The following is a 144,179-nucleotide window of genomic DNA, read 5'->3' on the forward strand; positions in this document are numbered from 1 at the left end:
GAGCTGTGTATCTAATTCTATCCTGTGTGATACTGTCTGCTGAGCTGTGTATCTAATTCTATCCTGTGTGATACTGTCTGCTGAGCTGTGCATCTAATCCTATCCTGTGTGATACTATCTGCTGAGTTGTGTATCTAATCCTCTCCTGTGTGATACTGTCTGCTGAGCTGTGTATCTAATCCCGCCCTGTGCGATACTGTCTGCTGAGCCGTGTATCTAATCCACTCCTGTGTGATACTGTCTGCTGAGCCGTGTATCTAATCCACTCCTGTGTGATACTGTCTGCTGAGCCGTGTATCTAATCCAATGCTGTGTGATACTGTCTGCTGAGCTGTGTATCTAATCCTCTCCTGTGTGATACTGTCTGATGAACTGTGTATCTAATCCTCTCCTGTGTGATACTGTCAGCTGAGCTGTGTATCTAATCTTCTCCTGTGTGATACTGTCTGATGAGCTGTGTATCTAATCCTCTTCTGTGTGATACTGTCTGCTGAGCTACATATCTAATCCTGTCCTGTGTGATACTGTCTGCTGAGCTACGTATCTAATCCTGTCCTGTGTGACACTGTCTGCTGAGCTGTGCATCTAATCTTATCCTGTGTGATACTGTCTGCTGAGCTGTGTATCTAATCCTCTCCTGTGTGATACTGTCTGCTGAGCTGTGTTTCTAATCCCCTCCTGTGTGATACGGTCTGCTGAGCCGTGTATCTAATCCTCTCCTGTGTGATACTGTCTGCTGAGCTGTGTTTCTAATCCCCTCCTGTGTGATACTGTCTGCTGAGCTGTGTATCTAATCCTATGCTGTGTGATACTGTCTGCTGGGCTGTGCATCTAATCCTATGCTGTGTATCTAATTCTCTCCTGTGTGATACTGTCAGCTTAGCTGTGTATCTAATCCTCTCCTGTGCGTTCTTTCTGCTGAGCTGTGTATCTAATCCTCTCCTGTGTGATACTGTCTGCTGAGCCGTGTATCTAATCCCCTCCTGTGTGATACTGTCTGCTGAGCTGTGCATCTAATCCTCTCCTGTGTGATACTGTCTGCTGAGCTGTGTATCTAATCCTCTCATGTGTGATACTGTCTGCTGAGCTGTGTATCTAATCCTCTCATGTGTGATACAGTCTGCTGAGCTGTGTATCTAATCCTGTCCTGTGTGATACTTTCTGTTGAGCTGTGTATCTAATCCAATCCTGTGAGATACTGTGTGCTGAGCTGTGTATCTAATCCTCTCCTGTGTGATACTGTCTGCTGAGCTGTGTTTCTAATCCTCTCCTGTGTGATACTGTCTGCTGAGCGGTGTATCTAATCCTCTCCTGTGTGATACTGTCTGCTGAGCTGTGTATCTAATCCTCTCCTGTGTGATATTGTCTGCTGAGCTGTATATCTAATCCTCTCCTGTGTGATACTGTGAGCTGAGCCGTGTATCTAATCCAATCCTGTGAGATACTGTGTGCTGAGCTGTGTATCTAATCCTCTCCTGTGTGATACCATCTGCTGAATAGTGTATCGAATCCTATTCTGTGTGATATTGTCTGCTGAGCTGTGTATCTAATCCCCTCCTGTGTGATACTATCTGCTGAGCAGTGTATCTAATCCTCTCCTGTGTGATACTGTCTGCTGAGCTGTGTATCTAATCCTATTCTGTGTGATACCTTCTGCTGAGCTGTGTATCTAATCCTATCCTGTGTGATACTGTCTGCTGAGCTGTGTATCTAATCATATCCTGTGTGATACTGTCAGCTGAGCTGTGTATCTAATCCTGTCCTGTGTGATACTGTCTTCTGAGCTGTATCTCTAATCCTACCCTGTGTGATACTGTCTGCTGAACCGTGTATCTAATCCTCTCCTGTGTGATACTGTCTGCTGAGCTGTGTATCTAATCCTGTCCTGTGTGATACTGTCTGCTGAGCTGTGTATCTAATCCTCTCCTGTGTGATACTGTCTGCTGAGCTGTGTATCTAATCCTATCCTGTGTGATACTGTCTGCTGAACCGTGTATCTAATCCTCTCCTGTGTGATACTGTCTGCTGAGCTGTGTATATAATCCTCTCCTGTGTGATACCGTCTGCTGAGCAGTGTATCTAATCCTCTCCTGTGTGATACTGTCTGCTGAGTCATGTATCTAATTCTCTCCTGTGAGATACTGTCTGCTGAGCCGTGTATCTAATCTTCTCCTGTGAGATACTGTGTGCTGAGCTGTGTATCTAATCCTCTCCTGTGTGATACTGTCTGCTGCGCTGTGTATCTAATCCTATTCTGTGTGATACCGTCTGCTGAGCAGTGTATCTAATCCTCTCCTGTGTGATACCGTCTGCTGAGCTGTGTATCTAATCCTCTCCTGTGTGATACTGTCTGCTGAGCTGTGTATCTAATCCTCTCCTGTGTGATACCGTCTGCTGAGCAGTGTATCTAATCCTCTCCTGTGTGATACTGTCTGCTGAGTCATGTATCTAATTCTCTCCTGTGAGATACTGTCTGCTGAGCCGTGTATCTAATCTTCTCCTGTGAGATACTGTGTGCTGAGCTGTGTATCTAATCCTCTCCTGTGTGATACTGTCTGCTGCGCTGTGTATCTAATCCTATTCTGTGTGATACCGTCTGCTGAGCAGTGTATCTAATCCTCTCCTGTGTGATACCGTCTGCTGAGCTGTGTATCTAATCCTCTCCTGTGTGATACTGTCTGCTGAGCTGTGTATCTAATCCTATCCTGTGTGATACTGTCTGCTGAACCGTGTATCTAATCCTCTCCTGTGTGATACTGTCTGCTGAGCTGTGTATCTAATCCTCTCCTGTGTGATACCGTCTGCTGAGCAGTGTATCTAATCCTCTCCTGTGTGATACTGTCTGCTGAGTCATGTATCTAATTCTCTCCTGTGAGATACTGTCTGCTGAGCCGTGTATCTAATCTTCTCCTGTGAGATACTGTGTGCTGAGCTGTGTATCTAATCCTCTCCTGTGTGATACTGTCTGCTGCGCTGTGTATCTAATCCTATTCTGTGTGATACCGTCTGCTGAGCAGTGTATCTAATCCTCTCCTGTGTGATACTGTCTGCTGAGCCATGTATCTAATCCTATTCTGTGTGATACTGTCTGCTGAGCCATGTATCTAATCCTCTCCTGTGTGATACTGTCTGCTGAGCTGTGTATCTAATCCTCTCCTGTGTGATACTGTCTGCTGAGCTGTGTATCTAATCCTCTCCTGTGTGATACCGTCTGCTGAGCTGTGTATCTAATCCTCTCCTGTGTGATACTGTCTGCTGAGCTGTGTATCTAATCCTCTCCTGTGTGATACTGTGTGCTGAGCTGTGTATCTAATCCCGCCCTGTGCGATACTGTCTGCTGAGCTGTGTATCTAATACACTACTGTGTGATACTGTCTGCTCAGCCGTGTATCTAATCCAATGCTGTGTGATACTGTCTGCTGAGCTGTGTATCTAATCCTCTCCTGTGTGATACTGTCTGATGAACTGTGTATCTAATCTTCTCCTGTGTGATACTGTCTGCTGAGCTGTGTATCTAATCCTATCCTGTGTGATACCATCTGCTGAGCCGTGTATCTAATCCTATCCTGTGTGATACTGTCTGCTGAGCCGTGTATCTAATCCTATGCTGTGTGATACTGTCTGCTGAGCTGTGTATTTAATCCTATGCTGTGTATCTAATCCTCTCCTGTGTGATACTGTGTGCTGAGCTGTGTATCTAATCTTCTCCTGTGAGATACTGTGTGCTGAGCTGTGTATCTAATCCTCTCCTGTGTGATACTGTCTGCTGCGCTGTGTATCTAATCCTATTCTGTGTGATACCGTCTGCTGAGCAGTGTATCTAATCCTCTCCTGTGTGATACCGTCTGCTGAGCTGTGTATCTAATCCTCTCCTGTGTGATACTGTCTGCTGAGCCATGTATCTAATCCTCTCCTGTGTGATACTGTCTGCTGAGCTGTGTATCTAATCCTCTCCTGTGTGATACCGTCTGCTGAGCTGTGTATCTAATCCTCTCCTGTGTGATACTGTCTGCTGAGCCATGTATCTAATCCTCTCCTGTGTGATACTGTCTGCTGAGCCGTGTATCTAATCTTCTCCTGTGAGATACTGTGTGCTGAGCTGTGTATCTAATCCTCTCCTGTGTGATACTGTCTGCTGCGCTGTGTATCTAATCCTATTCTGTGTGATACCGTCTGCTGAGCAGTGTATCTAATCCTCTCCTGTGTGATACTGTCTGCTGAGCTGTGTATCTAATCCTATTCTGTGTGATACCGTCTGCTGAGCAGTGTATCTAATCCTCTCCTGTGTGATACCGTCTGCTGAGCTGTGTATCTAATCCTCTCCTGTGTGATACTGTCTGCTGAGCCATGTATCTAATCCTCTCCTGTGTGATACTGTCTGCTGAGCTGTGTATCTAATCCTCTCCTGTGTGATACCGTCTGCTGAGCTGTGTATCTAATCCTCTCCTGTGTGATACTGTCTGCTGAGCTGTGTATCTAATCCTCTCCTGTGTGATACTGTGTGCTGAGCTGTGTATCTAATCCCGCCCTGTGCGATACTGTCTGCTGAGCTGTGTATCTAATACACTACTGTGTGATACTGTCTGCTCAGCCGTGTATCTAATCCAATGCTGTGTGATACTGTCTGCTGAGCTGTGTATCTAATCCTCTCCTGTGTGATACTGTCTGATGAACTGTGTATCTAATCTTCTCCTGTGTGATACTGTCTGCTGAGCTGTGTATCTAATCCTATCCTGTGTGATACCATCTGCTGAGCCGTGTATCTAATCCTATCCTGTGTGATACTGTCTGCTGAGCCGTGTATCTAATCCTATGCTGTGTGATACTGTCTGCTGAGCTGTGTATTTAATCCTATGCTGTGTATCTAATCCTCTCCTGTGTGATACTGTGTGCTGAGCTGTGTATCTAATCCTATGCTGTGTGATACTGTCTGCTGTGCTGTGTATTTAATCCTATGCTGTGTATCTAATCCTCTCCTGTGTGATACTGTCTGCTGAGCCGTGTATCTAATCCTCTCCTGTGTGATACTGTGTGCTGAGCTGTGTATCTAATCCTCTCCTGTGTGATACTGTCTGCTGAGCTGTGTATTTAATCCTATGCTGTGTGATACTGTCTGCTGAGCCGTGTATCTAATCCTCTCCTGTGTGATACTGTCTGATGAACTGTGTATCTAATCCTATCCTGTGTGATACTGTCTGCTGAGCTGTGTATCTAATTCTCTCCTGTGTGATACTGTCTGCTGAGCCGTGTATCTAATCCTCTCCTGTGTGATACTGTCTGCTGAGCTGTGTATCTAATCCTCTCCTGTGTGATACTGTCTGCTGAGCTGTATCTCTAATCCTACCCTGTGTGATACTGGCTGCGGAGCCGTGCATCTAATCCCATCCTGTGTGATACTGTCTGCTGAGCTATGTATCTAATCCTCTCCTGTGTGATACTGTCTGCTGAGCCGTGTATCTATTCCTATGCTGTGTGATACTCTCTGCTGAGCAGTGTATCTAATCTTATACTGTGTGATACTGTCTGCTGAGCCGTGTATCTATTCCACTCCTGTGTGATACTGTCTGCTGAGCTGTGTATCTAATCCTATGCTGTGTGATACTGTCTGCTGAGCTGTATCTCTAATCCTCTCCTGTGTGATACTGTCTGCTAAGCCGTGTATCTAATCCTTTCCTGTGTGATACTGTCTGCTGAGCCGTGTATCTAATCCTTTCCTGTGTGATACTGTCTGCTGAGCTGTGTATCTAATCCTCTCCTGTGTGTTGCTGTCTGCTGAGCTGTGTATCTAATCCTCTCCTGTGTGTTGCTGTCTGCTGAGCTGTGTATCTAATCCTCTCCTGTGTGATACTGACTGATGAGCTGTGTATCTAATCCTCTCCTGTATGATACTGTCTGCTGAGCTGTGCATCTAATCCTATCCTGTGTGATACTATCTGCTGAGCTGTGTATCTAATCCTCTCCTGTGTGATACTGTCTGCTGAGCTGTGCATCTAATCCTACCCTGTGTGATACTGTCTGCTGAACCGCGTATGTAATCCTGCCCTGTGTGATACTGTCTGCTGAGCTGTGTATCTAATCCTCTCCTGTGTGATACTGTCTGCTGAGCTGTGTATCTAATCCTCTCCTGTGTGATACTGTCTGCTGAGCTGTGCATCTAATCCTATCCTGTGTGATACTATCTGCTGAGCTGTGTATCTAATCCTCTCCTGTGTGATACTGTCTGCTGAGCTGTGTATCTAATCCTCTCCTGTGTGATACTGTCTGCTGAGCTGTGCATCTAATCCTATCCTGTGTGATACTATCTGCTGAGCTGTGTATCTAATCCTCTCATGTGTGATACTGTCTGATGAGCTGTGTATCTAATCCTCTCCTGTGTGATACTGTCTGCTGAGCTGTGTATCTAATCCTCTCCTGTGTGATACTGTCTGCTGAGCTGTGTTTCTAATCCTCTCCTGTGTGATACTGTCAGCTGAGCTGTGTATCTAATCTTCTCCTGTGTGATACTGTCTGATGAGCTGTGTATCTAATCCTCTCCTGTGTGATACTGTCTGCTGAGCTACATATCTAATCCTGTCCTGTGTGATACTGTCTGCTGAGTTACGTATCTAATCCTGTCCTGTGTGATACTGTCTGCTGAGCTGTGCATCTAATCTTATCCTGTGTGATACTGTCTGCTGAGCTGTGTATCTAATCCTCTCCTGTGTGATACTGTCTGCTGAGCTGTGTTTCTAATCCCCTCCTGTGTGATACTGTCTGCTGAGCCGTGTATCTAATCCTATGCTGTGTGATACTGTCTGCTGGGCTGTGCATCTAATCCTATGCTGTGTATCTAATTCTCTCCTGTGTGATACTGTCAGCTGAGCTGTGTATCTAATCCTCTCCTGTGCGTTCTTTCTGCTGAGCTGTGTATCTAATCCTCTCCTGTGTGATACTGTCTGCTGAGCCGTGTATCTAATCCTCTCCTGTGTGATACTGTCAGCTGAGCTGTGTATCTAATCCTCTCCTGTGCGTTCTTTCTGCTGAGCTGTGTATCTAATCCTCTCCTGTGTGATACTGTCTGCTGAGCCGTGTATCTAATCCCCTCCTGTGTGATACTGTCTGCTGAGCTGTGCATCTAATCCTCTCCTGTGTGATACTGTCTGCTGAGCTGTGCATCTAATCCTCTCCTGTGTGATACTGTCTGCTGAGCTGTGTATCTAATCCTCTCATGTGTGATACTGTCTGCTGAGCTGTGTATCTAATCCTCTCATGTGTGATACAGTCTGCTGAGCTGTGTATCTAATCCTGTCCTGTGTGATACTTTCTGTTGAGCTGTGTATCTAATCCAATCCTGTGAGATACTGTGTGCTGAGCTGTGTATCTAATCCTCTCCTGTGCGATACTGTCTGCTGAGCTGTGTATCTAATCCTCTCCTGTGTGATACTGTCTGCTGAGCGGTGTATCTAATCCTCTCCTGTGTGATACTGTCTGCTGAGCTGTGTATCTAATCCTCTCCTGTGTGATATTGTCTGCTGAGCTGTATATCTAATCCTCTCCTGTGTGATACTGTGAGCTGAGCCGTGTATCTAATCCAATCCTGTGAGATACTGTGTGCTGAGCTGTGTATCTAATCCTCTCCTGTGTGATACCGTCTGCTGAATAGTGTATCGAATCCTATTCTGTGTGATATTGTCTGCTGAGCTGTGTATCTAATCCCCTCCTGTGTGATACTATCTGCTGAGCAGTGTATCTAATCCTCTCCTGTGTGATACTGTCTGCTGAGCTGTGTATCTAATCCTATTCTGTGTGATACCTTCTGCTGAGCTGTGTATCTAATCCTATCCTGTGTGATACTGTCTGCTGAGCTGTGTATCTAATCCTATCCTGTGTGATACTGTCAGCTGAGCTGTGTATCTAATCCTGTCCTGTGTGATACTGTCTTCTGAGCTGTATCTCTAATCCTACCCTGTGTGATACTGTCTGCTGAACCGTGTATCTAATCCTCTCCTGTGTGATACTGTCTGCTGAGCTGTGTATCTAATCCTGTCCTGTGTGATACTGTCTGCTGAGCTGAGTATCTAATCCTCTCCTGTGTGATACTGTCTGCTGAGCTGTGTATCTAATCCTATCCTGTGTGATACTGTCTGCTGAACCGTGTATCTAATCCTCTCCTGTGTGATACTGTCTGCTGAGCTGTGTATCTAATCCTCTCCTGTGTGATACCGTCTGCTGAGCAGTGTATCTAATCCTCTCCTGTGTGATACTGTCTGCTGAGCCGTGTATCTAATCTTCTCCTGTGAGATACTGTGTGCTGAGCTGTGTATCTAATCCTCTCCTGTGTGATACTGTCTGCTGCGCTGTGTATCTAATCCTATTCTGTGTGATACCGTCTGCTGAGCAGTGTATCTAATCCTCTCCTGTGTGATACCGTCTGCTGAGCTGTGTATCTAATCCTCTCCTGTGTGATACTGTCTGCTGAGCCATGTATCTAATCCTCTCCTGTGTGATACTGTCTGCTGAGCTGTGTATCTAATCCTCTCCTGTGTGATACCGTCTGCTGAGCTGTGTATCTAATCCTCTCCTGTGTGATACTGTCTGCTGAGCCATGTATCTAATCCTCTCCTGTGTGATACCATCTGCTGAGCTGTGTATCTAATCCTCTCCTGTGTGATACCGTCTGCTGAGCTGTGTATCTAATCCTCTCCTGTGTGATACCGTCTGCTGAGCTGTGTATCTAATCCTATCCTGTGTGATACTGTCTGCTGAGCCGTGTATCTAATCCTCTCCTGTGTGATACCGTCTGCTGAGCTGTGTATCTAATCCTCTCCTGTGTGATACTGTCTGCTGAGCCATGTATCTAATCCTCTCCTGTGTGATACTGTCTGCTGAGCTGTGTATCTAATCCTCTCCTGTGTGATACCGTCTGCTGAGCTGTGTATCTAATCCTCTCCTGTGTGATACTGTCTGCTGAGCCGTGTATCTAATCCTATGCTGTGTGATACTGTGTGCTGAGCCGTGTATCTAATCCTATGCTGTGTGATACTGTGTGCTGAGCTGTGTATCTAATCCTCTCCTGTGTGATACTGTCTGCTGAGCCGTGTATCTAATCCTATGCTGTGTGATACTGTGTGCTGAGCTGTGTATCTAATCCTCTCCTGTGTGATACTGTCTGCTGAGCCATGTATCTAATCCTCTCCTGTGTGATACTGTCTGCTGAGCTGTGTATCTAATCCTCTCCTGTGTGATACTGTCTGCTGAGCTGTGTATCTAATCCTCTCCTGTGTGATACTGTCTTCTGAGCTATGTATGTATTCCTATACTGTGTGATACTATCTACATAGCAGTGTATCTAATCTTATCCTGTGTGATACTGTCTGCTGAGCTGTGTATCTAATCCTCTCCTGTGTGATACTGTCTGCTGAGCTGTGTTTCTAATCCCCTCCTGTGTGATACTGTCTGCTGAGCCGTGTATCTAATCCTATTCTGTGTGATACTGTCTGCTGAGCTATGTATCTAATCCTGTCCTGTGTGATACTGTCTGCTGAGCGATGTATCTAATCCTCAACTGTGTGATACTGTCTGCTGAGCCGTGTATCTAATCCTATCCTGTGTGATACTGTCTGCTGAGCTATGTATCTAATCCTGTCCTGCAGTGCACAGAAACTATGAATCTCAGTACAGCAACTCTGATCTAGTCACCTCTGTACTGAGACATCTAGACTGAAGTTACTGTACAGAGGACGTCCTTATACACAGTAAAGTGCACAGAGATCATGAACCTTACTGCAGCAACTCTGATCTAGTCACCTCTGTACTGAGACATCTAAATTGAAGTTACTGTACAGAGGACGTCCTTATACACAGTATGGTGCACACAAACTATGAATCTCAGTACAGCAACTCTGATCTAGTCACCTCTGTACTGAGACATCTAGACTGAAGTTACTGTACAGAGGACGTCCTTATACACAGTACAGTGCACAGAGATCATGGACCTTACTGCAGCAACTCTGATCTAGTCACCTCTGTACTGAGACATCTAAATTGAAGTTACTGTACAGAGGACGTCCTTATACACAGTATGGTGCACACAAACTATGAATCTCAGTACAGCAACTCTGATCTAGTCACCTCTGTACTGAGACATCTAGACTGAAGTTACTGTACAGAGGACGTCCTTATACACAGTACGGTGCACACAAACTATGAATCTCACTACAGCAACTCTGATCTAGTCACCTCTGTACTGAGACATCTAAATTGAAGTTACTGTACAGAGGACGTCCTTATACACAGTATGGTGCACACAAACTATGAATCTCAGTACAGCAACTCTGATCTAGTCACCTCTGTACTGAGACAACTAGACTGAAGTTACTGTACAGAGGACGTCCTTATACACAGTACAGTGCACACAAACTATGAATCTCAGTACAGCAACTCTGATCTAGTCACCTCTGTACTGAGACAACTAGACTGAAGTTACTGTACAGAGGACGTTCTTATGACGCGCCCCTGGGCCTGAGTCGCGCAGCGTTGCGCACGCGGGAGCCTACCCGGAGCCGGATCTGATAGGGGTAGTAGTCTCGTGGCGGTGACCCGGTCCGTGCCCAGGGAGTCAAGCTGAGTGGCAGAGTTTAGCAGAAGATGGTATGGTGTTCGACTACGCCACCCGTTGAATGCGGCTATGAGGCCGCCGCTGCAGGGCAGACCGCTGAGGCCGGTGGTACGATTGTGCAGCGTAGATGGTATAACCCCCAACGGGAGGGGTATGGCCTCAGGGCAGCCGACGTGTTTGAAGGGGGTAGCAGAATAGCATGCAGGTAGCAGGAACCACTCAGAGACGGTGCGGTGTAGTTCAGGGTCTTTACTGATGACAAAGGTAGACCCTCCCGGAGTACTGGCTAGCGATCGGGGCCTGGTCAGTCCGTGAGCAGATGGGATCTCCCCTGGCCAGGCGGAGTTGTAGGCCTCCCCAACTAATTGTACTCTTCTGGCTACCTTGCTAGAGGCGGGTAAAAGTAGCCCACGTCCCTGAGTGTACCGTGTGGTGCTCACCCGTATGGCCGGTGACTCGGGGCCTTCTGGTAGCTTCCGCTCCACGACGGCGGTGCTGGTCCCTTGCGTGTGACCGTGCCTTCGGGTTTCTTGGCCAGAGGACCTGAAATCCACTGCCGGTCGGTTTCTGCTGCTGGGTAAGGATTAGTCCCCACAGCCTCGGACTCCGGGTCCGGTAAGAACTCTTCAATCAGGGCGAGCTCTACAGCTTCCAGCCCCTGACTCCTTTTAGCACTGCTCCCACTGAGCTCCTGATCTTTCTTTCCTATAGCTGCTCCTCTCCAGACCAGACTATGTCTCTGTCTGGGACTACTCTTCTCCTCTTTCTCTCTAACCCTGCCTCAGCCCCAGTCTTATATAGGGGAAGTTCTTCCCCTCCCAGGACTGGGCAGGAGGTGTGGCATGCATAGGATTCCTGGCCAGGAGACCTCCCACCTGCTCTCAGACGTAATATTGCTATTACTGTGGAAACCAGACCCCTGGGGTGCCACACTTATACACAGTACGGTGCACACAAACTATGAATCTCAGTACAGCAACTCTGATCTACTCACCTCTGTACTGAGACATCTAGACTGAAGTTACTGTACAGAGGGCGTCCTTATACACAGTACGGTGCACACAAACTATGAATCTAAGTACAGCAACTCTGATCTAGTCACCTCTGTACTGAGACATCTATACTGAAGTTACTGTACAGAGGACGTCCTTATACACAGTACGGTGCACACAAACTATGAATCTCAGTACAGCAACTCTGATCTAGTCACCTCTGTACTGAGACAACTAGACTGAAGTTACTGTACAGAGGACGTCCTTTTACACAGTACGGTGCACACAAACTATGAATCTCAATACAGCAACTCTGATCTAGTCACCTCTGTACTGAGACATCTAGAATGGAGTTTCTGTACAGAGGACGTCCTTATACACAGTACGGTGCACAGAGATCATGGACCTTACTGCAGCAACTCTGATCTAGTTACCTCTGTACTGAGACATCTAGATTGAGGTTACTGTACAGAGGACGTCCTTATACACAGTACAGTGCACAGAGATCATGGACCTTACTGCAGCAACTCTGATCTAGTCACCTCTGTACTGAGATATCTAGATTGAAGTTACTGTACAGAGGACGTCCTTATACACAGTACGGTGCACACAAACTATGAATATCAGTACAGCAACTCTGATCTCGTTACCTCTGTACTGAGACAACTAGACTGAAGTTACTGTACAGAGGACATCCTTATACACAGTACAGTGCACAGAAATCATGAAACTTACTGCAGCAACTCTGATCTAGTCACCTCTGTACTGAGACATCTAGACTGAAGTTACTGTACAGAGGACGTCCTTATACACAGTACGGTGCACACAAACTATGAATCTCAGTACAGCAACTCTGATCTAGTTACCTCTGTACTGAGACATCTATACTGAAGTTACTGTATAGAGGACGTCCTTATACACAGTACGGTGCACACAAATCATGAATCTCAGTACAGCAACTCTGATCTAGTCATCTCTGTACTGAGACAACTAGACTGAGGTTACTGTACAGAGGACGTCCTTATACACAGTGCGGTGCACACAAACTATGAATCTCAATACAGCAACTCTGATCTAGTCACCTCTGTACTGAGACATCTAGACTGAAGTTACTGTACAGAGGACGTCCTTATACACAGTACAGTGCACAGAGATCATGGACCTTACTGCAGCAACTCTGATCTAGTCACCTCTGTACTGAGATATCTAGATTGAAGTTACTGTACAGAGGACGTCCTTATACACAGTACGGTGCACACAAACTATGAATATCAGTACAGCAACTCTGAGCTAGTTACCTCTGTACTGAGACAACTAGACTGAAGTTACTGTACAGAGGACGTCCTTATACACAGTACAGTGCACAGAGATCATGGACCTTACTGCCGCAACTCTGATCTAGTCACCTCTGTACTGAGACATCTAGACTGAAGTTACTGTACAGAGGACGTTCTTATACACAGTACAGTGCACACAAAGTAAGAATCTCAGTACAGCAACTCTGATCTAGTCACCTCTGTACTGAGACATCTAGACTGAAGTTACTGTACAGAGGACGTCCTTATACACAGTACGGTGCACACAAACTATGAATCTCAGTACAGCAACTCTGATCTAGTCACCTCTGTACTGAGACATCTAGACTGAAGTTACTGTACAGAGGACGTCCTTATACACAGTAGGGTGCACACAAACTATGAAACTCAGTACAGCAACTCTCATCTAGTTACCTCTGTACTAAGACAACTAGACTGAAGTTACTGTACAGAGGACGTCCTTATACACAGTACGGTGCACACAAACTATGAATCTCAGTACAGCAACTCCCATCTAGTTACCTCTGTACTAAGACAACTAGACTGAAGTTACTGTACAGAGGACGTCCTTATACACAGTACGGTGCACACAAACTATGAATCTCAGTACAGCAACTCCCATCTAGTCACCTCTGTACTGAGACATCAAGACTGAAGTTACTGTACAGAGGACGTCCTTATACACAGTACAGTGCACACAAACTATGAATCTCAGTACAGCAACTCTCATCTAGTCACCTCTGTACTGAGACAACTAGACTGAAGTTACTGTACAGAGGATGTCCTTATACACAGTAGGGTGCACACAAACTATGTATCTCACTACAGCAACTCCCATCTAGTCACCTCTGTACTGAGACAACTAGACTGAAGTTACTGTACAGAGGACGTCCTTATACACAGTACGGTGCACACAAACTATGAAACTCCGTACAGCAACTCCCATCTAGTTACCTCTGTACTAAGACAACTAGACTGAAGTTACTGTACAAAGGACGTCCTTATGCACAGTACGGTGCACACAAACTATGAAACTCAGTACAGCAACTCCCATCTAGTTACCTCTGTACTAAGACAACTAGACTGAAGTTACTGTACAGAGGTCGTCCTTATACACAGTACGGTGCACACAAACTATGAATCTCAGTACAGCAACTCCCATCTAGTCACCTCTGTACTGAGACATCAAGACTGAAGTTACTGTACAGAGGACGTCCTTATACACAGTACAGTGCACACAAACTATGAATCTCAGTACAGCAACTCTGATCTAGTCACCTCTGTACTGAGACAACTAGACTGAAGTTACTGTACAGAGGACGTCCTTATACACAGTAGGGTGCACACAAACTATGAATCTCAGTACAGCAACTCCCATCTAGTCACCTCTGTACTGAGACAACTAGACTGAAGTTACTGTACAGAGGACGTCCTTATACACAGTAGGGTGCACACAAACTATGTATCTCACTACAGCAACTCTGAAGTAGTTGCCTCTGTACTGTGACAACTAGACTGAAGTTACTGTACAGAGGACGTCCTTATACACAGTAGGGTGCACACAAACTATGTATCTCACTACAGCAACTCTGAAGTAGTTGCCTCTGTACTGAGACATCTAGATTGAGGTTACTGTAAAGAAGACGTCCTTATACACAGTACGGTGCACACAAACTATGAATCTCAGTACAGCAACTCCAATCTAGTCACCTCTGTACTGAGACATCTAGACTGAAGTTACTGTACAGAGGACGTCCTTATACACAGTACGGTGCACACAAACTATGAATCTCAGTACAGCAACTCTGATCTAGTCACCTCTGTACTGAGACATCTAGAATGGAGTTACCGTACAGAGGACGTCCTTATACACAGTACGGTGCACAGAGATCATGGACCTCAGTGCTGCACCTCTGATCTACTCACCTCTTTATTGAGACATCTAGACTAAGGTTACTGTACAGAGGACGGAGGACGTCCTTATACACAGTGCGGTGCACACAAACTATGAATCTCAGTACAGCAACTCTGATCTAGTTACCTCTGTACTGAGACAACTACACTGAAGTTACTGTACAGAGGACGTCCTTATACACAGTACAGTGCACAGAGATCATGGACCTCGGTGCTGCAACTCTGATCTAGTCACCTCTGTACTGAGACAACTAGACTGAAGTTACTGTACAGAGGACGTCCTTATACACAGTACAGTGCACAGAGATCATGGACCTCGGTGCTGCAACTCTGATCTAGTTACCTCTGTACTGAGACATCTAGATTGAGGTTACTGTACAGAGGACGTCCTTATACACAGTACAGTGCACAGAGATCTTGGACCTTACTGCAGCAACTCTGATATAGTCACCTCTGTACTGAGACATCGAAATTGAAGTTACCGTACAGAGGACGTCCTTATACACAGTACAGTGTACACAAACTATGAACCTCAGTACAGCAACTCCCATCTAGCCACCTCTGTACTGAGACATCTAGACTGAAGTTACTGTACAGAGGACGTCCTTATACACAGTACAGTGCACAGAGATCATGAACCTTACTGCAGCAACTCTGATCTAGTCACCTCTGTACTGAGACATCTAGATTGAGGTTACTGTACAGAGGACGTCCTTATACACAGTACGGTGCACACAAACTATGAATCTCAGTACAGCAACTCCCATCTAGTCACCTCTGTACTGAGACATCTAGACTGAAGTTACTGTACAGAGGACGTCCTTATACACAGTAGGGTGCACACAAACTACGAATCTCAGTACAGCAACTCCCATCTAGTCACCTCTGTACTGAGACAACTAGACTGAAGTTACTGTACAGAGGATGTCCTTATACACAGTAGGGTGCACACAAACTATGTATCTCACTACAGCAACTCTGAAGTAGTTGCCTCTGTACTGTGACAACTAGACTGAAGTTACTGTACAGAGGACGTCCTTATACACAGTACAGTGCACAGAGATCATGAACCTTACTGCAGCAACTCTGATCTAGTCACCTCTGTACTGAGACATCTAGATTGAGGTTACTGTACAGAGGACGTCATTATACACAGTACGCTGCACACAAACTATGAATCTCAGTACAGCAACTCTGATCTAGTTACCTCTGTACTGAGACATCTATACTGAAGTTACTGTACAGAGGACGTCCTTATACACAGTACGGTGCACACAAACTATGAATCTCAGTACAGCCACTCTGATCTACTTACCTCTGTACTGAGACAACTAGACTGAAGTTACTGTATAGAGGACGTCCTTATACACAGTACAGTGCACAGAGATCATGAACCTTACTGCAGCAACCCTGATCTAGTCATCTCTGTACTGAGACAACTAGATTGAGGTTACTGTACAGAGGACGTCCTTATACACAGTACGGTGCACACAAACTATGAATCTCAGTACAGCAACTCCCATCTAGTCACCTCTGTACTGAGACATCTAGACTGAAGTTACTGTACAGAGGACGTCCTTATACACAGTACGGTGCACACAAACTATGAATCTCAATACAGCAACTCTGATCTACTTAGCTCTGTACTGAGACAACTAGACTGAAGTTACTGTATAGAGGACGTCCTTATACACAGTACAGTGCACAGAGATCATGAACCTTACTGCAGCAACTCTGATCTAGTCACCTCTGTACTGAGACATCTAAATTGAAGTTACCGTACAGAGGACGTCCTTATACACAGTACGGTGCACACAAACTATGAATCTCAGTACAGCAACTCTGATCTAGTTACCTCTGTACTGAGACATCTATACTGAAGTTACTGTATAGAGGACGTCCTTATACACAGTACGGTGCACACAAACTATGAATCTCAGTACAGCAACTCCCATCTAGTCACCTCTGTACTGAGACATCTAGACTGAAGTTACTGTACAGAGGATGTCCTTATACACAGTACGGTGCACACAAACTATGAATCTCAATACAGCAACTCTGATCTACTTACCTCTGTACTGAGACAACTAGACTGAAGTTACTGTATAGAGGACGTCCTTATACACAGTACAGTGCACAGAGATCATGAACCTTACTGCAGCAACTCTGATCTAGTCACCTCTGTACTGAGACATCTAAATTGAAGTTACCGTACGGAGGACGTCCATATGCACAGTACAGTGCACACAAACTATGAATCTCAGTACAGCAACTCTGATCTAGTTACCTCTGTACTGAGACATCTAGATTGAGGTTACTGTACAGAGACGTCCTTATACACAGTACGGTACACACAAACTATGAATCTCAGTACAGCAACTCCCATCTAGTTACCTCTGTACTGAGACATCTAGACTGAAGTAACTGTACAGAGGACATCCTTATACACAGTACAGTGCACAGAGATCTTGGACCTTACTGCAGCAACTCTGATCTAGTCACCTCTGTACTGAGACATCGAAATTGAAGTTACCGTACAGAGGACGTCCTTATACACAGTACAGTGTATACAAACTATGAATCTCAGTACAGCAACTCCCATCTAGCCACCTCTGTACTGAGACATCTAGACTGAAGTTACTGTACAGAGGACGTCCTTATACACAGTACAGTGCACAGAGATCTTGATCCTTACTGCAGCAACTTTGATCTAGTCACCTCTGTACTGAGACATCTAGATTGAGGTTACTGTACAGAGAACGTCCTTATACACAGTACGGTGCACACAAACTATGAATCTCACTACAGCAACTCTGAAGTAGTTACCTCTGTACTGAGACATCTAGACTGAAGTTACTGTACACAGGACGTCCTTATACACAGTACAGTGCACAGAGATCATGAACCTTACTGCAGCAACTCTGATCTAGTCACCTTTGTACTGAGACCTCTAGATTGAAGTTACTGTACAGAGGACGTCCTTATACACAGTAGGGTGCACACAAACTATGAACCTCACTACAGCAACTCCCATCTAGTTACCTCTGTACTAAGACAACTAGACTGAAGTTACTGTACAGAGGACGTCCTTATACACAGTACGGTGCACACAAACTATGAATCTCAGTACAGCAACTCTGATCTAGTCACCTCTGTACTGTGACATCTAGACTGAAGTTACTGTACAGAGGACGTCCTAATACACAGTACAGTGCACAGAGATCATGAACCTTACTGCAGCAACTCTGATCTAGTCACCTCTGTACTGAGATATCTAGATTGAGGTTACTGTACAGAGGACGTCCTTATACACAGTACGGTGCACACAAACTATGAATCTCACTACAGCAACTCTGATCTAGTCACCTCTGTACTGAGACATCTAGACTGAAGTTACTGTACAGAGGACGTCCTTATACACAGTACAGTGCACAGAGATCATGAACCTTACTGCAGCAACTCTGATCTAGTCACCTCTGTACTGAGACATCTAGACTGAAGTTACTGTACAGAGGACGTCCTTATACACAGTAGGGTGCACACAAACTATGAATCTCAGTACAGCAACTCCCATCTAGTCACCTCTGTACTGAGACAACTAGACTGAAGTTACTGTACAGAGGACGTCCTTATACACAGTAGGGTGCACAGAGATCATGAACCTTACTGCAGCAACTCTGATCTAGTCACCTCTGTACTGAGACAACTAGATTGAGGTTACTGTACAGAGGACGTCCTTATACACAGTACGGTGCACACAAACTATGAATCTCAGTACAGCAACTCTGATCTAGTTACCTTTGTACTGAGATATCTAGATTGAGGTTACTGTACAGAGGACGTCCTTATACATAGTACAGTGTATACAAACTATGAATCTCAGTACAGCAACTCCCATCTAGCCACCTCTGTATTGAGACATCTAGACTGAAGTTACTGTACAGAGGACGTCCTTATACACAGTACAGTGCACAGAGATCATGATCCTTACTGCAGCAACTTTGATCTAGTCACCTCTGTACTGAGACATCTAGATTGAGGTTACTGTACAGAGGACGTCCTTATACACAGTGCAGTGCACAGAGATCTTGGACCTTACTGCAGCAACTCTGATATAGTCACCTCTGTACTGAGACATCGAAATTGAAGTTACCGTACAGAGGACGTCCTTATACACAGTACAGAGTACACAAACTATGAATCTCAGTACAGCAACTCCCATCTAGCCACCTCTGTACTGAGTCATCTAGACTGAAGTTACTGTACAGAGGACGTCCTTATACACAGTACAGTGCACAGAGATCATGAACCTTACTGCAGCAACTCTGATCTAGTCACCTCTGTACTGAGACAACTAGATTGAGGTTACTGTACAGAGGACGTCCTTATACACAGTACGGTGCACAGAAATCATGGACCTCAGTACAGCAACTCTGAAGTAGTTACCTCTGTACTGAGACAACTAGACTGAAGTTACTGTACAGAGGACGTCCTTATACACAGTACGGTGCACACAAACTATGAATCTCAGTACACCAACTCTGATCTAGTCACCTCTGTACTGAGACATCTAGACTGAAGTTACTGTACAGAGGACGTCCTTATACACAGTAGGGTGCACAGAGATCATGAACCTTACTGCAGCAACTCTGATCTAGTCACCTCTGTACTGAGACAACTAGATTGAGGTTACTGTACAGAGGACGTCCTTATACACAGTACGGTGCACAGAAATCATGGACCTCAGTACAGCAACTCTGAAGTAGTTACCTCTGTACTGAGACAACTAGACTGAAGTTACTGTACAGAGGACGTCCTTATACACAGTACGGTGCACACAAACTATGAATCTCAGTACACCAACTCTGATCTAGTCACCTCTGTACTGAGACATCTAGACTGAAGTTACTGTACAGAGGACGTCCTTATACACAGTACAGTGCACAGAGATCATGAACCTTACTGCAGCAACTCTGATCTAGTCACCTCTGTACTGAGACATCTAGATTGAGGTTACTGTACAGAGAACGTCCTTATACACAGTACGGTGCACACAAACTATGAATCTCAGTACAGCAACTCCCATCTAGTCACCTCTGTACTGAGACATCTAGACTGAAGTTACTGTACAGAGGACGTCCTTATACACAGTAGGGTGCACACAAACTACGAATCTCAGTACAGCAACTCCCATCTAGTCACCTCTGTACTGAGACAACTAGACTGAAGTTACTGTACAGAGGATGTCCTTATACACAGTAGGGTGCACACAAACTATGTATCTCACTACAGCAACTCTGAAGTAGTTGCCTCTGTACTGTGACAACTAGACTGAAGTTACTGTACAGAGGACGTCCTTATACACAGTACAGTGCACAGAGATCATGAACCTTACTGCAGCAACTCTGATCTAGTCACCTCTGTACTGAGACATCTAGACTGAAGTTACTGTACAGAGGACGTCATTATACACAGTACGCTGCACACAAACTATGAATCTCAGTACAGCAACTCTGATCTAGTTACCTCTGTACTGAGACATCTATACTGAAGTTACTGTATAGAGGACGTCCTTATACACAGTACGGTGCACACAAACTATGAATCTCAGTACAGCAACTCTGATCTACTTACCTCTGTACTGAGACAACTAGACTGAAGTTACTGTATAGAGGACGTCCTTATACACAGTACAGTGCACAGAGATCATGAACCTTACTGCAGCAACCCTGATCTAGTCATCTCTGTACTGAGACAACTAGATTGAGGTTACTGTACAGAGGATGTCCTTATACACAGTACGGTGCACACAAACTATGAATCTCAGTACAGCAACTCCCATCTAGTCACCTCTGTACTGAGACATCTAGACTGAAGTTACTGTACAGAGGATGTCCTTATACACAGTACGGTGCACACAAACTATGAATCTCAATACAGCAACTCTGATCTACTTAGCTCTGTACTGAGACAACTAGACTGAAGTTACTGTATAGGGGACGTCCTTATACACAGTACAGTGCACAGAGATCATGAACCTTACTGCAGCAACTCTGATCTAGTCACCTCTGTACTGAGACATCTAAATTGAAGTTACCGTACAGAGGACGTCCTTATACACAGTACGGTGCACACAAACTATGAATCTCAGTACAGCAACTCTGATCTAGTTACCTCTGTACTGAGACATCTATACTGAAGTTACTGTATAGAGGACGTCCTTATACACAGTACGGTGCACACAAACTATGAATCTCAGTACAGCAACTCCCATCTAGTCACCTCTGTACTGAGACATCTAGACTGAAGTTACTGTACAGAGGATGTCCTTATACACAGTACGGTGCACACAAACTATGAATCTCAATACAGCAACTCTGATCTACTTACCTCTGTACTGAGACAACTAGACTGAAGTTACTGTATAGAGGACGTCCTTATACACAGTACAGTGCACAGAGATCATGAACCTTACTGCAGCAACTCTGATCTAGTCACCTCTGTACTGAGACATCTAAATTGAAGTTACCGTACGGAGGACGTCCATATGCACAGTACAGTGCACACAAACTATGAATCTCAGTACAGCAACTCTGATCTAGTTACCTCTGTACTGAGACATCTAGATTGAGGTTACTGTACAGAGACGTCCTTATACACAGTACGGTACACACAAACTATGAATCTCAGTACAGCAACTCCCATCTAGTTACCTCTGTACTGAGACATCTAGACTGAAGTAACTGTACAGAGGACATCCTTATACACAGTACAGTGCACAGAGATCTTGGACCTTACTGCAGCAACTCTGATCTAGTCACCTCTGTACTGAGACATCGAAATTGAAGTTACCGTACAGAGGACGTCCTTATACACAGTACAGTGTATACAAACTATGAATCTCAGTACAGCAACTCCCATCTAGCCACCTCTGTACTGAGACATCTAGACTGAAGTTACCGTACAGAGGACGTCCTTATACACAGTACAGTGTATACAAACTATGAATCTCAGTACAGCAACTCCCATCTAGTCACCTCTGTACTGAGACATCTAGATTGAGGTTACTGTACAGAGGACGTCCTTATACACAGTACGGTGCACACAAACTATGAATCTCACTACAGCAACTCTGAAGTAGTTACCTCTGTACTGAGACATCTAGACTGAAGTTACTGTACACAGGACGTCCTTATACACAGTACAGTGCACAGAGATCATGAACCTTACTGCAGCAACTCTGATCTAGTCACCTTTGTACTGAGACCTCTAGATTGAAGTTACTGTACAGAGGACGTCCTTATACACAGTACGGTGCACACAAACTATGAATCTCACTACAGCAACTCCCATCTAGTTACCTCTGTACTAAGACAACTAGACTGAAGTTACTGTACAGAGGACGTCCTTATACACAGTACGGTGCACACAAACTATGAATCTCAGTACAGCAACTCTGATCTAGTCACCTCTGTACTGTGACATCTAGACTGAAGTTACTGTACAGAGGACGTCCTTATACACAGTACAGTGCACAGAGATGATGAACCTTACTGCAGCAACTCTGATCTAGTCACCTCTGTACTGAGACATCTAGATTGAGGTTACTGTACAGAGGACGTCCTTATACACAGTACGGTGCACACAAACTATGAATCTCACTACAGCAACTCTGATCTAGTCACCTCTGTACTGAGACATCTAGACTGAAGTTACTGTACAGAGGACGTCCTTATACACAGTACAGTGCACAGAGATCATGAACCTTACTGCAGCAACTCTGATCTAGTCACCTCTGTACTGAGACATCTAGACTGAAGTTACTGTACAGAGGACGTCCTTATACACAGTAGGGTGCACACAAACTATGAATCTCAGTACAGCAACTCCCATCTAGTCACCTCTGTACTGAGACAACTAGACTGAAGTTACTGTACAGAGGACGTCCTTATACACAGTAGGGTGCACAGAGATCATGAACCTTACTGCAGCAACTCTGATCTAGTCACCTCTGTACTGAGATATCTAGATTGAGGTTACTGTACAGAGGACGTCCTTATACACAGTACAGTGCACAGAGATCATGATCCTTACTGCAGCAACTTTGATCTAGTCACCTCTGTACTGAGACATCTAGATTGAGGTTACTGTACAGAGGACGTCCTTAAACACAGTACAGTGCACACAAACTATGAATCTCACTACAGCAACTCTGAAGTAGTTACCTCTGTACTGTGACAACTAGACTGAAGTTACTGTACACAGGACGTCCTTATACACAGTACAGTGCACAGAGATCATGAACCTTACTGCAGCAACTCTGATCTAGTCACCTCTGTACTAAGACAACTAGACTGAAGTTACTGTACAGAGGACGTCCTTATACACAGTACGGTGCACACAAACTATGAATCTCAGTACAGCAACTCTGATCTAGTCACCTCTGTACTGAGACATCTAGACTGAAGTTACTGTACAGAGGACGTCCTTATACACAGTACAGTGCACAGAGATCATGAACCTTACTGCAGCAACTCTGATCTAGTCACCTCTGTACTGAGACATCTAGACTGAAGTTACTGTACAGAGGACGTCCTTATACACAGTACAGTGCACAGAGATCATGAACCTTACTGCAGTAACTCTGATCTAGTCACCTCTGTACTGAGACATCTAGACTGAAGTTACTGTACAGAGGACGTCCTTATACACAGTACAGTGCACAGAGATCATGAACCTTACTGCAGTAACTCTGATCTAGTCACCTCTGTACTGAGACATCTAGACTGAAGTTACTGTACAGAGGACGTCCTTATACACAGTACAGTGCACAGAGATCATGAACCTTACTGCAGTAACTCTGATCTAGTCACCTCTGTACTGAGACATCTAGACTGAAGTTACTGTATAGAGGACGTCCTTATACACAGTACAGTGCACAGAGATCATGAACCTTACTGCAGTAACTCTGATCTAGTCACCTCTGTACTGAGACATCTAGATTGAAGTTACTGTACAGAGGACGTCCTTATACACAGTAGGGTGCACAGAGATCATGAACCTTACTGCAGCAACTCTGATCTAGTCACCTCTGTACTGAGACAACTAGACTGAAGTTACTGTACAGAGGACGTCCTTATACACAGTACGGTGCACACAAACTATGAATCTCAGTACAGCAACTCTGATCTAGTCACCTCTGTACTGAGACATCTAGAATGGAGTTTCTGTACAGAGGACGTCCTTATACACAGTACAGTGCAAACAAACTATGAATCTTAGTACAGCAACTCCGATCTTGTCACCTCTGTACTGAGACATCTAAATTGAAGTTACCGTACAGAGGACGTCCTTATACACAGTACGGTGCACAGAGATCATGGACCTCAGTGCTGCACCTCTGATCTACTCACCTCTTTATTGAGACATCTAGACTAAGGTTACTGTACAGAGGACGGAGGACTTCCTTATACACAGTGCGGTGCACACAAACTATGAATCTCAGTACAGCAACTCTGATCTAGTTACCTCTGTACTGAGACAACTAGACTGAAGTTACTGTACAGAGGACGTCCTTATACACAGTACAGTGCACAGAGATCATGGACCTCGGTGCTGCAACTCTGATCTAGTCACCTCTGTACTGAGACAACTAGACTGAAGTTACTGTACAGAGGACGTCCTTATACACAGTACGGTGCACACAAACTATGAATCTCAGTACAGCAACTCTGATCTAGTTACCTCTGTACTGAGATATCTAGATTGAGGTTACTGTACAGAGGACGTCCTTATACACAGTACGGTGCACACAAACTATGAATCTCAATACAGCAACTCTGATCTAGTCACCTCTGTACTGAGACATCTAGAATGGAGTTTCTGTACAGAGGACGTCCTTATACACAGTACGGTGCACACAAACTATGAATCTCAATACAGCAACTCTGATCTAGTCACCTCTGTACTGAGACATCTAGACTGAAGTTACTGTACAGAGGACGTCCTTATACACAGTACAGTGCAAACAAACTATGAATCTTAGTACAGCAACTCCGATCTTGTCACCTCTGTACTGAGACATCTAAATTGAAGTTACCGTACAGAGGACGTCCTTATACACATTACGGTGCACAGAGATCATGGACCTCAGTGCTGCACCTCTGATCTACTCACCTCTTTATTGAGACATCTAGACTAAGGTTACGGTACAGAGGACGGAGGACGTCCTTATACACAGTGCGGTGCACACAAACTATGCATCTCAGTACAGCAACTCTGATCTAGTTACCTCTGTACTGAGACAACTAGACTGAAGTTACTGTACAGAGGACGTCCTTATACACAGTACAGTGCACAGAGATCATGGACCTCGGTGCTGCAACTCTGATCTAGTCACCTCTGTACTGAGACAAGTAGACTGAAGTTACTGTACAGAGGACGTCCTTATACACAGTACGGTGCACACAAACTATGAATCTCAGTACAGCAACTCTGATCTAGTTACCTCTGTACTGAGATATCTAGATTGAGGTTACTGTACAGAGGACGTCCTTATACACAGTACAGTGCACAGAGATCTTGGACCTTACTGCAGCAACTCTGATCTAGTCACCTCTGTACTGAGACATCGAAATTGAAGTTACCGTACAGAGGACGTCCTTATACACAGTACAGTGCACAGAGATCATGATCCTTACTGCAGCAACTTTGATCTAGTCACCTCTGTACTGAGACATCTAGATTGAGGTTACTGTACAGAGGACGTCCTTATACACAGTAGGGTGCACACAAACTATGAATCTCACTACAGCAACTCTGAAGTAGTTACCTCTGTACTGTGACAACTAGACTGAAGTTACTGTACACAGGACGTCCTTATACACAGTACAGTGCACAGAGATCATGAACCTTACTGCAGCAACTCTGATCTAGACACCTTTGTACTGAGACATCTAGATTGAAGTTACTGTACAGAGGACGTCCTTATACACAGTACAGTGCACACAAACTATGAATCTCAGTACAGCAACTCCGATCTAGTCACCTCTGTACTGAGACATCTAGACTGAAGTTACTGTACAGAGGACGTCCTTATACACAGTACAGTGCACAGAGATAATGAACCTTACTGCAGCAACTCTGATCTAGTCACCTCTGTACTGAGACATCTACATTGAGGTTACTGTACAAAGGACGTCCTTATAGACAGTACGGTGCACACAAACTATGAATCTCAGTACAGCAACTCTGATCTAGTCACCTCTGTACTGTGACATCTAGACTGAAGTTACTGTACAGAGGACGTCCTTATACACAGTACAGTGCACAGAGATCTTGAACCTTACTGCAGCAACTCTGATCTAGTCACCTCTGTACTGAGACAACTAGATTGAGGTTACTGTACAGAGGACGTCCTTATACACAGTACGGTGCACAGAAATCATGGACCTCAATACAGCAACTCTGAAGTAGTTACCTCTGTACTGAGAAAACTAGACTGATGTTACTGTACAGAGGACGTCCTTATACATAGTACAGTGCACAGAGATCATGGACCTCAGTACAGCAACTCTGATCTAGTCACCTCTGTACTGAGACAACTAGACTGACGTTACTGTACAGAGGACGTCCTTATACACAGTACAGTGCACAGAGATCATGAACCTTACTGCAGCAACTCTGATCTAGTCACCTCTGTACTGAGACAACTAGATTGAGGTTACTGTACAAAGGACGTCCTTATACACAGTACGGTGCACACAAACTATGAATCTCAGTACAGCAACTCTGATCTAGTCACCTCTGTACTGAGACATCTAGACTGAAGTTACTGTACAGAGGACGTCCTTATACACAGTACGGTGCACACAAACTATTTATCTCACTATAGCAACTCTGAAGTAGTTACCTCTGTAATGAGACAACTAGACTGAAGTTACTGTACAGAGGACGTCCTTATACACAGTACAGTGCACATAGATCATGGACCTTACTGCAGCAACTCTGATCTAGTCACCTCTTTACTGAGACATCTAAATTGAAGTTACCGTACAGAGGACGTCCTTATACACAGTACGGTGCACAGAGATCATGGACCTCAGTGCTGCAACTCCGATCTAGTCACCTCTGTACTGAGACATTTAGACTATGGTTACTGTACAGAGGACGTTCTTATACACAGTACAGTGCACAGAGATCATGAACCTTACTGCAGCAACTCTGATCTTGTCACCTCTGTACTGAGACATCTATACTGAAGTTACTGTATAGAGGACTTCCTTATACACAGTACAGTGCACACAAACTATGAATCTCACTACAGCAACTCTGATCTAGTCACCTCTGTACTGAGACATCTAAATTGAAGTTACTGTACAGAGGACGTCCTTATACACAGTACAGTGCACAGAAATCATGAACCTTACTACAGCAACTCTGATCTAGTCACCTCTGTACTGAGACATCTAGACTGAAGTTACTGCACAGAGGACGTCCTTATACACAGTACAGTGCACACAAACTATGAATCTCAGTACAGCAACTCTGATCTAGCTACCTCTGTACTGAGACAACTAGACTGAAGTTACTGTTCAGAGGACGTCCTTATACACAGTACGGTGAACAGAAATCATGAACCTTACTGCAGCAACTCTGATCTAATCACCTTTGTACTGAGACATCTAGATTGAAGTTACTGTACAGAGGACGTCCTTATACACAGTACAGTGCACAGAAATCATGGACCTCAGTGCTGCAACTCTGATCTAGTCACCTCTGTACTGAGACATCTAGATTGAAGTTACCGTACAGAAGACGTCCTTATACACAGTACAGTGCACATGTAGCACCCTGAGGATTCGGCTGCTACAGGGGTATTGCACCTCAGCCAGAGGTGTGATATTCCACTCCCGGGTAAGGGTGGAGTGTGGAACTGAGCTCAGTTAGCTGCATGCACTACACACATCCCATTTCCGGGGAACAGACCGATGGTACTCCCACTAGAGAAATGTGCAGGTACGACAGTGTCTGTTCCTGGCTGGAGTGGGAGGGGGGTGGAACATCCCAGTAGTGTAGGGGCAGATAGGGGGAGCAGCCTGGGTAAAGTTAGGAGCTCATTGGGTGCTGGTCACCTGAGCTCACACATAGAGGGAGTATATAAGGCGGGCACCATCTTAGATCAGGGTCAGTCAGTTGTCAGTCAGCCACAGTCAGTCAGTTGTCAGTCTGTGAGACGTCAGTCTGTCAGAGTGTAACCTGAGAAGCAGAGCAGAGGAGAAGAGAGAGAGACCCAGAGGCGCAGAGGGGACCCCAAGAGCCCATAAGAGAGCTAATAGGGTGAAGGGTCGGCAACAGGGTACCGGATCCCAAGCTGGCAGAGGCTACAGCACACCATAGCCAGGAACCGGAGGTCGCGGGCAGGATCTGCCACGATCACCCACTAAATCCAACCGGAAGGCAGACCAAGAATAGGGTCAGGGAGCCCAGAGGAGGCTTGACCAACAAGAGGCCCGAGGGAGCCGGACTTAGGTGGATCCCTGGTGGGAACGGCCAGAAGAAGGGAGAGACAGAAAGGAGCTCAGGACCACACTCCGGAGTTGCCTGGGAGTTGACCGAGTCCAGGACCTGGTGGACGCAGCACGGCTTGGGTGGTCACTGCTGTACACAGTGACCCGAGCAACACCAGTAAGTAAAACCCTGGAACTGCATTTTATGCCTCTGAGTCTCCTTGCTGCACCTTCACAACCACCATCCTCCACGGCTGACCCCCTGAGGCTATACCCCTCCCGTTGGGGGTTATACTACCTAAGCTGCACACACATCACCAGCCTCAGTGGACCCTGCTGCAGCGGCGGCCTTTTGACCGCAAATCAACGGGTGGCGTAGTCGACACAAAGAACTCTAATAACATCTGTAGGACTGCCACACACTGAGTTTGACACCCTGGGCACGGACCGGGTCACAGCCACTCGGAGACTACAACCCCCATCTGATCCGGCTCCGGGTATCCCTAACAACACTGGCCCAGGGGGCGCGTCACACACAAACTATGAATCTCAGTACAGCAACTCCCATCTAGTCACCTCTGTACTGAGACATCTAGACTGAAGTTACTGTGCAGAGGACGTCCTTATACACAGTACAGTGCACAGAAATCATGAACCCTACTGCAGCAACTCTGATCTAGTCACCTCTGTACTGAGACAACTAGACTGAGGTTACTGTACAGAGAGGTCCTTATACACAGTACGGTGCACACAAACTATGAATCTCAGTACAGCAACTCCCATCTAGTTACCTCTCTACTGAGACATATAGACTGAAGTTACTGTACAGAGGACGTCCTTATACACAGTACAGTGCACAGAGATCATGGACCTTACTGCAGCAACTCTGATCTAGTCACCTCTGTACTGAGACATCTAAATAGAAGTTACCGTACAGAGGACGTCCTTATACACAGTACGGTGCACAGAGATCATGGACCTTACTGCAGCAACTCTGATCTAGTCACCTCTGTACTGAGACAACTAGACTGAAGTTACTGTACAGAGGACGTCCTTATACCCAGTACGATGCACACAAACTATGTATCTCACTACAGCAACTCTGAAGTAGTTACCTCTGTACTGAGACATCTAGACTGAAGTTACTGTACAGAGGACGTCCTTATACACAGTTCAGTGCACAGAGATCATGAACCTTACTGCAGCAACTCTGATCTAGTCACCTCTGTACTGAGACAACTAGACTGAAGTTACTGTACAGAGGACGTCCTTATACACAGTACGGTGCACACAAACTATGAATATCAGTACAGCAACTCTGATCTAGTCACCTCTGTACTGAGACATCTAGACTGAAGTTAATGTACAGAGGACGTCCTTATACACAGTACAGTGCACACAAAGTAAGAATCTCAGTACAGCAACTCTGATCTAGTCACCTCTGTACTGAGACATCCAGACTGAAGTTACTGTACAGAGGACGTCCTTATACACAGTACGGTGCACACAAACTATGAATCTCAGTACAGCAACTCTGATCTAGTCACCTCTGTATTGAGACATCTAGACTGAAGTTACTGTACAGAGGACGTCCTTATACACAGTACAGTGCACACAAACTATGAATCTCAGTACAGCAACTCCCATCTAGTCACCTCTGTACTGAGACATCTAGATTGAGGTTACTGTACAGAGGACGTCCTTATACACAGTACGGTGCACACAAACTATGAATCTCAGTACAGCAACTCTGATCTAATCACCTCTGTACTGCGACATCTAGACTGAGGTTACTGTACAAAGGATGTCCTTATACACAGTACAGTGCACAGAGATCATGGACCTCACTGCAGCAACTCTGATCTAGTCACCTCTGTACTGAGACATCTAGACTGAGGTTACTGTACAGAGGATGTCCTTATACACAGTACAGTGCACAGAAATCATGGACCTCAGTACAGCAACTCTGATCTAGTCACCTCTGTACTGAGACATCTAGACTGAGGTTACTGTACAGAGGACGTCCTTATACACAGTACAGTGCACAGAAATCATGAACCTTACTGCAGCAACTCTGATCTAGTTACCTCTGTACTGAGACATCTTAATTGAAATTACCGTACAGAGGACGTCCTTATACACAGTACAGTGCACACAAACTATGAATCTCAGTACAGCAACTCTGATCCAGTTAGCTCTGTACTGAGACAACTAGACTGAAGTTACTGTACAGAGGACGTCCTTATACACAGTACAGTGCACAGAGATCATGAACCTTACTGCAGCAACTCTGATCTAGTCACCTCTGTACTGAGACATCTAGATTGAAGTTACTGTACAGAGGACGTCCTTATACACAGTACAGTGCACACAAAATATGAATCTCAGTACAGCAACTCTGATCTAGTCACCTCTTGTTAAATAGTTAATTATGGATATTCATTTTATTCTTAAATCTGAGTTCTATGCATTAGCCATCGTGTCTAGTTGACATGCGCTATTTGTGTGTTCACTACCATATGTAGAACAGGTGTGCCATATGACTGGCTATAAAAGCCCATGGTACAGAAAGGGGGGGCTCTCTTGCTCTTCCCACCCCACAAGACACAGAAGAAGGATCTTCATGCTGAGGAGCAGCTGACATGTAGGCCTGGACACGTGTTGGACAAAGACATGATTTACCAGCCAGGATCCAAGGAAAGATGGACACTCATGATTGAATCTCTTTGTAACTACTTCATCTATTTTATATTCTGTTTCAATTATTTTTTAATGGACAATCCAAGAATAAATAGATACATTTTTTTATAAGGAAATCTTGATATTGATACTTTGCAAAGTCCTCAGTAGAGAAAAATAATACAGAAAGAAGTATTATTTAACAATGGTGAGCCAGCCAGCCTGATTTTTCGTAAGTGAATTTCTTCCTTAAACAAAGGGGGGGAAAGTCCTGACTAGCTGAACAGCTGTTGTTCATGTGTCAGTAAATTCACTAATTTGTCACGAGAAGCAGAAAGGACCTACAGACTGAGGACTAACAGGAAGCAGAGGTACTAACAAGGAACAGAATCACACAGGAAAAGAATCAGACGAACTGAAGACAGGACGTGCTGATAAAGAGAAGCTAAGGAATCTTAAGGTAAGCAAAATATGGATATAATTTCTGCTTTTGCTAAACAAAGTAATATTAATTTCAAAGTTAATGTAGGAAATGACTTAGACGTTTTGTGGCTCAGTTTATACAAAGAATGTGAATTGCAGAATTTACAGTTAACTTCTAAATTGGTAAATAGAGAGAAACAGGGTCGGTCTGGGCTGGCGGGATACCGGGAATTTTCCCGGTGGGCCCCGCCCCCTGCTGCAGAGTAGAAGGGGAGAAGAGAACAAAAAAAAAATCCTGCGGTTTTAAGGGGCACGGGCCTTTAAAAGCGCAGGCACAGTGTATGCAGGGACGCGCGCACGCAGTGTTCATTACCTGAACCACCGCGGCGCACGTCCCAGTGAAGCAGCTGAAGCTGCGTGTCTCCCTTCGCTGTCCGGCGTATGACGTCATCGTCATGCGCCTGCTGTGAAGGAGGCGCGCAACTCAGGAGAAGGAGGACACCGCACGGGAGCGCAGGAAGGTAAGAGGTGTGTGTGTGTGTGTGTATGTGTGTATGTGTGTATGTGTGTGTGTGTGTGTGTGTGTGTGTGTGTGTGTGTGTGTGTGTGTGTGTGTGTGTGTGTGTGTGTATGTGTGTGTGTGTGTGTGTGTGTGTGTGTATGTGTATATATATATATATATATATATATATATATATATATATATATATATATATATATATATATATATATATATTGTGTGTGTGTGTGTGTGTGTGTGTGTGTAATGGTCTGGAAACACAAGGGGGGGCCCAGCTGGACACACAAGGGGGGGCCCAGCTGGACACACAAGGGGGGGCCCAGCTGGACACACAAGGGGGTAGCCTGGCTGGACACACAAGGGGGTAGCCTGGCTGGACACAAAAGGGGGGATCCTGGCTGGACACAAAAGGGGGGGAACCCTGGCTGGACACAAAAGGGGGGGAACCCTGGCTGGACACACAGGGGGGGAACCCTGGCTGGACACACAGGGGGGGAACCCTGGCTGGACACACAAGGGGAAACCCTGGCTGGACACACAAGGGGAGCCCAGCTGGACACACAAGGGGAGCCCAGCTGGACACACAAGGGGGTAGGCTGGCTGGACACACAAGGGGGGAGCTAACTGGACACAAAAGGGGGGAACCCTGGATGGACACACAAGGGGCGGCCCAGCTGGATACACAAAGGGGGGGCCCTGGATGGACACACAAGGGGGGCCCAGCTGGACAGACACACAAGGGGGTAGCCAGGCTGGACAGACACACAAGGGGGTAGCCAGGCTGGACAGACACACAAGGGGGTAGCCAGGCTGGACAGACACACAAGGGGGTAGCCAGGCTGGACAGACACACAAGGGGGTAGCCAGGCTGGACAGACACACAAGGGGGTAGCCAGGCTGGACAGACACACAAGGGGGTAGCCAGGCTGGACAGACACACAAGGGGGTAGCCAGGCTGGACAGACACACAAGGGGGTAGCCAGGCTGGACAGACACACAAGGGGGTAGCCAGGCTGGACAGACACACAAGGGGGAACCCTGGCTGGACACACAAGGGGGGAACCCTGGCTGGACACACAAGGGGGGGACCCTGGCTGGACACACAAGGGGGGAACCCTGGCTGGACACACAAGGGGGGAACCCTTGCTGGACACACAAGGGGGGAACCCTTGCTGGACACACAAGGGGGGAACCCTTGCTGGACACACAAGGGGGGAACCCTTGCTGGACACACAAGGGGGGAACCTTTGCTGGACACACAAGAGGGGGAACCCTGGCTGGACACACGAGGGGGGGCCAAGCTGGACACACGAGGGGGGAGCCCTGGCTTGATACGCAAGGGGGTCCCTGGCTGGACACACAAGGGGGAACCCTGGCTGGACACGCAAGGGGGGCCCGGCTGGACACACAAGGGGGGGCCCTGGATGGACACACAAGGGGGAACCCTGGCTGGACCCAGGCAAAGGGGGGTGGGCAGGATGGGTATATGGGGGGGCAGGCTGGACACTTGGAGGCCAGGATGGATATATGGGGGGGGCAGGCTGAACACATGGAGGCCAGGATGGATATATGGGGGGGACAGGCTGGACACATGGGGGGCTAGGATGAATATGTGGGGGGGGCGGGCTTGATACACATGGGCTAGCATAAATATATGGAGGGGCACGCTGGATATATGGGGGGTGTCAGGATGGATATATGCAGGGGGTAAGGGCAGTATGGATATATGAGGGGGGAGGCTGGACACATGGAGGCCAGGATGGATATGTAGAGGGCAGGCTGGACACATGGAGGATATATGGGGGGGATATATGGGGGCGCAGGCTGGAAACATGGAGGCAAGGATGGATATGTGGGGGGGGCAGACTGGCCACATGGGGGGGCTAGGATGGGTATATAGGAGGGGGCAGGCTCGATACACGTGTGCTAGGATAAATATATGGAGGGGTCACACTAGACAAATGGGGGCCAGAAGGGACATATGGGGGTGCCTGGCTAGACCAGGGACTTAATTACTGTTTGGGAGCCAGATTGAGGAACATACTTTATTAATGGTGACCAGTGGGGAACATTATTACTTTAGATTTCAATTATTATTATTACATTATTACTTCTGTAATACAATTTACTTTTTAGGAAATTGTTTTCCATGGGATGGGACAAAAGAGGGGTCCTGTTACTGTGCAGGACGGCACTATGTTACTTTTTTTCTTCAACTGGTGTAGTGTAGAAGTCGGGGGGAAAAGTGGGAATATTCTCTAGAAGAGATCAGTTATTGATAACTGTGTGTTATTTTCTGCAGAGATGATTCCTGGCTGGAAGAAGTGATGGCTGTCTGTGCCAGATGAAGAAGAAAAGCGAAGATGAAGGACTTCACCTAGAGACATCACTGGTGAGTCAGTGTATTACATGTACACTTACACTACACACGTGGTCAAAATTGTTGGTACCCCTCGTTTAATGAAAGAAAAACCCACAATGGTCACAGAAATAACTTGAATCTGATAAATTACAAATTTTTGAAAATGAACAAATGAAAGTCAGACATTGCTTTCCTGCTTCCACAGAATTTAAAAAAAAATTAAACTCATGAAATAGGCCTGGACAGAAATGATGGTACTCTTAACTTAATATTTTGTTGAACAACCTTTTGGAGGCAATCACTGCAATCAAACCATTCCTGTAACTGTCAATGAGACTTCTGCACCTCTCCACAGCTATTTTGGCCGACTCCTCATGAGCAAACTGCTCCAGTTGTCTCGTGTTTGAAGGTTGCCTTCTCCAGACGGCATGTTTCAGCTCTTTCCAAAGATGCTCCATAGGATTTAGGTCAGGGCTCATAGAAGGCCACTTCAGAATAGTCTAATGTTTTCCTCTTAGCCATTCTTGGGTGTTTTTAGCTGTGTGTTTTGGGTCATTATCCTGTTGCAAGACCCATGACCTGCGACTGAGACCAAGCTTTCTGACACTGGGCAGCACATTTCTCTCTAGAATCCCTTGATAGTCTTGAGATTTCATTGTACCCTGCACAGATTCAAGACACCCTGTACCAGATGCAGCAAAGCAGCCCCAGAACATAACAGCCTCCCCCATGTTTCACAGTAGGGACAGTGTTCTTTTCTTGATATGCTTAATTTTTCGGTCTGTGAACATAGAGCTGATGTGCCTTGCCAAAAACTTCCATTTTTGTCTCATCTGTCCATAGTACATTCTCCCAGAAGCTTTGTGGCTTGTCAACATGTAGTTTGGCAAATTCCAGTCTGGCTTTTTTATTATTATTTTTTTCAACAATGGTGTTCTCCTTGGTCGTCTTACATGAAGTTCACTTTGGATCAAACAACGGTGGATAGTACGATCTGACACTGATGTTCCTTGAGCTTGAAGTTCACCTTTAATCTCTTTAGAAGTTTTCCTGGACTCTTTTGTTACCATTCATATTATCCGTCTCTTTGATTTGTCATCAATTTTCCTCCTGCGGCCACGTCCAGGGAGGTTGGCTACAGTCCCATGGATCTTAAATTTCTGAATAATATGTGCACCTGTAGTCACAGGAACATCAAGCTGCTTGGAGATGGTCTTATAACCTTTACCTTTTAACATGCTTTTCTATAATTTTCTTTCTAATCTCCTGAAACAACTCTTTCCTTTGCTTCCTCCATGGTCCATGTTGAGTGTGGTACACACCATGTCACCAAACAACACAGTGAGTATCTGTAGCCCTATATACAGGCCCACTGACTGATTACAAGATTGTAGACACCTGTGATGCTAATTTGTGGACACAACTTGATTTAACATGTCCCTTTTGTCACATTATTTTCAGGGGTACCATCATTTCTGTCCAGGCCTATTTCATGAGTTTAATTTTTTTAAAAATTCAGTGGAAGCAGAAAAGCAATGTCTGACTTTCATTTGTTCATTTTCATAGATTTTTAATTTATTATTACTTTTGTCAGATTCAAGTTATTTCTGTGACCATTGTGGGTTTTTCTTTCATTAAACGAGGGGTACCAACAATTCTGACCACGTGTGTGTATATAGTATATACAGAACTCCTGTGTATGTCACTGGTGATCACTGTATTATGTATACACTATATACAGAGCTTCTGTGTATAATGTCACTGGTGACCACTGTATTACCTGTACACTATATACAGAGCTCCAGTGTATAATGTCACTGGTGATCACTGTATTACCTGTACACTGACACTATATACAGAGCTCCTGTGTATAATGTCACTGGTGATCCCTGTATTACCTGTACACTATACACTATATACAGAGCTCCTGTGTATAAGGTCACTGGTGACTACTGTATTACCTGTACACTATATACAGAGCTCCTGTGTATAATGTCACTGGTGACCACTGTATTACCTGTACACTATATACAGAGCTCCTGTGTATAATGTCACTGGTGACCACTGTATTACCTGTGCACTATATACAGAGCTCCTGTGTATAATGTCACTGGTGATCACTGTATTACCTGTACACTATACACTATGTACAGAGCTCCTGTGTATAATGTCACTGGTGACCACTGTATTACCTGTACACTATATACAGAGCTCCTGTGTATAATGTCACTGGTGACCACTGTATTACCTGTACACTATATACAGAGCTCCTGTGTATAATGTCACTGGTGATCACTGTATTACCTGTACACTATACACTATGTACAGAGCTCCTGAGTATAATGTCACTGGTGACCACTGTAATACCTGTACACTATATACAGAGCTCCAGTGTATAATGTCACTGGTGATCACTGTATTACCTGTACACTGACACTATATACAGAGCTCCTGTGTATAATGTCACTGGTGATCCCTGTATTACCTGTACACTGACACTATATACAGAGCTCCTGTGTATAATGTCGCTGGTGGTAATAACAGTGTTGTTAGTATTGTGGTTTGTATTCATGATCAGTATTGTAGTATTTGGTCACTTTGGGGTGGTAATATGTGGTCTGGTCATGGTGTGGCCGTATTTATTCCTTGTATGTGGTATTATTCGGTCACTATGTGGTGGTAATATGTGATCTAGTCATGGTGTGGCGATATTTGTCCCTTTTGTATGTGGTATTATTGGTGTTGATATAGTGGACTGTGTTGTGTATGGCAGTCATTTTGTTCTTGCTGATATTAACTAGGAAAATATTTTTTTCCATTAGGCCACAGCCCCACCATTAGTATTTGGTTAGTATTTTTTCTCAGGAGTCGCTGCCAAAACCAGGAGTGGGTGATAAATGTAGAATTGGTGACTTGTTTCTATTCTACCTTTTCTCTGATTGTTCCTCATCTGGTTTTGGCTCCCACTCCTGAGAAAAAATACTGACCGAATACTGATAGTGGGGCCGTGACCTTAGAGATTAAATACTTGGAGCAGAGCATCAGAGATGCACTTACAGGGGTTCTCTGGTGAAAACAAGTAATCACCTCTCCACAGGATAAGTGATAATATTGATTGGTGGGGGTCTGACAGCTGGGACCTGCACTGATCGGCAGAATGTGGAGCTTTTCTCCCCATTAGACTGGAGCTCATGTGCGACTCGACCACTGATCCATTCATTCCCTCAGAGGCTGCGAGCGCTGCTCTTTTTTGGAAGCCCCCAAGAGAACGAATGAGGCTGTGGTCAGACGTCCCACCTGTCGCTGCATTTTAAAATGGTGATAAGTGTCCTGTCAGGGATGAAACTTCCCCATTCTTCCGATAGGTGCGTTTTCCAATGTTCGGACCCAAACGATCAATAAGTGATCACCGATCCTGTGGATCCCATGGATCGGTGATAACTTGTTTTAACCAAAGAAGCCCTTTAATGCAAACTAACGTAGTTGTACATCCCAGTTAGTGTCGCACAGTAGATGTGCAGGAGCCGCCTGTCAATGCTCCACTATAACAGGGATAGCGGATAACAGATATTTGCATATGGCTGTAGGTGGGCCCCTAGAGTCAGTTCTCCCTGTGGGCCCCAGACACCGCAGTCTGACCCTGGAGAGAAACACAAATTGCGGAATATTCTACATCTTTTTCAGGTATTTCATAATTTTGTACTTGAGAGGTCTAAGCAGGACAATAGTGTAGAAGAAGTGTCAGATGGTGATACTGATTCGGACTGTAATGTGGAAAATGAACAAGAAGTAAGACACGTGTCTGTAACTGAAGGTGACCTTGGGTCTGACCAAGAGACGGACATACAGAAACCTGACATGGGAGGAGACATGACTGACATACGAGAAACCGACATACTAGGTGATGTGGGAGTAGACGTGAGTGACGTAGGAGGAACGGACGTACAAGAGCCACTAAAAATATCAGAGAATTCAGGAATTACCCAGGCTCAACTGCAAATTAAAATGAGGAAAAATTTGCTGAAATTATACAAAATCATGCCAAGATATGATGTCAAAATCCATGCCTGTAGAAATTCAGAGACATTTGAGAGCTTCTCTGATACGTTTGATTTATCCCATGAGGAGAGGAATCAATTATTTGAAATATGGATTCCTGTGACATTGTCCAGATGTTACTCTCCTAATGGATGGGAAAAATGATTCGGACAGGTTAAGATATTTGATTTATTGTGTCACAAAGGATTTTCCCAACATAGAAGATCTGCAGAAACTAAGGATTGGTAGGAAGGAATGTACATATACATTCATGTCCATATTTGAACGGTTGTACAAAGCTCTCATCAAAAATGGAAAAGTACAACAAATCATAACAACTTTTGTACAAAAATTCAAATTCCTAAATCCAGTTTCCCAAGTTATTGCATCACAAAAACATTCATTATTTGAATGTGCGCAGTTGCTGGATTTTGTTAGGAAACATGAGAATCGTGAAAAGAAAATAAATCTAGTTAAATTTGTAAAACCAGAAAAGGTAAAATCTTACCAAAAGCCAATATCAACCTCTCCTAGACTGAGTCATCCCCATAGTGAACTCTATCAAATACGCAGAAGATTTCATATCTGTTATAAGCCATATCAGCCAGTGCAAAGGTCCATCTCTTCACAGAAAGAGTTAAAAATCCAAAGCTGTGACTTCTCCCTGGAAAGGAAAATGGCTGAAACTGATGGACAGAGTCAGGTGAGACGACCGGCTGAGAGTGACGTCATGGAATGTGAACAGAAGGACAGGCAGTTCTCTGAGGTTTTGAAGGATAGAAAAATGTCTTTCCTAAATAGGGCGTTCCTGGAGATATTTGAGAGAGACAGAAGATTTGGTTTAGGGAGTGGCTAAGAAAATACTGTAATGATAATGTAGCATAGAAGTGTTACAATGTCTCAATATTTATTTATAATCTTATACAGTAAAATTGTAGTTACATAGTTTCTAATAGTTCATATATATATATATATATATATATATACTTGTTTATGTAGAGATTGTGTATAATTGTATTTATATATATTTATAAAAATATATATATATATATATTAATTAATAAATTAGAACTTTATATATAAATTTAAGTAGCAATATTTTGAATTACATTAGAACCAACCAATATATGTATAAGATATTTAAATAATTCTGTTTCTGTATGAATTTGATATTTAATTTTACTTTCTTATATTTCCTTAGAGGTTTCATTCCAAAGCAGGATTTGATCAAACAACTCTAAAATGGATTTATTTCTTTATTCACACAGGAAGTGAAAAAATTGCATGATTTATGTGTATAACATTTTAAAATAATAACAATATAACTAGTTGGATTATTATGTGTAGCACTTATGAATTAATATTTTCTGTGCATGAAGTGTTCGTTATAACAAGTAGCTTTACAGCATGACGTGTGACAGCTGCGGCCTTTGAACTTTGAGCTAATAGTATAGATCCCATTCATTCTATTTTCAGCTGATGTAACTTAAAACCTGGCAGCCAGTGAAAAAAGAATCTAAGTCAAGAGTTTTTTCAAGTGTCTGAAATTCCAGTGACTTACTCTCATATTATATAATATGTACTTGGGGAATATTCAAAGAAATATAAAGATATTCAATTTAACTGATAGTTTACAATGCGCATTAATAAATTGGGATACAATTTTGGGTTAAATATATATATATATATATAAAACTTCATATGTGGAATGTTTGAGTTGAACAGATCTGTGAATGTCAGTGTGAAGGTGACAGATGAGTAAATCAGCAGCTGCTAAGTGTGATTGATGTGACAGAGGCCTCGTATGTTTGGAAAAAAAAAAAAGTTTCTTTATGTGAAGGTACAAAAATATATTTAATTCTGAGGAAATTATAATACATAATTAGGTATTATCCACATATATATATATATTTCTATATTTCTTTAATAATTATTATTTCTTGATTTAACTAATAGTGGATAAGGGCAACCACACATCAAATGGTTTACAAAGCAAATTTACATTTAGAATAATTTTCCACATGATAATATTATTGAATAACTATGATATTATTTTTAATGGTTACCTAAATAGGTACACACCTCTCTGTAGACAAATCTATGCTACTCATCGATATGAAATTTATGCAAAATATTTCTAGAAGAATAATTATTTTAATTTGGTTCTGATATATACATAAATTTTATAAAATAATATTTTTTGGTATTAAGGGGGAAAATGTGTTTTTGATCCTGATTACATAATCACTTTTGATCAATACTTATTTTCCACACATTTTAATAAAGGTAAAACAATAATAAGGTACAATGATATAATTAAGAAGGGTATTACATGCAAAGTTGCATAGTTTAATAATTTTTTGGTGATACAAGGTTATGACAAATATGAAATCATTCAGATAATGGAGATATAAGGGTATTTTTTATGGAGAATATAATTACTCTGCATTTGTCATTACAATTTAAAGGCCTTATTTTTATTTTTATTCTTATTTTTACTCTTAATTTTATTTTTCATTTTTAAAATTGTATTCTTACTTATTTTCTTATTTTTCCATTTTTCATTTTTAATTCTCAATTTTTGATTTTAATTCAGTTCAAGATTTCAATTGAGAAAACACATTAATATTTAATGGGGTAATGTCAAGTACAAGAATATTGCTTCATCAAATATAATGATATGAATTAATATAAGAAAAATGTTTACATTTTCTGAGTAAACACAACAATTCATTCATTCATTCATTCATTCATTGATTCTTACATTCATATATTTATTCATTTTGATTCAGGAGTATACATTCTTTGGTATTGGTTTAATAAAGATATAAACACTTGTTTCAAAACACACTGACACCTATGGGTTGGAAAAGGTAATTACACCTATGACATAAAAATATTTTATCACATGGAGAACTTGATAGTAATTCAATCTATTATTGTTTATTATTCCAAACATAATTTATTTTAATGTTTTGATAATAATTAGATGATTGATTGCTATGGTACGCTGTGATATTATAGGTTAGGAAAAATTGCCAGATTTGGTATCAGATTAGGGAATGAAGACTTCAATCAAGACATCGCAATTATGAATTCTATCTTAATAAAGACTTTTCATATTTATAAATCAAAGAGACTCTCAAAGGTTACAAGAAGAAGCAACCGATATCCGGACGTCTCAGAAGGTAACAGGTGTGAATGCTGAGTGATAATAGACTGTGTCAGATACAATTCACACCACTGATCACCAGGACGGCAGAGGACGATGATCCTATATGAACTGTGCTGTGCTCAAGTTTCATCACGTTCCAGTGGTTTCCTATCACCTGCAACGCTTCAATGAAAGCTGGTGAACAGGTAATACCTGGCATATGTGTCCTGTATATAAAGGACTGAGTACTGGTTATGGGGCTATATAAAGCAGGGAATTGTCAAGTTAACCCTTGCTTTACTGACCAAAGACGTCACATCTGTTCCAAAAGTGACACGAGACCAGTGCGGACGACACGGAAGATTCCAGAACTATCCAACGTAAGTCCAGGTGACATCGCACAGATATTAAAGCTACATTTCATCCATGGACTTTGTTTTCTTATCAGTTGACACACATGATCTTTCTAATAAAGAGCACAGTTTATAGACTGCACAATGATGAATACAATTATGGACTGTACAATATCTACACACTATCATTTATTTCAAAGGAGTTTTCATCTAAAGACTGTGTTATAAAAGAACCAAGAAGAAGACGAGACGACGACCCGATGACATCAGATGATGACGATTGGACCCGCAATTGCTTCAATTTAGATATAGGGAAGTATAATTATACATATTAAATGAATATTAGTCACGGCTTACCATAACATGAATTCACATCATTATATAACAATAATCCGATGATGAGATTATTACTATTATTATTATTATGGAAATGTAATGATATTGCCAAGGAAGAAGGAAAGAAAAAATGATTGTTATCCTAATGATAAACCTGTCTTCTTTTGAGGATTTTTCAGTCCTTTTTATCCTCAAAAAGGGGGGAATGTTAAATAATTAATAATCGATAATCATTTTTCTTAAATCTGAGTTCTATGCCTCAGCCATCGTGTCTAGTTGACATGCGCTATTTGTGTGTGTATTTTTGGTTCACTACCATATGTAGAACAGGTGTCCATACGACTGGCTATAAAAGCCCATGGTACAGAAAGGGGGGCTCTCTTGCTCTTCCCACCCCACAAGACACAGAAGAAGAATCTTCATGCTGAGAAACAGATGACATGTAGGCCTGGACACGTGCTGGACAAAGACATGATTTACCAGCCAGGATCCAAGGAAAGATGGGTGAATCTCAACAATTAAGCTAATTATGGACAAATGGACAATTACTTTATAACTAATTATTGTATGTACCTGCTGCAATCTGATTCTATTTAATGGACAATCCAAGAATAAATAGATACATTTTTTTTATAAGAATATCGTGATATTGATACATTGCGAAGTCCTCAGTAGAAAAAAATAATACAGAAAGAGTATTATTTTACAGTGTTACAGGGGCCCACTGAGACCCTTTCGCCCAGGGCCCACGAAAACCTGGAGCCGGCCCTGGTTGAAAGCAGTGATGGAGGAGGGAGCATCATGTGACACTCCCTCTCCCATCATTCCTCCTCTGCGTCTGACGCAGCGGCATGATGACGCGCCACGCTGTGTCAGACAGTGGAGCTGGCAGCTGCTGAGGGGATCAGCTGCAGAGACTGAAGCAGCGGGGAACGAGGAGCGGTAAGTATGTATTTATTTATAAATCAGTATGTCCTGATAATACTGGAGGACTGGGGCTGCATTTTACCCTATGGTGGGGGACCGCATTTTACTCTTTGGGGGGCTGCACTATACTGCGTACAGGACCATGGGGAGTGCATTATACTGTGTGCAGGACCATGGCGAGTGCATTATACTGTGTGGAGGACCATGGGGTGTGCATTATACTGTGTGGAGGACCATAGGGTGTGCATTATACTGTGTGGGGGACCATAGGGAGTACGTTATACTGTGTGGATGACCATAGGGAGTGCATTATACTGTGTGGAAGACCATAGGGAGTGAACTATACTGCGTGGAAGACCATAGGGAGTTCATTATACTGCGTGGAGGACCATAGGGAGTGCATTTTACTGTATGGAGGACCATAGGGAGTGCATTATACTTAGTGGAAGACCATAGGGAGTGCAATGTACTGTGTGGAGAACCATAGGGAGTTCATTATACTGTGTGGAGAACCATAGGGAGTTCATTATACTGTGTGGAGGACCTTAGGGAGTGCATTATACTGTGTGGAGGACCTTAGGGAGTGCATTAATCTGCGTGGAGGACCATGGCGAGTGTCTTATACTGTGTGGAGGACCATGGCGAGAGTCTTACACTGTGTGGAGGACCATGGTGAGGATCTTACACTGTGTGCACTTTCTGCTGCTCACGGCACTTTACTAAAACTGTGGATGGATGTTAGGAGAAATAACCATATCAAACCCACTAAAATGTAACGCTAATTCCCAGGTGCCGGTACGTGTGATCCTGATGCGGCACACTGTTGCCACACGTGTGACAAACAGGGACACACGGGACACGGATATCTCTGGTACCGTTTTTTCCTTTCCGGTACTGGAAATAAATGGACGTGTGAAACCGGCTTTATAGGGAGTCTGGCCGACTCTGACAGCGGCTCACCGCTCCTGCAGCTGCACGATCTCGCGACCTAAACACAACAAGGTAAAGGATTGAACTTTATAAAGACACAACGATCAATGACAATGATGTAAATGATTTATCACTTTTTATTAATTCTTCAATACCTTCAATATTTGTCACAGTTGTTAATAGTAAACTAAAATGTTCTATGGAGAAAAAAAAGACAAATGAGGAATAGACCTACACATTATTTCCCATATGACGGAGTATATCTTTTGGGTGTGTTCACAATTGGCTGTTTTTCTGCGGCAATAACACTGCACTTTAAAGTACGAGCTTAGTGTATGAGATTTCTGAAGTCTCATTCACATGCTGCGTTTCTTTTCTAGTGTTTTTTGTATTCTGCAGCTTGTCAATCCTTTTAGGGCCGTTGCAGCGTTTTTCACCAATTCAAATGAATGAGAAAAAAAACAATTAAAAACACAGCAAAAACGTGCGTATTTTACTCAGTGTTTTTCCTGCCACCAGTTTGGTTTTTGTTGAACAAAAAATGCTGCAAAAATGCAGCGTGTGAACATACCCTTATACTGGTTGTGTTCTAACTGGAAATAAAAGAGAACGGTCATGATAACATGGAGATGGATTTTATTCTATGGAGTTTCCACTGTACACATTGCTCGGCAGCATCTGTTTGTGCAGAGTCGCCTCTTGAAGATTCTATCACAAGATTCCATCATGACATCACTGGTGATGCTCGCCCATTATGACATCACAGCTCACAGTCACTACTTCTACAATGTACACAGGGTAGCGGGTGCCATTTTGGCTCCATAGCTAGTTACTGAGCGCACTTACAGTTTCTCACTATGGCCGGATTTTTTCTGGATAATTTTCAGGTACAAGCACTATGGGGTATTCTTATCAACAATCGCCCTAACATTGTGCTTCTACCACCCGATGGCGTTCTCAGCTTCACTCACCGGCTGGTGGTGCAGCTAGTAAGGAACTGCCTGACCAAACACCAACAAGGTCATCTCACCTCAGAGTATGTGACGGATTTACTCCATAACATCAGGACATTACTGCAGCAGGTAAATAGCGGACGCTCCGCACTAAACTTCTCCATATAGATAATTGAACCCGTTCTACACCCTAGTGACAAGCATTTTTATTGGTACAATTTCGGCACCATTTTTTTAAAGACACTGTGTCTGCGAATTCACACATAGAGTGTCTTCAATAAAATGCAGCCGGATAGAGTAGTATGCGCACACGCAAACCCCCATAGCCTCCCCACGTCCAGCAGGAGACCCCCATACCCTCCCCACGTCCAGCAGGAGAACCCCATAACCTCCCCACCTCCAGCAGGAGAACCCCATAGCCCCCCCACCTCCAACAGGAGACCCCCATAGCCTCCCCACGTCCAGCAGAAGACCCCCATAGCCTCCCTACGTCCAGCAGGAGACCCCCATAGCCTCCCTACGTCCAGCAGGAGACTCTCATAAACTCCCCACGTCCAGCAAGAGACCCCCATAGCCACCCCACATCCAGCAGGAGACCCTCATAGCCTCCCTACGTCCAGCAGGAGACCCCCATAGCCTCAATGCATCAAGCAGGAGACCCCTATAACCTCCCCACATCCAGCAGGAGACCCCTATAGCCTCCGCACGTCTAACAGGAGACCCCCATAGTCTCCCCCGGTCCAGCAGGAGACCCTCATAGCCTCCCCACGTCCAGCAGGAGACCCCCATAGCCTCCCCATGTCCATCAGGAGACCCCCATAGCCTAAACACGTCCAGCAGGAGACCCCCATAGCCTCCCCATCTCCAACAGGAGACCCCCCATAGCCTCCCCACGTCCAGCAGAAGACCCCCATACCCTCCCCATGTCCAGCAGGAGAACCCCATAACCTCCCCACCTCCAGCAGGAGACCCCCATAGCCCCCCACCTCCAACAGGAGACCCCCATAGCCTCCCCACATCCAGCAGAAGACCCCCATAGCCTCAATGCATAAAGCAGGAGACCCCTATAACCTACCCACGTCCAGCAGGAGACCCCTATAGCCTCCACACGTCTAGCAGGAGACCCCCATAGTCTCCCCCGGTCCAGCAGGAGACCCTCATAGCCTCCCCACATCCAGCAGGAGACCCCCATAGCCTCCCCACGTCCATCAGGAGACCCCCAGAGCCTCCACACATCCAGCAGGAGACCCCCATAGCCTCAATGCATCGAGCAGGAGACCCCTATAGCCTCCCCACGTCCAGCAGGAAACCCCCATAGCCTCCGCAGGTCTAGCAGGAGACCCCATAGCCTCCCGTGGTCCAGCAGGAGACCCTCATAACCTCCCCACATCCAGCAAGAGACCCCCATAGCCTCCCCACATCCAGCAGGAGACCCTCATAGCCTCAATGCATAGAGCAGGAGACCCCCATAGCCTCCCCATGTCCAGCAGGAGAACCCCATAGCCTCCCCACGTCCAGAAGGAGACCCCTTTAGCCTCCACACATCCAGCAGGAGACCCCATAGCCTCCCCATGTCCAGCAGGAGAACCTCATAGCCTCCGCACATCCAGCAGGAGACCCCCATAGCCTCCCCTGGTCCAGCAGGAGACCCTCATAGTCTCCCCACATCCAGAAGGAGACCCCCATAGCCTTCCCACGTCCAGCAGGAGACCCCCATAGCCTCCACACATCCAGCAGGAGACCCCCATAACCTCCGCACATCCAGCAGGAGACCCCCATAGCCTCCCCACATCCAGCAGGACACCCCCATAGCCTTCATACATCCAGCAGGAGACCCCCATAGCCTCCGCATGTCCAGCAGGAGACCCCCATAGCCTCCCCACCTCCAGCAGGAGACCCCCATAGCCTCCATACATCCAGCAGGAGACCCCATAGCCTCCACACGTCCAGCAGGAGACCCCCATAGCCTCCGCACATCCAGCAGGAGACCCCCATAGCCTCCTCACGTCCAGCAGGAGACCCCCATATCCTCTGCATGTCCAGCAGGAGACTCCCATAGCCTCTGCACGTCCAGCAGGAGACTCCCATAGACTTCTCACGTCCAGCAGGAGACCCTCATAGCCTCCACACGTCCAGCAGGAGACCCCCATAGCCTCAATGCATTGAGCAAGATACCGCATAACCTCCCTATGTACAGCAGTAGAACCCCATAAACTCCTCATGTCCAGCAGGAGACCCCCATAGCCTCCCCACATCCAGTAGGAGACTCCTATAGCCTCCCCACGTCCAGCAGGAGACCCCATAGCCTCTGCACGTCGAGCAGCAGACCCCCATAGACTCCCCACATCCAGCAGGAGACCTCCATAGCCTCCACCCCTCCAGCAGGAGACCCCCTTAGCATCCGCATGTCCAGCAGGAGACTCCCATAGCCTCCGCACATCCAGCAAGAGACCCCGATAGCCTCCCCACGTCCAGCAGAAGACCCCCATAGCATTTGCACGTCTAGCAGGAGACCCCCATAGCCTTCCCCGGTCCAGCAGGAGACCCTCAAAGCCTCCCCACGTCCAGCAGGAGACCCCCATAGCCTCCCCACGTCCAGCAGGAAACCCCCATAGCCTCTGCAGGTCCAGCAGGAGACTCCCATAGACTCCCCATGTCCAGCAAGAGACCCCCATAACCACCCCACATCCAGCAGGAGACCCTCATAGCCTCAACGCATCGAGCAGGAGATCCCCCATGGCCTCCCTACGTCCAGCAGGAGACCCCCATAGCCTCCGCACGTCCTGCAGGAGACCCCCATAGCCTCTGCACGTCCTGCAGGAGACCCCCATAGCCTCTGCACGTCCAGCAGGAGACCCCCATAGCCTCTGCACGTCCAGCAGGAGACCCCCATAGCCTCTGCACGTCCAGCAGGAGACCCCCATAGCCTCTGCACGTCCAGCAGGAGACCCCCATAGCCTCTGCACGTCCAGCAGGAGACCCCCATAGCCTCCGCACGTCCAGCAGGAGACCCCCATAGCCTCCGCATGTCCAGCAGGAGACCCCCATAGCCTCCCCACATCCAGCAGAAGACCCCCATAGCCTCAATGCATAAAGCAGGAGACCCCTATAACCTACCCACGTCCAGCAGGAGACCCCTATAGCCTCCACACGTCTAGCAGGAGACCCCCATAGTCTCCCCCGGTCCAGCAGGAGACCCTCATAGCCTCCCCACATCCAGCAGGAGACCCCCATAGCCTCCCCACGTCCATCAGGAGACCCCCAGAGCCTCCACACATCCAGCAGGAGACCCTCATAGCCTCAATGCATCGAGCAGGAGACCCCTATAGCCTCCCCACGTCCAGCAGGAAACCCCCATAGCCTCCGCAGGTCTAGCAGGAGACCCCATAGCCTCCCGTGGTCCAGCAGGAGACCCTCATAACCTCCCCACATCCAGCAAGAGACCCCCATAGCCTCCCCACATCCAGCAGGAGACCCTCATAGCCTCAATGCATAGAGCAGGAGACCCCCATAGCCTCCCCATGTCCAGCAGGAGAACCCCATAGCCTCCCCACGTCCAGAAGGAGACCCCTTTAGCCTCCACACATCCAGCAGGAGACCCCATAGCCTCCCCATGTCCAGCAGGAGAACCTCATAGCCTCCGCACATCCAGCAGGAGACCCCCATAGCCTCCCCTGGTCCAGCAGGAGACCCTCATAGCCTCCCCACATCCAGAAGGAGACCCCCATAGCCTTCCCACGTCCAGCAGGAGACCCCCATAGCCTCCACACATCCAGCAGGAGACCTCCATAACCTCCGCACATCCAGCAGGAGACCCCCATAGCCTCCCCACATCCAGCAGGACACCCCCATAGCCTTCATACATCCAGCAGGAGACCCCCATAGCCTCCGCATGTCCAGCAGGAGACCCCCATAGCCTCCCCACCTCCAGCAGGAGACCCCCATAGCCTCCATACATCCAGCAGGAGACCCCATAGCCTCCACACGTCCAGCAGGAGACCCCCATAGCCTCCGCACATCCAGCAGGAGACCCCCATAGCCTCCTCACGTCCAGCAGGAGACCCCCATATCCTCTGCATGTCCAGCAGGAGACTCCCATAGCCTCTGCACGTCCAGCAGGAGACTCCCATAGACTTCTCACGTCCAGCAGGAGACCCTCATAGCCTCCACACGTCCAGCAGGAGACCCCCATAGCCTCAATGCATTGAGCAAGATACCGCATAACCTCCCTATGTACAGCAGTAGAACCCCATAAACTCCTCATGTCCAGCAGGAGACCCCCATAGCCTCCCCACATCCAGTAGGAGACTCCTATAGCCTCCCCACGTCCAGCAGGAGACCCCATAGCCTCTGCACGTCGAGCAGCAGACCCCCATAGACTCCCCACATCCAGCAGGAGACCTCCATAGCCTCCACCCCTCCAGCAGGAGACCCCCTTAGCATCCGCATGTCCAGCAGGAGACTCCCATAGCCTCCGCACATCCAGCAAGAGACCCCGATAGCCTCCCCACGTCCAGCAGAAGACCCCCATAGCATTTGCACGTCTAGCAGGAGACCCCCATAGCCTTCCCCGGTCCAGCAGGAGACCCTCAAAGCCTCCCCACGTCCAGCAGGAGACCCCCATAGCCTCCCCACGTCCAGCAGGAAACCCCCATAGCCTCTGCACGTCCAGCAGGAGACTCCCATAGACTCCCCATGTCCAGCAAGAGACCCCCATAACCACCCCACATCCAGCAGGAGACCCTCATAGCCTCAACGCATCGAGCAGGAGATCCCCCATGGCCTCCCTACGTCCAGCAGGAGACCCCCATAGCCTCCGCACGTCCTGCAGGAGACCCCCATAGCCTCTGCACGTCCTGCAGGAGACCCCCATAGCCTCTGCACGTCCAGCAGGAGACCCCCATAGCCTCTGCACGTCCAGCAGGAGACCCCCATAGCCTCTGCACGTCCAGCAGGAGACCCCCATAGCCTCTGCACGTCCAGCAGGAGACCCCCATAGCCTCCGCACGTCCAGCAGGAGACCCCCATAGCCTCCGCATGTCCAGCAGGAGACCCCCATAGCCTCCGCATGTCCAGCAGGAGACCCTCATAGCCTCCGCATGTCCAGCATGAGACCGCCATAGCCTCCTCACGTCCAGCAGGAGACCCCTATAGCCTCTGCATGTCCAGCAGGAGACCCCCATAGCCTCTGCATGTCCAGCAGGAGACCCCCATAGCCTCCGCACATCCAGCAGGAGACCCCCATAGCCTCCCCACATCCAGCAGGAGACCCCCATTGCCTCCCCACGTCCAGCAGGAGACCTCCATACAGGGGCGTACATAGGAATCATGGGGCCCCATAGCAGAAGCGCTAAATGGAGCCCCTCCAAAAAAGTGAAAATTGTCGGGGGTCAAGGAAGAGCATATCTCATAACTTTCCAGCCTTTACACAGTAATTTTTCTCCTGCTGAAGTCCTAGATTCCTCTTTTATTTCCCCATAAGGTATGATGCCAACAACAGTGCCCCCCCTAAACACAGTATGTTACCCCCATGGTGAATTCCTCCACATGCACAGTATAATGACTCTACCGTACCCCACCTCAACTCTCAAGGCAAAGTATGGTGACTCCAACACAGTATGATCCCTCAACTGTGACCCCCACACAGCCCTCCATGTAGTATAATGGCCCCACACCTCTCCACACAGTATAATGCACTCGCCATGGTCCTCCACACAGTATAATGCACTCGCCATGGTCCTCCACACAGTATAATGCACTCGCCATGGTCCTCCACACAGTATAATGCACTCCCTATGGTCCTCCACGCAGTATAATGCACTCCCTATGGTCCTCCACACAGTATAATGCACTCCCTATGGTCCTCCACACAGTATAATGCACTCCCTATGGTCCTCCACACAGTATAATGCACTCCCTATGGTCCTCCACACAGTATAATGCACTCCCTATGGTCCTCCACACAGTATAAGACATTCTTCATACAGAATACTGGCCCCCATATAGTCCTCTCCATACAGTATACTGGCCTGCATATAGTCCTCCATACAGTGTACTGGCCCCCATATAGTCCTCCATACAGTATACCGGCCTCCTTATAGTCCTCTATAGAGAATACTGGCCTCATATAGTCCTCCACACAGTGTATGGGTCCCAATATAGCCCTCCATACAGTGTATTGGCCCCCATATAGTCCTCCATACAGTATACTGGCCCCCATATAGTCCTCCATACAGAATACTGGCCCCCATAGAGAATACTGGCCCCCATATAGTCCTCCATACAGTGTACTGGCCCCCATATAGTCCCATATAGTCCTCAATACAGTATACTGGCCCTCATATAGTCCTCCACGCAGTGTATGGGCCCCCATATAGTCCTCCCTACAGAATACTGGCCCCCATATAGTTATCCATACAGTATACTGCCCCTCATATAGTCCTCCACACAGTGTATGGGCCCCCATATAGTCCTCCATACAGAATACTGGCCCCCATATAGTGCTCCATACAGTGTACAAGCCCTTATATAGTGTATGGGCCCCAGGCCTCCATACATTAAAAAAAAAAAAAATGAGATACTCACCTCACCTGCTGCCGCTGCTCTGCTCCGGACTCCTCAGCGTCGCTGTCTTCCCGCTCTGCACTGTGACTGCTCAGCAGAGGGTGTGGTGGAAAGACGTCATCCCACCCTCTAACCTGAGACGTCACAGCACAGGACGCGGAAGACACCGGAGCTGCGGAGGCACGGGGAGAGGTAAGTATTGTGCCGGGGCCCTGAGCGGAGTGGGGCCCCCTGCCTGCTCAGGGACCTGGCACTTGCCCGGGTGCTAACGCCGGGCCTGGGAGCGGAGCCTGTTGCAAGGGCCCCGATGCGGGGCATACACGGTGCAGGCGACTGCTATGGGCCCCCCCCCGGCTCACGGGCCCCATAGCAGTGGCGTGGCCTGCCGCCATTGGCGGTACGCCACTGCCTCCATAGCCTCCCCACTTTTAGCAGGAGACCCCCCATAGCCATGATGAAATGACGCATACCTCTATTTCTGGCACCACACTCCTCCTCCATCCCCGTCCGCCTCCCGGTCTGGATGTGTTCTTCTGTCTGCGGCCACATTGTGCAGGTACAGTGCGCTTGCGCAGTCTATAGAGGCTTCGGAAAGAAGGACCCATCCCTGGTTATATTATAGATAATGGTGGGATAGAAGTTTCCTTCCTCCAATATAAAACACGATGAGTCCCCAGAGTTATTGTATCTGCAGAGAGGAGCAAATGTCACATACAATGGCGGCCTCCTCCATTGTGACCTTTCTCATCTCAAATTTTCCTTTTTGTTTCTTTTCCTCTTTGTAGGCTGAAGAAAGATCTCAATATGGAGATTTGGCTTTTATTAAAGACCTGGCCGAAAAAGTCCTGTGTGTACTGGAGCGTCCGGCCCGCTCCTCGGAACGCCCGGTAAGGAGCCGTCATCTTCTCTAGCACACGTCTGATTTGTACAGTTACAATTGGCTGCATCTGTAAATGCAGGTTTAGTCCTTCCTGATTTATCTATGTGATGATTTAGTGTAAGGTTCCACATGTTAATTATATATATTATATCTACCAGGAAACAGCAGAAGGCGACACCAAAGACGAGCAAAATCTAATCCCGGGACTGAACAGCGATCTGACTACAGGTAAGCCGATCACCCGACCTCCTACAAGAAATATCCAGATATTATAGAGAACAGGGAATAATCTTACATTTACTCTGTATATTCTGTGTAATGGGAACCTGTCAGCACATTTTTGCATATTGTGGAATGACTGTACTGGCCATTTCTCTGTAATAATTTTTTGCAGAAATCCAATGTCTCAGTCAAGGGAAATCTAATGTAGAAGCCGTATACAAATCAGCATGGAAGTGCACTGGGGGCGTGGAAGAAGAAATCCATACTGTGACACGCCCCCAGTGCACTTCCAGGATAATCTGCATATGGCTCCTACGCTTCAGCTCTCTTACCATCACTCACATGTACAGCGAGGGTGGGGGGGTCCTCATTCATGTGATGATTGGGGGAGTCCTTCATCATTTCCATTACGTTTATTCATGGATGCTCCGTACGTTCTCATATTTAGAATCCCTATATAATAAGTATTATTCCCATTTACAGACATCTTGTCATGTCTGAGTTATATTGTTGTAATATATATGTAGGATTAATATCGTCTAATACATTTTGTTTCTTCATAATTTTTTCACTCTTTTAGAAACAACTGTGTTGGCGGATGCTGACAGTAGAATCTGTGAGATCCCGGAGATCCAAGAATCTGACGGTGTAAGTATCATGGAGAGAGATGTCGGTGTATCACCAGATTATGGGGTGGGAATGACACCTCCAGTATTGTCCCCATATAACCATGGGATGTCTCTATTCTAAGAGGAGATGACAGAAGGGAGACGTTTTTGCATCTGGAGCTTTTTTCCAGCAGCTTCTATATCTTTATATAATTTCTTATTCTTTTATAGAGCGTGATCAAATCATTGACCCCGTCAAGACAGCCGCATAAGAGCGACTATGGGACATCCAAACTGATCAGCAGTGGAAGTTTTGGGTGAGTTTTCTGTTGGCATAATCCACATTTCTCAAGGTTCCCAATGACAATGCTCCAGACTCTGTGCTCTTCCCTTCAGTGTTATCATAGGGAAATTATATGATCTGTAGGAAAACAAACTATTAAGGAAAGGGATTAAAATAGAATAATATATTACACCTGCCTGTCCTAGACCCTCATCTGTTCTTACACTGCCACCCCCATCAGAGCTTCCCCCTCCTCCGCACCGGTCTGTTCTTTTCGGAATCCATTAGCGAACTGATAAGAGTAATTGGCAACACATGGTCAAGTGAGGGGGTGACACGAAATTTCATCAATGACATCTGCACCCCCCAACCTCCACCATGACCATGTGAGTCTACTCCCTGGTCTCAGCAATAAAGACTGGCACAGAGGACAAGTGGCTATAATGGGTTTCATTTTTTGTAACTCCTTCGCTCCCCTCCATTTATTATGTTGTTATGTCTTGGGGTATGCGGGAGCATAATTAACGTCATGTTATGGCAATTGGAGCACTTTTAATTTGGACCAACTTTTATTTGCACTGAATCGTATCTATTGGTCTAATGTAGTGAATCTGCCCAAGAATAATTTCAGTAGATTCTCTCATCTGTAATGTGACCTGGGTGAGGGCTCCGGCGGACGTGGCATTGTGGACACCTCCCATAGGTGATCTATGTAGTGATCTTTTATCAAATTCTAGACATGGACTTCCAGTGACGGACAGACTTCTAGCATTAAACATTAGTACAAAACATTATATAATGACTTCTATAGATGTTCTTGTAGTAAAGATTCATTCTAACCATTGATTCTCTTTCTCTCCAGTGCCGTCTACTTAGCGCACCATAAAGACTCACACCAGATCTTTGCTTTGAAGAAAATGTTCAAGCGAAACCTGAACACTCCAAAAAGAGTGGCATTGGCCTTTCTGGAGAGGGACATCCTAACATTCGCAGATTGTCCCTTCGTGGTCTCCATGCTCTGCTCCTTTCCAACAAAATCTCACCTGTGTATGGTCATGGAGTATGTAGGAGGTAGGACATGTATATTGTAGTATATTCAGCCCATGTCTGCTTACATCTTATCACTGCTTATATAATTAGGATAATTAGGACAGTTACATCCTCACAGTGCATTTACTGTAGGTTTTCTATTACCAAGATGCCTGGAAATTCATTGATCTGTGTGCAGCAGTGCTATGGTGCCAGTGAGTCAGATCGGGCCTGGCACCGCTCGGCACTGGGCCCCATTCCACCACCTGTCATCACAATTTCAGTGGTATTCACATTGTCAGAATATGAATACCGATGAAAACAATGGTGGATCAGGGAGCCAAAGGTTCCTAAATCCACCATTCAGCCTCCGCAGATGGGTCCGAGACTCCGTGTACTGCAGGTTCTTCGATGTCGCCACAATATTGCATCTGTAGTGTGGAGTCTCAGTACTTACACTGCACAGGTGGGGCTGGTGGGGGCCATAACACTGAGTGATGGGGCAGGTGGAGACCATATGCTGAGTAGTAGGGCTGGTTGGGGCCATAATACTGAGTGGTGAGGCTGGTGAGGGCGATAATTCTAAATGGTGAGGCTGGTGGGGGCCATAACACTAAGTAGTGGTGGGGGCCATAATACTGAGAAGTAGGGCTGGTGGGGGCTATAGTACTGAATGGTGGGGCTGGTGGGTGCCTTACTACTAAGTGGTGGGGCTGGTGGGGGCCATAACACTGAGTGGTGGGGCTAATAAGGGCCATAATTCTGAGTAGTGGGGTTGGTGAGAGCGATAATACTGAGTGTTGATACTGGTGGGGGCCATAATACTGAGAGGTGGGGCTGGTGGAGGTGGTAGTACTGAGTGGTGGGTGCCTTACTACTAAGTGGTGGGGCTGGTAGGGGCCGTAACAATGAGTGGTGGGGCTGGTGAGGGCCATAATACTGAGTGTTGAGGCTGGTGGGGGCCATAATACTGAGTAGTGGGGCTATTGTGTGCCTTACTACTAAGTGGAGGGACTGTTGGGGGCAATAACACTGAGTGGTGGGGCTGCTGAGGGCCATAATACTGAGTGGTGGGGCTGGTGAGAGCAATTATACTTAGTTGTTGGGCTGGTGGGGGCATAATACTGAGTTGCGAGATTGGTGGAAGCCATAATACTGAGAATTGAGGGTTGTGGGTACCATAATACTGAATGGTGTGCCGTGTGAGGGGCTATAGGGGACTGTGAATGCCGCTATATTGAGTTGGTGACTGTACATGCCCCTACACCCCCTGGGGGTCCTCATATTGAATGGTGTGCAGTGGGGGTCCCTATTCTGTGTGGGGATCCTAATTCTGTTTGATTGGCTTTGGGGGCCATCATACTGAGTGGGCAGTGGTGGAGACCATTATATTGTCTGAGGGGCTATGGGGGCCATTATATTAAGTAGGGGGGGCTGTGGGCGTCATTATACTGAGTAGGGGGCTGTGACTGGCCTCATACTGAGTGGGGACATTATAGACAGGTGCTACATTATATCTGTAAGGTGAAACTGGATTAAGATTTCACTGTGGGGATATCTAACTCAGTCTGTGGGTGGGGGCATTTTTGGGAGCATCATATGCTAAAATGGCTATAAAAGGTGTATTGCTGTTGAGAACATCGATTGACTTCAGTAAGGGTTTTTTTTGAAGGGGCGTGCAGTTAGAACTTTTGCTATGGGGCCCTGAGATTTCTCTGTCCGCCACAGTCTGTGTGATCTCCCTGTAAGTCCGCACTGAGCATGTCAGTATCTCCAGCTGTAGACGAGATGTGACATCACTTTATGTTATTAGTTACATGGACGACAATTCTCCATCGATTCAGACTAATATTATGTGCACTATACATTATATCTGTTTATATTCTCTCCTATCCCAATGTCTCCGCTCACTTCCCATTATACATCATGGTGATCTGCTGTATAAACCACTCACCGGTCATATTTCCTTTCTTCTATAGGTGGCGACTGTGAGACCCTCCTAAGCACCAGGGGTCCTCTATCTGTCCCCTTGGCCCGCTTATACTTTGGAGAAGCGGTTCTTGCTGTGGAATACCTCCATAGCTACGGTGTGGTGCACAGAGACCTGAAGCCGGATAAGTAAGTGCCCCTCGTAGTATAATAAAGGGGGGAAGTTATCATTTATTATCATACGGTCTGTGAGGCTAAAACCATCTTCTCTTCCACAGCCTCCTGATTACATCTGCTGGACACATAAAAGTTACCGATTTTGGGATTTCAAAAGTTGGTGTCATGATACCAAAAACCAACACCTACAAGGAATTAGCGGAGGACATCACCAGGGAGTTCCTGGACCGTGAGGTGGGTAACACTTACAGGAATTTAGCTTGTTCTTTACAAATCTCCAAGGACCAAAGCAAAGAAAGACCTTAAATATAACTTTTAATAGATACAGTTAAAAGCACCCATATCAATATATAAAGACAAAATCCATAAAATGTGGCGGCAGCAGTATTCTCCGATCGGGGTGTATTTATCTCCCGCGTCTGTCCACTGACTCATTGTGGCTATCTCCTAATATGATCCCCTGATGAACCCCAAATTAGGAGGGGGAGAAACGTGTTGGGACAATTTACAGATAAGTCCTCTGGTTACTGCTGACTAAAATGCTTTTTTGGCAACTTTTTTTGTAATTCGCACACTGGATAATGCTCTGTCCCAACATTTGGACGTGTCCTGTGTAGATCAGTCCTGATTATAGATTAGCCAGGGTGGTTTTGAGGTTGTCTATATGTACCGTCTGTCCTAGACTATTATCTTCATGCTCAATGTCATTATATAGGTGACTTGTTACTACTTTGGACATATTTATGTTCCTATGTTTACCGTTAATTGAGCACACGTGCTTTTATAATATTGTTCTTGTTGCCCGTAATTGCCAGCACTAATCTATAATAGGCTTCTGAATGATGGTTTATATATCATACTGAATTGTGTATAGATTGGTGCATTTGATATCCTATCTGTACTAGTGGAACTACATTATATCAGCTTCCCTGTTTCCATATAATTGATACATTGAATATTGCCTTTTTTTCATTCAGCATGTTAGCAGCGACATGACTGTCTGCCTTTCATCATTATCTGTATATGTGTATGTCTGTCTAGGGGTGGATAGGGTCACGGAGGGAGTGCCGATGTGGAGGGGGGGCGCCAAACCGATTAGCTAGGGTGTCAACCTCCACTGGCAGGCGGGATATCAGCCCATTTGGGATCTCTAGGGCAAGCCTGCATGTCAATTATCCTACGTTTATCCCACTACCCATATATTGTACATTTTATGCATTTTGTCTTCATATATTGATATGGGTGCTTTTAAATGTAGCTATTAAAGATTCTATTTTAAGGGGTTTTCTTTGTTTTGCTTTGGTATTTGGTTAACTAATATACCCCATCTGTTCACCTTGCCTTTGGCATATGTTTTTTTTTCTTTACAAATCTCATCACACTATTGTGTCTTCTCTACATTCTTCATTTCTAGAGAACGCTTCCATTGATATTTTATCTTTTGTCATTGTGTTTTTATGGCGAGAACGTGTTATAATAACAATTTTATCATTTTCATCTTTATCTTCTGTTGTTTTCCAGTTATGTGGCACCCCATATTACATCGCCCCAGAGGTCATCCTCAAAGAAGGCTATGGAAGACCTGTTGACTGGTGGTCAATGGGGATAATCCTACATAAATTTCTCACGGGATCTGTACCATTTGATGGAGATTCTGTAGCTGAGCTTTATGACAGGATTGTCATTGGTAAGTGGAATGATCCGACCATTGCTTTGATCAGTTACATTGGTTTAGGTGTTTACTTTGCTTTAGCTTACAGTCCAGTAAAGAGATTTTATTTTCTGTATAACAGGTGAAATAATTTGGGATTGTAATTCCGCTCCTACTCCCAATGCACAGAACCTGATTACTGAGCTGCTCAGAACAAATCCTGCAGATAGACTTGGGACAGGTAAGAGATATAATACTATTCACCTATCACACTTATCACTCATGTCCTTGAGGATCAACACTTCTCTATCAGATTGTCCATTTCTAGTTCTCCACACTATGACTTTCAGTCTTCTTCCTTCATGTTGACTCAGTTATGTCATTAATTCAGATTAAGTTAAACTGTTCAGATGTGAAGCAATCTCTGACAATGTCCACATCACTTTTGTTTTGTTCTTTTTCCAGGAGGATCACTTGAGATCAAGAGTCATCCATTCCTGAGTGACTTAGATTTTAACAACCTTCTAAGTCAGAAGCCAGAGTACATTCCTCAGCTTGCCTCAGATGTGGACAACAGCTTATTTATCGGTAAGTAGAAGAAGACATCATCTAGACTAAGTGGCTGTTTGTCTTGTCTTCCATAAAATGTAATAATCAGTACCCACTAATATTGTGATAAATGACGCCTGTTTTATACTAACAACCTCTAATAATACTTCATTACTTTTGTAGATCACTCTGAAATAGACCATTCGGTCTCAGAGGATGAGGAGGGTACAAGTGAGAACAATGAGAACCTTGACTTCCAAAATTTTACATCATCTTCTGAAAGGCTTTCTAAAGTAAGTACCGTATGTGATCAATAAATCCAAAATATGTGAAACAAAAAAGACCTCTAAAAGTAAAAAAAAGTATTTCATATCTTGTTTTTGTCCATGTTTAGCTCTGTACCATCACTACCAGAACGATGAATGATGAGGACCAGAAGTCTCCTCCAGAGTGTACGCCAGCAACCAATACAAATATCTCAGAAATGTGAGTAGATTATGGGGTCATTAATGGGAGTTCCAGGCTGATATATATGCACAACATATAATATAGGACATAAATACCATAATATCAAATTCAGCCTCAATGATTAGCGGTCATTGTGCTTTTGGCTTCAGAAACCGTTGGTGATAATAGCCCATAATTGCAGCCATTCACGCGTATTAGAGCTGCCCATACTGTAGGAGAGATGTAGTATTACATGCCAGCCATTATTGCTAGTTGTTTTTCGCTCTGATCCATAGAAGGTAGATTGGAGCATAAAACCTTCCTCACTATGACAGTCATATGTCCTATTAGGCCCTCTAGTCGGTGTTCTTCTAGTGAGACCACCCCTTTTATTCTGCATTGACTTGTGATTTACATGTTTTTCTTAAATCATAGAATGGGAGAGTTGGAAGTTACCTCCTGGGTCTTCTGGTCCGACCCCCTGATTCTTCCTGACAGGCAGAAAGAATCGCTTTCTGAATCTGATAGCGACAATGCTATAAACAGCTTGCCCTCCTCGTCCCCATCATCAGGTATGTATGTACAGCATCAAAAGGTGAATGTTGACTTTAAGGTTCAAATATTTGGTTTCTCTGTATTAGGTCTCCTATGTTGTCCAGGTTTCATGGATCCCAATTATATTTTCCATGGGCCCATACTGTATTTCTATTTCCTTAATTTTATCCAGGAATTGTTTTCATGGATTCTGTAAAATACGTTTTAGCATCCAGGAACTCACTTCAATATAAGAAGACATCGTCTCCTATAGTAGAATATCGCTCATTAGTGATGCACCACGTGGCGGCACACAGGGCGCTTACTGCTCCATATCAGTGATACATCTAATGCCCCTCAGATTAGGTCATGAACGGTATATAGGACTTATTCTGCCCTATAATAATGCAATGCCAGATTATCAGGACTATAGGGGACAGGACTAGAACAATTCTTCTATATACAGTACACAAAGCAGATCCTATAAGAATATTTCTTTACTGAGTTTTTTTTACTTTCTGATCAGAATTTACAACTGAAGAGGAAAGAAAATCTGAAATGAATCTGAGTATAGACCAACAAAACTCAGAAAATGGGAAAAAGGGGAAAAAGAGACGAGGTAAGTGTGAGAATCATCTCCATGTTGTGTGATGTTAGTGATGAGAATAAGTCATGGGGAGCAGATGTCATCTGTCAGTGATGGGATTGTCACATGTATGATGGCTGACAATGACCCCGGACATCTGTGTGAATAAGATTCCTCTGCTGTCCGGCCGGCCACACTGACCGCACAGTAGCATCATGTAATATGGAGTCCCATCACTTACATTGTATGTATTTCTCTTCTCTTAGGTTCCATCTTCCGCCGGATCTTATCATCCTGCCGGCGTGGACTATCCAGGGCAGCTCGTGCATTTGCATGCTGTCGCTGTTGCCCAAGTGTCATCTAAAAGACGGAAAAGCTCCGCATCTAGCGGAGTACAGCTGATCCACCATCACTGCTGGACCTGTAAAGAAGGACCTTCACCATCTACCTGTGGCCTTCTAACTGTAACATCTCTACCCGGACTTGTTTCGGTAATGCCTCTGTCACCAGGCTCCGCTCTATCCATACTGCTCGCCTGACTTGGCTTTTTTTTACTGATCACCTGGTATCTGACCCGGATTTCTTCCTGACTATGATTTTGTCTACTGATTCTGTCCCTGATTTTGTTCATCCCTTATCCTTCTACCCTATCCCTAATAAAAAAAAAAAACAACTTCTATATTTATTGAGATTTTCTTATATCTATCAAACTTCACGAGAGATAGAGAGATAGAGAGATAGAGAGATAGAGAGATAGAGAGATAGAGAGATAGAGAGATAGAGAGATAGAGAGATAGAGAGATAGAGAGATAGAGAGATAGAGAGATAGAGAGATAGAGAGATAGAGAGATAGAGAGAGAGAGAGAGAGATATCAGGGCTGGAATGGGATGAAAAATGAAAAAGCACGCCTGTCACACAAACCCCACCAGCCCACATACCAAATCACCGCCCCCCTCATCCCATTGAGGCACAATGAAAAGTTCAGCACATTTTGCTTTCTTGTTCATGCCCCTCACCACTCCATTATAGGGGATGTTTATTAAGCCACGTGTGAATGGAGCTGCAATGCGAATGATCGACTACCGCTCCATTCACCCAGAGCTCTTCAGATCCCTGGGTCTCGGAAACAGTGGGGGTCCCGGCTGTTGGACCCCCAGCAATCAGAAAATTATTCCATATCCCAATGATAGAGGACAATTTCCAAACTTCAGATAACCCCTTTAAACAAGTTGTTCAGGATTAATTTTTATTTAACCATAGGATTGTAGACATAGAAAATAATAAACCCATCAGTACTGACCCTCCCCAAAGCCAATGCCACCTCTTCTTCAGCAGAACAGGAGAAGTGGTACTGTGCAGTGTATATATACAGAATAATACAGATACTGAGAATGACACCCAGTATACAGGACAGGAGAAGTGGTACTGTGCAGTGTATATATACAGAATAATACAGATACTGAGAATTACACCCAGTATACAGGACAAGAGAAGTGGTACTGTGCAGTGTATATATGCAGAATAATACAGATACTGAGAATGACACCCAGTATACAGGACAGGAGAACTGGTACTGTGCAGTGTATATATACAGAATAATACAGATACTGAGAATTACACCCAGTATACAGGACAGGAGAACTGGTACTGTGCAGTGTATATATACAGAATAATACAGATAGTGAGAATTACACCCAGTATACAGGACAAGAGAAGTGGCACTGTGCAGTGTATATATACAGAATAATACAGATACTGAGAATTACATCCACTATACAGGACAAGAGAAGTGGTACTGTGCAGTGTATATATACAGAATAATACAGATACTGAGAATTACATCCACGATTCAGGACAGGAGAAGTGGTACTGTGCAGTGTTTATATACAGAATAATACAGATACTGAGAATTACATCCACTATACAGGACAAGAGAAGTGGTACTGTGCAGTGTATATATACAGAATAATGCAAATACTGAGAATTACATCCACAATTCAGGACAGGAGAAGTGGTACTGTGCAGTGTTTATATACAGAATAATACAGATACTGAGAATTACATCCACTATACAGGACAAGAGAAGTAGTACTGTGCAGAGTATATATACAGAATAATACAGATACTGAGAATTACATCCACTATACAGGACAAGAGAAGTGGTACTGTGCAGTGTATATATACAGAATAATACAGATACTGAGAATTACATCCACGATTCAGGACAGGAGAAGTGGTACTGTGCAGTGTTTATATACAGAATAATACAGATACTGAGAATTACATCCACTATACAGGACAAGAGAAGTAGTACTGTGCAGAGTATATATACAGAATAATACAGATACTGAGAATGACACCCAGTATACAGGACAAGAGAAGTGGCACTGTGCAGTGTATATATACAGAATAATACAGATAGTGAGAATGACACCCAGTATACAGGGCAGGAGAAGTGGTACTGTGCAGTGTATATATACAGAATAATACAGATAGTGAGAATGACACCCAGTATACAGGGCAGGAGAAGTGGTACTGTGCAGTGTATATATACAGAATAATACAGATAGTGAGAATGACACCCAGTATACAGGGCAGGAGAAGTGGTACTGTGCAGTGTATATATACAGAATAATACAGATAGTGAGAATGACACCCAGTATACAGGACAGGAGAAGTGGTACTGTGCAGTGTATATATACAGAATAATACAGATACTGAGCATTACACCCAGTGTAATATACAGAATAATACAGATAGTGAGAATTACACCCAGTATACAGGACAAGAGAAGTGGTACTGTGCAGTGTATATATACAGAATAATAGAGATACTGAGAATGACACCCAGTATACAGGACAAGAGAAGTGGTACTGTGCAGTGTATATATACAGAATAATACAGATACTGAGAATTACACCCAGTGTAATATACAGAATAATAGAGATACTGAGAATTACACCCAGTATACAGGACAAGAGAAGTGGTACTGTGCAGTGTATATATACAGAATAATACAGATAGTGAGAATTACACCCAGTATACAGGACAAGAGAAGTGGCACTGTGCAGTGTATATATACAGAATAATACAGATACTGAGAATTACACCCAGTGTAATATACAGAATAATACAGATACTGAGAATTACACCCAGTATACAGGACAAGAGAAGTGGTACTGTGCAGTGTATATATACAGAATAATACAGATACTGAGAATGACACCCAGTATACAGGACAAGAGAAGTGGCACTGTGCAGTGTATATATACACAGAATAATACAGATACTGAGAATGACACCCAGTATACAGGACAAGAGAAGTGGTACTGTGCAGTGTATATATACAGAATAATACAGATACTGAGAATTACATCCACTATACAGGACAAGAGAAGTGGTACTGTGCAGTGTATATATACAGAATAATACAGATAGTGAGAATTACATCCACTATACAGGACAAGAGAAGTGGTACTGTGCAGTGTATATATACAGAATAATACAGATACTGAGAATGACACCCAGTATACAGGACAAGAGAAGTGGTACTGTGCAGTGTATATATACAGAATAATACAGATACTGAGAATGACACCCAGTATAATATACAGAATAATACAGATTGTAAGGCAGCGCTAGTCATCATACTGGGGGTTACTCGCTTCGCTGCGTCAATCAATGCACACGTGCAATGTCTTTACATTTTTCTCACAATGTTGCAGTTTATTACATCATAAGCCACAGTTCACCAGGTCCAACTCCGTGGCACGCCGACACACATATCTACAACATTCATGAGACAAGTGGCACACAGGCCCACTTGCTCCAGGTTACAGCCTACGGCAAGGTAATAAATTATCAATGACCATAACACAGTCCATGTAACAAAGTGTATTACCTTTGCCGGGTTTAGTTGCTGCAGTCCATTTTAATCCGCCACCACTGTGGCTTTGTGGCTTCCCAGGTAGGGGTCTCCAGCCCTCGTTCCCTCAAAGGCCACTGACATCCACACAGGATCCAGGCTCTGCCTTTCAGGACTCTTCCTCAATAATCCGCCACCACTGTGGCTTTGCGGCTTCCCAGGTGGGGGTCTCCAGCCCTCGTTCCCTCAAAGGCCACTGACATCCACACAGGATCCAGGCTCTGCCTTTCAGGACTCTTCCTCAATAATCCGCCACCACTGTGGCTTTGCGGCTTCCCAGGTAGGGGTCTCCAGCCGTCATTCCCTCAAAGGCCACTGACATCCACACAGGATCCAGGCTCGACCTTTCAGGTACCAGGCTTCACTCCAAAGCCGCTGCCTTCCAAGGCCACTAGCATCCGCACAGGATCCAGTCTTTGCCTTTCAGGCTGCCAGGCTTCACTCGGCCTCACTAGGCCTCTCACAAACGGTGTCCCACACACACGGAGCACAGGCCTCACGCCTCACACCGAACACACCTGTCTCCAATTACCGGGGTTTATATATCCTGTGCACACATACACCCATACTGACAGGACCTTGCTGATGTCACAGTCATGTGATCAGTCAGCTGTGTGTATAGGTCCTGTGTGCTGTCCCAGTCATGTGTACAGACCTTTACTGTGCATACAGGACCTGTGTGATGTCACAGTCATGTGACCAGTCAGTTAAAGGGGAAGGTACATGGTCAGGTAAAACACATCCTGGACCATTTACAGTAATGCTAGCAAGCTGCTGCATTACAAGATACTGAGAATTACACCCAGTATACAGGACAAGAGAAGTGGTACTGTGCAGTGTATATATACAGAATAATACAGATACTGAGAATGACACCCAGTATACAGGACAAGAGAAGTAGTACTGTGCAGAGTATATATACAGAATAATACAGATACTGAGAATGACACCCAGTATACAGGACAAGAGAAGGAGTACTGTGCAGAGTATATATACAGAATAATCCAGATACTGAGAATGACACCCAGTATACAGGACAAGAGAAGTGGCACTTTGCAGTGTATATATACAGAATAATACAGATACTGAGAATGACACCCAGTATACAGGACAAGAGAAGTGGCACTGTGCAGTGTATATATACAGAATAATACAGATACTGAGAATTACACCCAGTATACAGGACAAGAGAAGTAGTACTGTGCAGAGTATATATACAGAATAATACAGATACTGAGAATGACACCCAGTATACAGGACAAGAGAAGTGGTACTGTGCAGTGTATATATACAGAATAATACAGATACTGAGAATTACACCCAGCATACAGGACAAGAGAAGTAGTACTGTGCAGAGTATATATACAGAATAATACAGATACTGAGAATGACACCCAGTATACAGGACAAGAGAAGTGGCACTGTGCAGTGTATATATACAGAATAATACAGATACTGAGAATGACACCCAGCATACAGGACAGGAGAAGTAGTACTGTGCAGAGTATATATACAGAATAATACAGATACTGAGAATTACACCCAGTATACAGGACAGGAGAAGTGGTACTGTGCAGTGTATATATACAGAATAATACAGATACTGAGAATGACACCCAGTATACAGGACAGGAGAAGTGGTACTGTGCAGTGTATATATACAGAATAATACAGATACTGAGAATGACACCCAGTATACAGGACAGGAGAAGTGATACTGTGCAGTGTATATATACAGAATAATACAGATACTGAGAATGACACCCAGTATACAGGACAGGAGAAGTGGTACTGTGCAGTGTATATATACAGAATAATACAGATACTGAGAATGACACCCAGTATACAGGACAAGAGAAGTGGTACTGTGCAGTGTATATATACAGAATAATACAGATACTGAGAATTACATCCACTATACAGGACAAGAGAAGTGGTACTGTGCAGTGTATATATACAGAATAATACAGATACTGAGAATTACACCCAGTATACAGGACAAGAGAAGTGGCACTGTGCAGTGTATATATACAGAATAATACAGATACTGAGAATGACACCCAGTATACAGGACAAGAGAAGTGGCACTGTGCAGTGTATATATACAGAATAATACAGATACTGAGAATGACACCCAGTATACAGGACAAGAGAAGTAGTACTGTGCAGAGTATATATACAGAATAATACAGATACTGAGAATTACACCCAGCATACAGGACAAGAGAAGTAGTACTGTGCAGAGTATATATACAGAATAATACAGATACTGAGAATGACACCCAGTATACAGGACAAGAGAAGTGGTACTGTGCAGTGTATATATACAGAATAATACAGATACTGAGAATTACACCCAGCATACAGGACAAGAGAAGTAGTACTGTGCAGAGTATATATACAGAATAATACAGATACTGAGAATGACACCCAGTATACAGGACAGGAGAAGTAGTACTGTGCAGAGTATATATACAGAATAATACAGATACTGAGAATTACACCCAGTATACAGGACAGGAGAAGTGGTACTGTGCAGTGTATATATACAGAATAATACAGATACTGAGAATGACACCCAGTATACAGGACAGGAGAAGTGGTACTGTGCAGTGTATATATACAGAATAATACAGATACTGAGAATGACACTCAGTATACAGGACAGGAGAAGTGGTACTGTGCAGTGTATATATACAGAATAATACAGATACTGAGAATTACACCCAGTATACAGGACAGGAGAAGTGGTACTGTGCAGTGTATATATACAGAATAATACAGATACTGAGAATTACACCCAGTATACAGGACAAGAGAAGTAGTACTATGCAGAGTATATATACAGAATAATACAGATACTGAGAATGACACCCAGTATAATATACAGAATAATACAGATACTGAGAATTACACCCAGTATACAGGACAAGAGAAGTGGTACTGTGCAGTGTATATATACAGAATAATACAGATACTGAGAATTACACCCACTATACAGGACAAGAGAAGTGGTACTGTGCAGTGTATATCTATATATATAATCGTCTTATCCCGTCTGTCTGTCTGTCTGTCTGTCTGTGTGTCTGTCGGTGTGTCTGTCTGTCCAGGAAATCCCGCGTCGCTCATTGGTCCGGCAGCGGCCAATCAGCGCCGGGGGATTTCTAAAAAAAGATGGCGGCCGTTAGCGGCTCATCTGCGGGATGGAGCTGAGCGGCGATGCAGCCGGGAGATGAGTGCCGCGAGGCGCTCATCTCCCGGCCGGCAACAGCAGAAGGAACCCGACCGCCAGACCCATCTGCGGGAAGGAGATGCAGCCGGGAGATGAGCGTCGCGAGGCGCTCATCTCCAGGCCGGTAGCAGCGGAAGGACCGCCGGCGCCGCTGACCTCCATGCGGAAGGGAGGACCGGGGACCAGCGCTGCGGGTCGGGATACTTCTGCTGCGAGCGCCCGCGATGTCCCGGGTTCTCGCAGCGTAAGTAGCCGCACAGGCAGCGCCGCTCCCCGGTCCTCACCAAGACGATTCGATGATTGGTCTGGGTCTTCGGACCCGACCAATCACTGATCTTAGCGCAAAACTTAAACACCGCTGTGCTGATTGGTCGCCGACGCTGCCCGCGACCAATCACCGATTTGGGCGCCAAATTTAAATATCGGCCGCGACCAATCACCACAGCGGTGTTTAAATGTGGAGCCAAGATCGGTGATTGGTCGCGGCCGATATTTAAATTTGGCGCCCAAATCGGTGATTGGTCGCGGGCAGTGCCAGCGACCAATCAGCGATTTTTAACACAAATGTCCGGACCTTTGTAACACCATGCGGATACTGTGGGGACATCAGCGGCTAGGGTGTGAAGGGAGGACCGGGGAGCGGCGCTGCGGGTCGGGATACTTCTTCTGCCAGCGCCCGCTCATGTCCCGGGTTATCGGAGCGGAACTATCCGCACAGGCAGCGCCGCTGACATCCATGCGGCTATGGTGTGAAGGGAGGACGGGGGAGCGGCGCTGACATCCAATTGGTCGCGGACGCTATTTAAAAGTGCCGCACAAATCGGTGATTGGTCGCGGTCTTGTCCCACGACCAATCACGGATCTTGCCGCAAAAGTTAAACACTACGGTGCTGATTGGTCGCGGATGCTGCCCGCGACCAATCACCGATTTGGGCGCCACATTCAAATATCGGCCGCGACAAATCACCGATCTTGGCTCCACACCGCTGTGCGGATTGGTCGCGGACGCTATTTAAATGTGGCGCCAAAATCGGTGATTGGTCGTGCCCAGCGTCGGCGACCAATCAGCACAGCGGTGTTTAAATGTGGAGCCAAGATCGGTGATTGGTCGCGGCCGATATTTAAATTTGGCGCCCAAATCGGTGATTGGTCGCGGGCAGCGTCCGCGACCAATCAGCACAGTACTGTTTAACTTTGGCCGCAAGATCAGTGATTGGTCGCGGGCCAAGTCGGCGACCAATCACCGATTTGTGCGGCACATTTAAATAGCGGCCGTGACCAATTGGATGTCAGCACCGCTCCCCGGTCCTCCCTTCACGCCCTAGCCGCATGGATGTCAGCGCCGCTGCCTGTGCGGATACTTCCGCTCCGAGAACCCGGGACATGAGCGGGCGCTCGGAGCAGAAGTATCCCGACCCGCAGCGCCGCTCCCCGGTCCTCCCTTCACACCCTAGCCGCTGATGTCCCCACAGTATCCGCATGGTGTTACAAAGGTCTGGACATTTGTGTTAAAAATCGCTGATTGGTCGCTGGCGCTGCCCGCGACCAATCACCGATTTGGGCGCCAAATTTAAATATCGGCCGCGACCAATCACCGATCTTGGCTCCACATTTAAACACCGCTGTACTGATTGGTCGCGGACGCTATTTAAATGTGCCGCCAAAATCGGTGATTGGTCGCGCACAGCATCGGCGACCAATCAGCACAGAGGTGTTTGAATTTGCCGCCAAGATCGGTGATTGGTCGCGGCCAGCGCCAACGACCAATCAGCGATTTTTAACACAAATGTCCGGACCTTTGTAACACCATGCGGATACTGTGGGGACATCAGCGGCTAGGGTGTGAAGGGAGGACCGGGGAGCGGCGCTGCGGGTCGGGACACTTCTGCTGCGAGCGCCCGCTCATGTCCCGGGTTCTTGCAGCGGAACTATCCGCACAGACAGCGGCGCTGACATCCATGCGGCTAGGGTGTGAAGGGAGGACCGGGGAGCGGCGCTGACATCCAATTGGTTGCAGCCGCTATTTAAATTTAAATGTGGCGCCAAAATCGGTGATTGGTCGCGCCCAGCGTCGGCGACCAATCAGCACAGCGGTGTTTAAATGTGGAGCCAAGATCGGTGATTGGTCGCGGCCGATATTTAAATTTGGCGCCCAAATCGGTGATTGGTCGCGAGCAGCGCCAGCGACCAATCAGCGATTTTTAACACAAATGTCCGGACCTTTGTAACACCATGCGGATACTGTGGGGACATCAGCGGCTAGGGTGTGAAGGGAGGACCGGGGAGCGGCGCTGCGGGTCGGGATACTTCTGCTCCGAGCGCCCGCTCATGTCCCGGGTTCTCGCAGCGGAAGTAGCCGCACAGGCAGCGGCGCTCCCCGGTCCTCACTAATACGATTCCGCTCCCCGCTCCTCACCAATACGATTCGCTGATTGGTCGCGCTCTCCACACTCGACCAATCAGTGATCTTGGCGCTAAAGTTAAACACCGCTCTGCTGATTGGTCACGGCCGCTGCCCGCAACCAATCACCGATTTGGGTGCCACATTTAAATACTGCTGTGCTGATTGGACGCGGACGCCGGAAGCGTCCAATCAGCGAGATTGGCGCCAAGTTTAAACAATGCTCTGCTGATTGGTTGCGGACTCCAGCCGCGACCAATCAACGAGATTGGCGCCAAATTTAAGCAACGCTCTGCTGATTGATCGCGGTCGCTGGCCGAGATCAATCAGCAGTATTGGCGCAAAATTTAAACAACGCTCTGCTGATTGGTCGCGGTTGTCGGCCGTGACCAGTCAGCAGTATTGGCGCCAAATTTAAACCTCACTCTGCTGATTGGTCGCAACCACCGGCCTCGACCAATCTGCGTTTTTTGTGCCAAATTTAAACAACGCTCTGCTGATTGGTCGCGGTCGCCGGCCGCGACCCATCAGCATTATTGGTGCCAAATTTAAACCCTGCTCTGCTGATTGGTCGCGGCCGCCAGCCGCGAACAATCAGCGAGATTGGCGCAAAATTTAAACACCGCTCTGCTGATTGGTCGCGGTTGTCGGCCGTGACCAATCAGCAGTATTGGCGCCAAATGTAAACCTCACTCTGCTGATTGGTCGCAACATTTGGCGCAAAATTTAAACACCTCTTTGCTGATTGGTCGCGGTCGCGACTAATCAGCGATTTTGGTGCCAAATTTAAACACCGCACTGCTGATTGGTCGCGGCCGCCATCCGCGACCAATCAGCGAGATTGGCGCCAAATTTAAACACCGCTTTGCTGATTGGTCGCGGTTGCCGAACGCGACCAATCAGCGATTTTGGCCCCAAATTTAAACACACAGCTCTGCTGATTGCACCCGGTCGGCCGCATACCTATTCTAGAATACCTGATGCATTAGAATCGGGCCACCATCTAGTCTATATATATAATCGTCTTATCCCGTCTGTCTGTCTGTGTGTCTGTGTGTCTATGTGTCTGTCTGTCCAGGAAATCCCGCGTCGCTCATTGGTCCGGCAGCAGCCAATCAGCACCGCGGGATTTCTGAAAAAAGATGGCGGCCGTTAGCGGCTCATCTGCGGGACGGAGCTGAGCGGCGATGCAGCCGGGAGATGAGCGCCGCGAGGCGCTCATCTCCCGGCCGGCAACAGCAGAAGGAACCCGACCGCCGGACCCATCTGCGGGACGGAGATGCAGCCGGGAGATGAGCGGCGCGAGGCGCTCATCTCCCGGCCGGTAGCAGCGGAAGGACCGCCGGCGTCGCTGACCTCCATGCGGAAGAGAGGACCGGGGAGCGGCGCTGCAGGTCGGGATACTTCTCCTGCAAGCGCCCGCTCATGTCCCGGGTTCTCGCAGCGGAAGTAACCGCACAGGCAGCGTCGCTCCCCGGTCCTCACCAAGACGATTCGATGATTGGTCGCGGTCTTCGGACCCGACCAATCACCGATCTTGGCTCCACATTTAAATACCGCTGTGCTGATTGGTCGCCGACGCTGCCCGCGACCAATCACCGATTTGGGCGCAACATTTAAATATCGGCCGCGACCAATCAGCACAGTGGTGTTTAAATCTGGAGCCAAGATCGGTGATTGGTCGCGGCCGATATTTAAATTTGGCGCCCAAATGGGTGATTGGTCGCGGGCAGCGTCCGCGACCAATGAGCACAGTAGTGGTTAACTTTAGCCGCAAGATCAGTGATTGGTCGCGGGCCAAGACCGCGCCTAATCACCGATTTGTGCGGCACATTTAAATAGCGGCCGCGACCAATTGGATGTCAGCGCCGCTCCCCAGTCCTCCCTTCACACCCTAGCCGCATGAATGTCAGCGGCGCTGCCTGTGCGGATACTTCCGCTGCGAGAACCCGGAACATGAGAGGGCGCTCGCAGCAGAAGTATCCCTACCCGCAGCGCCGCTCCCCGGTCCTCCCTTCACACCCTAGCCGCTGATGTCCCCACAGTATCCGCATGGTGTTACAAAGATCCGGACATTTGTGTTAAAAATCGCTGATTGGTCGCCGGCGGTGCCCGCGACCAATCACCGATTTGGGCACCAAATTTAAATATCGGCCGCGACCAATCACCGAACTTGGCTCCACATTTAAACACCGCTGTACTGATTGGTCGCGGCCGATATTTAAATTTGGCGCCCAAATCGGTGATTGGTCGCGGGCAGCGGCCGCGACCAATCAGCAGAGCGGTGTTTAACTTTAGCGCCAAGATCACTGATTGGTCGCGTGCGGAGAGCGCAACCAATCAGCGAATCATATTGGTGAGGGGCGGGGAGCGGAATCGTATTAGTGAGGACCGGGGAGCGCCGCTGCCTGTGCGGCTACTTCCGCTGCGAGAACCCGGGACATGAGCGGGCGCTCGGAGCAGAAGTATCCCGACCCGCAGCGCCGCTCCCCGGTCCTCCCTTCACACCCTAACCGCTGATCTCCCCACAGTATGCGCATGGTGTTACAAAGATCCGGACATTTGTGTTAAAAATCGTTGATTGGTCGCTGGCGCTGCCCGCGACCAATCACCGATTTGGGCGCCAATTTTAAATATCGGCCGCGACCAATCAGCACAGCGGTGTTAAAATCTGGAGCCAAGATTGGTGATTGGTCGCGTCCGATATTTAAATTTGGCGCCCAAATTGGTGATTGGTCGCGGGCAGCGCCAGCGACCAATCAGCGATTTTAACACAAATGCCGCGACCAATCAGCAGTATTGTCGCCAAATTTAAACACCTCTTTGCTGATTGGTCGCGGTCGCGACTAATTAGCGATTTTGGTGCCAAATTTAAACACGCTCTCCATTCCTCACTAACACGGTTCGCTGATTGGTCGCGGCCGCCGCCCGCGACCAATCAGCGATTTTGGCGCCAAATTCAAACACCGCTCTGCTGATTGGTCGCGGTCGGCGACCGCGACCAATCATCAGAGCGATGCAGAGCGGGGTTTAAATTTGGCCCCAAAGTCGCTGATTAGTCGCGTATGACGGCCACGACCAATCAACAGAGCGTTGTTTAAATTTTGCGCCAAAATCGCTGATTGGTCGCGGCCGTCAGACGCGACTAATCAGCGACTTTGGGCCAAATTTAAACCCCGCGCTGCATCGCTTTGCTGATTGGTCGCGGTCGGCGGCCGCGACCAATCAGCAGTATTGGCGCCAAATTTAAACACCGCTCTGCTGATTGGTCGCGACTAATCAGCGATTTTGGTGCCAAATTTAAACACGCTCTCCAGTCCTCACTAACACGGTTCGCAGATTGGTCGCGGCCGCCGCCCGCGACCAATCACCGATATTGCCGCCAAATTTAAACACCGCTTTGCTGATTGGTCGCGGTTGCCGAACGCGACCAATCAGCGATTTGGGCGCCAAATTTAAACGCCGCTCTGCTAATTGCGCCCCGTCGGCCGCATACCTATTCTAGAATACCCGATGCGTTCGAATCGGGCCACCATCTAGTATACAGAATAATACAGATACTGAGAATTACACCCAGTATACAGGATAGGAGAAGTGGTACTGTGCAGTGTATATATACAGAATAATACAGATACTGAGAATGACACCCAGCATACAGGACAGGAGAAGTGGTACTGTGCAGTGTATATATACAGAATAATACAGATACTAAGAATGACACCCAGTATAATATACAGAATAATACAGATACTGAGAATTACACCCAGTATACAGGTGAAGAGAACTGGTACTGTGCAGTGTATATATACAGAATAATACAGATACTGAGAATGACACCCAGTATACAGGACAAGAGAAGTGGTACTGTGCAGTGTATATATACAGAATAATACAGATACTAAGAATGACACCCAGTATAATATACAGAATAATACAGATACTGAGAATTACACCCAGTATACAGGACAAGAGAACTGGTACTGTGCAGTGTATATATACAGAATAATACAGATACTGAGAATGACACCCAGTATACAGGACAAGAGAAGTAGTACTGTGCAGTGTATATATACAGAATAATACAGATACTGAGAATGACACCCAGTATAATATATAGAATAATACAGATACTGAGAATTACACCCAGTATACAGGACAAGAGAAGTGGTACTGTGCAGTGTATATATACAGAATAATACAAATACTGAGAATTACATCCACGATTCAGGACAGGAGAAGTGGTACTGTGCAGTGTATATATACAGAATAATACAGATACTGAGAATTACATCCACTATACAGGACAAGAGAAGTGGTACTGTGCAGTGTATATATACAGAATAATACAGATACTGAGAATGACACCCAGTATACAGGACAAGAGAAGTGGTACTGGGCAGTGTATATATACAGAATAATACAGATACTGAGAATGACACCCAGTATACAGGACAAGAGAAGTGGTACTGTGCAGTGTATATATACAGAATAATACAGATACTGAGAATTACATCCACTATACAGGACAGGAGAAGTGGTACTGTGCAGTGTATATATACAGAATAATACAGATACTGAGAATGACACCCAGTATAATATACAGAATAATACAGATACTGAGAATTACATCCACTATACAGGACAAGAGAAGTGGTACTGTGCAGTGTATATATACAGAATAATACAGATACTGAGAATTACATCCACTATACAGGACAAGAGAAGTGGTACTGTGCAATGTATATATACAGAATAATACAGATACTGAGAATGACACCCAGTATACAGGACAAGAGAAGTGGTACTGGGCAGTGTATATATACAGAATAATACAGATACTGAGAATGACACCCAGTATACAGGACAAGAGAAGTGGTACTGTGCAGTGTATATATACAGAATAATACAGATACTGAGAATTACATCCACTATTCAGGACAGGAGAAGTGGTACTGTGCAGTGTATATATACAGAATAATACAGATACTGAGAATTACACCCAGTATACAGGACAAGAGAACTGGTACTGTGCAGTGTATATATACAGAATAATACAGATACTGAGAATGACACCCAGTATACAGGACAAGAGAACTGGTACTGTGCAGTGTATATATACAGAATAATACAGATACTGAGAATGACACCCAGTATACAGGACAAGAGAAGTAGTACTGTGCAGTGTATATATACAGAATAATACAGATACTGAGAATGACACCCAGTATAATATATAGAATAATACAGATACTGAGAATTACACCCAGTATACAGGACAAGAGAAGTGGTACTGTGCAGTGTATATATACAGAATAATACAAATACTGAGAATTACATCCACGATTCAGGACAGGAGAAGTGGTACTGTGCAGTGTATATATACAGAATAATACAGATACTGAGAATTACATCCACTATACAGGACAAGAGAAGTGGTACTGTGCAGTGTATATATACAGAATAATACAGATACTGAGAATGACACCCAGTATACAGGACAAGAGAAGTGGTACTGGGCAGTGTATATATACAGAATAATACAGATACTGAGAATGACACCCAGTATACAGGACAAGAGAAGTGGTACTGTGCAGTGTATATATACAGAATAATACAGATACTGAGAATTACATCCACTATACAGGACAGGAGAAGTGGTACTGTGCAGTGTATATATACAGAATAATACAGATACTGAGAATTACATCCACTATTCAGGACAGGAGAAGTGGTACTGTGCAGTGTATATATACAGAATAATACAGATACTGAGAATTACATCCACTATACAGGACAAGAGAAGTGGTACTGTGCAGTGTATATATACAGAATAATACAGATACTGAGAATTACATCCACTATACAGGACAAGAGAAGTGGTACTGTGCAATGTATATATACAGAATAATACAGATACTGAGAATGACACCCAGTATACAGGACAAGAGAAGTGGTACTGGGCAGTGTATATATACAGAATAATACAGATACTGAGAATGACACCCAGTATACAGGACAAGAGAAGTGGTACTGTGCAGTGTATATATACAGAATAATACAGATACTGAGAATTACATCCACTATTCAGGACAGGAGAAGTGGTACTGTGCAGTGTATATATACAGAATAATACAGATACTGAGAATGACACCCAGTATACAGGACAAGAGAACTGGTACTGTGCAGTGTATATATACAGAATAATACAGATACTGAGAATGACACCCAGTATACAGGACAAGAGAAGTGGTACTGTGCAGTGTATATATACAGAATAATACAGATACTAAGAATGACACCCAGTATAATATACAGAATAATACAGATACTGAGAATTACACCCAGTATACAGGACAAGAGAACTGGTACTGTGCAGTGTATATATACAGAATAATACAGATACTGAGAATGACACCCAGTATACAGGACAAGAGAAGTAGTACTGTGCAGTGTTTATATACAGAATAATACAGATACTGAGAATGACACCCAGTATAATATATAGAATAATACAGATACTGAGAATTACACCCAGTATAATATACAGAATAATACAGATACTGAGAATTACACCCATTATACAGGACAAGAGAAGTGGTACTGTGCAGTGTATATATGCAGAATAATACAAATACTGAGAATTACATCCACGATTCAGGACAGGAGAAGTGGTACTGTGCAGTGTATATATACAGAATAATACAGATACTGAGAATTACATCCACTATACAGGACAAGAGAAGTGGTACTGTGCAGTGTATATATACAGAATAATACAGATACTGAGAATTACATCCACTATACAGGACAGGAGAAGTGGTACTGTGCAGTGTATATATACAGAATAATACAGATACTGAGAATTACATCCACTATTCAGGACAGGAGAAGTGGTACTGTGCAGTGTATATATACAGAATAATACAGATACTGAGAATTACATCCACTATACAGGACAAGAGAAGTGGTACTGTGCAGTGTATATATACAGAATAATACAGATACTGAGAATTACATCCACTATTCAGGACAGGAGAAGTGGTACTGTGCAGTCTATATATACAGAATAATACAGATACTGTGAATTACATCCACTATACAGGACAAGAGAAGTGGTACTGTGCAGTGTATATATACAGAATAATACAGATACTGAGAATTACATCCACTATTCAGGACAGGAGAAGTGGTACTGTGCAGTGTATATATACAGAATAATACAGATACTGAGAATTACATCCACTATACAGGACAAGAGAAGTGGTACTGTGCAGTGTATATATACAGAATAATGCAAATACTGAGAATTACATCCACAATTCAGGACAGGAGAAGTGGTACTGTGCAGTGTTTATATACAGAATAATACAGATACTGAGAATTACATCCACTATACAGGACAAGAGAAGTGGTACTGTGCAGTGTATATATACAGAATAATACAGATACTGAGAATTACATCCACTATACAGGACAAGAGAAATGGTACTGTGCAGTGTATACATACAGAATAATACAGATACTGAGAATGACACCCAGTATAATATACAGAATAATACAGATACTGAGAATTACACCCAGTATAATATACAGAATAATATAGATACTGAGAATTACATCCACTATACAGGACAGGAGAAGTGGTACTGTGCAGTGTATATATACAGAATAATACAGATACTGAGAATTACATCCACTATACAGGACAAGAGAAGTGGTACTGTGCAGTGTATATATACAGAATAATGCAAATACTGAGAATTACATCCACAATTCAGGACAGGAGAAGTGGTACTGTGCAGTGTTTATATACAGAATAATACAGATACTGAGAATTACACCCACTATACAGGACAAGAGAAGTGGTACTGTGCAGTGTATATATACAGAATAATACAGATACTGAGAATTACATCCACTATACAGGACAAGAGAAGTGGTACTGTGCAGTGTATACATACAGAATAATACAGATACTGAGAATGACACCCAGTATAATATACAGAATAATACAGATACTGAGAATTACACCCAGTATAATATACAGAATAATATAGATACTGAGAATTACATCCACTATACAGGACAGGAGAAGTGGTACTGTGCAGTGTATATATACAGAATAATACAGATACTGAGAATTACATCCACTATTCAGGACAGGAGAAGTGGTACTGTGCAGTGTATATGTATTTCACCCAAAATTGTACTAATAAAAGCATCATCTAGCCAAGGCAAAAATAAGCCATCACACAGCTCCAGTATATAGAGGAAATGTCCAGTGCGCTGTAGTATATAGAGGATGTGTCCCGTGTGGTGTAGTATATAGAGGATGTGTCCCGTGTGGTGTAGTATATAGAGGATGTGTCCCGTGTGGTGTAGTATATAGAGGATGTGTCCCGTGTGGTTTAGTATATAGAGGAAATGTCCAGTGCGCTGTAGTATATAGAGGATGTGTCCCGTGTGGTGTAGTATATAGAGGATGTGTCCCGTGTGGTGTAGTATATAGAGGATCTGTCCCGTGTGGTGTAGTGTATAGAGGATGTGTCCCGTGTGGTGTAGTATATAGAGGATGTGTCCCGTGTGGTGTAGTATATAGAGGATCTGTCCCGTGTGGTGTAGTGTATAGAGGATGTGTCCCGTGTGGTGTAGTATATAGAGGATGTGTTCCGTGTGGTGTAGTATATAGAGCATGTGTCCCGTGTGGTGTAGTATATAGAGGATGTGTCCCGTGTGGTGTAGTATATAGAGGATGTGTCCCGTGTGGTGTAGTATATAGAGGATGTGTCCCGTGTGGTGTAGTATATAGAGGATGTGTCCCGTGTGGTGTAGTATATAGAGGATCTGTCCTGTGCGCTGTAGTATATAGAGGATGTGTCCCGTGTGGTGTAGTATATAGAGGATGTGTCCCGTGTTGTGTAGTATGTTATGCACACACCTGGACTGACTGGCATGTGCGTGATTTAGTGATTCCACTGTGCCATGAACCGGAGAGTGTCTGGAGGGGCGTAACTAAGTATCAACCCGATCCGACCAAGTTCGCACGACGGCTAACGACGCCGTGCACCAGGGAGGAACCGAGCAGTGGGACCAGGTGCTACTCCAGGCCAGATCCCAGACACGGCTGTTGACCCACACCGGGGAATACAGGAACAGGCGGGTTAGGCTTGCACACAGACAGGTGGGTATTGGCATGCACGGCTGGAGTGCAGACAGGAGGATACTGGCAGGCACGGCTGTTATGCAGACAGGAGGGTACTGACCAGTGCGGCTGGCGTGCAGACGGGGAGGTACTAGCAGTTTGGACCACAGGCTGGATAGAGTCCAGTACAGACTGGGATACAGGAACAGAACCGCAGATGCGGTAGACAAGCAGAGCAGAGAGGTACCGCCGGAGTGGTGGGAAAGGCGGAGCAGAGAGGTACCGCTGGAGCTGTGAGCAAGCAGAGCAGGGAGAAACCGCCGGAGCGGTGAGCAAGGCAGAGCAGGCAGGAACCGCCGAAGCGGTGAGCAAGGCAGAGCAGGCAGGAACCGCCGGAGCAGTGAGCAAGGCAGAGTAGGCAGGAACCGCTGGAGCGGTGAGCAAGGCAGAGCAGGCAGGAACCGCCGGAGCGGTGAGCAAGGCAGAGCAGACAGGAGCCGCCGGAGTGGTGAGCAAGGCAAAGCAGGCAGGACCCGCCGGAGCGGTGAGCAAGGCAGAGCAGGCAGGAACCGCTCGAGTGGTGAGCAAGGCAGAGCAGGCAGGACCCGCCGGAGCGGTGAGCAAGGCAGAGCAGGCAGGAACCACTGGAGCGGTGAGCAAGGCAGAGCAGGCAGGAACCGCCGGAGCGGTGAGCAAGGCAGAGAAGAGGGGACAGGGCTCTGTTCACACGGAACAGACTGGAAGGGAAAGGCAGAACCAGATATACACAAGATACTTGCAATGAAGTAGCGAGTGGACTCTAAACTCACAAACGGAAGTACAGCGACAACGAGTAGGAGTTAGGTGCAGGTTCAGACTCTGCAGAAAAAGGGAAGGTACGGACATAGAGAAAAACAGGTAACAGGCTTGGAGAGTGTTCAGACAGGAACTGAGTGTTCAGACAGGAACTGACACTGCAGCGAGATACAGGAGCGAGTCTGGGTATGCGGCCCCCAGAATTGCGGACAAACAGGCTAGAAGACACAGATAACAGGTCTGGGTATGCGGCCCCCAGAAGGCAGGACGAACAGGCTAGGAGCGTGTTCAGACAGGCCTGGGAATACAGCCTCCAGGAAGGCGGACAGGCAGGAAAAACAGAACAGGACCGGGCACATCAGGCAAGAAGCCCTTGGAGGATAAGAGTTGCTCAGGCACCAGCTTCAAGGTGGAGCTGGTTTAAATATCCAGTGACAGACAGCAATAGGCTGAGGACGCATTAGGGGTGTGCCCACAACAGCTACAAAAAACAGGAAGTAACCGGGCTGCTGCCCTAAGCAGTCAGAACAGAGACAAACAGACAGCATGAATAGAAGCCAGGCTAGCAGACTGGACTGAAGATCAAGTTTGCAATCTTGCATAGTGAGAGATGGTGCACCATTAAAGCCCGCCACCAGGTATGTTACAGTGTATATAGAGGATCTGTCCCGTGTGGTGTAGTATATAGAGGATGTGTCCCGTGTAGTGTAGTATATAGAGGATGTGTCCCGTGTGGTGTAGTATATAGAGGATGTGTCACATGATGCGTAGTATATAGAGGATGTGTCCCTTGTGGTGTAGTATATAGAGGATCTGTCAGCTCTCCTGTGTGGTGTAGTATATAGAGGATCTGTCCTGTGCGCTGTAGTATATAGAGGATGTGTCCCGTGTGGTGTAGTGTACAGAGGATCTGTCGGCTCTCCTGTGGGGTGTAGTATATAGAGGATCTGTCCTGTGCGCTGTAGTATATAGAGGATGTGTCCCGTGTGGTGTAGTATATAGAGGATCTGTCCCGTGTGGTGTAGTATATAGAGGATGTGTCCCGTGTGGTGTAGTATATAGAGGATGTGTCACATGATGTGTAGTATATAGAGGATGTGTCCCTTGTGGTGTAGTATATAGAGGATCTGTCAGCTCTCCTGTGTGGTGTAGTATATAGAGGATCTGTCCTGTGCGCTGTAGTATATAGAGGATGTGTCCCTTGTGGTGTAGTATATAGAGGATGTGTCACATGATGTGTAGTATACAGAGGATCTGTCCCGTATGGTGTAGTGTATAGAGGATCTGTCGGCTCTCCTGTGTGGTGTAGTATATAGAGGATCTGTCCCGTGTGGTGTAGTGTATAGAGGATCTGTCGGCTCTCCTGTGTGGTGTAGTATATAGAGGATCTGTCCTGTGTGGTGTAGTATATAGAGGATCTGTCCCATGTGGTGTAGTATATAGAGGATCTGTGCCGTGTGGTGTAGTGTATAGAGGATCTGTCGGCTCTCCTGTGTGGTGTAGTATATAGAGGATGTGTCACTTGTGGTGTAGTATATAGAGGATGTGTCCCGTGTGGTGTAGTATATAGAGGATGTGTCCTGTGTGGTGTAGTATATAGAGGATGTGTCCCGTGTGGTGTAGTGTATAGAGTATCTGTCGGCTCTCTTTGTGGTGTAGTATATAGAGGATCTGTTCTGTGCGCTGTAATATATAGAGGATGTGTGGCGCCCTGCTGCGCAATAGTGCCACAGATCCTAGAGGGGTGCTTGGACGGATTTCTCCACAAGAGGCCCTCAGAGCATACACACACCTCCACCCTACCTCAGACCACCAGACGGAGCCCGGATAGGGACATATATATACGGAGGGTGGAGTTAGGCAGTCAGAACAGAGCAGGAAGCTCCTGCAAGTACAGCCTGTGAGTCTGCTGCAGCCACAGAGCAGAACAGTCTAGTTGTGTTTTAGTGTAGGCTCAGACACAGAAACAGGTCTGCAGCCAGTTCCTGCAGGAGTCAGTCTGCAGAGGTAGGCCAAGCTAGACTCAAGTAGCTCAGGTTAGTGAGCTTAAGGTGTACCAACGCCATAAGAGAGGTGAAGCGCAGCCTGCCAGCTGCTAGTGTGTATAGCCTAGTGAGGGCCCCGAGTAGGCTGAAGGCTAGTGGAGTGAGTAGCATTGGGGGCAGAGGAGCTGTACAAGCTCACCCCAGAAACATATACCGGACACCGGGTCCGCGTCTACAGGGCCATATATTCCCCTGTAGAGACAACCGGATTCCCTGGAAGACTTCAGGTCCCAGGATCACCCAAGAGCTGATACGTACCAGAGCCAGGAGTCACGGAGGCCCCGCAAGCAGGGAGTGTGAACTCCAAGAGAAGGCCCTATCAGAAGATCAGCAGGTGCAGGACAGTGACAAAGTTAGGCCTAGCTCCAGGCAGGTCAGAAACTTACTACACAAAGGCAAGAAACAGGAGGCCCTATACCTGCTCACTGGGGAGAATCCTGATATGCACCCTTCACCCTATAGTGCTCTGGAATGTGCCTGAATTTCCACCAGTAAAAGGTACTGAAGTGAACTGTGTGTGGTTGCCAATCCTTCTTCAGACCCGGCTGGGTCCCCTCTGTCCTGCATCCCTACATTTACACTGCCCTGAGGCCCAGCTCCACCTGTGGGGAGCTATACCACCCAAGCTGCCTTAACACCGGCCTCAGCGAACTGCCGCAGCGCTGGTGATCCTCACCAGACACCACAGGTGGCGTCACGAACTTTCACATAATTATCCACCTTTTTAAAGAGAGGCCCAGGGTACGGGCCCGGGAGCCGACTACCGCGACATCCCCCAAGGCCAGGCATCAAGGCCCAGGCGCCAAGTACATCCCCATCCCCTGGGCTCGTCATCTCTTTCCTGGCGTCACGAACAGGATAGCGTGCCCGCGGCTACGGAAGGAGTTGTGCCCGTTGCCACCGGGTACTGTGCGCCTTTATTCACGAACTGTATATTGTACTGTGGCGAAGATTGACGCCATTGTTACGTCACTGTGCGAGAAGAAGGGCGTAACCACGCGAAAACTAGGAGGCGTACCTGTGTAACCGCGCGAAGTCTCTGACACGCCCCACGCACTGACGCAGCGTCAGGTCCTGGCAGGAAGCCCCAACGCACGCTCTGACGTAAGACGAGAAGCGACGCAAGGTCCTATCCGAAGACCGTCACCTGCAGAGCTGCGGCCTACGGAAAAAGAAGGTAGGCCACGGTTCGCTAGGGGGGTGCCAGGATGTCGCAGGAGGAGCCCGATACCGGGGTTCGGGTCGAGAACCCCGATGATCCCACCGGGGATGATGCCGCGCGGGATGGAGCAACCGCCCCATCAACAGGGCCTGTAGCGCCTATCGTACCATTGACTTTACAGTACATGCCTGGAGCAAAGTGGCTCCCCCAGTACAGCGGCAAGCCAGACACCCTGTCTGGATTCAAGCGAAAAATATGCAGCATACTGGACATGTATTCTATGATGGGCAAACAAAGAGCTGCACTTGTTGTGGGACAATTGACTGGTGCTGCGGAGAGAGAAGTAGAGACTTGGTCGGCCGCAGACCAGGAGTCAGTGTCCGTAATCTTCAAAAAGTTACAAACTTCTTTGAGGCAGACCTCCAGATGAGGTTCTACCACTGCTCACAGAAACCGGTGGACAGTGTTCGGGACTATGCCTGCCGTTTGCAAGGGGCCCTGCGGGCTCTGAAACAGGTCAGTCCAACCAGTATAACTGATGAAAGTAAAATGCTAAAAGAACAATTTGTCCGGGGGCTGAGGTCCCAAGAGGAGAGCAGGACTGTGCGTTGGTGGTCCTTGGATCATCCAGATGCTACCTTTAAGGACATGGCTATAAAGGAACTGCAACCCCTGGAAACAGCAGATACTGCTATACAACATTACCAGGGTAGGGCCACTCCAACGCCCGCAGCACCCACCTTTTCCCCACTGGCTAATGAAGCCAAAGTGCAGGCAGCGCCCCCTTGTGAGCTGGACAGTCTGGGCTCAGAAGTGCGCCAGCTGACTAAAAACCTGGTCACTCTGATGAGTGCCCTGCAGCTACGGACGGAGCCAGAGACGGAGGGAAGGATCCTGCTAGCCGACTGCCCTGAGGATGTCCCCTGGATGAGAGGAAGGAGGAGGACGCCGCCGCCCCGGAGGAGGACAACGCCGCCCGGGAGGAGGACAACGCCACCTCGTGGAAGGACCAACAACCAGCGCCACCCTCAACGAGAGTTTGTCAGCCACCGCTGCCAGAAGGCAGGCCACACAGTGCGCAATTGCCCTTTAAAAGAGCAAACCCTCGGTCCGAGGGCCAACACCCGGGAATAGACTCAGCAGGCCCCTCAGACTGGCACAGCAGGTTCGTGGGAGGAAGACCTTTCCTGTCCATAATCCTGGACGGCATTGAGATACCTGCCCTGCTGGACACTGGATCTCAGGTAACCATAATGCCTGATGCCCTTTACAAGAGATTCTGGTCCATGGACAATCTCCAACCCCCAGATACAGATTTCTCCGTTTATGCCTCTAACAACCTCCCTCTTAACCTAGTCGGGGTTAAGGATGTGGCGGTAAAGGTGGGGAGAGTGGAGCTGAAGGACCAGGGGTTCATTGTAGTAGAGACTCTCTCTGATGAGAATGGACTGTATATGGTACCAGGTACTAATATTGTTGATAACTGTTTGGAGGAAGTGGTGTTTCTACTCCAACAGCTCGCTGACGTCGCCAGACCGGGGCAGAGGAGAGCCCTCCAGAAGGAGATTCGAGCCCTGATGTACCAGCAGCAAGTAAAGTTATCCGGTGGTGAGATTGGTAATGTGCGGGTAGCAGACCCGATGCCCATTGTGATTCCCCCAATGAGTGAAATGCTTATATGGTGTAGAGCAGCAATAGGTCTTAAAGGACAGAGTTACCAGGCGGTAGTAGAACCCCTTAGCTCAGAGCACAGACCTACACTCTTAACTGCCAGAGGGGTAGTGGATGTACGCAATGGGAGGGTGCCCGTCCGTCTTCTCAACTATGGGGAAGACGAGGTCAGATTACCACGATATACCACTGTTGCCAAGTTACATGCTGTAAATAACAACTCCATCCACACGGTGGAGTCCTTAACCTCCCCAGACCAAGTGGAGGATAATGACCCGGCAACCCAGGTGGAGGACTGGTGTCAACAGATCCATGTTGGGACAGACACCACTCCAGCTCACCAGAAACACGGGGTACACCGGGTGGTTCAGGAATACGCGCAGGTATTCAGCAAGCACCCACTTGACTTTGGGAGGATTTAGGGGGTACAACATCACATCCCCACAGGCAACCATCCCCCCATCAAAGAACGGTACAGGCCTATACCACCAGCACACTACCAGAAAGCCAAGGAGATGTTGCACGACATGAAAAAGGCAGGGTAGTAAGGGATAGTTGTAGTCCCTGGGCAGCTCCCCTAGTGTTAGTCAGGAAGAAGGATGGAAGCATGAGGATGTGTGTAGATTACAGAAAAGTAAATCGCATTACACATAAAGATGCATACCCTTTATCACGAATAGAGGAATCCCTGGCTGCCTTAAAGTCTGCAAATCAAATTACTTTTCCACCCTTGACCTCACTAGTGGGTACTGGCAAGTAGCTGTGGCTGAGGAGGATCGGGAGAAGACGGCCTTCACCACCCCGATGGAACTCTGCGAGTTCAACAGTATGCCGTTTGGACTCTGCAATGCCCCTGGAACGTTTCAGAGATTGATGGAGTGCTGCCTGAGACACCACAACTTCGAGACTGTGTTACTATACCTGGACGACGTGATTGTGTACTACAAGACGTATGAGGACCACTTGAAGCACCTGGCGGAGGTATTTGAGTCACAGTCCCAGTATGGGATGAAGCTGAAGCCCTCAAAGTGCCACCTGCTCAAGAGAAAGGTACAGTACCTGGGGCACATTGTCAGTCCAGAGGGAGTGGCACCAGACCCGGAGAAGGTCACTGCCATCCAGAAATGGCCAGAGCCGAAGAACCTCAAGGAGGTACGTCAGTTCCTGGGACTAGTAGGATACTACCGGAGGTTTGTAAAAGATTACACCAAGAAAGCAGCGCCTCTGCAAGACCTCCTGGTAGGACAGTCCCCCCAAAGGCAGAAATCCCCCATTCCACTGGGGTGAGGAGCAAGCAGAATCATTTCAAGAGATGAAGGAGATACTGACAGGCGACGAGATCCTAGCCTACCCTGACTACAGCCAACCGTTCTTGCTGTATACTGATGCCAGCAATGAAGGATTAGGAGCTGTCCTAAGTCAGAAGCAGAATGGCCTAGAGAAAGTGACAGCCTATGCAAGCAGGAAGCTCCGCCCGACTGAGAGGAACCCAGAGAACTATAGCAGCTTCAAGTTAGAGTTCCTGGCCTTGGTCTGGGCCATCACTGAAAGGTTCAAGCACTACTTAGCCTCCAGCAAGTTCACTGCCTACACTGACAATAACCCCCTGACTCATCTTGAAACAACTAAGCAAGGAGCCATGGAACAGCGATGGATGGCTCGGCTGTCCAATTACCAATTCACAATTAAATACCGGGCGGGCCGCAAGAACGCCAACGCCGATGCCCTGTCCAGGATGCCTCACCAGTCAGACACAGAAGAAGAAGTGGATGACCTGGAGGAGATTGAGCTACCTGCCTTTCACCGGAATGGGATGATCCACGAGTAACGAGCCTCCAGGAGGCAGCGTGGTAAGACGTTAAACCCTTTGCCTCACCACAGCTGGAAGGAGACCAAGGACAGCAACCCGGTTGTCAGCCGTATCAAGGAGCTGATAACCCAAGAAGGTTCCTCCCTGGAGAAGGATGCGTCTTTCCAAGCAAAACAGCTGTGGAATGAGAGAAGCCGGCTGTTCATCTATCGAGAGAAGCTGTGCCGGAGGTACATCAATCCCAAGACCCACGAGATGGTATGGCAGATAGTGGTCCCCAAGATGGACATCCAGATGGTGTTGGAGGCCTACCACGATCAGGCGGGGCACTTTGGCTGGAAAAAGCTAGAAACCCTGCTAAAGTGTCGATTCTACTGGGTGGGAATGCGCAGCTCTATTGAGAAGTGGTGCAGAGACTGTGGATCCTGTAGCCTCAGAAGAAAAGACTACAGCAGCCAGAAGGCGCCCCTGCAACCCATCAAGATGGCTTGACCCCTGGAGATCGTGGCACTGGACCATGTCAAGCTGTCACCCAGCAGGTCAGGGTACTCCTATGCCCTGACCATGGTAGATCACTACTCCAGGTTCCTGGTGGTCGCCCCTGTCAAAGACCTGACGGCAGAAACAGCAGCAAAAACGTTCCAAGCATATTTCTGCAGACCCCATGGATACCCTGAGCAGGTGCTGACAGACCAAGGCCCAGCCTTCGAGGCCGAGTTGTTCAAAGAGTTCTGCCATTTGTATGTGTGTAGGAAGATAAGAACTATACCGTACCACCCCCAAACCAATGGTCTCTGTGAAAAGATGAACAACATTGTCATCGACCTGCTGAAGACCTTACCACTTGAGGAGAGAAATCAGTGGCCAGACCTACTACCTGACCTGGTAGATCTGTACAATCACATACCTATGAGTTCCACCAATTGCACTCCAGCATATCTCATGCGAGCAAGACCAGGAAAGTTGCCCATGGACCTGGAGCTTGGTGTTGCAGAACCAGAAGCAGATATGTCCACTGAGGACTGGGACACGTCCAGACAGGAGCAGTACAGAAGAGTACAAGCCTGTGTCGAAGACAGTCTCGCTAGGGTGAAGGACAAGCAGGAAGACCACTATAATAAGAGTGCGCAAGCAGAACCCTTCACACCAGGATAAGTGGTATTGAAAAGGAAAAGGAGAAACCACAAACTTGATGACCAGTGGGAGACAGAACCCTACCCTGTGTTGAATTTATAGGTTTGATAACAGGAAGACGTGTTTGATTAGCAAAGATGAAGGAAGAACAACTGCAACGGTATCTAGAGACCACCTGAAGTTGTGTCCAGAACTGCTAAAGCCCCAAGAAGAAGTGCCTCTCATCACCCCGGAGGAACCTGAAGAAGCAGTAATACATACTGATTTAGGAGATTTCCCGGCAGATTGGCCTCAAATAGGAGGAGCAGTCATAATCCCAGTACTCCACTTCTTTCGACAGCCAGAAGACCCTCCACAGCCAGATGAACCTGTAAGTGCTGCAGAAGAGCCTAGTGCTGCAGAAGAGTCAGCTCAAGAAGAATCCCCGGACGAAGCATCCCCAGCAGGAGCAGAGCAAGAAGGCCCAGCCAATGGTGAACTTGCCAGGCCAAAGGGAGGTTAAGGCAGTTTTTCAATACCATCACTAGTAGAACAAATCGGGTAACTGACAACACAGATACCACACATTCTATGAAGAATCCTTTATCGTGATTAGTAATTCTTCTATATAAAGTAAATGACATGTGGGAGTATGGTGATGATTACCGCACCCATCCTTCTAAAATAATTCCAGTGCAGAAGAACAGCATGTAGTCTGACCTGGGTATCAGGGGTGTATTAAGGATAGCCAGGGCCCCGCATGGCCCCCCCCACGTGACGGGTCGGAGGTCACCATATACCTGAAACATTATTATTGAAAAAAATAGCTGCCGAGTGAAACTAACCTAAAAAACATCCATTAATCTAAAATTTACCTTCAGTTAAAAAAAATACTTTACCCATAGTATTGAACAGACCAACTTTAATATGTAATCAAGTCTCTTGCCAATTTTCACAAGGTTTTCATATCAATAGTGCAACAAACACAGAATACAGTAGAAAATATTAACAATATAACACTTCCATTACAATAGAAACATCAGTCATTATATCAATAAAGTGTCAAATGCATAACAATAAATAAATATATATTTTTCAAAAGCTGTCAGAACCATAAACTGTAGAAGCAAAGTATCCTCTCCCTAAGCCTAAGCTCCAGCATACCAGATAGTTTGGGGTATGTTACTTGCTACATTTAATAGGTTAATTTGAACTTTAGCCAAGGGATGTTAGTAAAGATTTGTCTCTGGAAGTGTCACCCATTTCCCCTGTATGAGGTTGACCAACCAAACTGGAGGCATGAAGGAAAAAAAAAAGAAAAACCAACAGATTAAGGGAAGACCTCACCTTTTCTGAGTAATATAAGACTCATGTTTAAAGCAATACTGCAGTTTTTTTGTATTACGGCACTGGAGTAGAGCCACTAATCTAAGTTCCCTGCCCCTAGTCTCATCCTTACCAACCGGCATCTTCATCTGTATTCCGTGAGTCTCCTGACGTTCTCCAGCAGTTTGTGACCTGCTGGCTTGCTCCAGTGTTTGCTGGCCTATCAGGAAGTCATAACTCAATTTAAGCCCATGAGATCCAGAACAAGGCCAGCAACAGGCCCCCACACTTACACTGAGAGCTTCTGACCATTACTTCAGGTCAGTCCAAAGTTGCAGTCAAAACATGGCTGTGGGACTGAAGCGGCGCTGGGAAGAGCTGAAGACAGTGGCTAGTAAGTATAATAATAGGGTTAAGGAACCACTAGTTTAGTTGCACCACTCCAGCGCTGAAATAAAAGAAAACAAACCCTGGAGTGGGGCTTTAACCAGGTGACAAAACTGTCACTAGCAGTGATTACTGTGCAGGCGGAGGAGAGCAGAGGTGTGTGATTCCATATACTGCTCTGCATCTATCTCAGGCTGTGTGGAATAATGCCCTGGTACCTGAGGTAGATGCTGAGCGCTGTATGCGACACCTTCTGATCGGACACTGCAGCTCTCATCTCAGTAGTGTCCTGCTGCTGTGAGACTAGAGCTGTAGTGTGCGATCAGCACTTATAACAAACAGCGCTCAGCATTTAGCCCTGGTGCCTGAAAGTTAGAAGGCAGGTTTTTTTTTTTAACTAGTTAGACATGAGTATTATATACAGCGAAAGCCAGCTCTCATATCCTCTGCGATTGTGCGCTTTATCCTCTGCCTGACACCTCCTGCACATTATTGGGTAACATCATACAGGGAAAAAAGTAAATGCCCCCTTACTTGAAGGGGAAATTGGCATAAAGTTTACAAGTAATTATAAAAACTGAAAATGACTGCTGTGTCAGTCTGTGTGTTTTGTGAGTAACTTACAGTTTGGCTGGTACTTTGAAGAGGAAACACACGATGGTATGTGCTGTACTTGAATTTTCAATACCTAAAAGAAATGAGGCAAAAAATAATTTTTCTTAACATCTGTTTACACATATACATAGCAACAATCATCCTTCAACCTTAAAAAATAAGTCCATCTAGTTCAACCCATAGCCTAACATGCTGATCCAGAGGAAGGCAAAAAAAACATGTGGCAAACACTAAGCTCCACATTGGGGAAAAAAATTCCTTCCTGACTCCATACGACAATCAGACTAGTTCCCTGGATCAACACCCTATCAAGGAATCTAGTATACAGTACTGTGCAAATTAATTGGGACAAAGCCAAAAAAAAACATATTTTTGAATATGTAAGAATAAAATGTTATAATGCACTGTTACATACTAATTTTAGTAAGAAATATGTCCTCCTTTAGCAGATATGAGATTTTCAATGCGTTTTGGCATTGATTCTACCAAGTTTTTGCATAAATTCTTCCATTCTTCATCATGGAACCACACTTGTATGGCACTGTTTATCATGCGTTCTTTGGTTGTACAGTCCATTTTGCCAAGACGTCTCTTCACAATGCTCCACAAATTTTCTATAGGATTTAAGTCTGGTGAATTGCCAGGCCAGTCCAGCACTTTTACTTTATTTTCTTCCAGGAATTTCTTCACACACTTGGAATTGTGGCATGGAGAAAAAGTACACTAAACCACTCCTCACAGAAACAAGCTCTCAACTGAAGCTGAGGGGGCAGCTAGCTGTTATTTTCTGACTAAAACCAGTCAAACCACATTTTGTTACTCACGGTTGTACACTCACACCTGTTCAAAAAAGTTAAAACTGGTTTGAATCACTGACTGGTAACCAACTTATGATTTTACTTAAAAAATGCTTTGTCCCAATTAATTTGCACAGCACTGTATATAATCTGTAATATTATACTTATCAAGAAAGGCATCCATGCCCTTCTTAAATGTTAGTAGTGAATCCCTCATTACAACATCATGCGGCAGAGAGTTCCATAGTCTCACTGCTCTTACAATAAAGAATCCGCGTCTGTGATTATCATTAAACCTTCTTTCCTCCAGACGTAGAAGATGCCCCCTTGTCCCCGTCTCAGGCCTCAGAGTAAAAAGATCAGTAGAAAGGTCTTTGTACTGACCCCTCATATACTTGTACATAGTAATAAGATCACCCCTAAGCCTTCGTTTTTCCAAACTAAATAACCCCGAGTGAAATTGATAAGAATGTGTGAGTGATATGCGAATGTACTTGAGAAACACTTACAAGAAAGTCACTGGATCTCTGTTTTGTCTTTCTCCAAGAGCTTCTTGGTCCTGATACATGTTCCATTGATCAAAGCATGAGAGAAGTTCCTGCAGACAAACCCTGAAAAACATAATGCGAGTCAGTTCTGACCAGATTGTCATCTACTTTTCTCAGAACGTCTACTTCTACTTCTCTTAACGTGAGAAAATGGCTGTGGATTTTTAACATTTCTTTTACTTTGTTAGTCCCCTTAGGCAACTTGAAACTGAACGTTAGATCACTTGTCTATATTCAAAAGTACTTTTGCATTGCTACATATAGGAAAAATCACTATTGCCTGTGAAGCCCAACCACAGAATGACAGTGTCATGTAAAGAGAACCTATTATGTCCATGTCCTCAAACACTATTGACGCGCCCACTGGGCAGCGGGGTACTTGCCAACCGGGCCTTGATGGATTTGGGGGATGTCACAGTGGCTGGCCCATTCCGTGACCCAGGGTGGTCAGTCCAAAAATAAAAGGGGGGATAAAAATGTAAACTAAAAAGGGGAAGTAGGGTAGGTTTGTAAATGTTCGTGACGCCACCCGTGGTACCCGGTAATGACTACTGGCGCTGCGACAGTCCTCTGAGGCCGGTGTTCCGGGCAGCTTAGTTGGTGCTACTCTCCACGGATAGAGTAGGCCTCAGGGCAGTGTAGATGTGATGTAGAGTGGTGGTTGGTGCTGTGCCGCGGTAGAAAGAACAGGCAGAGATAGCGGTTGAAGTCATCCGAGTCTTTATTCACTTTTTATCAGCTCAGAGCTTCTCTCTGCTGCGGCCGTCAGGGTGGGGCTCAGCACTTTCCAGGTAGTTCAGGAGCACCTGCCAGGACCCCGCTCTAGTGTGTTCCTCTGTTGCTCAACTTCTCCCGCCGTGTGTTCCCCACTGAGTCCCGTACGGGTGCTGCGATGTCCCTATGGGCAGCGTGTAGTTCCCGGACCGACTGGGCGCCCTTTTTGGTGACTTGTGGTGAGGCTGAGGCGTAAGGCCGGGTCCTTCTGGGTAAACTCAGATTAGGGCATACAGGTGGCGACTCCGCTCCGTCCGTATCCCCCTGGGATCCACATAAGCCTCCGGATTCTTCCGACAGAGACGTGAAGTACAAAGTCATATCGGGGACCGGTTACCCCTCTTCCGGCCGGGTCCCTCTGGCTAGGCCAGAATAAGGTATACAGGTGGTGGCTCTGCTTTGTCCATATCCCCTGGGATCCTTTCGCCTGTGGAGCTTGACTCCTCTGCTCCCCTCCTGGGCCTCCTACTCTCAGGACCCTGACCGAGACAGAGCCTACAGCAACTCTGCCCCGCTCCTCGTCTCGAGGCCTGAGACCGAGGACCGTGGACCCTCAGCTGGCTGCAGCGTTGTGCTGTCTACCGACCAACGACCCACAACCAAAGACAATGATACCAAGATGGCCTCCATATATATATGATCCAGCTAAGTGCTCAAAATAAACGCTTCCTCCACCCTCACTCACTACATGGTTCCCCCTAACTTTGGTTCCCCCCGACTCCTCCAATCCGGCCCGGGGCGGCACTATGGTGCATATAGGCCCCCTTCAGAACTGGAGTGGTGTAGTGTTGAGTGTGTGTTTGGGGTCCTGTGTGGTACTCCATCCTTACCTGGAAGAGGAGATATCACACCCTTAAGTGGGGTGCAATAACTCTGTGGCGACTGAGCCCGCAGGGGCGCCACATTATTGACCTGCAGTGCAGGTTAATAGTATAGAAAGGTGCCCAACTGCTGTACTGAAAGTGCAGCTCATGGGAAAAAAATGGAATTTAAATCATTCCAAGAACCTTTACCGGCCTTCAGTCATACAGGTGTGTACAAAGCGTCTACAATTGCAGCTCATAGCACTGCGAGTGGCTCCTGCAGGCACGTGTGACGCTCACAGTCCTCCCTGGGAAGATGGGGGGGTACTCGGAGCCGGGTCAGATGTTGGGGGATGTAGCCGTGGCCAGGACCCGTTCCGTGCCCAGGGCCGTCACATTAAAAGATTTAATGGGCTTTCAGGGTTGGTGTTAATCGAGTGGTTGTATTGACTACACCACCTTTGGTGCCTGGTGATTCTTCACCAGCTCTGCGTTCAATCCTCTGAAGCGGGATGTAGCAGCAGCAGAAGATGGTACTACTCCCCACAGGCGGAGCAGGGCCTCAGGGCAGAGAGGACAAGAGGATGGGAGCTGTTGTGGAAGATGTTGTGGGGTGTAGTGCGGTGCCGCGTTGCAATAAGAAACCGGAGGCCATAGGGGTAGTCTTCCAAGCTTTACTCACGGTAGAATGCACAGCTGCAAGGCTTCTCCCTGCTCCTCACGGCGCGCTGCGGCCACCAGGACCGGGGGTCCGACAACCTCCAGGTAGTTCAGGTGCTTTGGTCAGGACCCCGCACCAGAGTTTTCCTAGACTTTCCCACTAGGTCCTCTCCTGTCCGTTTGTGGTGCGTGTACTAAGGCCGGGTCTCCCTCTGGACTATGCACAGAACAAGGGTACGGGTGGCGACTCCGCTCCGTTACCCGGTGGGATCCACTGAGCGTCCAGGCTTCTCTGACTAAGACTTGTAGTGACAGAGTCAGATATCGGGGGCCGGTACCCCTTTTGCAGCAGGAATCCCTCAGACTAGGCCAGAATAGTGAGGAAAGGTGGCGTATACCGCTCAGTCTGCATCCCCCTGGGATCCTTTTGCCTGCGGAGCTTTACTCCTCCGCTCCCCTCCAGGCCTTCTTAAGTAAGGACCTTGACCGGGTAGAGACAGCCGTTAACTCTTGCCCGTTCCTCGACACAAGGCCAGAGTTCGAGGACCGTGTCCCCATCAACTGCAGGTTCACACAGAAAGCCACGTTCAGCGATGAAGATCACAATCAAAGACCTTGAACTTAAGATGGCTGGCTATTAAATATGAATTTAGAACGTGTAACCTCTAAGTGTATCCTCCACCCTCACCCACTACTAGGTTCCCCCTTACTTTGGTTCCCCCATCTCCACTTATCCCGGCTGGGGCAGCACCCTGGTGCCTTAAAGCCCCCCTACAGGTGGGAGAGATGTAGTGTTGAATGCAGAGGTGGGGTCCTGACAGCTGCACCATCCTTACCTCGAAGGAGAGATACCACACCTCATTAAAGAGATGCAGTACCCCTGTGGCGACCGAACCCTCAGGGGCGCCACACACGCCCTGGCACTTTGACTGACAGCTGGCTCTACAGTTGATGCACTGCATCGCGAGAGGTCAAATTGCTAGGGTGTGCTTACAGCAGCCACTCACATACTCACATGTATGACTGAAAACCGGCGGTTCTTGTGATGAAGTCTATTTCTCTCTTCTCTTCTCTCAAACAATCCTGCTATTACATATAGACGCTCAAAAAAATTAAAATATCTTCTGGTAACAGCCACCTGGGGGGGGGGCAGCAGCTAAGGGTTTATTTGGATCCAAGGGCCCAAGCTGGGGCTGCCACCCATGTGGCTCTTGTGTGGCGTGCCCCAATATGGAGTCTACGAAAATCTTTACAAATTCAAATGGTACGAAGCAATATAAGATTACTCATACCATCACATGTACCACAGTTGGGGTGATCTACTGTGCAAAATGCCCTTGCAACAGAATATTTGTAGGCCTTACATCAAGAGAACTCCGAAGAAGAACTAGAGAACGCGTCTTGGATATCAAGGCAGCAAAAGAAACTGACAATGTGGATGAGCTCAAGACATTACCGCGTCACTTTAAGAAGTTTCATAACAGTGACCCTTCTGGTCTCCAGGTGAGTGGTTTTGATAAGGTCTACCCAGGCACTAGAGGAGGTAACTGGAAAAAAATCCTGGCACAGAAGGAGGCAAGGTGGATCTGACGCGCCCCCTGGGACATATTCCTTTTTGAGGGGAATACCCGGCACCGGATCAGATGGGGGGTTGTAGTCTCCGAGCGGCTGCGACCCGGCCCGTGCCCAGGGCGTCAAACTCAGTGTTATGTGGCAGTCCTACAGATGTTATTAAGAGTTCTTTTGTGTCTACTACGCCACCCGTTGTGATGCGGTCACTGTGGCCGCCGCTGCAGCAGGGTCCGCTGAGGCTGATGGTGGGTGCGCAGCTTGGTGGGATAACCCCCAACGGGAGGGGTATAGCCTCAGAGGGGACAGGTGCAGAGGATGGGGGTTGTGGTGGTGCAGTGCAGACGGCAATGAAGACAGAGTCGGGTTGTGCAGTTAAGGGTGTTTACTTACTGCAGATGTTGTACTGGTCACTCCAGCTTCGAGTGACCACCCGAGCCGTGCTGCGTCCACCAGGTCCTGGATCCAGCCAACCCCCAAACAAGTCCGCAGCGTGGCCCTGAGCTCTCCTTCTGTCCCGTTCTCTGGCCGTCCCCACCAGTGATCCACCTAGGTCCAGCTCCCTCGGGCCTTCTGTTGGGACACCCTTGGCCTTGGGTTCCCTGACCCTTCATGTGGTGTGCCTTCGGGGTGGATGTGGTGGGTGACCGTGGCAAACGCTGCCCACGGTCTCCGGTCTCTGGCTGGGGAATGTTTTTACCCCCACCAGCTTGGGTTCCGGTACCCTGATGCCGACTCTTCACCCGGGGATTTAAGTTGGGATCTTGGAGTCCTTTTCTGCTGTTTCCCCCTCTGGGTCTCTCTTTCTTCTCCTCTCTCACTCTGGGTCTCTCTTCTCCTCTGCTCCTGACTTTCTCTCTGCATCTGACTTGTTCTCTGCATCTGACCCTGTTCTTAGTTGGTGCCCACCTTATATACACCCTCTATGTGTGAGCTCAGGTGACCAGCACCCAATGAGCTCCTAACTTTACCCAGGCTGCTCCCCCTATCTGCCCCTACACTACTTGGGATGTTCCACCCCCCCTCCCACTCCAGCCAGGAACAGACTCGGTCGTACCTGCACATTTCTAAGTGGGAGTACCGTCGGTCTGCTCCTCGGAAATGGGATGTGTGTAGTGCATGCAGCCTACCGAGCTCAGATCCACACTCCTTCCTTACCCGGGAGTGGAATATCACACCTCTGGGTTGAGGTGCAATACCCCTGTAGCAGCCGAATCCTCAGGGTGCTACATTCCCCCCTGGTAAATCACAGCACGTCCTCGGGCTGTAAGACAAAACACCAAAACATACAAAATTTTTTTTCATAAACATATAAAACATATAAAGCATTATATATATATAAAACTTTTCATATAACATTCTCGTCGTCTCTTGCTCCTCCTCCGGACACTGTGCAACGTGTGTCCGGGAAAAGTGCGACAGTCTCTTAGAAAAACTGGTTTTCTATAAAACCGGTAGGGGGCGCTTTAGGAAGCGCAACTATGTACAAGGGTATGGCCGCTCTCAGTCCTCGGCCAGGTAAAGGGAAGGGAATGGCTGCTCACAGTCCTCAGCCTGTGGGATTAAGGGTAAACGGGTAAACAGTTCACTCATGCTGGTCCCAACGGGGACTATATATATGTAGCAACAGTTTCTTTGGTACCCGGTTGGGTAACTATTTACATCTACTGCTCTGCCGCACTCAACGGCGTCTTCCTCCTGCTCTTTGCTTGTAGCTGGTTGTAACTTCAGACCCGTCCGGGTCCTCTTGCTCCTCCTCCTCGCACCGCAACTCCTCCTCCGTCAGGCGGTGTACGTGGAGGGCGTAAGGTCCTTTAGCACACTTGTGCCGGGTGAAGGTGACCTCGTCTCCGATGTAGAGGTCACGACCTCTGTGCCCCTCCGGCAGATGGGACTCCACATCTCTGCGCGTGACAAAGACGTCGCCGGGGGTGTTGTTGTCTCTGATGAAGCCCCACCCATGCTGCTGGTTGAACTTGATCACTGTTCCGATGGTGCGGGGACAATGCGCTGCACGGGGGTCCCTCCTGGTCCGGCTCTTCTGCTCGGCACTCCGTACTTGGGCCTGTTGCTCCCGGACCCGCCTCTCTCTCCGCTCCCTCGCAAACTCTTCGAGCTGCTGTCGGCAACACTCAGCACGCTCCGCTGCAGCTGCCCTGGTTTCCTGAGTGAACCCCATTAGGTCTTCTCCGGTGGGGTCCCACTCAAATTGGGCTTCTTCCAGAGGAGGCGAGACCCGTGCGACGGGCTTCGGAGCCGGAATCAGGGGCTCACACAAGGGCCCTAGTCTCTGCTGCCGTTCCAGCTCATGGAATTCTTCGGGCCAGATGAAGGGCCGCCCGTCCGGCCATGTGAGCTGGCTGAACAAGTCCTCCCCCAGGTGTGGCACCCTTGGTTTTACGGGCGCGGTGGTGGTGGCGCCCGGATTGCCCAGGCCTTGCGGCCAGGCCTGGGGCACCTGGAAGGTGAAGGGCACCGTTAATACGGCGGCGCCCTGGGCTACCTGGCCTTGCGACCAGGCCGGAGGCTCCGCGGAGGTAGGGGGCGCTGTTGGTGATGCGGCGCCCGGGGGTACTAGGCCTTGCGACCAGGCTGGTGGTATTTCCTGCTTTGTCACGCTCCGGGTCGAGGCGCGTGACGTCACAGGGGTCGCTGCGGCGGCTTCCGGTCGGGGCCTAGTCCATAGCGGTGACATGGCGGCTACGGGCACAGCAGGGGGACTTTCGGGCTCTGCGACGGGGAGCTGGGGCAGGTGGGCGGTTTCCCGGTGTGGGGTATAGGCGTCCCCTTTACCTGCCTCCTTGCGTCCGGCTCCCTTCTCGGCGCCGTCTCCGGCCTTTGGTCCTCCCGCGCCATCCTCAGAGGCGGTCTGTTTCCTCTTCCAGGGTAGCGTGCTCCGTTGACTGGTCTCAGCTTGCTGGGCCATCTCCCGGCTCCATTCCGCCAATATCTCGCGCTGTACCCGGGCCATCCTCCGTGCGAGGCCCTCCAGGGCAGTCTGTGCACACTCCCGGTCTCGGGGGAGCTGTGCAAGGACCTCCACTAGGCCTAGTGGGGTCGTGGTGTCTAGCAGGCTCCTGACCAACGGGTCGGTGCTGCTCTGCTCTTCTTCCAGCAGGCTCCTGGCCAGCGGGCCGGTGCTGCTCTGCTCTCCTTCCTCGGTCTCTAGCAGACTCCTGGCCAGCGGGCCGGTGCTGTTCTGCTTTCTCTCCATCTCCGGGTAAGCTCCTCCGCTACTCCTCTCCAGGCTTCTTGCCTCCGGGTGCGCTCGCTCCAGACTCCTCCAGGCGGCACCCATCTTCGTTCTTTTCTTTCGTCTCCTCCCCCTTCGAGGGCGGTCCCGGGGCAACTCGGTGACTGTCAGCTCCAGGGGTAGTTCTTTCACGCTGACAGACACCTCCAGCATCACAGTCTCTGTTGGTGGGGGCGGTTTCCACTTTTGGCGCCATTTTCTGTCCTGGCCCACGATGGGAGGCGGCCTCTTGCCCTCCTTTGGCACGCCCATAATGGCGTCCGCTGCTCTTCCAAGGCGGGAAATCTTCGGATTTGGCGGGAAGCGTCGCCCAGTGGCGGGAAACTCTGCAGATGGCGGGAACAAGCTGGAAATGGCGGACAATCGGCGGGAAACGACCTGTGATGGGGTCCGATGGCGTGGACCCTCCGGAACCGGCGGGAGACTTCTTTCTGAGGTAAACTTGCACTTTTCTTCAGGCACGCAGTACCCGGGTGTTGTGGGCACGTAATCCTGCCGACTACGCCAAAGTTGACGCGCCCCCTGGGACATATTCCTTTTTGAGGGGAATACCCGGCACCGGATCAGATGGGGGGTTGTAGTCTCCGAGCGGCTGCGACCCGGCCCGTGCCCAGGGCGTCAAACTCAGTGTTATGTGGCAGTCCTACAGATGTTATTAAGAGTTCTTTTGTGTCGACTACGCCACCCGTTGTGATGCGGTCACTGTGGCCGCCGCTGCAGCAGGGTCCGCTGAGGCTGATGGTGGGTGCGCAGCTTGGTGGGATAACCCCCAACGGGAGGGGTATAGCCTCAGAGGGGACAGGTGCAGAGGATGGGGGTTGTGGTGGTGCAGTGCAGACGGCAATGAAGACAGAGTCGGGTTGTGCAGTTAAGGGTGTTTACTTACTGCAGATGTTGTACTGGTCACTCCAGCTTCGAGTGACCACCCGAGCCGTGCTGCGTCCACCAGGTCCTGGATCCAGCCAACCCCCAAACAAGTCCGGAGCGTGGCCCTGAGCTCTCCTTCTGTCCCGTTCTCTGGCCGTCCCCACCAGTGATCCACCTAGGTCCAGCTCCCTCGGGCCTTCTGTTGGGACACCCTTGGCCTTGGGTTCCCTGACCCTTCATGTGGTGTGCCTTCGGGGTGGATGTGGTGGGTGACCGTGGCAAACGCTGCCCACGGTCTCCGGTCTCTGGCTGGGGAATGTTTTTACCCCCACCAGCTTGGGTTCCGGTACCCTGATGCCGACTCTTCACCCGGGGATTTAAGTTGGGATCTTGGAGTCCTTTTCTGCTGTTTCCCCCTCTGGGTCTCTCTTTCTTCTCCTCTCTCACTCTGGGTCTCTCTTCTCCTCTGCTTCTGACTTTCTCTCTGCATCTGACTTGTTCTCTGCATCTGACCCTGTTCTTAGTTGGTGCCCACCTTATATACACCCTCTATGTGTGAGCTCAGGTGACCAGCACCCAATGAGCTCCTAACTTTACCCAGGCTGCTCCCCCTATCTGCCCCTACACTACTTGGGATGTTCCACCCCCCCTCCCACTCCAGCCAGGAACAGACTCAGTCGTACCTGCACATTTCTAAGTGGGAGTACCGTCGGTCTGCTCCTCGGAAATGGGATGTGTGTAGTGCATGCAGCCTACCGAGCTCAGACCCACACTCCATCCTTACCCGGGAGTGGAATATCACACCTCTGGGTTGAGGTGCAATACCCCTGTAGCAGCCGAATCCTCAGGGTGCTACAGATCACTGTGTTGAACACCTTAACCCCCCATGGTCTCAATGAGACAAATAGTTTTGTTTCATTTCTTTAATATTGTTGGGTGGTTCCTAGTGGAGTGCATTGTATTATGGTCATTTTACTTTTACTTTTATATTAATTGTTTTTATTCGTTTATACTTACGTTTTCTTCTTTCCTTCTCTTCTTAGTTCTTTCGCCTGACGTTTGCTATTTTTCAGAGTTGGTCATCTTCTTGAGCGTCATCATCACCAGTGCATTTGAACCTCTTTTTATATTTTAAAGAATTTAAATATCTTCTAGTAATATATGTATAATGTCATGCATTTATGTGCCCCATGCCTTTTTGTTATATAAATATATTTTTCATCTCATCATATTTTTCACTACATATTCACTAGCACAATTGCACTGTATGGGTCATATTATATGATAGGTGTCACACTATCTAACATATATCATAGATATATAATTTTTTCATATGATATATATTCTCCTATAACATTTTCACGTTATTATCTCATATACTTTCCCTGCTATCCTGTTATTAATTTCCAGGGCAGTTCTCTTGTTAGCTAGCACTCACACACCTTTTATCTTTGCCCATGGTTTTCTTCATGCGTTCCACAGTGGAACACACACTGACTTCTCCTTTCCTAGACACGCTCCTTTTTTCCTTCGTGTTCCACAGTGGAACGCACACTGATCTCTCTTTCCCCGGACATGCCTATTACATCACTTCTGCTATATGCAGTCCACCGTGAGACGCACGCCGACGCCGCCTTCCACGGAGGTGCTGCGCTCCATGGAGACGCGGCTCGCCCGAGGAGGTCACGATCGGCTCACTGCAGCATGGCGCCATGCAAATATATACATTCATAGATGTTCGAAATTGACTGCCCAGTATGGACATTTTTGATTGGCCAAATTCCCTTTAAATACTTTACATTCACATTTCAACATTACATCCTCGTCAAAGCCAGTGGCAAAACGCGCGTTGGATCCGGGAAGTTCTCAGGGGGTCAGTAATAGTTATCATCATTTCATATTGTGTGCTACCTTTTTACCTGTTGTCATGTATGTCACACATCATTTGCCATGTAATTATTTATTCTGACTATTTTCTGGTTGATAGAGACATTACTGCTAATGTCCACAGCACTGTAAACCAGATTTTTATTTACATCTAGGGTAGTATGGAGCACTTTACTTTGCACTGAGCACTTTATATTCTCCCTCTACATACCTTACTATTTATTTATAGATTTTTTATACTGCTAATCCAGTGTAGATTATTCACTATGTGACAGCATTTTTGTGGCACACTTGTAATTTATAATAAGTCTACTTTTGTACCCCCTAGCCTGACCGCTCTCTTTTTGTGTTACTTCTTCTCCCTCGTTTTGCACATACGATTCCGCATGCGGGTTGTCAAGCGTTTTTCAAGCGATTTTAGCATCACTTGGAAAAGTGCTTGACAACTTGGTCACACTATATAAATCCATGCAACCGGCAACCGGCATGGATTTTATATAGTGTGATCAAGTTAGTTAAAAAAAAGAATAAAAATGGTAAAAAATAAAAAAACACATTATACTCACCTTCCAATGGCCCCCGGTCTCCTTATCCGATGCGACCCGTCACATGACTAAATGACGTCATGAAAGGTCCTTTTAGACCATCGCGAGCCGCCGGGGAGCCAGGACGCATCACTAAGGAGACCGGGGGCCATCAGAAGGTGAGTATAAGGTTTATTTTTTATTTTAAATTCTTTGTTTTTTAACAGGTACTATGGTACCCAGGTCTGGAGGAGAGTCTCCTCTTCTCCAGACCCGGGTACCATCCGCACATTGAACTGCATAATATCTGCATGTGTACATGTAGCGATTCAATGCAAGTCAATGGCGGCAAAAACGCCGTGCTTGCGCAAAATAATTGGTAGTGCTGCGGATTTTTCCGCAATGATAATAAGCAGCGGAAATCTCCGCAGCATCTGCACAGCACATGCGGATTATCATTGGGGAACATTGCAGACCTTCTACCAAGCGTTTAAGCGTTCCTGCGGCGAAATTGCCGCTGCGGAAACGCTTAAAAAACGCATAGTGGGCACACAGCCTTACGCGGTGAAATGAGCTGCATCTGGATCTCGTTCACCTAAAGGGACTGTCAGCACAGAATGACTGTTCAAACTAAGTCCCAACTCTCGGTGCTTCATGACGGGGCCAATCATTTATATACACCTTCCCACCTGCTTGTTTGCCCTCTATCCACACCCTTCTTTTCTTTGATTGACAGCTCTGGCTTCATAGAACCATAGAAGGAAGGAGACCGAGGTGAAACAAGCAGGTGGGAAGGAGTATATAAAGGATTGGCCCACGCCGTGATCCACGGAGCGCTTGTACTTGGTTTCAATAGTCATTCTGTGCTGACAGTCCCTTTAAAATCAGTGTTTCCCAAACTCCAGTCCTCACGGCCCCCCACAGGTCATGTCTTCAGGATTTCCATAGTATTGCACAGGTGAGAGAATTCCTGATTCCTTGATGATACTTTCATCACATGTGTAATACTGAGGAAATCCTGAAAACCTGACCTGTTGGGGGCCATGAGGACTGGAGTTTGGGAAACACTGCTTTAAATGGAGCGGTGCTGCAGTTTTATTATTCAGCAATTAGCAGGATCCCCCAACAATTTCTTAAGCAATGAGAAAATGCAGTCCCTAATGAAGTCCTCTAACAATAAGCGGATCACGGACAGCAGATGCATTGGGTTCTGCATTTCTTGGAGAATGGGATGGGGCAGCTTCTGTCTTCTCAGTGATACAATCAGGAAGGAGATGCAGCGTGAGACAATCCCTGTCTACATCTTTGATCTGATCATCAATACAGAGGGCTGATTGGTGAAGACAGAGGGAAAGGCTAATAAAATTATTACAAAAAAACGTAGTTTTTCGGCTGGCACTTCCTCTGGGGTCAGTATGCCAACCTCATTGACTTCATAGCACTTGCCAGAGTGGGCAGACACGATTTTATTGCCTTTACACACGTCACCTCCACACAGGGCGATGCTGCTACGACGCCTCTGTAGTGATCAAACGTGGAGTCAAACAGCAGGGCTTTAAGAGGGCTGCCCTTTTCAATCTTGGGACTAAAACACAAAAATAAGACATCCTGTTAAGGGGGATAAAGGTAAGTAAACCGCGTTCAGTGCAGTGATGAATTCCAAAAGACAAAGTTTATTCCGCCATCACATAACGTTTCGACCTGTTATAGGTCTTTAGCAAGTGTATACAAAGACATACAGGGATACTGATCCCCTTTAAGGAAAATCAGTGGCCAGAACCCTTTAAATTCCCCTTAAATGGCCCAAAACTGAAACTGTGGGAACAATATAATCCACTTAGGGTTCAGCAAACTTACAGTCATGGGTTTGATAAAATGATCTACACCCTTGTGTCTCCAGAAAGCATAGCGTACGTTCACGTGCTGAAAATGCCGACCAGTGCTGGAGTGAGCGGAGGTCCGCAGCTTGTGACACTCCTGCTGTAGTGAAACTACAGGTCCCAGCAGGCTGACGGTCTCTCATCAAGTTATGCTGGGAGCCGCAGGTGCACAAATAGTGCTAGAGGATCAATGTCAGAAATATGAGGCTGCCACTAGGGTTTCTCCCACAAATATGTAATCGGACGTGGAGCAGATCTGCACGTGGATGAGCCATGTTCTCTATCTGTGAACATACTACTCCTTCACTCAGATTCTAAGTGGTTCTGCAGCGCATCTGTGCAGAGCAAGCTGTCAATCAAAATCCGGGCCGGGTTTACAGCCGTCGCCCCTGATATAGCGAGCGGTGCTGTGATCCAAGACTGTAGCCACTCCGTGCACAACGATGAGTGAAGGCCGGCGGCTGCAGGGAGGAAAGAAGTTAATTTTCTCCCGGTACCTACACTATCAATAAGGCGGCCGGGCAGCATTGTAACAATATTTATCTGCAGATTAACCCTATACCTGCAGGTACATAGCATTTTCCAAGGTGACAGGTTCCCTTTAATAAAGAGAAGATGGATAGAGCCGCATTAGTCCGTACTCACGGTGGAAGCCTCCTGACAACTTCTTGAAGAACACTTTCCACATTTGTTCCAAGCTTCCCCGACATCTAATAGAAATAAACAGAGAAATGAATTTCTTAATACAGTTTAGAACTCGGCTACAACGAATCAGAAGAAATGAAACCTGTTTGAAGCTGACAAGCAATCAAGCCCCTCCGTAAGCCACACAGAACATGGCTACTTATGTCATCTGCAGGTGATTAAAGGAACCTGTCATGCTGAAATGGTATAAGATCTGTAGGGGGATGTTGTAGAGCAGAGAAGTTGATCAGACTGATAGACATATCTGTGGGAAGAGAGTCAGCAAAACTGGCATTTTATGCAGTGAAAAGTCCTGCCGTATGTACACTAGTCCAGTGGGCGGTCCTACTAAGTGATTGACAGTTCCCTGTATGACCATGCAGGCAAAGATAGCTGTCAATCACTAGTAGGACCGCCCACTGGACTCATCTGTACAAACAGCAGGATTCCACTGAATAAATTGATACAGGAAAAACATCTATCTTTGTACCGTATTAGCCAGTAGATAGAAGAGTATTTAGATTTGAGAGTCCTCAGTGGTTGATACCATCTTTTCCGTTAGCCATTAAAAGGTAACAAATTGCAGGCTTTCCAGACTACTCAGGTCTCAGGTCTGCCTGATGAAGAAGCCTGAGTCGTCTGGAAAGCTTGCAATTTGTTACCATCTTTTCCGTTAGCCATTAAAGGTATCAACCACTGAGGACTCTCAAATCTAATGAATAAATTACAATTTATACTGAATCTTCTCCCACAAACCTATATATCATTCTGCTCAGTTTCTCATGGATAAAACCTGTACATCTGAATGGGGCTTTAATGTTGTTATTACAATCATGTAAACGCAGATCACAAAATCTTTCATATGATCATTTTTTTAACACCTAAAACCCCAATGGATATTTATGTTTACTAAAGGATTCCTTTCCCATTCTTTTGGCAGCTCTTCTTTAGGTATGGACACAGACCGGCATCCGGCATAAAGACATCTGGAGACTTTTCCTTTTTCTGGGATATTGGATAATCTTCTTCATTTCTAACGCTTTAAATCTTTCAAATTCTTTCTGAAAAATGTATCATAAAGGGACTTTCTCAGGTCAGTTTTGCTTGTGGTTGTGTTACCATTATTTGTGCCAAATGTATCAAAGTGTTGCACGATGTTTGATAAATGTTTATGTAGCACTTCCATCTATCTTTATTTATTATACTCACTTATATAGCGCCATTAATTTCACAGCACTTTACAGACATTATCATCACTGCCCCCATCGGGGCTCACAATCTACATTCCCTATCAGTATGTCTTTGGAGTGTGGGAGAAAACTGGAGAACCCGGAGGAAACCCACGCAAACACAGGGAGAACATACAAACTTCTTGCAGATGTCGTCCTTGGTGGGATTTGAACCCAGGATCCCAGTGCTGCAAAACAACAATGCTAACCACTGAGCCACCGTGTATCTTTATCCACTTTTAACGTCACCCGTCGTTCTTAGACCTGTGTAGCTTACCAAGCCCAATTTCTAAAAGTGGCAAGAGTGCTGTAAAATAGGAAGCTGCACATTTTTGCGCAAAAATGATGCGTCACAAAAGTTTTTTGTTTTTTTTTAACACCAAAAATTGATGTCAATTCCTCGCTACATTGCCCCTTTTCCAGCCACATTTTGTAGAAAAAAATAAAAAGACAAGGTACAGACAGCGGAGTTAAATTTGCCTACAGGAATGATTTTGATCTGGAGCGCATCGTACCCGGATACAGTCACTAGCGGCAACGTCAAACATCTTCTCAATTTGTTTCTCCACCCTTTCCGGATCTGCATTCTTCAAGTCTATCTAAAAGCAAAAGTATAAATACTAATTATTTATCAAAGCTGGACAACATCTAGAAACCATATAATAAAACTGGCTTAAAATATAGTGTGAACAAGAGTTTAGGGAGAGATGTACAACTGGCACTGGCCTATAAAAGGGATTGTGTAATCGTACAAAACTAGCAAAAATGTAAAGTGCCCGGAAAACAAGGAACGTGCAATTTACCTCTTAGTAAAATCCTATGCTTTCTCAAGAACAGAGGAATTTTAATTTCATATTTTTTTTAATCAAATCATTTTTATTGAAAAACTCCAACTACAAATATTCCATCTTTCAAATAACATACATGACATAGTAATTCCATAGTAAAAATATGAACAAAGTATCTGAACTTCAATTCCCATAACCCACCCTAAACCCAAATCCCAACACTCCAGAGAGAACCATTTTCAGAGCAGTTCTAGAATAACGGACTATAGCATTCGTAGAAGGGGAAGAAGATAAAAAAGTGACTAACAAAGGGGTAGCAGCGTTTTAATGTTATCATTTACTGCTTGATGCCTGAGCCGGGGAGTGCACGCTGAAAACTGTTGCAGGCTGCTGTAATCACAGGACACAAGCAAACAGCATGGCATTTCCTATCAGCAGGGAGGAAGTAAAGGGCGACAGTAATGAAAGTCTCCTCCTACTCCGCTCCATATTGAAATGAATAGTGTGCATCCTACAAATGAGATGCATACAGCAAACAATTGATTTTCCATACATAGGTTTTGAGTTGACCACTGGATATACACATGTGTATCACTAATTACCAGAACTGGAAATCGAAAAAAAAGAAGAGCAAGTTTGGGGTGAATCCAGCCTTCATTACTGCACAGCCGCTCAGAGGGATCGGTACTAGGAACAGCAGGAGTGCCGGCGATGGTCACAGATTTACCTGCTGCGGGACTGAAGGAGTCTGATCGCGCTCGGCTCGAAGCTTTTTACCTGGTTTACGATAGGAATAATTGAAAGCTGTGCTTCAAAGGCCAGGAAGAAGTTTGCCACCGTCTCTTAGAAAATAGACAAACTTAGGATAGAAACAATATGAACATATACCCTGCTATAAGTAAGTAAAAAGCAATAGGAAATATATATAATATAGGGTACTTAGTAAACATGTTTATTGATTTAAAAAAAAAAAAGCCATCCCACCAGCACCAAGGTGTACCCAGTCAGTTATGTGAAGTATATAATAAAATACACTTTAGTACAATATTAGTATCTTGTCCCTTTAAATCTGCAGCTACTTCTGTCACCATGGTAACTGCATTCATACTCAGCCAATAGGATTGCTCGGTTTGAATTTGAAGAAAAAAAAAAAAAAGTTCTATATGGTCAGTTTGTTCCATCTCATCTGAGTGTGAAGACAGACACCTGCGATCAGCGAGATTATAGGTATAAGACGTGATATAATATAACGGACGGAGCCACATCCCATCACACGCACTCAGCGACCACAACTGACAGGAATCAGCACATTTATCAGAGGAGAAGTCATTATTCCCCAACACATGATAAGTGACAACTTCTAGATCTGCTGGGAACCCAACTAATCCCTGCTAGACCCTCCCCGGACCACCGCTCCATTCATTCTCTATGCAGGAGAAAGCGGAGTACAGCGCCCCCCATAGAGAATGAACGGACCGGCGGCTGAACATTTGCACTTCGCTCACTTCTATCTATAAGTGCTGTTCTGCTGATTGGGTCATAGCGGCCAAACCCACCGATCTAAGAGTCATCACCTATCCAGAGATCAGTGAGAACTTGTTCCAACTAGACATCCCCTTTAATTGAAGAGATCACATATCTAACAGCCAATCCTATTCATTCCCAATCTTCCCTGTGCCCAGTAATGCCCCTGGGTATATCGCCAATATGAGCGAATCACCAAACCCTCTGCTGACTGTTCCCCATGTTTTATAGATTTTGGATCCGTTTCTACAAGAGAAGATCTCAGCGGCCACCATGGGGATGGGTTACTCTGCCAGCGATGGAGCAGGTAGTATCCACCAGCCTGTGATATCTCACCTTCCTCCATATTCTGCTGTTACATGCGTTTCTTCAGCTTTTCCCCTTCCCAACAGAACCAATTGATGGTTTTTTTCTGTTTTTTCCTTGGCTTTTTCCAAGGGCTATAACTTTTTCATGTCTGTCCACATAGTGTGAGGTCTTGTTATTTTGTAGGATGAGCGGTACTTATAAATCCCACCATTCATTTACCACATAGTACTAGAAAACGGGAAAAAAAGTCCAAGTGCAGTAAAAGTGCGAGGAAAAAAAAAGCCTGACCCTGTTTTTCTGGGAAGGGTTTTAACGGCGTACATAGTGTGGTGAAAATGACCTGGTAATAGGATCCTACTCCTCAGTGTGATCACAGCAAGACCAAACTTCTCCAATAGTTTTGGCAAAAGAAAAAAACTTTTTTTTATGGTGTCACCATTCTTTCTGAGACCCGTAACATTTTCGTTTTTCGGGTTGATGGAGCTGTGTGGAGCTTATTTTTTGAAGGGCAAGAGGACTTTATTGATAACATTTTGGGACACATATGACATGGTCATCGCTTCTTACAGGGTTTTCTGTAGTATTGTGGCGAACGAAAAAAATGCAATTTTGGCTTTTTGAATTTTTTTCTGTGTTCACTGATAGTTTATTTTTTTTTATATTTGGATAGATTGTATTTCTATGAAAGAGACCATACCACAAATGTGTATATTTTTATTATCTTTATTTTTAGTGGGAGGTGAGTTGAACGTGTAGAGTTTTAATATTTTAAACTTTTTTTTTTTTTTTAATTTTCACTGCATTTGTATACATTATCTGATTGCTTGTGCTATATACAGCGATACCACAGTAAAGCTCCATATAGCAAAATCACGGTCTTCTTTACAGCCCAAATGAAGCTTTATGATGACAGGCACGGAGGCTTCAGCAGACCCCCGGATGTCATAGCAGTCCATCTGCGCCCTGTGATCGCGTCACAGGAGCGCCGGTGGGCGCATGGAACGATGCGTCCCAATGCCGGCGCGCTGTTAATGCTGCTGTTAGTGATTGACAGCAGCACTGAACAGGTTAACAGTGGTGGGCAGATCTTCGCTCCACTCGCAGCTCTTAACGGCAGGTCCTGGTTGTTTGTCACAGCCATTATCTGCCATGTACGGGGCGAGCTGACTCTGCTCCATACACCCGCTACTGACTTATACCAGACATGTACGGCAGATGTTGGTAAGGAGTTAAAGCGGTTGTCCAGCTTTGGGGCCATTTGTTTTTTTTTACTTTAATGCAAGTATTTGGGGCTAAAATTGATTTCTGTAATTGAGTTTCATTAAAAATGTTGCGTTCTGTAGCATCTGTGCTGCACTGTCTATTCCTGGCTGCAAAATTAGCTAACTGAGAATCTATCAGTGAGCTCCTTCTGACAGTCTTAAGGGAGAGTGTGTAGATCTTTCATCTGTTTTTTTTTTCCTGAGTGCCTTTTAGCTGATCTATGCCCAAAGAAAACATGAAACTTGAATGTGCAGGGAAGCAATAAGTCTGTAATAACCAGTGAAAAATGAAACCTAAATGTAAAAAATTACTTTTAGTAATAAATACATGGACATAAGAAAATACACACTGCTCAAAAAAATAAAGGGAACACTTAAACAACAGAATATAACTGCAAGTAAATCAAACTTCTGTGAAATCAAACTGTCCACTTAGGAAACAACACTGATTGAAAATCAATTTCACATGCTGTTGTGCAAATGGAATAGACAATAGATGGAAATTATTGGCAATTATCAAGACACCCTCAATAAAGGAGTGGTTCTGCAGGTGGGGACCACAGACCACATCTCAGTAACAGTGCTTTCTGGCTGATGTTTTGGTCACTTTTGAATGGTGGTTGTGCTTTCACACTCGTGGTAGCATAAGAAGGACTCTACAACCCACAGAAGTTGCTCAGGTAGTGCAGCTCATCCAGGATGGCACATCAATGCGAGCTGTGGCAAGGAGGTTTGCTGTGTCTGTCAGCGTAGTGTCCAGAGGCTGGAGGCGCTACCAGGAGACAGGCAAGTACACCAGGAGATGTGGAGGGGGCCGAAGGACGGAAACAACCCAGCAGCAGGACCGCTACCCCCGCCTTTGTGCAAGGAGGAACAGGAGGAGCACTGCCAGAGCCCTGCAAAATGACCTCCAGCAGGCCACAAATGTGCATGTCTGCACAATCGGTTAGAAACCGACTCCATGAGGGTGGTATGAGAGCCCGATGTCCACAGATGGGGGTTGTGCTCACAACCCAACACCGTGCAGGATGTTTGGCATTTGCCACAGAACACCAGGATTGGCAAAGTCGCCACTGGCTCCCTGTGCTCTTCACAGATGAAAGCAGGGTCACACTGAGCACATGTGACAGACGTGACAGAGTCTGGAGACGCCGTGGAGAACGATCTGCTGCCTGCAACATCCTTCAGCATGACCGGTTTGGCAGTGGGTCAGTAATAGTGTGGGGTGGCATTTCTTTGGAGGGCCGCAAAGCCCTCCATGTGCTCGCCAGAGGTAGCCTGACTGCCATTAGGTACCGAGATGAGATCCTCAGACCCCTTGTGAGACAATATGCTGGTGCAGTGGGCCCTGGGTTCCTCCTAATGCAGGACAATGCCAGACCTCATGGGGCTGGAGTGTGTCAGCCTCATTTTGACTTGTTTTAAGGACATTACATCAAAGTTGGATCAGCCTGTAGTGTGTTTTTCCAATTTAATTTTGGGGGTGACTCCAAATCCAGGCCTCCATTGGTTAATAAATTTGATTTCCATTGAACACACACTACAGGCTGATCCAACGTTGATGTAATGTCCTTAAAACAAGTCAAAATGAGGCTCAGTATTGTGTCGCCTCCACGTGCCTGTATGACCTCCCTACAATGCCTGAGCATGCTCCTGATGAGGTTGCGGATGGTCTCCTGTGGGATCTCCTCCCAGACCTGGACTAAAGCATCCGCCAACTCCTGGACAGTCTGTGGTGCAATGTGATGTTGGTGGATGGAGCGAGACATGATGTCCCAGATGTGCTCAATCGGATTCAGCTCTGGGGAACAGGCGGGCCAGTCCATAGCTTCAAAGACTTCATCTTGCAGGCACTGCTGACACACTCCAGCAACATGAGGTCTGGCATTGTCCTGCATTAGGAGGAACCCAGGGCCCACTGCACCAGCATATGGTCTCACAAGGGGCCTGAGGATCTCATCTCGGTACCTAATGGCAGTCAGGCTACCTCTGGCGAGCACATGGAGGGCTGTGCGGCCCTTCAAAGAAATGCCACCCCACACCATTACTGACCCACTGCCAAACCGGTCGTGCTGAAGGATGTTGCAGGCAGCAGATGGCTCTCCATGGTGTCTCCAGACACTGTCACGTCTGTCACATGTGCTCAGTGTGAACCTGCTTTCATCTGTGAAGAGCACAGCGAGCCAGTGGCGAGTTTGCCAATTCTAGTGTTCTGTGGCAAATGCCAAGCGTCCTGCACAGTGTTAGGCTGTGAGCACAACCCCCATCTGTGGACGTCGGGCCCTCATACCACCCTCATGGAGTCAGTTCTAACCATTTGTGCAGACACATGCACATTTGTGGCCTGCTGGAGGTCATTTTGCAGGGCTCTGGCAGTGCTCCTCCTGTTGCTTCTTGCACAAAAGCGGAGGTAGCGGTCCTGCTGCTGGGTTGTTGCCCTCCTAAGGCCCACTCCATCTCTCCTGGTGTACTGGCCTGTCTCCTGGTAGCGTCTCCAGCCTCTGGACACTACACTGACAGACACAGCAAACCTCCTTGCCACAGCTCTCACTGATGTGCCATCCTGGATGAACTGCACTACCTAAGCATCTTCTGTGGGTTGTAGAGTCCGTCTCATGCTACCACGAGTGTGAAAGCACAACCAACATTCAAAAGTGACCAAAACATCAGCCAGAAAGCACTGGTACTGAGATGTGGTCTGTGATCCCCACCTGCAGAACCACTCCTTTATTGAGGGTGTCTTGATAATTGCCAATAATTTCCATCTATTGTCTATTCCATTTGCACAACAGCATGTGAAATTGATTGTTAATCAGTGTTGTTTCCTAAGTGGACAGTTTGATTTCAGAGAAGTTTGATTTACTTGGAGTTATATTCTGTTGTTTAAGTGTTCCCTTTATTTTTTTGAGCAGTGTATATAAAAAAATTACTGCAGCTTTAATGCTATTTATTACGTCTCAGGTAATTTTGTGACTAACTATACAGCATCAAAAATACCAAAAAGCTTAAATCGCCAATGAAAGCCGATAGCACTAGTGAGAACATGGCATAAGCGTAATTTAAAGGAAGAGGAGGACATTATTCACTCCAGTTTCCTGCGGCCCCTCGGGAGTATAGGTTGCTGCACAGTAGTCTGCATTCTGTGTAAAACAGGAAAAAACACTTTCTTAGAGGGATGAGGGCAGCGCGGTGGTCAGTAGTAGCACTCTGTCAGTTGAGGATTGCTCCTAATATCTGGTTGTGTTTCCTGAGAAGAGGAGACCCCACCCAAGAGGAGACCCCACCCAAGAGGAGACCCCACCGAAGAGGAGACCCCACCGAAGAGGAGACCCCACCGAAGAGGAGACCCCACCGAAGAGGAGACCCCACTGAAGAGGAGACCCCACCGAAGAGGAGACCCCACCGAAGAGGAGACCCCACCGAAGAGGAGACCCAAGAGGAGACCCCACCCAAGAGGAGACCCCACCGAAGAGGAGACCCAAGAGGAGACCCCACCGAAGAGGAGACCCCACCGAAGAGGAGACCCAAGAGGAGACCCCACCGAAGAGGAGACCCCACCGAAGAGGAGACCCAGGAGGAGACCCCACCGAAGAGACGACCCCACCGAAGAGACGACCCCACCGAAGAGACGACCCCACCGAAGAGACGACCCCACCGAAGAGGAGACCCCACCGAAGAGGAGACCCCACCGAAGAGGAGACCCCACCGAAGAGGAGACCCCACCGAAGAGGAGACCCAAGAGGAGACCCCACCGAAGAGGAGACCCAAGAGGAGACCCCACCGAAGAGGAGACCCAAAAGGAGACCCCACCGAAGAGGAGACCCCACCGAAGAGGAGACCCCACCGAAGAGGAGACCCCACCGAAGAGGAGACCCCACCGAAGAGGAGACCCCACCGAAGAGGAGACCCCACCGAAGAGGAGACCCACCGAAGAGGAGACCCCACCGAAGAGGAAACCCCACCGAAGAGACCCAAGAGGAGACCCCACCGAAGAGGAGACCCACCGAAGAGGAGACCCCACCGAAGAGGAGACCCAAGAGGAGACCCCACCGAAGAGGAGACCCCACCGAAGAGGAGACCCCACCGAAGAGGAGACCCCACCGAAGAGGAAACCCACCGAACAGGAGACCCAAGAGGAGACCCACCGAAGAGGAGACCCCACCGAAGAGGAGACCCAAGAGGAGACCCCACCGAAGAGGAGACCCCACCGAAGAGGAGACCCAAGAGGAGACCCCACCGAAGAGGAGACCCCACCGAAGAGGAGACCCAAGAGGAGACCCCACCGAAGAGGAGACCCCACCGAAGAGGAGACCCAAGAGGAGACCCCACCGAAGAGGAGACCCCACCGAAGAGGAGACCCCACCGAAGAGGAGACCCAGGAGGAGACCCCACCGAAGAGACGACCCCACCGAAGAGGAGACCCCACCGAAGAGGAGACCCCACCGAAGAGGAGACCCAAGAGGAGACCCCACCGAAGAGGAGACCCAAGAGGAGACCCCACCGAAGAGGAGACCCAAAAGGAGACCCCACCGAAGAGGAGACCCCACCGAAGAGGAGACCCCACCGAAGAGGAGACCCCACCGAAGAGGAGACCCACCGAAGAGGAAACCCCACCGAAGAGACCCAAGAGGAGACCCCACCGAAGAGGAGACCCACCGAAGAGGAGACCCCACCGAAGAGGAGACCCAAGAGGAGACCCCACCGAAGAGGAGACCCCACCCAAGAGGAGACCCCACCCAAGAGGAGACCCCACCCAAGAGGAGACCCCACCCAAGAGGAGACCCCACCCAAGAGGAGACCCCACCCAAGAGGAGACCCCACCAAAGAGGAGACCCCACCGAAGAGGAGACCCAAGAGGAGACCCACCAAAGAGGAGACCCACCGAAGAGGAGACCCAAGAGGAGACCCACCAAAGAGGATACCCAAGAGGAGACCCACCGAAGAGGAGATCCCACCAAAGAGGAGATCCCACCAAAGAGGAGATCCCACCAAAGAGGAGATCCCACCAAAGAGGAGATCCCACCAAAGAGGAGATCCCACCAAAGAGGAGATCCCACCAAAGAGGAGATCCCACCAAAGAGGAGATCCCACCAAAGAGGAGATCCCACCGAAGAGGAGACCCCACCGAAGAGGAGACCCCACCGAAGAGGAGACCCCACCGAAGAGGAGACCCCACCGAAGAGGAGACCCCACCGAAGAGGAGACCCCACCGAAGAGGAGACCCACCGAAGAGGAGACCCCACCGAAGAGGAGACCCACCGAAGAGGAGACCCACCGAAGAGGAGACCCACCGAAGAGGAGACCCACCGAAGAGGAGACCCACCGAAGAGGAGACCCCACCGAAGAGGAGACCCCACCGAAGAGGAGACCCACCGAAGAGGAGACCCACCGAAGAGGAGACCCACCGAAGAGGAGACCCCATCGAAGAGGAGACCCCACCGAAGAGGAGACCCCATCGAAGAGGAGACCCCACCGAAGAGGAGACCCCACCGAAGAGGAGAACCACCGAAGAGGAGACCCCACCGAAGAGAAGACCCCACCGAAGAGGAGACCCACCGAAGAGGAGACCCCACCGAAGAGGAGACCCAAGAGGAGACCCCACCGAAGAGGAGACCCACCGAAGAGGAGACCCCACCGAAGAGGAGACCCAAGAGGAGACCCCACCGAAGAGGAGACCCAAGAGGAGACCCCACCGAAGAGGAGACCCCACTGAAGAGGAGACCCCACCGAAGAGGAGACCCAAGAGGAGACCCCACCAAAGAGGAGACCCAAAAGGAGACCCCACCGAAGAGGAGACCCCACCGAAGAGGAGACCCACCGAAGAGGAGACCCACCGAAGAGGAGACCCACCGAAGAGGAGACCCACCGAAGAGGAGACCCCACCGAAGAGGAGACCCACCGAAGAGGAAACCCCACCGAAGAGACCCAAGAGGAGACCCCACCGAAGAGGAGACCCCACCGAAGAGGAGACCCACCGAAGAGGAGACCCACCGAAGAGGAGACCCACCGAAGAGGAGACCCACCGAAGAGGAGACCCACCGAAGAGGAGACCCCACCGAAGAGGAGACCCAAGAGGAGACCCCACCGAAGAGGAGACCCCACCGAAGAGGAGAACCCACCGAAGAGGAGACCCCACCGAAGAGGAAACCCACCGAACAGGAGACCCAAGAGGAGACCCACCGAAGAGGAGACCCACTGAAGAGGAGACCGAACCGAAGAGGAGACCCACCGAAGAGGAGACCCACCGAAGAGGAGACCCCACCGAAGAGGAGACCCAAGAGGAGACCCCACCGAGGAGGAGACCCCACCGAAGAGGAGACCCCACCGAAGAGGAGACCCCACCGAAGAGGAGACCCAAGAGGAGACCCACCGAAGGGGAGACCCCACCGAAGAGGAGACCCCACCGAAGTGGAGACCCAAGAGGAGGCCCACCAAAGAGGATACCCAAGAGGAGACCCACCGAAGAGGAGACCCAAGAGGAGACCCACCGAAGAGGAGACCCCACCGAAGAGGAGACCCACCGAAGAGGAGACCCAAGAGGAGACCCACCAAAGAGGAGACCCACCAAAGAGGAGACCCACCAAAGAGGAGACCCAAGAGGAGACCCACCGAAGAGGAGACCCACCGAAGAGGAGATCCCACCGAAGAGGAGATCCCACCGAAGAGGAGACCCCACCGAAGAGGAGACCCCACCGAAGAGGAGACCCCACCGAAGAGGAGACCCACCGAAGAGGAGACCCACCGAAGAGGAGACCCAAGAAGAGACCCACCGAAGAGGAGACCCCACCGAAGAGGAGACCCCACCGAAGAGGAGACCCCACCGAAGAGGAGACCCACCGAAGAGGAGACCCAAGAGGAGACCCACCGAAGGGGAGACCCCACCGAAGAGGAGACCCCACCGAAGAGGAGACCCACCGAAGAGGAGACCCCATCGAAGAGGAGACCCAAGAAGAGACCCACCGAAGAGGAGACCCCACCGAAGAGGAGACCCCACCGAAGAGGAGACCCCACCGAAGAGGAGACCCCACCGAAGAGGAGACCCACCGAAGAGGAGACCCAAGAGGAGACCTACCGAAGAGGAGACCCACCGAAGAGGAGACCCACCGAAGAGGAAACCCAAGAGGAACCCCACCGAAGAGGAGCCCCACCGAAGAGGAGCCCCACCGAAGAGGAGAACCACCGAAGAGGAGACCGAAGGGGAGACCCACCGAAGAGGAAACCTAAGAGGAGACCGAAGAGGACAGAACTGCACCTTAAGATCCCTAGGGGGAAAGGGATGGCCCAAGGCCAGAAAAGACATCAATCGATCCTACAACAAAAAGGAAGAAGCAGAACCAGAACAAAGTCCGCCATTACATCAACCGGTATTTGAGAGGAAAGAGGAACATCATGTGGACCATTCTGCTGGGACCTCTCTGCCGATAACATCATACGGCAATACCGGCTGGTAAGTATAAATCCAACAAAGTAATAATAGCAGGATAGTAGTAATATAGTGGCAGTATATCAGTATTAGTGTAATTTGAGTAATAATACTAGTGATAATAGTAAGAAAGTAATAAAATAACAGTAGTAATAGTAGTAGGTAGAATAGCAGTGTGATCCAGGGTTCTAGGACTGATCGCCTTTTCTCGGGGTCAAGAAGGAATTTTTCCGCTGTGACACAAATTGGCTGAAGGTGTCCTGAGGTTTTTGCCTTCTTTTGGATCAACACTCTAGGTATAGGGTAGTATTAGTAGCAATAGGAAAGAAGAATAATACCGTAATAAGATAGCAGGTTGTTATTATTATTATTAATAATAAATATAAACTAGTTATATCTATAGAAAGAACAAAGAGTAAATAAAAATAATTATAGACGTAGTTCAATCAATACAGTAATATTAAATAGTTATAGAAAAGTTAGAGTAGTACTTTAATAAGAAAGCAGGACATAAGACAAAATATATAAAAAAAACTATATTAAAAACAACTGTAGTAGTACATTTAGTACAGTAATAGTAATGACATAACTAGTAACATAATTAGGTTTGATCCAGGGTTCTAGGATTGATCGCCTTTTCTCGGGGTCAAGAAGGAATTTTTTCCCTGTGACACAAATTGGCTGAAGGTGTCCTGGGGTTTTTGCCTTCTTCTGGATCAACACTGTAGGTATAGGGCAGTATTAGTAGTGATAGGAAAGAAGAGTAATACTGTAATAAGATAGCACAATGTTAATAATAACCATATCAAATAGTTAGATTTATACAAACAAATGAAAATAACTCCAGTAGTACAATAATTAGTGTAATATTTAACTTGTAATAACATTATTAGGTTTGATCCAGGGTCCTAGGACTGATCGCCTTTTCCCGGGGTCAAGAAGGAATTTTTCCCGTGACACAAATTGGCGTTAGGTGTCCTGGGGTTTTTGCCTTCTTCTGGATCAACAGCTTTAGGCATAGGGATTTTAGTAATACCATTATTAGAATCACAAGATTAATAAAAAAATTAGAATTTATTTTTTTTAATTAGTTTTATAACAGTTACAATTAATTGGATTAATGCAAAAATAATAAATAGTAAAAATGGTGGTAATAATAAAAAAAAATAGTCCCAGTTAGTAAGTTAGTGTAGTGTTAGTGTAGGGACCCATCTGAAGAGGTCGCCTTGACGTTGGCAGATGGGCTCGCACAATTTGCTCAAAATGTGCGCTAAGAACCTCATATTTCTATGTACAGGAGATCTAGCAGTAATTCCATTCAGGAGATAGATATCTGTGTACACACACACTTTATTATATACTTTTGTGCAGCACACAGGGCAGGTATACAGGTACAGGGCGAGAGGAGACCCACCGAAGAGGAGACCCCACCGAAGAGGAGACCCCACCGAAGAGGAGACCCACTGAAGAGGAGACCCACCGAAGAGGAGACCCCACCGAAGAGGAGACCCACCGAAGAGGAGACCCAAGAGGAGACCTACCGAAGAGGAGACCCTCCGAAGAGGAGACCCACCGAAGAGGAGACCCACCGAAGAGGAGACCCACCGAAGAGGAGAACCACCGAAGAGGAGACCCACTGAAGAGGAAACGGAAGAGGAGACCGAAGAGGACAGAACTGCACCTTAAGATCCCTAGGGGGAAAGGGATGGCCAAAGGCCAGAAAAGACAACAATCGATCCTACAACAAAAAGGAAGAAGCAGAACCAGAACAACGTCCGCCATTTCATCAACCGGTATTTGAGAGGAAAGAGGAACATCATGTGGACCATCCTGCTGGGACCTCTCTGCCGATAACATCATACGGCAATACCGGCTGGTAAGTATAAATCCAACAAAGTAATAATAGCAGGATAGTAGTAATATAGTGGCAGTATATCAGTATTAGTGTAATTTGAGTAATAATACTAGTGATAATAGTAAGAAAGTAATAAAATAACAGTAGTAATAGTAGTAGGTAGAATAGCAGTGTGATCCAGGGTTCTAGGACTGATCGCCTTTTCTCGGGGTCAAGAAGGAATTTTTCCGCTGTGACACAAATTGGCTGAAGGTGTCCTGAGGTTTTTGCCTTCCTTTGGATCAACACTCTAGGTATAGGGTAGTATTAGTAGCAATAGGAAAGAAGAATAATACCGTAATAAGATAGCAGGTTATTATTGAGCTCCTAGATTGGGCAGAGGAGCTCAGTCTTCAGCAGGAGCTGGCCGAGGAGAGCAGAGCAACTTGCATGGGGCTGCTGCACAAGAAGTAACTCAAAAGGTGGAGATTAACCCGGAGACGTGGTGCCCGGGCTGTGATCTGCTGTGCAGGCTGCATAGACGATGCCTCCTAGGACCCGAACTTCACCCCTAACAGGCACAGCAGAGCTCGGACGGCTGCAAGTGAACGGAGAGCGGCTGATTAGTAACTGCTGTGTCTCCTGCAGCTCAGATAAGAGCCGTACAGAGCGGGGGCTCAGTAATGATGAATACGGGAAGTGTCCGCCCCTCACATGTCCTATATGCGGCCTCCAGAGGTAAAGTCTCCCCTGTAACCAGCGCCTTCTCCCACCTTCTCTGCTGGCATGCTCCATTGCTTAAAGGGGATGTCTGAAGAAAACAAGTTATCACTTATCCACAGGCTCGGTAATCACTTACTGATTGTGGGGTCTGACCGCTGCGAACCATTGTCTGATCGGGAAGGAGTGGAAAGTCAGGGATCAACTGCAGCTCCATTCATTCTCTATGGGGCGCCAGAAAAGCCGAGCTCAGGGCTTGAATGCCACATAGGGAAGGAATGGAGCGGATCCTGGAGTAATAACATGTCCTCCTCTCCTCAGCTTTCTGTCTGTGTAAGTGGCTCAGCCCTTGTCTCCCCTTCTCACCGGCTTCTGCACTGGTCCCTGTAGACTTTCTCCTATGAGGAAGAGGAAACCCCTCTGCCCTTCTGCTCTCAGTCCTCTGCGGCTTTTCCCCATCACTCAGTGCAGCCATTATATGTAATAAGGATCATTCTTGTCCGGCTTTCATCCCGCCCAGCTGACAAGATAATAAACATGTGAGGTGGAAGGTTCACAATTATTAGATGTGTTGTGAAAAGTCTCCACAGCAAATTCAGAGAAAACTGCAGGGTGACCGCTTGTGAAACCAGCACAAAATCCAGCGGACAGCGCCTCCCTGCCCCCCGCCGGTCTCTGTATCCTGGCATTCAGCTATTCCATTTGGTGCTTATTCAGGGAGGAAAACAAAAATGTGATGTTCTTACACAGACGCCTGAAGACGCGACGTTCGCTGCTGTGACACCCAGCTGCGCTTGGTATCACAGATCTTAGAAGTGTGCATTGATGGATTCCTCCACAAGACGCCCTCATAAGCATTCACACACCTCCACCTTCCACCTCAGACCACCAGAGGGAGCCCGTTAGGGATATATAAAGGGAAGGTGGAGCCAGGCAGCCCAGAAAGTGATTCAGCAGTTTCCTGCTCAGACACAGAAGGACTCAGTGCAGTCGAGCCAGAGCCTAGCAGTTCCTGCAGAAAGAGTTCAGTACAGTCTGTAGAGTGATTCCAGACTAGAACTCAGCTCAGGATAGAGAGCTAGGAGTGTGCCGACGCTCTGAGAGTGGCGAAGAAGAGCAGTGTCCCGGCTGCAGTGTGTGTTGCCTAGTGAGGGCCCGAGGTGAGTGGAGAGTGAGTACATAGGGGGCAGAGGAGCTTAATTAGCTCACCCCGAAGAATTTACCGGACACCAGGTCCGAAGCTTAGAGGGATCTCTACGACCCAGTAAGGCATAACCGGAATCCCTGGAGAACTACAGGTCCCAGGATCGCTAGAGTGCTGATACGTAACAGAGCCGGGAGACACATAGGCCCTGCAAGCTGAGGAGCGTGTACTCCAAGAAACGGCCCTACCACAAGGTCAGCCAGCGCAGGACAGAGACAAAGTTAGGCCTAGCTCCAGGCAGGTCAGAAACTTACTATGCAGAGGCAAGAAACAGGAGGCCCTACACCCGCTCATTGGGGAGGATCCTGATATGCACCCTTCACCCTACAGTGCTCCGGGATGTGCCTGACTTTCCATCAGTAAAAGGTACTGAAGTGAGTACCGTGTCCGTCCCCGTTCTTGCTCTGACCCGGCTGGGTCTCGCCTGTCCTGCATTCCCCTTGCATACGCTGCCCTGAGGCCTAGCTCCGCCTGTGGGGAGCTATACCATCTAGCTGCCTTATCACCGGCCTCAGTGGACTGCCGCAGCGCTGGTGATTATCATCAGAAACCACAGGTGGTGTCACGAACGTTCATAAAATTAACAAACAACCACCCTTTTAAAGAGTGACCCCAGGGTACGGGCCTGGGAGCCGACCACCGCGACATCCCCAAGGCCAGGCAAAGGCCCGAGTACCGAGTCATCCCCATCCCCTGGGCTGGTTACTGCTTTTCATCATCCATGTTGGGCTGTTGTACGACGTGTGGACTACTCTGCTTGTTGGATTCTTGCATTACCACAAACACTGCCTTTATTTTGTGATTTCTGTGCCGCTTCCCATTTCTATTGGCAGCGTGATATACCAGCACGTGAGGGCTGCCACAATCATGTGTCAATAGGTTATTGATGGAGGCCGTGATGCAGAGACTGTCCTGGACCAGGGAGGAGTTGGTACAGAAGCACCTAGAGAGGGGGGTACAGGGGCTTCATTTCAATTTTAAAACTTAGCTGGATTGTGTTTAGCTACAAGAATGGAAAAAAAAATAGAAAAAAAAAAATGAAGAGTTTATTATTTTGCAAAATCGTCCATCAGAGGTTTGGCCACTACCAAAAAGTTTTTGATGAACTTACAGTAGCAGCTGGCAAAACCCAAAAAACTTTGTAACGCCTTTAAGTCCTGAATATTATACTAATCCAGTACCGTCCGGACTTTTGCCAGATCCATGCAAAAACAGTGAATGATAAGAAATAACCCTGAAAAGGGACCTCCTGAATGGAGAACATAAATTATTTGTCAAACCAGAGAAATGTATTATCTTTGAGTATCTGTAAGACCTGCCTGACATGTACCTGATGTGATACGAGGTGAATAAATTAGACTGTGGGGACCCCCAACGAAACCCCGACACTCAGCCCCCCTACCGCCACCCCTTCCTTAACAATACAATAATCTAACTCTTACAACTGGATGGGTGAGGATCAGTCACAGCTTTTTTAACTCTTTAACTCATTCCATTAGAAAGGCATTTTATTTCCAAAAATAATTCCTCTTGTTGCAGCATGCCCTGTGTCTCCACACCGGCAAGTTGGCCAACAAGAGTAACTTTCCAACATGTCCTTTCTATTTCAGGCCACGGAGGATCCTGCATACTCGTATGCAGGACTCCGACCCACACCCATCATCATTAACGCTTGCTCCACTCCGTCCTGGAGTCCTGACAGGAATATGTCCAGTCCAATATCCGTTAAATGAACACCGTCGGGCCATATGAGGCCAGCTTTATCTCCTTCCAGTTCTCGGTGTCTTATCACTACACCACCTCTTTCCTTTAAAAATCTTGCCATCCGAATATTTATTAGCCGCCTTGTCCGTTCGATGGCTGCACTGTCTCGCGCACCTCGCCATACCGCTCTCGGCACAATCTCTGACCATACTATAGTTCGTTTACTAAAAAATGCTCTGAAGCACTCAGTGTCTAGCTTCATTATTGCCATTAGTTCTGCGATCTTGTAATGACCAAAGTCGTTTCCCCCAGCGTGTATAACTAAGATAACCGGACCTGTTGCTTCTCTCCCTATGTTGATTACCTCCATTAGTACCTGTGGCCAACGCAGGCCTCTAATACCTCTCCAGTTGAAATATGTGTCATGAAACCCCATATTCCTCCCGCCTGGGTGGACTGTCGCCCTTTTTTCTGCGCAGTATATGTACGAGTGGCCTATCACCCACACTGTTGGCTTATCGTCACCTATAAAAGAAACAAACCACGTTAGGATAACAAGTCCTGTCTTATGTATCTCGCAAAACACGCGGATCGCCATCTGCCTATCCTCTGCACTTCCGTTTCTGACAGTCCTGCTCTAGCTGCTTCCGTGGCCGCGCCTATGCGGAATGAGTGTGTCCCGTAATCTTTGGGGTGGTTCCCTGCTGATGTTAGGCATTTATTAAATATAAATTGGAACTGGTATCTTGATAATGGCGTTCCATCAATGTGTGATAGGAAGAAATTACTTTGTGGCCTGATGGCTGTATGTGTTTTTACTATTGTTACCGGACACAGTGTACTGTTTGTGGGTTTTAGAAGCACCCAAGTGCCCTTGCCCGCTGGGTCTGTTTTGGATTTGCGTATGCGTAGACGTATTGCATTATTGGCTATGACTACGTCCTGGTGTAATAAGCCTCCACTGGTGGTGATTTTGGATCGAGGGACTAATTCGCTTATGCGTAGCGCCCCGAAAAAGGCGATCACAAATGCAGTAGACAGTAGTGTTGCTTCAAATTGTGAGTGGCATGTTAATGGTGTTAGGGATATGAGAGCAGATTTAGTGACAGGGGATGTCTGCACTCCTGACTTGTCTGACCTCTTTTCCACCCTTTTAAGGCTTGACTGATGATGAATCTTTTTGTCACATCTCCCCAATTCAGTAGTTGGTAATGAAATGCTACTCCGGTCCGCCACCGCTGCGCTGACGCCCCTGATATTCCCCTCATCATTAGCTGGTGGAGAAATTCTATGGTTACATCTAGTCAGGCTTGTTCACATTGGTCAACCAGTCTGCCTGCTACTAGTCGTGTCCAGTCTTCCCATGCCTTACCGTATGCTTTCCACGTTGACGGGGCGACTGACGCTCTGATTAATGGCATCAGCTGTTTGCCACTAGATCCCATAGGGAGGGTGGGCAACTGGTGCCCGACGGGTGGGCGCTGGGGAGGAGCTCTCTGAAAACCTGCCAATTGAATTGTGATAAAGCGTTAGCAGCAGCGTTAGATCCCCCCCTCCACATTGTGGCTAGCGTGGACCCATACATTGTGTTTTAGGCACAGGAATGCTAGCCGGCGTAGTAGGCCTAGCACTGGGAGAAACGACGATGCCATCTTATTAATGCAGTGCGCTAGGCTGGTGTTATTTGTTATGAAGCGTATATTTTTGTTCGCTAGGTACGTGCCCCATATTTCTTTGGCTACCACTATTGGGAAGAGTTCCAGGAGTGTCTGTTTTTTTGTTAACCCTTGTTCAGACCAATACGGAGGCCATAAGCCTGTGCATCACTGGTTATCTAGTATCCACCCGCTTCTGCTGCCCCGGTGAATAATGTTAGTTCAATGTTGGACTGTTCTGCTGACATAAATAACGTGTGACCATTGAATGATTGTAAGAAGGTTTTCCACACCTCTAAGTCTGCCCGAAACTGCCTGCTGATTCTGATTCTATGACTCGGTTTTAATGCACGTTTTGTTGTAAGGGATAAACGACGAGAAAAAACCCTTCCAACTGGCATCACCCGGCTCGCGAACACGAGGAGACCTAGTAACACTTGCATCTGTTGTAGTGTTACTTTCCGTACTGTGCAAAATCCCTCGATGAGGTGTAGTGTTTTTTGTATTTTTTCTGTTGGGAGGTGGAATAACCTTGCTGTGGTGTCGATTTTGATGCCTAAGAATGATAGCTTTGTTGTGGGGCCTATGGTTTTTGTAGGGCATAATGGGACTCCGAACCGTCGAGAGATGTTTGTGAATTCGTTAAGTAATGATTGGCATTGATTTGAGTCTTTGGGTCCGACGAATAGGAAGTCATCTAGGTAATGTGTGACGGACCTATTGCCGGTTTCGTACCTCAACACCCATTCTAGGAAGGAACTGAATAGTTTGAAGTAATAAGTGTCGTAGAAGTATTCATTGTCCACTTGGCATCCCAGCAGGTGGTAGCAATCTGGGTGCACCGGTAGTAGGCGAAAGGCGGATTCTATGTCGGATTAAGCGAGCAGCGCTCCGGGCCCCGCATCGCGTACTAACATTACTGCTCTGTCGAAAGACGCGTAGGAGACCGAAGCGTCTTCAGACGAAATACCGTCATTTACAGACTCTCCTTTTGGGTAAGATAAATGATGGATAAGCCGGAATGAACCAGCCTCTTTTTTGGGGATTATTCCCAGAGGGGAAACTCTTAGGTTACTGAATGGTGGTGTTGGGAAAGGGCCCGCCACTCTGCCTAGAGCTACTTCTTTTTATATTTTTTGCCTAAGTATTTCAGGGTGCTCTTTTGCAGATTTAAGGTTATTTGCAAAGGTGGGCGATTTATTAAGTTTGAAAGGGATGAAAAAAACGTATGTGAAACCAAAACGTAACTGCCCCGCTGCGTCTTTCTTAGGATATTGGTCTAGCCAGGGGCCCATCGCGTTTACGCTCACCGGGGTCCTTGGATTCTGATTGTGGGAGTTTAATTGATAATTTGCTTGTGGGACGAGAACATCTTGCCGCGGGGTGGGCTGCACCGCAGGCTGAGCATTCATGTTTGTATCTGCATAAGGTGTAGAAACGACAGTGTTCCTCATTGTACTGCCAGCAGGCCCCTGGTCTACGTACTACCACTGAATTTTGGCCTGCTGTTGCCTGTTATCCAGTAGCCGTTGTTGGAAAGGGATGGTGTTTCTGTGACAGCATTAATCGCAACCATATGTCTGTAGCTTTTACCCCCCAGCCTAGCTGTGGTTGCAGGGCCAACCGCCTCCGGAACTCTTCATCGTAGCGCCAGCATGCTGAACCGCCGTGGGCTTTGTACGAGTTATATACCGTATCCTGGTATATGAATAGTTCCGAGCAGCGTTCCGGATGCTTTTGGCCCATGATGCAACACAGCACAGAAAACGCCTGTAACCAGTTACTCATTGTCTTTGCGACCTTTTTTGTCTGTTTCTGTCGAATGGTCTGTCGGCTATCCTTTTCTCTTTGTCTATAGTATGTTGGTCAGCGGTTACAAGTGACCAAATGTCGATGTAGTCATTAGTCCATATTTTAATTCTGGTTTCCTCATCTATGTGTGAGCCCATTGGGCTTATCCCGCAAAAGAATGCGTCCTTGTGTACGCTGGCTAATGGTGGAGTTGTTTTAGTAGAATTATGTATAGCGCCTGGTGGCGTGGATAGTTGTTCGACTATGGCCTTAAGGGCCGCTATTAAGTTGGTGTTACTATTTCCCATTTCAGTTATACCTATATTGCACGTGACGCGCCCCCTGGGCCTGTGCTGTGCAGGGGGATACCCGGAGCCGGATCGCTGGGGGTTGTAGTTCTCCGTGGCGGTGACCCGGTCCGTGCCCAGGGTGGTCAAACCAGTGGCAGTCTATTGGTGTTATAATAGGTGTCCGACTACGCCACCCGTGGATTGCGGTCAGTGGGGACCGCCGCTGCGCTGCAGACCGCTGAGGCTGGTGTTGTATGCGCAGCCAAGTATGGGATAACTCCCCACGGGAGAAGTATTGCCTCAGGGCAGCTAATGTGGATGATGGTGGTAATGGTGTCAGCGTCCCAGTACTAATGGTGCTGGTGCGGTGATGAAACACAGAGACGTGTGGTTGCAGTTTCCAATGCTTTACTCACAGTTCTTTACTGGTCCTAGTCACCTCGGTACCGGCGGTGACTGCCCAAGCCGTGCTGCGTCCACCAGGCAAGGGGCTCGACCAACTCCCAGGCAATTCCAGAGCGTGGCACAGGACTCCCTTCCTTTCCTTTCTCTGGCCGTCCCCACCAGTGACCCACCTTTGTCCAGCTTCCTCGGGCCTTCTGTTGGCGAAACCTCTCTCCGGTTTCCCTGACCCTATGTGGTATGCTTTCCTGGTGGATGTAGTGAGGGGTCGCACCAAGATGTGGTCACAACCTCCGGTTTTGGCTGAGGATTAGTCGCCTCCACCAATTTGGGTTCCGGTACCCTGCTCTGCCAACCCTTCACCCTGTATCTCCTGGGCATATGGGGTTCCTTCTGTCCTCGTGTCTCTGGGCCTTTCTCTGTGTTCCTGTTCCTTGCTTCCTTTCTTACTGTCCTTTCTGTTCATTCTCCTTTCTCTCTCTCTCAGGCTCCAGCCTCCTGACAAGGCCTGCCTGCGGAGCAGAGCCCATGCAGGGGCTCTGCTTCCTGTCTTCTCCTCTCACTCTTAGCTTCTTCTCTGCACTGCACTGACCACTATCCTAAGATGGTGCCCACCTTATATACCTCCTTCTAACACCCGAGCCCAGGTGACTAGCAACCAATGGGCTCCTACCTATGCCCAGACACCCACCCCTATCTGCTCCTACACCACTGGGTTTTCCTCCCCCCGCCCCACTCCAGCCAGGGACAGAAGCTGTCGTGCCTGCACTTCTGTCTAGTGGGAGCACCGTTGAGCTGTCCCTCGGAAATGGGGTGTGTGTGGTGCATGCAGCTTACTGAGTCCTGGTCCACACTCCATCCTTACCCGGGAGTGGAATATCACACCTCTGGTTTGAGGTGCAATACCCCTGTAGCAGCCGAGCCCTAGGGGTGCTACACATGCACCCATTCCTGCGGCTGGAGGAGGGACTCTGATGTGTGGAGGGACTCTGACACCAGTCTCGCTCGGGGTGAGCTCGTGCCTCTGCTCGTAGACCTGCGTGAAATCGTTGCATCGTGCAGACTGTAAGCTCTGGAGGGTGCCATTGTATCGTTTCTGTCCCCCGGAGGACGGGATCGGTGCAAGCGGCTGTTGGGGCTCGACGATGCGCTCGACATCTCTGATTCAGAGGAAGGTGAGCGCCACCTTGAGGACTGCGACCTGTGACCCCTCCTGTGGGATGCCGATCTCCGCTTTGCTTGTGACGACCACTTCCTTCGCCGGTGACTTGTGTGCGATGGCGTAGATCTGTCGTCGTCGGAACTACAGCGAGTTCGCCTGGAGCGAGTACGCCTGGAGTCTCTGTGTCCCTGAGGGTGTATGGGTGGTTCTGCGCAGTTTACATGTGTCCCGCCGGGACATGTCGGTGCTATTTGTGGCCAAGGCGATGCTATAGAGGTGTCAAGCGCGTGCGTCGCTGCGCTATTATAGGGGTATATGGGGGAGGCGAGGATGGTTGCTGAAGTGTTTAGGCTAAGTATCGTGTCCATCAGCGGGGTATTGATACTGTGACTGGGCGCTGGATGGGCTTCGGTTATTACAGGGGCCGCAATGTCCCCTGGATGTGTAGTGTCACGTGTTCTGTTTTGGGAACTTTTTCTTTTATTTTTAATAGGAGTTTTTCTGTGGGGGATTGTTGGGGGGGAAGCAGAGCACAGCCCCCGGCAGAGGATTCCTGTCCGGAGCTCTGCTCTCCCACAGCCCCTGCTGTGTGTTGAGGGGGCGGGGAATGGTTACTAAGTGGCCCACAGCTTCTTCTGTGAGGCTGCGGGGTGCTGTGTCTAAAGCGCTCTGGAGGACGGGAATGCCTGCTGGACCTCTGCCCTCCAGGGCGCTCCTCGGCAGGATGCGGGACAGGAGTGTTAACGGGGGTGGGGAACAACAGGCTCTGTGCTGTCTCCAGCGCCGGCGGCAGGCAGGAGACCTGAATCCCCTCTGTGCCCGCCGCCGACACGGCAGACAGCCGGCACTCATTTATTAGTGCAGCGTAGCCCTGCGCCCGCTGTGAGTGAGGCGCAGGGTCCACCGCCGCACTAGCTTCAGCTTCCTGCTCCGCCCCGCAGCATTCTGGACTGGGGGGCGTGACCTGCGGGGTCACGTGGGGCGGACACGCGCCCCGCACATGCGCATCGAGCGCTTCCTGCCCTCCAGCTCCGCCTCCCCCAACATGCCTCTCCGGACTAGTGGAGTCACGCGCCCGCTTCCGGACCGCCACGGCTGCCCACTTCCCCGAGTCAGCGCGCGCCCGCAGCACTACCGCAGCCGCCTGCTGCCCTGCGCCGGGTTGAGTGGCCCGATGAACACTGTAAAGTTGTGCGGATGCGGCGGTCGGGTGAGGACGGGGATCAGGACCAGGCCGCGGAAGTAAGGCAGCCCCCCGTTCCAGATGACCCGACCGCCGTGGAGGGAAACGTTGTACCATGGGCAATTGGAGTGGGTGAGTAGGCCCAAGTGGTGAGGGGACTGCGACTGAGGATTATGATGTTCCCATAAGGGGTTGAGGGCTAGGGGCAGGGTGATCTGGGGATTTAGAGCTGGGGCCAGGGGGATGAGCGCTGAGCCCCGATATGAGAGCCTGTAACCAGCGCTCGCCCCCCTGTGCAAACCCAGCCTGGAGGGCCTCAGCAATCTGACCTGATCCTGAATTCTCCATGACGTTCGACTCCGGGACCAGCAAAGAAAGGAAGTAACGTGGGATGTCCCGGTGTTTATGTATCCATGGGACGGCTTGTAGCAGCCGTCCCTTTCCCTTCATTGGATCCTTCCGGGGGTTCAGGATCACTGGTCAGTAAGGGGCAGCGAAGGGGGGGGGTCACCAATCGCCACGGCCCAGGGAGGGTCAACACAGTCAGTGACTCCCTCCTTATTTAGTATGGATTCTACCATTATGTCATCAAGATGGGTTTGTTGTGATCTACCTGCCAGATGAGTAAAAATGGGAGCATTAGTCAACCCAAATGCCATCACAAGGTTTTCATAGTGCCCCTCAGGAGTATTGAAGGCCGTCTTCCACTCATCTCCTCAATGTGAATGAGATTATAAGCCCCCCTGAGGTCTAGTTTAATCAAATTGTAGGAGCCAAATGGTTTTCTAAAGAGGTCTGGGATGAGAGGGAGAGGATATGCATCCCAGACCGTAATCTGATTAAACTCGCAAAAATCAAGGCAGGGGCAACCCCTAGTCCTTTTTTTTTTTTTTTGACAAAGAAAAACCCCACTGCAACGGGAGATGAAGAACGTCTTATATGGCCCTTTGGTAGACTTTCAGTGATCTAGTTTTTCATGGCCTGCCTCTCTGAACCAGAGATATTATATAACCTGTTTTTTTGGCAGCTTGGCCCCAGGAATAATATTACCGACGCAATCATAAGGATGATGGGGAGGAAGTTCTTGAGACCCCTGTTCAGAAAACACATTCCTGAAATCAGACCCACCGTGGCTATCCGAGTGACCAAGCAGTGTTCTTGGCAATACTGGCTCCATTTTACCACCTCCCAAGTCTGTCAGTCTACGGCTAAGTGCCCACGATGCAGAAATGCTCTGGATTTTTCCTGAGCGTTTCTGCATCTCCCTGGCAGAAAAAATGCATGCGGATTTTACATGCGTTTTTCCTGCCAGGGACAAGTGTAAGTGAAGCGTTTTTTCACATGCATTTCCGCATGCGGGTTGTCAAGCGCTTTCCAAGCGATTTTAGCATCACTTGTAAAGTGCTTGACAACTTGGTCACATTATATAAATACATGCAACCGGCATGTCTCCTCTTCTCCAGACCCGGGTACCATCCGCACGTTGAATCGCTTAATATCCGCATGTGCACATGTAGTCATGCGGATATTAAGCAATTCAATGCAAGTCAATGGAGGTAAAACTTCGCGATTATGCAAAATAACTGGTAGTGCTGCGGATTTTTCCGCACTGATAATGCGCAGCGGAAATTTCCGCAGCATGTGCACAGCACATGCGGATTATCATTGGGGAACATTGCAGACCTTCTACCAAGCGTTTAAGCGTTTCTGCAATGGAATTGCCGCTGCAGAAACGCTTAAAAGATAAAGTGGGCACACAACCTACCACAGGATTGTGCAGCGTAAACCAAGGTAGTCTAAGGACCACAGGAGAGGGCAAGCCCTCTAGCACATAACAGTCAATAAATTTTGAGTGCAAGGCCCCTACCTGCAGATGTAGCACACGAGTGATAAGAGTAAAGTACCCCTAGCTCAAGGGTGCAGAGTCAATGGCGATTATGGGTGTTGAGCCAGAAAATTTATGAGGTTTGAGGTCCTGATCGAACCTAGCGTCAATCAAAATAAACCCCGCCCCACTGTCCAGAAAGGCAGAAATTACCACTATACTTTTGCCAAGATGGATCTTGGACGGTAAAAAAAAAATTGTGACCTACCCACAGAGGAAATAAGTACACACCCGAGTTGCCAATTCACCCCGCAACTCGGGCGCCTTAGTTTTCTGGTGGGTGTTTAGGAATTTAGGAAAGACACACACACACACACTCCCCCTTTCCGCCAAACTACAGTTGGACCAACAGAACAAGTTGCCACACCCAACAGCATGGGTTCCTCAGTTAACTCAAACCTAGGTGCCCTTGACCCCAGGCCCCCTGCAAATTGGAGTATCTTCTTATGTCTCTGGCAAAGACAGCGGTTAACACACAAACGCCTCTTCAAAACAACCAACACCTCTGACTCCAGAACTAGGCAGCATAAATCTAACACTGGCAATCCAAGATTGCCAGAGGCGAGTATATATAGGAGAGGCGAGAGGCCAACACTGAACAGCTGAGACCATCAATGCTGGAAAGCTCTAGCAGCTCTCAACGGAACAGATTAACCTTTGCACTGCTAGCAGAAACCTTCACGGTTTAATATGATAGTGAAGTGCTTCTAATCAGGGCAGGAGCTCAGACGCCGCAGTCTTCTGGCCCCTCTAGTTACGGTAAACCCGTGGTACCTGGATTCCAGCGATGTGTCACTTACTGAGCTGCTTGATGTAGTGTTGATAAAATCCCTTTATTAGCTGCAGATGTTCTGCCTATTCACAGGGTACACAGAAAGCTGTCAATCAGTGGTGCGGGTGGGGCTATATATAGAGCTCATGAATGTGGAGGACTACATGGTAGCAGGTTTACTAGTCCTTGAGTGATAAAACTAAAACAAGCAGCCAGTTATTGACACATGGCTGGAATCAGAGTCTCTGTCTTTATATAATCAGAATCTAATAAGAGTATAGATGCAAGTGTACAATAAATCTGGAAGAATAAAGAAGTAATCAGTATATCATAAATTATATCTACCCTACAGGTAGCATATGCATTATAATTACATACAACATCACTAAGAAAAAGTACTTCATTTGCGTCGACCACCAATAATACACCTTGGCAAGCAGAAAGGGACCTTGAAACTTCGTAGCTAAAATCAACATGACCCTACAAAAGTACAAAAACGTTAAAAGGGAAAACATGTTGGACAAATATGGATTGATGGATACAAGGCGCATTCTTAAATAACCATGTATAAATGTGAGGGGAGTCATTTCGTATGTAGATGGACAAAGAATGCTGAGCGTTGGAAACACGTTGCTATGTTGCATAAATTTTTCACTTGAACCTTGTGGATTAATGGACTTTTAAAGATGAAATAATAAAGATGGATTTTATGGAGCTGGAGTTCCTTTTCTTTTTCCTGTGATTTACACACGTGTGGCCACACGATCTCCGGGCTTCAGCACGCCAAGAGCCGCTGTGGGTGAGCTGGTGGTTTTTTTTCTATAGCATTCTTAAATAGGCTGTGCCAAGATCGCAACTTTTTGGCTATTCTGTGGGGGGGTTGACAAGCGGGACCTCCAATGATCAGAAGAACAGATGTCTCACATCCCCTTTTTTAATGGAGTGGTGCCATTGTCTACGGGACTGATGGAGATAGCTGAGCTCTGAATTCGGCCATCTCCGGCAGCCCATTACACTTTGAGTGGAGCAGCAGTGCACACGCTCATCGGCCAATCCATTGGCGTAATATGGCTCGTGCACCTGATTTCCTGTGATTGGGGTCCCAGAGATGGGTCCCCAGCTATTAGCAAGCAATCTGTTCTGTAGAAAAGTGATAAGTTGTAATCTGAGAGCAAACTCTTTCAATTTTAAAATATTGGATAGCTCTTATGGGCGTCTATAAAAAAAAAAAACAGTGTTAGATCTACAGGGTCGGCCATTTATATGGATACACCTAAATTAAATGGGAATGGTTGGTGATATCAACCTGAAACAATGGATACTGGAAGCCTGTGCTAGCATTTCTACTGTGGTGTTGCTATCAGTGTGTCAAGAGTGGGAGAAGAGGGTTGCATTGACAATCCAACACAATGGGCAGCACTTTGAACACATTTTATAAGTGGTTATAAACTTGTACAAAACTCATGAAAGAATAAAGTTACGTTAAAACCAAGCACACGATTGTTTTTCTTATGAAATTCTCAATAAGTTTGATGTGTCACATGACCCTCTTCCCATTGAAAAAATAAAGTTGGATCCAAAATGGCCGCCATGGTCACCACCCATCTGGAAAAGTTTTCCCCTCCCATAAACCAATGTGCCACAAACAGGAAGATGATATCACCAACCATTCCCATTTCATTTAGGTGTATCCATATAAATGGCCCACCCTGTAAAATAATAAATTATTATTATTATTATTGCAGCTGCTGCATTTTGTATAACTCATTCAGTATCTGAACATCTGCAACAAGAGCACAGAGAAACAAATCAAGAAGAAACGTCACACTCACCGGAGTGTGGATCAGGTTCAGGAGATACTTCTTTCCCTCCTAAGTGTAAACCAGAGACGCAGTCTGGGCCTTCACCGTAATCCGGGCTCCCTCTCCACCTGCAGCTCGTCCAGAACTTGCTTATTGGAGGCGGCTTTTGGAATACACCCTGAGGGAAGGAGCGAGACCCCAGAATCCACACTGTTAGCTCGTGGTGGCAGTGTCCCCCTCCATACTAGTCTGTCAAGGTTAGCTTGTTTCTGTGTTTTATATATGTATTTTATGTGTGTAAACCCTCTTCATGTGTACAGCAGCCTGGAATGAACGCTGCTTAAGAAATAAATAATAGAGTAAGGCCTCATTCAGACCACAGTGATTTCTCTTGTAGGTAAAAAAAAAAAAAAGACCGATTTTCATCAGCTTTGTTTTGCATCCGAGAAGTTCTAAACTTTGATTTGGATCAAAATCCGACAGGTCAACGTGTTTCGGTGAAAAATACGCGATCCGCAGAAATATGTGAACAGCCCTAGACTATAATACATATGAGTTCTGTGAAAAACAAGGATCGAGCTCGTACGAGATCCAACATTTCATTCTAGAAATCTACATAAATAATTAATAACGTGCCAAATTGCTTTTTTTTGTGTATGTTTTGCGTGTACGGAGGGAAAGTTCCCAGTGCTAGTGTCTATGGTGCTCCATTAGGCTAGGGCTACCTTGTGACTGTGTGTGGTGCTACTGATTGAGCAATAGCTCCAGTTCTAAGCAATACACTAATTTTAAAAGGAAATCTGTTTGACCTCAGATGTGGGCATGCAGGCCTTTGAAATGTAAATCTAAACCAATGGACACTTTTATATCTTCTACCTGTTGCTGCACTCCTAAGTAATTAGAATTTTGGTTCACATGTAATTGAGGAGTTAAGTCTCTGTCTCCTGAGATTATCTCCCACAGCAAGCATCCGTTCTCTTTAGGCTACGTTCCCATCGCTTTTGATGAGTTTTCGATGTTGCAGATTTTCTACAGCATTCCTGCGCCTATTAAGTAAAATAGGTTACTTGTTTTTTTTTCTTTAAATCTGTAACATCAAAAGCTCACTGAAAGCTCGTGGTGGGAACTTAGCCTCAGTGTCAATGATAGCTCACAGTTTTTTGGGACGTCAGGCACCAGGCAAAGAAAATCAGAAAGTAAGCTATCAATCAAGATAAAGAGGCTGGTGCTGGGCAGGGAAGCAACCTTGGAAGGCTGAGGCTCGGTAAGTGCTCCGTTACACCCAGAGCACTCAGAAATGCAGCAACAGATAAAAGATATAGAGGTGTCTATGGATTTAGCTTTCCAAATCCTGCATGGTCATGAATGGGAATTGGAGGGAGGGGTATATCTGATGGATTCCCTTAAATTATTAAATGGCAATTGCAGTTCACATAGTTGCATACTACTTAATCTTTAGCGCTACAAAAATTTGCACTTCAAGCACCAGTAAAAAAGATTCCTTAGAGGTATCTGGTCACTATTAGTGATGATCGAGTGTGTTCTATCAACCCCTCCGGCGAGCACGCTCGGGTGCTCGCTGAGTATTTTGGCATGCTCGGCATTTCTTTTAATGTCGCCGTGCCTGCAAGTGTCACGGCTGTTAGACAGCGTGCTCGCCGAAGGGGTTCATAGAACACGCTCGATCATCACTAGTCACTATACATGAGTATACCATATAAAACAACATATTATATAGTGAATAACACAGACACTATTCAATACAGCAGGGTTGAGGTGTATTTTGTGGTACAAAATTACAGTATTTTTGAATGACACCATTCACTTTACTGTGCAAGATATAGAAAAAAGGTAATGAACTCCAAATAAAGTGAAATGGTGCAGAAGAAAAAAAAACAAAAACATTTCACTGCTTTAAAAAAAATTCTAAACTTTGCAAACAAATTGTTTGGCTCGTGTTTAAATTTTCTAAGACCGTTTTTAATACTTACCATTTTGGGGTACAACTTTTTGATTGCTCCATCAAATGAATAGTCATAAGTTACTTACCGGTAACGGGATTTTTCAGAGACCATGACAGCACCACGAGAGAGGGGATCCGCCCACCAAGGAGAGGAAACCTACAGGCTTAAAAGGGCGCCACCTCTCTCCCGCCTCAGTTTGGATTACAGAGCACTGAGAGGACCGCCAGGTTAATGAACACAGCAAACAATCACAAAGTTGCCATACCACACGACACCTATTGAGTGTGAGATTATAATTTATAAAAGGGGAGTGCTCCCACAAAGGTGAAGGGAGGGAATGTAAGGGTGCTGTCATGGTCTCCGAAAAATCCCAGTACCGGTAAGTAACTTATGATTTTATCGGTCGACCATGACAGCACCACGAGAGAATTACCGAGATGAAGTAATCTATTGAAGGACCACAGCCTGGAACACTCTTCTCCCAAAGGTGAGGTCAGCCGATACTATATAGGTTAGATATGGGTGTGTCTATGGAATGTAGAGGGACAGGACGAGGTAGCAGCCTTACATATGTATTCTAATCAAGACACCTGTCTTCTCAGCCCAGGAGGTCGCCACAGCCCGGGTGGACTGAGCCTTCAACCCTCCTGGCACTTCCTTGCCGCTAGATGTATATGCTAGAGAAATGGCCTCCCTATTCCATCTAGCTATGGTGGACATTAGACCGTTTTCTTGCCCCTTGGTAGGATATAAACAGCGAGTTATCTTTCCTAAAGCTTCTGGTAACTGAAAGGTACCTAACCACACATCTCCTCACGTCTAACGTATGTAACTCCGCCTCTTTCTGGTTACTAGGATTTGGACAAAAGGAGGGTAGGAGGACTTCCTGAAGACTGTGGAAACGAGTGGCTACTTTAGGGAGAGAGAGAGTGATTTTTAGACTAGATCCTGCCTATCATCCAGAATTTGAGTAAACGGCGAGGCCATAGACAGGGCCTGGATGTCACTAATGCTCCTGGCCGAGGTTAAAGCTATTAACAAAGCGGTCTTAAGAGAGAGGAATTTAAGGGTTGCTGACTATTAGCTCAAACGGCGAGCTAGTCAAGGCCTTTAGAACCAAATTTAAATCCCAGGGAACCAAGCTGCTTTTAATAATAGGTCTAGATCTAAAAGCTGCCTTAATGAACCGAGAAACCCAGTAGTTACCCGCTAGATCACAGCTATATAGGGAACCCAAGGCAGAAACCTGAACTTTAAGGGTGCTGGTGGATAACCCTAGTTCAAGACCTTTTTGTAAAAACGCCAAGATTTTTCCTATTGGTGCCTCCACACCCCCCCCCCCCCATCAACCCCAGGTTTTCTGCTGTGCATCAGGATGGTTACTAGACCTTGGGAAAAACCTTTCCGATTTAGCAGGGTCTTTTCAAGTTCCACACCGTCAAGTGGAGGCCAGTTGCTTGAGGAGATACGGAATCTCTGGAAGAACCCAAGGATCGGAGATGGACATGCTCCTCAGGCATGAGAACCAGGGCCTCCTGGGCCAAAAGGCTGCGATCAGCAGAACCCTGGCCTTGTCCTCCCTGATCTTTCTTATAACTATGAGAAGAAGAGCCAACCAGGGGGAGGCATACGCCAGGCTGAAATCCCAACGTATCAGGAGAGCATCCACAGCTAGGGGATTTAGGGAACACAAGATCTTTGTCTTCCGATTTAGTTTTGTGGCAAACAGATCAACCTGACCGGAGGACCCCCCACCCCCCCATCTTCGGCTATTTGGGTAAAAATTCCTTGATTTAGTTCCCATTCCCCTTGCATCAGAGGATAGCAGCTTAGGAAATCTGCTCTGGTGTTTTCTTTTTCCCTTATATGGAGGTCCATCAGGGAAAGGAGGTGACTTTCTGTAATCTGGAAGAGATGATCTGTCACTCATCAGCAATCTTGACCATGTGTCCCCCTGGTGGTTCACATATGCTACCGCAACTAGATTATCCAAGAGGATCTTTACATTCTGGCTCTGAAGGAAAGGTAAGAAATTATTCACCGCCTTGTCTACCGCCAGAAGTTCTTTTGCATTGGAGGAGAGACCCTTTTCGATATCTGACCAGGTCACCTGGGCTCCCCACCCTCTGGGACTCGCATCTGTGGTAATTGTGCTAGTGACCCCAAGTACCCAGGGAACCACTCGAGATTGGTGGCAGGATGAGCCTAACCTCTATAAAGATTTTACTGACCGGGGTGATAAGGAATAGAGATGAGCGGTGTTCGACTAGAACTGTTCGCCAATCTCAAATTCGAGCTGTTTTGGGCGGTGTTCGAGTCGTTCGAAGAACGCGAACGATTTGCAAAAAATTCGGCTGTTCGAGGTTATGTTCGATAACTGTTCATGCACCAAAAGCGTGTCCTGCATGTCTGGTGCTATTTAGAGCACCAATCATGCAGGGATTGTCTGCCACTCACTGTAATGCCACAGCCATGGTGGTTGTGGCATTACAGTGGTTGCCCAAATCGATGGGAACAGTGCTCACAGTGAAACATGAAAAGCCGTCAATTCAGCAGCGGCATACACCGGTACCCGACAATTTAGAACCGAAAGAATAAAGCATCACACATAGATTAGATAGAAACATGTCAGTCACATATATAAGAGGTACAGTGACAGTGTTGGTTACTGTACTTGTCATTTAGTGTTAAAGGATTTATTAAAAAAAATATTGGTGTTTTCATGCACCGTCTCTTTAAAAAAGCCGGCCGGCAATTCAGCAGCGGTACCCGACAATTTATAACAGAAAGAATAGAGCATCACACATAGATTAGATAGATCGAAACATGTCAGTCACATATATGAAGTACAGTGACAGTGTTGATTACTGTACTTGTCATTTAGTGTTAAAATAAAGGATTTATTAAAAAAAAAAATGGCGTGGGGTTCCCCGTAATTTTAGTCTCTAGTAGTGTTGAGCCACCCCCGTAGTGTTCGGGTTCGGTTCGGTTCGTCGAACACCGGGATGTTCGAGGAACTGTTCGTCGAACACCTTAGAACACCGTCGAACACCGTTAAAACCAATGGCAGGCAAACAAAAACACATAGAAACACATAGAAAACACCTGCAAAGGTGTCCAAAAGCTGACAAACTGCTCAGAAGACACTCTGTTTAAAAAAGCCGGCCGGCAAATTCAGCAGCGGCATACACCGGTACCCGACAATTTAGACAAGAAGGAATAGAGCATCACACATAGATTAGATAGATAGAAACATGTCAGTCACATATAAGAAGCACAGTGACAGTGTTGGTTACTGCATTTGTCATTTAGTGTAAAGGATTTATTAAAAAAAATATTAGTGTTTTCATGCACCGTCTCTTTAAAAAAGCCGGCCGGCAATTCAGCATCTGTACCCGACAATTTAGAACAGAAAGAATAGAGCTTCACACATAGATTAGATAGATAGAAACATGTCAGTCACATATAAGAAGCACAGTGACAGTGTTGCTTACTGTACTTGTCATTTAGTGTAAAGGATTTATTTAAAAAAATAATAGTGTTTTCATGCACTGTCTCTTTAAAAAAGCCGGCCGGCAATTCAGCAGCGGTACCCGACAATTTAGAACAGAAAGATAGAGCATCACACATAGATTAGATAGATAGAAACATGTCAGTCACATATATATGAAGTACAGTGATAGTGTTGGTTACTGTACTTGTCATTTAGTATTAAAATAAAGGATTTATTATTAAAAAAATTGGCGTGGGGTTCCCCTTAATTTTAGGCTCTAGCGGAGGTTAAGCAGACGGCTGGGGCAGATGTTTGAAGCCTGGGAAGGGGGTAATACCCACGGAGCTTTCCAGGCTACTAATATCAGCCCCCAGCTGAATACATAGCCTTTACTAGCTATTAAAATGGGGGTCCCCCCCAAAAAAAATGACGTGGGGTCCCCCCTAATTTAATAGCTAGCAAAGGCTAGGCAGACAGCTGAGGGCTGATATTAATAGCCCAGGAAGGGAGCCATGAATATTGGCCCCCTCCCAGGCTAGAAACACCAGCCGTCAGCCGCCCCAGAAATGGCGCATTCATAGGATGCGCCAATTCTGGCACTTAGCCTCGCTCTTCCACGCTGCCCTGGTGCGGTGGCAGGGGGTAATAGGGTTGGGGTTGATGTCAGCTTATAATGCCAGCTGACATCAAGCCCAGGTTAGTAATGGAGAGGCGTCTATAAGACACCCCCATTACTAACCCCATAGTCAAAGTTAAAAAAAACACAAACACCCAGAATAAAGTCCTTTAATTGAAATAAAGACACAATCCTTTATTGTTCTAAATTAAACCATACCTACCATCACGCCCATTCCAGCTGAAGCCAACGATCTCCTGCAATAAAAGAAAAATAATAAAGCAACCTCATCCTTACCTTTCCATGGTTCCCACGACAGCTTCAGCTCTGCTACATCGAGATGACAGGCTGGACCGCAGCAGAACGCCGCCATCCAGCCTGTCATCCCGCAGACACTGAGAAGCGCAGGCTTGCTTGCGCTGCTCAGCGTCTCTCTGTGACGACATCCAGATGAGCCGAGTTCATGTCCAATGAACTCGGCTCACCTCATGCACGTCACTGACAGCGTGGGAAAATTCTCACGCTAAAGCGCTGATTGCAGGAGAATTTTCCCACGCTGTCAGTGACGTGCAGGAGGTGAGCTGAGTTCATTGGACATGAGCTCACCTCATGCACATCACTGACAGCGTGGGAGAATTCTCCTGCAATCAGCGCTTCAGCGTGAGAATTTTCCCACGCTGTCAGTGACGTGCATGAGGTGAGCCGAGTTCATTGGACATGAACTCGGCTCATCTGGATGTCGTCACAGAGAGACGCTGAGCAGCGCAAGCAAGCCTGCGCTTCTCAGTGTCTGCGGGATGACAGACTGGATGGCAGCGTTCTGCTGCGGTCCAGCCAGTCATCTCGATGTAGCAGAGCTGAAGCTGTCGTGGGAACCATGGAAAGGTAAGGATGAGGTTGGTTTATTATTTTTCTTTTATTGCAGGAGATCGTTGGCTTCAGCTGGAATGGGTGTGATGGTAAGTATGGTTTAATTTAGAACAATAAAGAATTGTGTCTTTATTTCAATTAAAGGACTTTATTCTGGGTGTTGTGTTTTTTTTAAATACTTTACTAGAAATTCATGGCGGTCATGTCTAATACTGGCGTGACCCCATGAATTTTGGGCTTGGGGCCAGCTGATAATACCAAGCTGGCCCTAACCCCTTTATTACCCAGTGAGCCACCGCACCAGGGCCCTGGATGAGTTGGGTACAGCGCCAGAAGATGGCGCTTCTATGAACGCGCCATTTTCCGGGGTGGCTGCGGACTGCAATTTGTAGCGGGGGGGGGGCCCAGAAAGCTTGGGCCTCCCTGCGCTGCAGATTCCAGCCCCCAGCTGCCTAGTTGTACCTGGCTGGACACAAAAATAGGGCGAAGCCCCACGTACTTTTTTTTTAATTATTTCATGAATTTCATGAAATAATTAAGAAAAAAAGGCCTTCCCTATATTGTTGTGTCCGGCCAGGTACAAATAGGCAGCTGGTGGTTGGGGGCAGCCCGTTCCTGCCTGCTGTACCTGGCTGGACACAAATATAGTGCGAAGCCCCACTTCAATTTTTTTAAATTATTTCAGGAAATTCATGAAATAATTTAAAAAAAAGGACGTGGGGCTTCGCCCTATTTTTGTGTCCAGCCAGGTACAACTAGGCAGCTGGGGGCTGGAATCTGCAGCGCAGGGAGGCCCAAGCTTTCTGGGCCCCCCCCCGCTACAAATTGCAGTCCGCAGCCACCCCGGAAAATGGCGCGTTCATAGAAGCGCCATCTTCTGGCGCTGTACCCAACTCATCCAGGGCCCTGGTGCGGTGGCTCACTGGGTAATAAAGGGGTTAGGGCCAGCTTGGCATTATCAGCTGGCCCTAAGCCCGAAATTCATGGGGTCACGCCAATATTAGACATGACCACCATGAATTTCTAGTAAAGTATTTTAAAAAAAACACAACACCCAGAAAAAAGTCCTTTAATTGAAATAAACACACAATTCTTTATTGTTCTAAATTAAACCATACTTACCACCACGCCCATTCCAGCTGAAGCCAACGATCTCCTGAAATAAAAGAAAAATAATAAAGCAACATCATCCTTACCTTTCCATGGTTCCCATGACAGCTTCAGCTCTGCTACATCGAGATGACAGGCTGGACCGCAGCAGAACGCTGCCATCCAGCCTCTCATCCCGCAGACACTGAGAAGCGCAGGCTTGCTTGCGCTCCACAGTGTCTCTCTGTGAGGGCATCCAGATGAGCCGAGTTAATGTCCAATGAACTCGGCTCACCTCATGCACGTCACTGACAGCGTGGGAAAATTCTCCTGCACTCAGCGCTTCAGCGTGGGAGAATTCTCACGCTGAAGCGCTGAGTGCAGGAGAATTCTCCCACGCTGTCAGTGACGTGCAGGAGGTGAGCTGAGTTCATTGGACATGAGCTCACCTTATACACGTCACTGACAGCGTGGGAAAATTCTCCTGCACTCAGCGCTTCAGCGTGGGAGAATTCTCACGCTGAAGCGCTGAGTGCAGGAGAATTCTCCCACGCTGTCAGTGAAGTGCAGGAGGTGAGCTGAGTTCATTGGACATGAGCTCACCTTATGCACGTCACTGACAGCGTGGGAGAATTCTCCTGCACTCACCGCTTCAGCGTGAGAATTTTCCCACGCTGTCAGTGACGTGCATGAGGTGAGCCGAGTTCATTGGACATGAACTCGGCTCATCTGGATGTCGTCACAGAGAGACGCTGAGCAGCGCAAGCAAGCCTGCGCTTCTCAATGTCTGCGGGATGAGAGGCTGGATGGCAGCGTTCTGCTGCGGTCCAGCCTGTCATCTCGATGTAGCAGAGCTGAAGCTGTCGTGGGAACCATGGAAAGGTAAGGATGAGGTTGCTTTATTATTTTTCTTTTATTGCAGGAGATCGTTGGCTTCAGCTGGAATGGGCGTGACAGTAAGTATGGTTTAATTTAGAACAATAAAGGATTGTGTCTTTATTTCAATTAAAGGACTTTATTCTGGGTGTTTGTGTTTTTTTTAACTTTGACTATGGGGTTAGTAATGGGGGTGTCTTATAGACGCCTCTCCATTACTAACCTGGGCTTGATGTCAGCTGGCATTATAAGCTGACATCAACCCCAACCCTATTACCCCCTGCCACCGCACCAGGGCAGCGTGGAAGAGCGAGGCTAAGTGCCAGAATTGGCGCATCCTATGAATGCGCCATTTCTGGGGCGGCTGACGGCTGGTGTTTCTAGCCTGGGAGGGGGCCAATATTCATGGCTCCCTTCCTGGGCTATTAATATCAGCCCCCAGCTGTCTGCCTAGCCTTTGCTAGCTATTAAATTAGGGGGGACCCCACGTCATTTTTTTTGGGGTGTCCCCCATTTTAATAGCTAGTAAAGGCTATGTATTCAGCTGGGGGCTGATATTAGTAGCCTGGGAAGCTCCGTGGGTATTACCCCCTTCCCAGGCTTCAAACATCTGCCCCAGCCGTCTGCTTAACCTCCGCTAGAGCCTAAAATTAAGGGGAACCCCACGCCAATTTTTTTAATAATAAATCCTTTATTTTAATACTAAATGACAAGTACAGTAACCAACACTATCACTGTACTTCGTATAAATGTGACTGACATGTTTCTATCTATCTAATCTATGTGTGAAGCTCTATTCTTTCGGTTCTAAATTGTCGGGTACAGGTGTATGCCGCTGCTGAATTGCCGGCTTTTCATGTTTCACTGTTGGCACTGTTCCCATCGATTTGGGCAACCACTGTAATGCCACAACCACCATGGCTGTGGCATTACAGTGAGTGGCAGACAATCCCTGCATGATTGGTGCTTTAAATAGCGCCAGACATGCAGGACACGCTTTTGGTGCACGAACAGTTATCGAACATAACCTCGAACAGCCGAATTTTTTGCAAATCGTTCGGGTTCGTGGAACAACTCGAACACCGCCCAAAACAGCTCGAATTTGAGATTGGCGAACAGTTCTAGTCGAACACCGCTCATCTCTAGTCTCTAGCGGAGGTTAAGCAGACAGCTGGGGCAGATGTTTGAAGCCTGGGAAGGGGGTAATACCCACGGAGCTTCCCAGGCTACTAATATCAGCCCCCAGCTGAATACCTAGCCTTTACTAGCTATTAAAATGGGGGACCCACAAAAAAATGACGTGGGGTCCCCCCTATTTTAATAGCTAGCAAAGGCTAGGCAGACAGCTGGGGGCTGATATTATTAGCCCAGGAAGGGTGCCATGAATATTGGCCCCCTCCCAGGCTAGAAACACCAGCCGTCAGCCGCCCCAGAAATGGCGCATCCATAGGATGCGCTAATTCTGGCACTTAGCCTCGCTCTTCCCACTGCCCTGTAGCGGTAGCAGTGGGTAATAGGGTTGGGGTTGATGTCAGCTTATAATGCCAGCTGACATCAAGCCCAGGTTAGTAATGGAGAGGCGTCTATAAGACACCCCCATTACTAACCCCATAGTCCAAGTTACAAAAAAACACAAACACCCAGAATAAAGTCCTTTAATTGAAATAAACACACAATTCTTTATTGTTCTAAATTAAACCATACTTACCATCACGCCCATTCCAGCTGAAGCCAACAATCTCCTGCAATAAAAGTAAAATAATAAAGCAACATCATCCTTACCTTTCCATGGTTCCCACGACAGCTTCAGCTCTGCTACATTCACATGATAGGCTGGATCGCAGCAGAACGCTGCCATCCAGCTTGCCATGCGGCAGACACTAAGAAGTGCAGGCATGCTTGCGCTCCTCAGTGTCTGGCTGTGACGGCATCCAGATGAGCCGAGTTCATGTCCAATGAACTCAGCTCACCTCATGCACGTCACTGACAGCGTGGGAAAA

General features: G+C 47.1%; 1 protein-coding gene across 1 annotated transcript; it reads left to right on the forward strand.

Annotated features, from left to right (window-relative positions):
• The first annotated feature begins 43,854 nt into the window (after window positions 1–43,854).
• Window positions 43,855–100,492, forward strand: LOC141214182 (microtubule-associated serine/threonine-protein kinase 3-like). Its single transcript, XM_073665401.1, has 15 exons — window positions 43,855–43,914; window positions 52,605–52,674; window positions 53,249–53,316; window positions 53,508–53,593; window positions 54,422–54,630; window positions 56,568–56,706; window positions 56,796–56,928; window positions 58,216–58,381; window positions 58,488–58,586; window positions 58,811–58,933; window positions 59,078–59,187; window positions 59,289–59,380; window positions 59,777–59,913; window positions 60,402–60,494; window positions 100,401–100,492. The coding sequence occupies exons 1-15, from the start codon at window positions 43,855–43,857 to the stop codon at window positions 100,490–100,492; spliced, it is 1,677 nt and encodes a 558-aa protein (XP_073521502.1).
• Window positions 100,493–144,179: the final 43,687 nt, after the last annotated feature.

This window comes from Phyllobates terribilis, unplaced genomic scaffold (genome assembly GCF_046119375.1).
Source record: "Phyllobates terribilis strain yellow unplaced genomic scaffold, ASM4611937v1 Scaffold_216__1_contigs__length_3321164, whole genome shotgun sequence".
Lineage (NCBI taxonomy): Eukaryota > Metazoa > Chordata > Amphibia > Anura > Dendrobatidae > Phyllobates > Phyllobates terribilis.

Coding starts and splice junctions, on each gene's coding strand:
- LOC141214182 (XM_073665401.1), top strand. CDS start 43,855: ATGTTAGGAGAAATAACCATATCAAACCCACTAAAATGTAACGCTAAT. Junction 43,915..52,604: donor ACGCTAATTCCCAGGTGCCG/GTACGTGTGATC, acceptor TATATCTACCAG/GAAACAGCAGAAGGCGACAC. Junction 58,587..58,810: donor TGCAGATAGACTTGGGACAG/GTAAGAGATATA, acceptor TTCTTTTTCCAG/GAGGATCACTTGAGATCAAG.